Source organism: Galendromus occidentalis, unplaced genomic scaffold (genome assembly GCF_000255335.2).
Source record: "Galendromus occidentalis unplaced genomic scaffold, Mocc_1.1 scf7180000077511, whole genome shotgun sequence".
Taxonomy (NCBI): Eukaryota; Metazoa; Arthropoda; class Arachnida; order Mesostigmata; family Phytoseiidae; genus Galendromus; species Galendromus occidentalis.
Genome location: NW_003805499.1, coordinates 366925 through 505378, shown reverse-complemented (window position 1 = coordinate 505378; position 138454 = coordinate 366925). Strand labels below are relative to the sequence as shown.

Genomic DNA, 138454 nt, shown 5'->3' with positions numbered 1-138454 from the left:
GTCGCAAATATCGGGATTATCATGACCGCGTGATGCGCTATCTCTTTTTAATTCGCGACGTGAATGAATCGCACGTGTCGGCCATCTCGTGCACTGCTTTCCATCGAAGAGCAGCGTTCTCAGAGGTTCCGAGAGCACTCTAGATGAGCTCTGCTCTCTGAAGCCAAGCTGATGCTGCGAGCCGACAAATGCTCTTCCGTCAAGACAGACAGCAATATCTTACATTCGAGTGTCGATCTTGTCTCAGCCAGTCAGCGAAGAAGCGGTCCTAGAGCAGGGTGCTGGCGAACGCGAAGACGATGGCATAGACGACAAAGACAGGGACGAGAGTCGCCCGACGGGACAGAGCTGAACAATAAAAGAGGGCAAGTGACAGCAATCTGTTGCTACTGAGTCACTGTATCCAGTCGGCATTGCGATTCGTCCGCCTACAAACCCGACGAAAGGACGAGGAAGATCGGATCGCCAGCGATTAGCTCGAACCGGGCAGATCTCACCGAGACCTACACCGGGCTCAGCGACCGGGCCTTGCGGACTCAGACGTTTCGAGCGCACATTGGCTAACCTTACCTCACCTCACCCGTTCTTGACATCTCACATCTGAGCGACCGTTCGTTCGCTGGCTCGCTCGACCGAAAGAACGATCGACCAATCGGGCATCTGCCTTCGCCGTGCGAGTTCTCCGGCCATGAAAGTTTATAGGAAAGAATCTTCTTGTGACTCAGCTCGGTGATATAAAAACAAAGTGGCGACAGCGGTGCAGGCGGGGACGCGGCTTTCTTCTCTTATCGCCTTCAGAATCCCCCGAGAGGAGGATGACCTAAGTGGAACTGGCGACGGTGGTCCAGTTAGTCCCTTTTCCGTTGTTATCGTCGAACCGAATGCCTGTTCTCCGACCGCTGCCGCCAAGGCTGCTCCTGCTGTTCCTCCGTAGAAGGAGCGATTCTCGCGGGTCGGATCTCCCACTGAGCAAACTCTTGCCACAGCGAAACGGGAGTCCTGGCCGATGAGGACTCGATGCTGTTGCCGTTCGCTTCGTTTTGGTTCAGAGATCAAGAACACTTTTGGACTAGTTCCCGAGTTCGCATCGAAAAAGAAGTGAGACCATGGGATAAATACGAATAGAGATCTATGATATTCGACTCCGGGTCTCTCAGCCCCGTCAGAATGTTCCGACTGTGCGCAGTCGTGGCATGTGATGGCTGCACGGACTAATGCTAGAGGGGGCGAGGGTGGGAAGCTGCTCCGAGGAAGCATGCCCCGGACCGGACAAAAAGCCGACGCTACTACGTGAATATGAATATCATCATACGAAGGGGAATCGAATCAATGCAGTGGAGGATGAATGGTCGTGGGCTCAGTTGATCTCATTCTTCCTGATGTGAATTGACTCGCCTCTCGACGATCGAAAAAAAATCAATCAGCTATCTTGTTACGTGACAGCTCTGTCACGATCGAACCAATTAGGTGATCTTGCTATTGGATCCGAATCATATATATGCGGACAGCCGAAGTGGCTTCGTAGCGGATACCCCGGCCTTCCAGAATTGACTCTCAGGCTTGTTCACTCGCAAGCGAATTCGCTTCCTCCTTATTCTCAATCAAGCATCTAATGATAATAATCAGAGTCCGCGTGAGGGGCAGTTCCTTGAAATTATGCTTCGCTCCGCATGTTATTCCCTCCGTGGCCGGCCTCTGTTTACTCAGGGAACGAATAAAAATTGCGTGTATTCAAGTTCGCCCCACGCCACGTTCCCGTGGAGTCTTCGCCCTTTCAATGAAACCAATTGTCGCGCCTAGGAAGCACGTTTCACTTCTCCCTATCGAGCGACAAGCGATTAGCTGTTTTAACGCCGAGGCTAGCCTTTGTTTGTCATCATTCGTTTCGCATTAACAGCTCTTAGTCGAAGCTAGCCGCTCAAGTCTTCTAGCGTGACCGTCAGAGTACATGTAGGTGCGCGAGAGCGCACGCACGTTGTGAAATGTGTGGCGACGATGTCTACATATACTGACAGGCACGGAGAGGCGCTTAACAATATTGACTCTTGTGCCGAGCATGACGACAACGAATGAAGCCACAATATGGACCAGCATCACAATGAAGACGATTCTCACGTCCGGCGGCAGTTGGCCCCTGCAGTTGTAGCGGAGGAAAAAAAGCGTCGCTGCACTCTATTTTCCCAGTCGTCCGACTGTTTCATTTTCCATCCCGATGGAATCGAACCATGAGAACGAAGTCAGCTTGATCCAATCGAGGTCATTCCCCGATGGCGTTACATTATACGATGAGTGTGACGACGTTCTTAGTATCTTTGAAAGTCGGCAGCAGTACGGACCGATGCCGTTTCCAGAGGCCGCACTGAGCCGAATCGCTCCGGCGGGCTCTTGCTGGGTGAACTATGAACTTGGCGAAGCTTTTCGACCAATGCTCGGAGAACCGTCAAGTTCCGAGGTGATTGCGAGAGCGGGCATTATTGAATTCTAAATTTTCTTTGATGCTTGTAATGGACGAAGATGAATGATGATCGATCAAAGACGTATCGGGAAGCAGCGAGGAGCGCCTTGTGCCCGTCGGCGGCTGGCCTGGATTTTTAATGTGATTCTCCTGTAATTTCCCCTGCAGCCCTGCTCATCCGCCAGAGCAGCGTGCATTGTGATATTCGGGAGAAAGATAAAAACTGATCAGATGTACACAGCTCGAGGTGGGAGCTTGTCCTGGCTGTGACGGGCTGAAAGTTTCCAACTCAGCTGGTCCGAGAACTCGGCTTGAATTCTCAGAATGCGTCTCCCGATCCCATGCGTCGCTGTGTGGCGAGTGCAGCCTCTTCGTCCAATTCAGGAACAATGGCGGTAGAAAACATTTACCCCGAGAATTCTGAGAATCGCGTTGGCTCGCAGGGCTCCATGCAGTGAAAGCTCGCACATTTTATTCATCGGATTTCCTATGTCGTTCTAGCTCCCGCCGGCCATGGGAAAAACTCGCCGAGGAGAGAGGTGCCTCCCGAGACTCACGCGGAAACAGCAGCAAAAGTGCTGTGTGGGCAATAAATACGATCTAGCATCGACGATACTGAGTCGTTCGATCCGGAAGCGAAAACGAATCACAATTGTGGAGTGGATGCCGCTTGGTTCAGCGGAGTAAAAAGAGAGGCTCTAATTCCTCGTATGAGCCAAGATCCCTCTTTCGAGAGCTTCATCGCTTGAGATATTTCAAAATACCTCGATCCAGGGCTTTCGGTCGGGAGCATTTTTCTGGCTCAATCCGAAGCGATAGGGCGAGCGAAGGTACGTCTTCATAATAATTTTCGATGTTCCTCTCGTCTATCTTTCGAAGTTTTCGGCCACCCCGCGGAGACCGCGGAGAGGAAGTCGAAGCATTACTCTCGCGATTGTTTAGCGCGGTCAGCGTTTCCAATAGATGAGGGAACATTTCTCTGAGAGTCAGACAATGCTCAATCCACAATAATTTTTGATCTTATCGATCCGCTCCTCGTAGGCTATACCGTACCTGAATCTAATACATCGGAGAGCTCGCGGACCTCGGGGCTGAGAGCAATCGGTCGGCACGTTCACATACGTACGTTCAACGAAGCATGTCTCTATCGAGACACATTCTCTATTTGGGAGATTTTTCGTCTATCTGATGGGATCTATCGGGAAGGAGCCCACGAAACGTCGCGGTGAGGTTGTCAATGGCAGTTGTCGATTGGCAGTCCGAGCTCGTTGCTTCGTCGCGGGCATCCGAATGAAATTAGTCCGTTTTAATATCAATGCACCCACGGCTCAACATTGTGACATTCGCTCGGAACGTGGAGCAACGCTCTCGTTTCCAGGCGCCCACGCCAACCCCGCATCTTCCGATTTTACTCAGTCAGTGGATTTGCGCAGCGGAGGCTGCTCGCGGAGTTGAATTTCTACGAGAGTTCAGCCAGCAACGGCCGAATCGGAGCTCTGCTCGATCCGGAGCCCACGATTGATTCGAAACGAGCTTCGTTAAGGTCCCCGCATTATCATTCGGCGAAGCATCCGAACAGAAGTAATTGAACGTCTGAACAACCGCTCGAGCGGATGACAATTTGCGTCTCTGTCTCGATCGCGATGCCGTCACTTAGAACGCGACTCCATAATGACCGATGAACGCAAAATCGAATATCACGCTCCACTTCTTCGATCGTGGGAAGACAATAATAATTGTCCCTTGCTCAATAGTTCCTTTGAGATATTCGTCCCAAGAGGCTTTGCGTGTTCTCGAATGAGGGGAAGTTCGAGGGGAAATGCTTTCACGGGACAACAGAAAGCGAATGCAAACAGGGAGGAATTGGAGCATTTCGAAAACTCTTTGCACAACTCAAGCAGGTCCTCGCACGCGGTCGGCGGACACTCGACGAGTCGTCCATTCATTCTAAAATCGTACCGGGAACACAATCACTCTTGTGGCAGCAGACCGAATCTGGCCAACCTTGTCGAACACCCGCTTTTCTTATTCACAGCTCTCTGGAAGTGAACGTGAAGGTATTCCGCGCAGGCTCTTTCCGCAGCGCTTTTCGGGTGGTTTGCACGAACTTTGCGAGATCGGCAACTCTTCCACGGCGGCTTGCAGCTGCCGCCCCGCTTCCGTGAAGATAGAGATGCAAAACGGGCTTGAACGCAATATCCGATACATCCGAATCTCCACGCAAGCTTTGCAAACAATCATCGAAGCGCACGCACGCCCTCGCGCCAGGGTCAGTCGTTCACTGATCGCTGATGAGGCGCGTTCAGAGACCGTGAACCGTCCGGGAGATACCGGAATCGACAAGGCAAAATTTTAAATAGTGATCAAGCTCATACGTGATCTCGGTGTGATCAACTGCTTTCCGCCTAGTCGACCTCAAACGCTGTTGCTGCGTCCATATGAGCAATGACGTTGTTGCGTTTGATCGGAGCGCTCCAGCCGGTATCGGAATTTGGGCTATCCGAAGCATCGCATTTCGTCCCTGTACCCGATGCACATTATTGTTGGACAATCATGTCGGCGTTTTCGTCGGCGCTCATCGATGTGAATATTCTGACGACCATTGCAACGTTCTCCATCAATCCCGCGCCCGATTTAACGGCCTTCGGCACACACTCGTCTGCTCTGGCACCGGATCGGAACAGATGGATGGGGCAGATCTTCTCTCGATACTTGTCACCGGTCCGACGGCGGTTCCCGCCCAAATAGTGAGCAATGCGAAACGTTCCAGATCGAATTTGATCACGTGATGCGTGCACGGCATTCATAACTGTTCGGTCCGACGCTTATTGGGTCGTAAAGTAGCCACCGCTGCCGGCAGTATAGTGGACCGCTTGTTTATCAGCATCGAGACAACGCCGCGCCGCATTGTAACTCTGGGAAGCTTCCGATGGATTCATTTCTTAAAGAGGAGGTTCCTTCGAATGCTGAGAGCTTCTCGACCTCAACGGAGTTTCGGAGCGACGCTGACTCCAGAGCGTTTTCCGAACTTCGATTTCCCGGACTTCCTCCAGCGTATCTGGAACTTACCAAAATCGGGGAGGGCGTTCTCTAAGTCGAAGTCCAATTATTGTGGGGGCCTTCTGCCAGGGTGCACAAAGTCCGATTTCCAGAGACACCTGAACAAGTTTTCAGAAGACTACTTGATACCGAACAGACTGGAGAACGAGTGCAACAAGTTCTAGGAGAGACTGGACCGACTCTGATCGCGCTCGGGCCCCATGGCCGATTCTCACAGTTTGGGAGAGGTCGTTCATGCCCTTGCCGGAGTTGAGCGTGGCGGTAGCGGAGGAGGGCATCCGACGGGCCCGCCACGCTCAACAGTTGTCAACAGAAGCACGACGGACGCTCCACGGACATAGTTCTCTGTATTCGCACCCATGACGAATGTCGAATCCTTCTTTCAATCAGGCGGAGCGCCGCCGGATCCACGAGAGAAAGACCGATGGCTGCTGTCACATGAGAAATATCTGTCCCTGAAATCGATCGATTCTATTTATTCTTTACGCCGGAATGGCTGCAAACTCCGCTGTGTTTGCGAATACGTGGGTACTCAGATTCCGGCATTGATTGCTCGAAACGGACAGCCTCCACTTATTCTTCTTGAACGTACCAAAATGTACGTGATCGGTACAAAGCGAGTTCAAAACCTCGCCTACTCCTCGTCATCATGCTCCGATGGATTACCCGCCCCCTTTTCCGGACTGCAAAACGAACGCAGGGCGTGCTCGAGGGAACGATACGGCATCGACCTGCCGTAAAGTCACGGCGCTCCAAGAAGTCATCCCTGGACATTTCTCGGAACTCTGACTTTTATTTTCGACTTCGGGGAGGAGACACATATTCTATCCCTTTTCATTCTGGCTCAGAAACAGGCGAATCTAAAGCGAATGACTTTCGGCATCTCCTGAACGAAACCTTCCGAACGAAGCAGACGACTCGGTTCGAATCGTAAAATGTTTGTAGCGACCTCGGATGATACGAACGGGGATAGACGCCGGCGATGGTTCGAGAATCTCCCATAGTATACCGCGAGTGTTTTCGAGAGCTGGCCAAAGGTTCCCGCATTCGAGTCAGTTGGAGTCATTTCTGCTTATGAACGTGAGGCCATATGGGGGTGTTTTGCTCGGCGTTGTATATAAACGTCGAGGCATATGAGTTGTTTTGGCCGCCCTTTATGAGCTTCTCCGCTTCTGGCTACTTCTTAATATTCCACGGAAGCCTCTCACAGCTCCGGCGATAGAATCTCATTTCGGGGAGCATCCTTTCCCGCATCAGGCCATGAATGAGCCTGAGTGAAACGAGTTCCGAAGCAAAGCGGCACATTATTGTTTCACCTTTGTGGCTCGCATCATCTCTCGAGTAATAGGCGGATTCGGTGACCGATTCGAGACAGTCGCTCGCTATGCGGAAAGGAGCTCAGCTCCGGACACTATCACAAAGGTGTGACCTGTGGAGGCTTTCCCGAAGTTTTCATCCAACCGAGCGCCATGGGATAGTTTCGGTGTAACCGAATCGCTGCGCGACTCCGACCCGCTGAGTTTCTACACGCGTATGAGCTCGGGATTCTCTTCCCTGTGTCGGACATCCTCTGTGTATTCAGCCAAGCCGATATCTCGCGGATATTTCCCGTCTCCATCTCGCCAGGCGAGCCCCGCAGCGAGAGAATCGAATGCGAGGGCCGCGACACTCGTTCCGATCTATTAGATTGTTGCTCATCGTATGAGTGAAGATAACATTCGTCAAGGGCGTGACGTGACCGCCGTTTAATGGGAGCAGTCAGACAGGAATAAGCCAAGATTTATCACCTACTGCCTCATGCGTTATCCGACAGCGGCGATGTTCAATAACAACAACGACTCATATTAATCGACGGCGGTTTCTGGCTTCCGGCTCCGATCAGCAAGAAGAGTACCCTCTCGAAACCGCGCGGGGAAGCCCTCCCGAAAGTTTTTTCAGGAGAACCGCCAGCTGGACTCGACTGAAAAGCCCGCTTCGGTTGTCGCCGTCATTACCTCTCTCACCGTCCTTACAGATCGTTCATAGTAGCCGCATCTTTCCGATCGCAGGATACGATGCCTTGGGGGAACTATGACGTGCTGTTTCTGTTGCACCGCAACGTCGTCCCCCGAGTGAAATTAGACGGAGGTTCCCTCCAACCTACAATCTTCGAGTCACCGTCAGGAATATTCGATCCGGTTCCGATGCTGGTCTCCGTGGTAACCGCGACCCATAAACGGTACATGTTCCACGATTGCCCGTTGGGAATCGTTGAGCTCCATTACAATCGATGGAAAAATTAATGAATTCCGAGCTAGCTCCTTCGGCTCCCTCTCCGAGCTCTTCCCTTCGATTCGTCCTTCTGGTATCGTTCATATGCTGTTTCACTCTGTCTCGAGAGAATACCATTGATTGTCGAACTCAGCGCGCGCTCAGGTACGGTTGCAGACCCTATTCCGATCATCGAAACCCTGCACTCAGTGCGATCTGTTGCGGGGAGACAAGAAAAGGGCTCCGGGAACGAACTTAGAGAGGAAATTCTCGCGGTAATTTTGTCGGACGCTGTCTTAGGAGCAACGAGCTCGAGCCCAAATTAAGCGCCAGTTCCATCAAGGCATTGGTTCTCTCGAGACAACACATCGCGTCACCACGCTGTGAGCGGCATTCGCTCCTCTCGGCAGGAAATTGCGGTACCCACAACGTCGACATCTCACCTTCGGGAAACAGGCTCTCGTCCACGTTTCGGTGTCACGTGGGGCATCGAGTTCGAGTCTCCGTGTCGGCATTCCTTGAATTCAACTACTCCGGCTTCATGGGAAACCGAATTTTGTTCTTTTTACTCGCCACTTGTCGATTGCTTGGCCCGTGTTGTGCAGAGGTGTGTCTGACTTTGTGAACTCCCCTAAACCGTGACGATACATCATGACGTCGAAGTAAAAATTACGTTCCTAGAGCTTGAGGCTGGGAGTTTGGATCCCACGTTCCGTCGAGTTTTCTCCCACCGAAAATCTCATTGACAATGTGAGATCGATTTTCGTACCAATTACGTACGAATTCCGTACGAATTTCGACCAAAGTATAATATCTATCAAAGCTCAATCCCGATCGGCCGGCGCTGAGCTCGAGCGGACGTCTAGGGCTGAAGACAATGTCCACACAGATACCCTCTCTTCCCGTTGCCGAGCTGGTAGTGACGGAGAAATTATAATGATTGTTTATGGCACTCGCTAGATATAAAGCCGTAGATGGCCTCATCGTTCATCGCAGTTTGTGGGTCTATGCACGGATGATGCAAGCGAAGACTCGTCGTTCTTGTTGCGTCATCGTCTGCGAACAACGCAAACTGCACGCTTCGAAGATCCACAAAACTAACGCGACCTTTTCAGTGTAAACTCGCATCGGTGGGGCTTGGAAAGAGTTCATGGAGCCGGAAGATTGCTCCGAATGGAGAATCCATCCCGAGCTCTTCAATCGAGCTCAAGCGAATGCCTAGAGAAACAGCCGGTGAAATCAAGCGGGAGAATCACTGCGATTCCATATTGAAGGCCGTCGGCTAATAATCTTCGAGACTTTCCTCTCCTCGGTCATTCGTCCTGTAGGCGTAACCGAGCTCCTGCTCAAGCCGTGATTCTCTAACCATAAGGAAGGTTGTTTCGATAAGGAGGTTTTCTCTCAATTATCATTTGAGGAAGAAGGTTTCTGGCTAGTCGAAGATTGTCCGGCAGTACATGGTCTCAACGATCGAGTAGCTTTTCGCGTCCACGGAATCGAAGCTCAGAACGGACACTGAGCCACTAAAGATAAGTCCGATAGACGAATAGAGGACCTGATCGCATCGGCAAAGCAACAATTGGACGATCGATCAACCTCTCAGAGCGCATGTCATTCCCGATGTAACAAAGGCTCCACCGAAACGATCGGCATGGATCGCACTCTGTCGGGCAAGATGCGGGATCTAATATGAGTTCTTATTTCGCATAAAATGTCCCGGAGAGTTGCCCGATAATCACATCGGTTCGCCCACATCTCGCTCCGAGCACGAGAAGGAGTAACGTCGTCTGCGCGTTGGACGATGCATCGGACGCGGACTGTTCGAATGCTGTCTTCGTAGTCGTCGTCGTCCTCGTCGACGGAGCCGCGTTGGGGGATTCCGCATTCGTTCTCGCGCTTCACAATAGCTGAATGGTGCAGCCAATTATTCCGCGTTGGAACTCATTGTTAAGCTGAATTAGTTTTTCGAACTGGACGACAGACGAGGGTGACGGCCGACCGACGACAACAGCGGATGGGCTCGTGTAGAAGGAGGCCGCTGTAGAGCGTGTATAGAGCGACCAACTGGACGAGCTACCGACAGATCCAAGGGAGAGACGGCAGCGTCAGGTTCCCTTCTGAAAGGCCGGACGCTGCGATTGACTTCCTTGAATCGGTCGAACAAGAGTCGTCGGTGAATAGAAGGAAGTATGAGGGCACAGGACGGTACTATTGCGAAATAATGAAGTTTCGTTCGAGTGCAGGGGCGTTTTTTACGTCGGACTGTTGAGAATAGCGGGAGTGCACCAGCACAACAAGCTTTTCGTTCGATTCTTCTCTTGAGGGATCGAGGCCTACTATCGCATCGGCAACGCTCTCATTCTTCTCTGCTGCCGAGTCGAGGAGAATGAAATCACCGCTACTTCATCACCGAGTCCCTTTTGCGTCACCGGGCGCGGAACGTTCTCCTCCATGGACACTTCGCTGAGACTTCTGTCGTATTTGGAAGGAGTTCGATCGAGCGGGTACGATCTCGGAGTTCCAGTCTCGTGGGACAGAATATTTTGCGAGCCTGCTCGAGAATTCAAACACCGTCCGATGCGGACGGGGAAACCGTCGCAGACTTACTCGATGATCATCTCCGAGCGCTTCGGTGCGATCAATAATCTGGCCGCGACGGAATTTCAGAGTTTCAGCGTCGACATCTGATCATTCCGTTATGCCGCATCTTCTCCCTCGCGGGCGCATGATCCGTCAAGCTGGTGAGGGCCGTGATGAATTCTGAACATTAGAGCAAAGTAGGCTCACTCAGTGGAATCCCTCCAGAGCTCCAGACGAGCTCATGGGTCGGGGGATGCAATCGAGAGGGGCGTCGGAATTGTGGATCGAGTTGGAAGTCGAATGATCCCCTCACGTTCCTATGAGCTTCCGAAACGTTCCGGCCCCGAGTCGCTCCGGGCTACCAGGTCATTTCGGTCCCGAGGAGTCCGCTGCCCGGTAGCTCAGAGATCCCCGATGAGGAGTCGAAGTGCAGTACGGATACGGGGCTGTGACTTCTGAGAACTTCCCCCATATTCTCCGGCGATCTTCCATGGAGACACAATGGAGGAGAAAAGCCGGAAATCGGTCGAGGATCGTCGCAAGATGATTCCAGCCGAGGGGAAAATCGATTATCGTCCTCACAACTATTTTCCTGTGGATTTACCCAAGGGAAAGCTTCGAGAATGATTTTCCCCGCGCTCAACCGGTGGGTGGACTGCTTCGGAGATGTATGTCACGATTCATGAAGCCGCGTCGGAATACACTGAGGAGCTCGAGAGGAATCGCCTTAATGTCCATCTTTCAATGCCCGCATTGTTTCAGAGCACCTAGCACCCAACTCGAATTCGTGGTGGAGCTCTCGTCTCGTGGAGCGCGGTGAGCAGCCTTCAGACTTCAATTCCAATTTTCGTGAGGGGTTCGATCCTCGAAGCGAGTTGGAGCAGCGGAGCAAGCATACAGGGCTACGTTGTCCGGGCGTAATCCCGCAAAGCTTCATTGCTCTGTCCCATTGTGGAGCTCGATCCTCTATTTTCAACACATTATTCCTGCCCCTCCATGGATATTCTTAAAATCTACATGATATTGTCGAGAATTCCGGCAGACCATCGCTCGACCATTCCGAACAAAAAGGCAAGTCCGAGAGAGGAGCTGAAAGCCCGTCTCACGGTCTGGAGAAAATGAGCCGAACATCATTGAATGGAGTTCAACTAGGGCGCAGGCGCTCATCTCTGTGAAACTTCGTCCGACAAAGTCCACCATCAGAATTCCCCGCTTCATTATCCATGCGAATCCCGCCCTCAGACAGAACCTCGACAATGTGCAAGTCCTCGAGCTTGTCCCCTTACGTGCAAGAGCAACGTGGGTCGGAAGCGGAAGTGGTGTTCTGGCCAGCTCTGGTGGTCATTGCAGAGTCTTCCCAGCGGGCGAAGTCGCTTACATTGAACGTTTCCAGCGACTTCTTTCCGGAAGGTCACCTCCTCTGACGTCGCGTAACTTCGGAAATGTCGGCTGCAGGCTCTCTCGACCGTGACGGGGACCATGAGCTTTTCGGGAGAATACTGAGCCACGGTGGGACCTTTCATCGAGCGCGCACGGGTTGTCCTGGCTGATTCGGCAAGGTTGTGTGTCGATTGAACTATTAAAGAAGTCGGCGCCGCTCATTCTATCCTTCTCGACTCCCGAAAGAATGGCAGAACTTTCTGATTAATTATTGTTATCAAGCCGAAAGCAAAAGTGGAAGCACGTTGCACAAATTCGAGCTGACAATGCTAATTGGTTTATTGAGTTTGCCGGACCAGCTCTGCCGCTGACTTCGGTTTGCTCCAGCTTGCTCCTCGCGTGGATTACTCGATCTGGTCGATCAGCAATAGCGTCCTCTTAGTCCAGCGATCGAGGCATGAACGCTCCCGACGCGTTCATGGACAGAGATCCGGTAAGGCATCCCTCGCAAGGTGGAGTGAACGAGCGTCTTCCACCGCCAAAGCCAGCCCAGCCGACGCCTTGTCCAACAACTACCACAGCGGGAGTCTCATATGTGTATGGAGTTTGCTTTTCATTCCCTTGTTAACATTGAGAAGACATGGTATAATACTCCGTCTGAACAGGCGACGGACAGAGATCCGTCCGTAGGAATTCCGACGACAATATCCAACACCAGATGTGACTTTTCAGGGCCAACAGAAGACTTTCCATCGAGCTACATCGGTACATTGGGAGCGGAAGGGGGTGATGAGAGGCCGAGGAGTGAAGTTATTGAGGAACAGTATGAAGCGCGCAAGAATAAGCATAAGAATTTCGATGAGAACAGAATTTACGCGGAATTTTCCCCCGCGGGGAGAATCCTCGAGTCGCTGTCCCAGGTCACGTCTGACATGCGAAGCCATCAAGAGCGCCCGGAATTCTCTGTTGAAAGAAAACAAAATTATAAAGTCGGCATATGCTGCGGTGGAAGCTTTGTGCCACCTTTCCGCCGACCGTATGATGCTTATACGTAGATCGTCGCTCCGGCATCGTCGCACGTGTGCATCCGAAACCTGTTTGTCGCAGATTCGGAATTATGCAAATTAAACCCGCTGAAGCGCCATGATTCCTCGCAGTCGTCAACACAGCCCCGGTGTTCCGCCGGGATGACGGGCGGGACATCGGCGCGATTTCTAAATTCCCACGGGTCGAACATAACACATTTCGGCAGCACGTTCCCTGGGCAGGAATTGTCCCGCGGCTGACTGAGCATCCGAAACGAGTCCACAAAAGCGCATGGGAAGCTCCTCTGGGCCAAGACCTTCCTGATTGTTGCTGTGATGACAGTCACCTCTGCTCGGAGCTCGAGCCCGGAAGTTGCTCGGTACTCTTTTGATGAGGGCTTGCGAGTCCGCAAATTGCCAAACGGAAATCCTTAGAGGGTCGGTTCGAGCTGACCGTAATCGGAGCTTCCGACTGCCAACGAGCCAGGGTTTACTTCCCCACTGTGCGTTGCATTCCTGCCCACCTGGGAAAGCTCTCGCTATCCATACAGCTTGCAGAACTCCTACGCACAGATGTCACGAGTAGCCCGAGAGGGAACCTCGAAGCGGGAATCCGGAGCTGCAACCAGGCGCGCAGTTCCCATCGACTCCCCGCGTAACGGAGCGTCCAATCCTTGAAAATATCCGAATGGGAACAACCCGATAACCGGGGGGGATTAATCAACCCGGATATTTATTCCTTGAGACGAATATGTCGGACCGGTCGAGGTGGTTCGGAACCTGATTTGGCTGTTCCCTCCCAATGCTGTCTCGCATTCCTGGGAACGACCTGCCGTCCATGCGTCGCGTCGATGGCTGCTGTCGAACATTTTGCGCAACCGAAGGTAAACTTCGGCGCGCAAACCGACGATGCAATATGTCCGCGGGGACTCTTTTACGCAGTCTCATCTGTTCGCCCGCGCGGTCGTTAGTTCTCCTGCGGCACGGACGGAAGTTCGCTGGCCCAGTTTCTCTATTCCTTCCCGGTACCAGAAGAGGAGTTGAGATGCCTTGGGGCGCAGGCGCGCTCTTCGCTGAACAAATCGCGGCTCCTGCATCAGGAATTCGGTTCGCTCACCTGATCTCCTCCACTGCTTGCTATGACGCGTGTTTGCAATGAGTCAAAGCCGCAGCCTCGCCGAACAAGCTTGTGAACCCAGTCCGTTTGCGGCTCCGAGTTTCATATTGCGGCAGAATCGGCGCATTTTCGAATTCATCGACAGATTCAATCTGGAGAGGCTTCGGATCTAAAGCCGTCAAATCGAGTCTGTGGCGATAATAAGCTAGTCGGGGGTCTACCAGGAGATCTCGTGTTAGCCTTTGACTTTCTTATCCATGGGCCGGACTCGGTCGGTCTCATGATTCCGGATGCGACCTGACGGCGACCCATCCTTTCTCGGGTCCGTCGAGCTGTATTAGGCATTCTGAGCACGTTAGGCTCTCCGCTTGATCCCAAATCCCCTCTCTTCCGGCCTATGAATCATGTAGCTGCTCTAGCGGCATGTTTACTGCAGCACACCAGCCCTTCTCCGACGACCTCTGTGAGATGGAGAGGGTCGCCTGAAGTCGATGATAGAAAAATTATGCACGCGACAGCGGAACAACACAAGGAAAGAATGAATAATTTAGGATGCAAATCGAAATCCGATATCTATTTCCGCGTTTTCCAGGGAACACTCATCGTCAGGAAGCCAGTATCTTTTATCCTCGAATAGTCTGGGTTCGTCGTCTGCGAGTGACTGCTTGGTGGAGGAAACTAGCGATATACAAGAAATTCCGGGGAACGTTCCGACTCCGCTCGACGGCTTTGGAATTCCCGTCTGTCTTTCTAGCCCTCCCGACTCGGATCGAGGAGCGAGGTGTTTTGGATGGCTGATCTACCGATTGGAATCCCAATGATTCGATCCCGAGATTCGACTCGGGCTTAGGAGGAGGGTCGATTCCTCTCTTGGGGAAACATGCGTCAAGACATTACTTCGCTCCACCGTTCATCTGGAAGAATCGAGCTGCGTATAATTCAGAGAATCGCGAGAAAGAGACCCCGCTCTCAGAAGCGCACAGAAGAGGGAAACTGCGGAAGCCCTCAAGACGAGTCTAGTTCCTTCTAGTCCACCGGGTACAGGTGAAAATCCTGGTGAGTTCTTGTTCTTTCTGAGCATTCGCACTCCATCCAAACAGCCGCGGCCGACGGCTCGGCTGAGTGGCGGGCTCGAGCGCGCTTTTCTACTTGTAGAATCAAAGCGCGGGCGAGGCCTTACAACTCTATTCACGTTCTAAACCTATTTTCCAGCTAGTCTTCATAACCTGCTTAGGAATCGCTCTTTCGGAGCTCTCTGAATAAAGAACGACTGCCATTGAAACAGGCCTGTCTAGCGAGGGCTCTTTCCGAAGAGAGACATGTTCTGTTTGCGTTCCGTGAGGAGCACGCATCGGAGAGTTTCCTATGCTTGCGCCGAGGGGCACGGAGTTTGCTTTCGAAGAAAGTAAACTCCTCTCTATCTATGGACAGTCATTATGTTTCATTCAGCGTCCATGATTCTCCGATACATGATCCGGATGTTTTTCTCTAAGAACAAAGGCCACCTCCAATCTCAGGGCTCACGAGAATTTTCACGCTTTAAAACTTGACGCTTGGAGTCCGAGTTTCCATCTGCGCTCCAGAGGGAAGATTGTCCTTGAGCTCGTACACTCTATTGCTGACTGCCACTGTCGCGACTGTACGAATGTACTCCTTTTGAAGCGACCACCCTACAGACTGAGAAAGGGCTCGAAACAAAGAAGCATCGTGGAACATTCTCGTTTGGAAGCACTCAGAATGATAAGGAAGCTTAGGCGGAGAAAAATTTTGAATGCCAGAGTCGGGTCTTAAAGTCAGCGCTTTCATGGGAATAGGGAGTGTCATGACGAGTGTTGCAGCCGCAATAATGAGCGGGCAATCATCACCTAGAGCTCAGAAAAGTTTTCGAGAGTTATGTGGTCGAGGACTCTCCAAGAGCTCTTCTCCTCGCATATGAAAAGAGCACCGAGCAACACGCCACATGAACTCGCCCCAGAAGCAAAGGAGGAGTCGGGTTTCCTCTTTGGATGCGAAATCCTTGAGCCGGTCGCTGTGTCTTCCCTCGTTGACGAGTTTCAGCCATACGCCCCGATCTTTTCTCTCCGTTTCTCGCCGAGCTTCTGATGGGCATATGTAGTTTTTCGGATTCGGGAATCGAAAAGTTCAAAACATAGAGTGCTCCAGAAGACCGATGAACGGGGCTGGAGCCGCACACCTTGCTGATTAGCCGTCCCCTTCCGGAAATTCGAGTGAAGCATTAGACTTGAATGATTAATGTTTTTCGACCGCTCATAGCTTGAGCCTCTCGTTCTTGTCGTGATCGGGTCGCTCACCTCCTTCACAAACTTCGAGGTCGAACGCATATCAGAGGAAGAGACCTGCAGCAAAGGGTTTGGAGGCTGGGGTCGAGCGATTGCCAACGCGACGGAAGCATTGAGCCGGTTCGATCTATACACAGCGTAACAAGTCAGAATCCATTCAGGAATTCTCTTTTATGACTTGAATGAGCATCCGCTTTCATGTCCGCCTCAGGATGCAATCTTTTTCGCAGCTCAATAGAGACCAGTAGGGGAAAATGCGCCGTAGAAGCCTTGAGGGTGCCTTCCTCCCGTCACGCAGACTACCGCTGGAGCAGGCATACTCCGGAATGCTTATGGCAAGCTCCTGATCCGTTGTAGACGAGCTCGGACTTCGATGAGAGGCAAAACATCAGCAAGATCGACCCCGATAAACACAGCTGTCAGCCCGTCAGAGCAATTGCACCGGGGAGGCCCGACGTCTCCCAACTCAGCGGGTTTCTCCTCCAATTCAGTTTCCCAAAACGTGCTCAGGTTCCGTAAAGAAGTCGTCTGTCTTCGCCAGTATAAGCGCCCACATCAGTGCCTTGGCCGTTGCCGCAAATATAAATTGATACATGGAAGCATTGTATCGAGCGACCGACGCGACGTACGCAATCGGACCGTGCACCTACTTGGACGATTTGCAGTCGCCGCCGCTGGCCACAAGGCCGTCACGCCGATGCAGGTCTCCGGAAGGGATTACTTGATGATCTTCCGAAGAATTGTATTCTCTTCTCGAGCTGAAGCCTGCGTCGCGCGCCGGAACTCGAAGCATCTCAGGACGGACACGTGCGGTATAGAAGCTTGGAAGATCAGCAAAGGGAGGCCGTTTCTGATGCAGAATCTGAGTTTGGAAGGTCATTGTGAGCTCGGAAGTCGACCTGCGTCGGAATACCACTCCCATTACTCTTATCCCGTATATCGTGTCTTTGCATCACCTAGGACTTGAAGGCTAGTCGGAAGACTCCAGTCCGGGGAGCGAGACTTGAGGCCGAGTCTTAACCCCATGAGCGTTTATTACCTACGTTCAAGAGCGAAAATTTTTGTACCCTTCCCAGTGAGAATAATCCTTCTCGTGCGGACACCGTCGACGCGTATCCACGGCATCCGTTGAGATTATGGATTTACGCAATTCTCACAGAGCAGATGACGAGGTTCCCTCAGCCTGCGAACACTTATAGGGCGTTTCATGGGAAGTCCGAACCACTCGTGTATAGATCATGTATGAATATTATAGAATGAGATCAAGATTGCGGGGTCAAGATTGAATATCGGGTCTCGGCGAGCTTTTCACGCCTAGGCTCAATCAAGCGATTCGCGGGAGTCTCAACCGCAGAAGTCTGCTCCACCTTGACACGATTCACAATGTACACCAATGGAATGTGTCGCCTAGATCTAGAACAGGACAGTGAGGGTGCTTTCCTCGATTTGATCTTCCGGGCTGATGTCCGAAACGTCAAACTCCAGCTCTTCTTATCTTCTTGGTACAATATGAACTAGGTGGTTCGTCGGAAGCACCCTCTACGAGTGTGAGAATGCGGCGGATGCTCACCGGATCCGCTGATGACCAGCAAGCGCTCTGAAAGTGCTACCAGGGATGGGCCCTCCACTGCATGCGGAGGATGTCACTGACGTTTTAGTCATGGTGAGGTGTGCTTTCTGCTGTGAATTAGACACAGGAAACAACAATCGATCTCCCGGATCGTCTCATGGGCTCAGAACTCAGAAATGATTCATATCGGGCGTCTTCCTGACGAATTCTTCCGATCATGTATTGGGGTGGGCAGTGAGACATCAGGTGGAGGATTCCGGGAGAAGTTTCGTCGGGTCCTTCGCGCGCTGCAGAAAATTACGGAGTTTGGGGAAGAGGCCAGATTATTTTTGAGCGGAAGACGATATTGGAATCGGAGCGTCAAAGATGCAGCGAATAATCCGCGAAGTCCGGCATGGGTCTTCCACGAAGTTCGTTCTTGTCGGTGCCTCCTCGGGTGAATTACTCTCGGTATGGTAGAATCGACATCGGAGAAATCAATGAAAATCGGGTCTATAAATAGCGGGAGGCTCTCCCCGGAGTGACTGAGCAAAATTCTAAAGACGCGTGATAACGAAGCAAATCCGATACCGAGCGACGATCACCGAGGAATCCAGTGAACGTGATATAGGTCCCCCGGCCGCGATGCCTGAATCAAAACAGAAACCGAGCATGGTCTTCTCGAAGACAACCTCTGACGAAACCCTGTTCGATCCGAAGAACCCTAAAGATGCGGAAGTACTGAAACGGACCGTCTCGAGAAATCTGCGCATCAATCTGGAGGATAAGGAGTTCTTGGAGGAGTTTGCGCAAAAGCTGAAGAAGTCTGGCATTCAACTGGACACGGTGCGAGCATCGAAGGAGGGTGATTTAGACCAGGGGAATCTCGTCTTCACCAGGAGCCAGACTATTGAACCAACCTCTCGACCCGACGGTGCGAAAGGTGAAGGTGGTTGGACACTGTCAGATTCTCTGTCAGCTTCGTTCGAGCCCTATAGGGAGATAAAGAAACGTAAGTAGGCAGATCAGAGGTCCTCGATCGCCGTCGACCGCTTTGTTTCAGTCGACCTCCTTCTCTAACCCTGATCGGAGGGAAACAATTAAGAAACACGTAATCGATACAAGGATTTCTGATACAATTACAGCGAGCCCCGCAAAAGCTAAATCCCTCAAGCCTCACAAATCCAAGAAGCTCTCCGAGAAATCGAAAAAATCTGTAAAGCACTCCCGTGAATCCAAGAAAACCGCAAAGCGTCCCCAGGAACCCAAGGATGCCGCGGAGCTTGCGGAGAAACCCAAAGGACACGAGGATGCGAAGAATGATGCAGGTGCCATCGGCGTGCCCAGCGCGCTCGGATCATTGGACCCGTTGACATCAGGACCACGTCCGGACGGTGTTGCTCCGCAGGAAGGTGCTGAGGTCCTCCAGGGCGATGTCAAGGAGGTCCCAGCCGCTTTAAAAGCTGCCTGTTTGCCGTGTTTGGCTCCTGCTCTTGCCTGTTTACCGTGTATGGCCGCAGCGCAGGGAGCGGTGAGTTTAGCGATCCTCCTATGACCTCCTGGATACACAATTCCATCCGAGCATATCTCTTCAGCATCCGGAGGAATGCTGGAGATGGATACGAGCTCGGACTCGCAATAATGTCGCGTTCTTTGATAGGGAGGAGCCGGTGAGACGGATGTACCTAAGGAACCTCCGAAAGTGGCGGGTGACGCGAAGGCAGGAGGCTTGTGTAGCTCAGGCCGAAAGGCAGCTCACCTTTCGAAACGATCCAAGAAATCGGCGAAATCGAAGAAATCGAAAAAATCGGCGAAAGCGAGTAAGAGACCTACATTAGAAAGACAACATTCCACGCATATGTCCCTCTGGCGACTGTTTATCAGGTCTCTCAGCGGTGACCGCGATTCCTGTCCTTGCCGTTCAGACCGTCGCCTATCCACCCCCTATCCCGTGCCCTCCTTCTATTATCCGCCTCCAATTGTCCCTCTGACACTCCTCTCTCCTGGCTCGTGGGGGGACCTTTAGCTGGGGAATTCCCGGGTTCAGCTGTCAAAAAGCTCCCCGATCTTATCATCGCCTCAGTTGAATAAGTTCGCATGCTGTTCCTTGCGTTGATCTGAAACTCGGTGGATTGCATCGGTCCGTCAGTGATATCGCTTCCCGGATGGCGAGTCCTCAAATTCAAGTCCATCGAGGGAATTTATCCATCAGATTTCTCATATCCAGACTTCCAGAGGCTGCAGCGGATCCTGGAGCGCTTCTTCCTGGCGGAGAGAAGCTCCCCGAGGCGCCCGGAGAAATGAACCAGAACTCTGCGCTGGAAGGGGTGAAACCCCCCGGGGTGCCCAATGGGGCCAACCTGGCAAGTGCGCCTGACGGAGTAAATTTACCAAGTGCGAAAGACGGCGTCAAGCTGCCTGCAGCGACTGATGTAGCTGGAATGCCGGTCGCGCGAAAGACGGATGGAGTCGATACGGCGGGAGCGCCTGCCAAGGCTGATAAGCTTGCCTCTATTTGTACCTGTCTACCATGCTTCGCAGCTCCGGTTGCCTTGGCAGCGAAATCGAAGGTCAGTTTGAAACCTATGCTCAGAAAGTTGTTGGATATTCCGTCTTATTCGGCTCTCCTTCTTGACTTGGACCGTGTGATCTCGATCTGACGAAGATCTCCGGTTTCCGCAGACGGGCTCGAAACTGGATGCGAATGATCCGTCGAAGCCGGCCAAATTGGATGAACCGAGATGGTGTAAGCCCGGCAAGAAGTCCTCGGGTCATGTTTCGAAAAAATCTAAGAAATCGGTCAAGTCGAAGAAATCAAAAAAATCTGCTAAGAAGTCGAAGGGATCGAAAAAATCCAAGAAATCAGCTAAGTCGAAAAAATCGAAAAAGTCAGCGAAGTCGAAGAAATCGAAAAAGTCAACGAAGTCGAAAAAATCGAAGTCTGAGGGATCCAAGAAGCCAGCGAGAGCTCCTGGCTCGGGGGAAGCTGAATTAACGAAGGAATCGGCGAAAACTGCGATCCTCGATAGTGCTGCGGAATCCAAGACATCCAAGAAATCGGCGAGATCAAGGACATCGAAGAAATCGGCGAAATCCAAGAAATCTGAGAAGTCTAAGAAGTCGAGTAAGTGTCAATAGCCGCCGGTCTTCTTCCGCTAATCGAGGCCCGAGTACGCCTTGGGATACGAGACGGATGATCCTTTCAGAGAAAAACTCAAAGGAACCAAAGAAGGTTTCCGACCAGCCAGGACCTAAGCCTGCGGATCCGAAAGACGTCAGAGCTGCGGCTCCGGAAGGTGAGTGAAATCGTGTATATGTATGATCACAAAGAAGATATCCGGTCCCTTTCACATCGATATATAAGGACTTACCTAACCCCTATTCGAACCATCCGATCTACGCAGGCCCTCCACCGATAGAGACGGACTCGCAGAAAATGGCCAAGAAGGTCTCCGCAATGGTCACCAAAAAAGTGAACAAGATTATGGATGAAGAATTGTCTAACAAAGTCTCTGAGAAGCTCAACAAGAAACTCGCGAAGAGGAAATTGGGAGGAGGCAACCGATCCAACAGAGCTGGAAGGAAGGGATCAAGAGTCAAGGGGCGCAAAAGTTCAAACAACGGAAGTTTGCGAGGCTCGAGTCCCTGTCCGAGTGTTTCTAGCAGACACCTAACCGAGACCGGTGCCCGCTCAAGGTCCACCGCCGGCTCGTCGGCTACCGACCGCAATACCACAACTTCCCGCGTCCACTTCCTGACACCCGAGTCGTCGATGAAAAATCTGCGCTCTTCCGAGGAGTTCAAGAGACGCGCGGCTGCTTTCAGAGCGAAGTTCCCCAAAGAATACCTTTCCACGACGACCGACAACGATGAGACTTCCGAATCGGTCGAATCTGTGGAAACTAGCCGTGGGGTACGAGACCCGTGGGCAGTAACTTGGTTGGCCGTCTTGCTCGTGCTCAACGCTATCACCTGGTACCAGACGATGCGAATCGTCAATCAGGCCAAGGACAAACTGTGAAGCCCCATCCCTGCTCGAAATCGGACTTGGAGATTCGCATAGAGGAGCGAAGCAGCTTATTCAGCATGGGCTGGAACCGATTGATTTCCGAGAAACGATATGCGAGTTTCGGACGGAATAAAAAACTCGAGCCCGGCGACTCCAATGAGTCCTCTCTCCCCATTACTGAAATTAGACCCTCCGTTCAAGTGGTCTCGACCGCGCTCATTTCCATGAGGACACTCCTGAGCTAACTAGGTTCCAGACGCCGACGCTCGCCCCTGACATTCAGTAATCGGCATTTTGAGTGTCCCCTCTCCTTCCACCACGGACTCCTCCTCCACATTTTCCTCTGATAGCTACATCCCATACTTCGTCTCGATCTGGGCCATGCTATGCTTGACGTCTGACATTTTTGCTCTTTCAGCCCTCGCAGAACCCCTGACTGTCTCTTCTAATCGTGAGCTACATGAGGACATCATCCTTGTGGCTTGAATCGTGACGAGTCCTTCGCCTTCCCTGTGCTCAGGCCCTCTCGAATATTGCGTTGATTGGGTCATTCATTCCCAGCGTTTGCCTCGCGCCGGCTCGTCGTCCGACCCACCCAAAAACCGCGGAATCTCTCCTACTACCTAATATACGCGGCAGAAGCCGAAAAAAAATTCGTGGGAAGAGTTGAGCATAATGTGGACATCATTCACTCAAATGCGGAATCGTACGCGCGACTTACTTGGATCTACCCATGGAAGGTGTGCGCATAATTTTGCGACCGGGGGTACCCCATGCTTCCGGCACACTTCACGGACATGCCTCCGTCCATGGAAATCATGCCTCTGATGGGGTTCGGCTAATTAGGACTGTATAAATTATTCGTGAAGCGGGTGTTTTCAGGGAACTGTTTATGGCTCCATCATAAGGTAAATTTCGAACCGAATCTTCCATAAGAGTTCCATGGCAATGCCGGGAAGTTTCCCATTTTCGTTAAAGCTTCAATGCAATTGATGAGAATAAATCGAGGGTCTCATTCTCGAGAAACGACTCCTCGTATATTCTGTGTAGAGTCCGTCCTCCATCCAGATGCGGTTCAGCTGTGGACACAGCTTCACGAGCCCTTCGAGGGTATCATTCCAGAACGAGCAATAGTCGAGTCGGAGGGTCCGGAGATTAGGTTCATGTTCGAGTAGATTCAACAGAGCAGCGTCGCTGACTTTTTCGCTATACAGAAGGGCAAGATGCTTCAAGCGAGCATGATGAGTCGCGATGCAGGCCATTGCTCGATCCGTCAAAGTTTGTGAGTCGATGAGCAAACTTTCCATATCAGGTGATCCGACACCTTTCTCGAAAGTTCGGTGTGTGAATCCATCGGCATCCATGAGACTCAGACTCTTGAGATTCTTGAGGAGATGGAGTTTGGATCCGTCGTGATCGCTGAGCTTGCCACATAGCAGCTCAAGCCTCTCGAGTTGACTCGAGCTTTGGATAATGAATGCGAAATCCTCCGGCTGGATATGATTGTGGGGCAGGATCAACGAACGGAGATTCTCGAAACTCAATAATTGGTGTATGTCATCGAGACTCGTGAAAGAGGACAATCCTAATTCCAGACGCCTGAGAGTTTTGAGCGGAGGGCAGCCCTCAACGCGTACGCCGCTGAAGTCAATGAGATTACAAGCGCTGAATCGCAGATGGCGGAGTTTCGTCAAACCGCCGATATAAAATAAGCAATCCTCTGTAAGAAGACGTGAGTTCTCAATTTCCAAGACTTCCAAATCGGGCGCGCTGAGCGCGAGTTTCTTCAGGTGCCGATTCTCCATACGTAGAGCATTACAAAGAGTCAGATTTCGGAGTTTGGTGCAGGCAGCGAGAGCGTCGTAGCTCTCGTCGGTCAGCTCCGAGCATGGTTGCAGCAAGAGGTCTTCGAGAGAATTCGAGAAGTCTTCCAAGATTGCTTTCACCAGAAACTCTTCGAGCTCGCTGGTCCTAACCCTCAACTGGGTCAGGTTGAGCCCCAATTCGGACATACACTCGGCTATGTCTGCGATGTGTTCTATTCGGGGGACCTCCAGAGACAAGGACGTGAGATTGGGCATCAAGTCTATTATGCGTTCGAGTGTTTCTATCTCCCAATATGCCGCGTCCTCCGTGTTCAGAGAAAAGTGTCGCAGCCTGAGTAGGGGCTCGCGGTCGCCACCATCATAGGAGTCAGATTCTCTGTTCTTCCGATCACAGTAATTACGGCGCCCATCTTGTACTGTAAGAGGGGAAACCCATTGAGCGTTCGCAGATCGCGCATTCTGATGGGAGTGGAAGAGGCCTCGGGAATTTCCGTGAAACTCTAGAAGACTCACGTCGGATGTTGAGGCTTTCCAAATTCGGGCAAGATTGGAGGATCGAATGCAGAACTTCGTGTGACCAATCACATCCCATGAGCTGCAATTCTCTGAGGTTTTCGCCGAATTTGCCCCAGAACTTTGGATCGAACTCGTAAAGTTTGGCTTCGGATTTGAAAAGCATTGTTGTTATCATGATACATGTAATGAAACATAGTGATCTGATTCCTCTATTATAGGGGGTTGGACCTCAGACTAGGGCGACCCGTGGCAGAACTCGACGATACCTCTCTGGAATATCAGGTTCCCGCACATACGCTGGCTCTCGACCATTGCCTCCTGAACGGGCTCCACCTCCGGACCTCGGACAACGAAGTCGATCTCTTCCGACATGGGCAGTTTGGATACGACGTCAGCCCATAGACGGCACGTCAAGGCGCAATTCAGTCGATCCAATGGATGGAGTTTCATCAGGAGCCGTTCGAGGAGCTGGGGAATTTGAAAACATTGAAAACCCTCGTTTGTGCCGTATACGAGCTATTGCACCCTGTACGAGTCGTGTTCCCGGAGCGCTGGGAACTCGGCACCATGATAAGAACTCTCTAGAGTATATGACAGCATTGGGAGGGGGATCTGATATGGGCGAGGGGAGAATTTCCACACCTACCGTCTGCGGAGGATTCGTCATCCTTTTTCTTCTGCGGCGACGAAACGACGTGAAATATGCTCCGAGCTGCTTGATCGCTCGCTTTTCTCAAGCTTCAGCACTCAACGAAGACTGTCTTTGATTCACAATCCGCTTGCATCGGGTTCTAGAGACAGAACGGAGTCGTCTGATCGAAGCTGACTGAGGGATCCGAATGACGATACTAGAAATCGCAATAAGGGCTCGGAATTCTGAAAAGTGCACTCGGGGACTCGGGCGATGGGGAGTTTTTGGAGAAGTCGCTCTCGAATGCGCGCGCGGGGAAGCGCACCGTGTGTTGGTCTGGAGACAGACACATGTCTAATTCGGCCGTTCGAACGTCGACGGACCGAACATCCTCGTGTGTCCGTGTGAGAAGCTGATGATAGTATAATTGACCACTGCCTGTCACGTCGTGTGGTGGAGGCTCCATGGAGTTCGCAATTTCGAATCGACACTGGATCCTTTTCGACGTCTTTCTTCTCAGAACCTTTCTGTTGTCTCATAGTTCTCCTCAGTTGGGAGAAGAAAGGCTCGCGTCCTGATCCTGACCATCATTCACCGAGACAAGCTAACTTTCTTTGCGACTGATTCTAGACTCGATTTAATCCACACCGACGTTTCCTGCCTGGCGGGGATCCCCAGCTCCGGCCTAGCTCGCAGCTTAGGGGTCGAGACTATTCGACCCTCACGGAAGACGCTGAGCCGAAAGGATTGGCGACTCTCGGTAGAAGTCATCGCGGACATGGACGCGACGCGAAAATATATCCAGGGAGGGGTGGAAGGTATCGGTAATAATGCATCCCGATCTCGTGAGCGGGGAGCTGGACGAATCTGCTCAAATCGAGTCCCTAGTCTTGAGCAGTCTACTGAGAGCGAAAATCCATCGCCCTCACGGACGTCGAACATTTCCTGCGCATGTTGAAATATACGTATCTCGATAGGTTTCACCGTCTTCTGATTCTTTGTGGTCGAAAGAAGACGACTGTTCTCTCGGTGAGCTCTCTAGCTGCGTCGCGATGGGATACCCGATCGGGAGACCCCAGCTAGTTCTCGGGGTGAACTACCGTTGGGATTCTCCTTAATCCATTGAAGCAGTATGAGAAGAGATATTCCGTGCTAGATATCGAGTCGGACCGTGACCTACCTCATTGTATTCCTCCAAATGGCGCAGTTCAACCCTGCGGCATCCCTCATGTCGGCGCCGAACTGAGGGAATGTCCGAGGTCTTCCCAGAGTTCCAGGAATAGGCCCTGAGGAACCCTTCCCGCCTCCCCTCACCCTTCTGAACAGAATAGATCCTCGATTGCCAGGATTATGAAACAGGATATTGGCTCTTCCTTTCCCAATACGGCGGGTGAGGATGAATCCGATCAGAATCCCTCTTACGCCCTCTCCCCCGAGGCCCTCGACGGGGAGGGCTCCAGAAGTGCCTGCGTCCCTCGCGGAAAGGAAAAGTCTACATAGTAGGTGAATCAGCGGGGGGGACATCAGATAGCAGACGCCGCTCGCCACTGCCCGACGCATACCTCTGAGATTGATTGGGCTACCGTATACGACCGAAAAACTCTGCCAACATTCCCCATGAGCGTAAGAGTATGAGATTTGCTGGCGCGAGTCCTAGCTCGTCGACCTCTGTACAGAGATTTCGCCTTCGATTTTAGCACCCGGCATGAAATCCATTTAGGTAATGGAGTCCCCAGCCGAGAATAATCGAGCTCGGATTGCCGTCGTGCGTCGATAGAGAAATTCCATTTCCGCTCATATCAAGCCATGTATTAGCCGGGATCGATGCAGGCCTAATTCCCCGAGAGGAACTCGCCTGCACTTGCGTAGAAGTATTCCGATGAATCGATGATGTACGACTGTATTGTTGCCGATCAGAACTTTATTCGGAGCTTGCAGAAGAAAGGTTGGAGGGTCGGAACCTGGGAACTTCTGATCGACGCGGATGAATTCGGGAGAGAGCATTATTCTAGCTCCGACTGGGCGAAGAGACCGAGAGACTCCCGGGTCTCATGCGCAACTCTATCGCTATTTTTCTTGTGACACAGAAGCCGACCAATGTACCCAACGAGCCAAGTTGCAGACTCTTCGAAGAGAATGGATACAATGGAGATCACTGTCGCGCGAAACGCAATTTCTCTGTTATCAGGGAAATGCTGCCGCGCCGTTTCCGCCATTATTCAGCCAGAATATTACAAACGGCACGGAAGAGGTAGTGACAGGATGCGTATTTCCCTTAATGGAATGGAGCAGACTCAAACCCTCGGACAACCTGCTCCGTTGTCGAAGCGCTCTTCGAACGAGGCATGAACAAAGACAACATTCGTACCCGTCAGAATGTGCGACTTCATGCGTGCCGACCGTGACTTCGTCCGACCCTTCCACGAAAGAGGTAGGAAAATTCCTTAGGCTTCAGCGATACGGCCTACAGAGAATCTGATGCGCGAATCATCCCGATCTCTCGGGGACTTCCTATGTATTGCGTCGGTGACGTCTGCGGCGCGCCGTTTGAGATAAGAGAGCGCTTGGTTCGATCCCGCATGATCCGGAAGAACGGGAATGGCTGTCCAAGTCTCGCGAAGCGCTGTTGCGCCTTGCCGCTAGTTGTCAGCTCGATCAGGATTTGCCGCCCGGGAGGACAGCCTCATCATTGAAGTACACGATATTCCTCTTCTATCTGAGGCGGATACTACCGATTCGCGAAAGTTTCAGAAAAAAACGCGTGTCAAAAAAACGATAAAACCTCGATTGATCCTGCATGTCACAACCGCGACGAATTCAAATCTTGCCGATGGTTGTAAGTATTCTGCGAGAGCCGTATCAGTGATCGGGGATTCTTTATCGAATCAGAATATGAATTCCCCCCGACAACCCTTGTGAGAATCACAGAAATCTTATAGAGTCAATCGAGCTTCTACAGGCAAGTCCCTACCGTTTCAGCGAAGACAGAGCATTCTTCCTGCTCCGACTGAGCGGCTTGACTGAGAGACCTTCAGTGATCATGCACAACAAAGTGTCGCGCGTCTTCCGCTCGTACTGCCTGCTTCTGAATGTGACGTCTTTCGCATTCCTCATCCAGAATGTGGTCATGGTCTTCTGCCCGCGATTCTCCATGCTCCCCCGTGTTGCATTCCTCCACAACATAACCACGGTTCACGGAAGTTCATTTTTGATCTGGAGCTCGATGTGCGCCCTCATGAGGGCCGCGGTGTCGTTGATTACTCTGAGCCCCAGCTACGCGAAGAGTTTGGATTCCTCGATGAAGTTGGTCCGAGGTGACCGTAGCGAACAACCGCGCTGCAGATTGGATATTATCCTCGTCTCTTCTGCCGGGGAGCGCCTGAAGCCCGCTTCCCATGAATTGCAGGAGATCTTCGTCTCGCTGGTGTCCGACCGACAAAAGCCTGTCTGTTGCAGAGCACACTGGTTCCGATCGTGCTCACCGCCCTGGTCGTCTCTCTCAACATGTCGATGTACAGAAGGTACGCTTCCGAGAATAGATCTCGGATCGATTTCATGTTTTACTATTTCCTCGTGCAGAGCCTTGTTTTCTCAACCGCGTGGATTTTCGGCTGCCAATTCCTCCACATGGTATCATTCGGCTACTTGCGGAGAATGTTCAACCTCCTCGCCTCCGACTTTGAGAAGTGGTCTTGCAGCGCCACGCAGTCCAAGAAGGATTTCCAGGTGATCCGATCGTCCATCGGTGCTTGTACGGGGAAATCGTTTTCGCCAAATAAATTCGAACATCCGGAACGCGACGCATCCGAGCATTAAAATGGTGCATCCTTCTCTCTCTAGCTCGCCTTGGAACGTCACACGATAGTTTGGCGATTGACAGACGCTTTTGATCGTGTCTTCAATGTCGTCATAGGAGTTTATCTCATCTTCTCGATCCCGATGGTCTGCATCCTCTCAAGTCAAATAACTAAAATCCTCGGTGAGCGAGATGTCAACCCCAATCTCCTTGAAATTCTCTGGTGTCTCATTCCCTGGAACGGATCGAACATCTCCTTCACTATACTCACCTGCATTTTCGCTTCGACTGTGAATACGGCGGTAAGCCCAATTCGTCGGTATTCTCCGCTCACGCTCCTCCCGCCGCCTTTGAGTGCTATCGGTGGAGAAAGAATGCTTCATTGATCGTTTGCGTTCTACAAAGAACTTCCTGAGAAGGGCCGCGCCGGCGCCCTACAGAAAGAGCTCTCTTGTAAGCTTGAGAGCCACTCAGGACAGCTCTGAGGACGCGGCGAACTCGCTTTCCAGAGACGCTCTGTTTAGATCCCAAACATCTCACGGCATCTTATCGCAGGAGTCGAGAATTCCGCCCTTCCGGAAAATGAATCGAACCTGAGCTGAGGTTGCGTCGCGGATATGGGAACGTCTTTCATTCGATTTCAGGCCGTGAAGCCGCGAGATCATTTGTACAGAATGAAGCAGGGTACCGAAAACGTTGACGTTGAACATTTCCTGAGAAGATTGAATGATTCCTCGATAGGTTTCACCTTCTTCAAATTCTTTGTCATCGAAAAGACGACTCTACTCTCGGTGAGCTTCTCAACTCCGTTGCTCTTCGAAGGCCGCTCCGAGATTTCGGGAATGGTGGTTACGATATGACTTTGAGCGAAGTCCGGAATGAATAATGTTGTGTGAAGTGATTGGATGAATATCTTCCTATATTTTGTATTCCAGTTGTCCAGTCTGACCGTGACGTATCTGATAGTGTTCCTTCAGATGGCACAACTCAGCTCAGCTTCTTCCCTCGTCTCGCCCCCGGTCTGACGTTGGAGCGATGCCTCATCCCTGACAGGCTTCGGAGGAAAGCTTCTCCCAAATCATGCCTTGAACCTCGCATCCACAATATTTCTTGATGGGATGGCGATGGAGCATTACAGCCCGATCCTTGGCGTTCCGCCGCGACGATGACGAATGATGCCTCCGATAAACTTAAACGTTGACGGCTTGATAGTGAGCGGACTTATCCTTCCATTGTAATTTTCTGCGCATCGTCCGCACAGACCACGAGTGAACGTATGTTCGCCTCTCTTGATCCTCCACTGTCGATTGGTGTTGAGGGGTTTTGCACGTAACCGGTACTTCCGACTCCCGACGGTCGCCAGTCATCATCGAGTCGGATGAAAACATCAGGTCAAGTTCTGCTCTCATTCAGGCGTCTCCTGTACTGCTCCAATCGAATAGTTCGGCGAGGCTCGACTCGTGACTCATCTCCGGCGAACCACCATCATCCAGATATCTGATGATGATTAAGGCTCGAAGACAAATGATAGCGATTGATGATTCCGTGTTCATGCATTATGCAAAAAGGTCGACCCTTGCGACAACGTCGAACAGTTTCCCCCTTTGGCCGAGCTAGGCCGGCGCCGTAACCCGAACTGCGCATTCAGATCGGTGGGATGGAAGTCTTAGGAGATACTGTGAATCCCTCCTGAGAGGCGCTCCACGAGTTTTCTTTCGATTGATGCAGGTAATGTTGCCAATTATTCGAGGACCTTATGAGGCCTTATGATGTCGCTCAAGTCTCAAGACTCGTCGCCACTCTCCCCGAGGAGCTCACTCGCAACTTGGAGCGCCCGCGAGCAGTCGCCCTCACCCGAACTCGCTCTCTGTGGACTCACTAGCGCTCGGACGTTGATGCATATTCCATTGTCACCGTTGCCTCTCCGATGATCATCGAGAGAGCTTCTCATCCCCAATCATCGCGGGGAAGAATTGTCCCCAACTCATGATTCTCTACCTCGATAGAATCGGCTCCCTGTGCGGAAAGCTCGGTGTTGTCTGCGCATGTGCCTCTTTCCACTCAGAGGAGCAGCCTCAGGTACAAGCGCGGCGCAATCGAAACGATATTCAAGAGTCGACTCATGCGATTCTCCCGAAAGAGCAATCCGTAGCGAAACTCGAGCCATGATTCGATATCGTGCAGACTCAGATGATTCTATGTACTCTCCGTGAGTTCCATTAGGACCTCCATTCTAGACTCGGATATTAGGCTCCTCATTCCCCACTCGCAGCGAGGAGAGGGCAAACATAGAATCGCATAATTGTTCCGAACCCACAGGCTCTCAGCGATGTCCGCGAATCGCACGTACCCGAAGGAGACAGTGTTCCACAGTCTCAGTCGGTAAGTTGACTATATAATATATACTGCTCAAGATCCCCTTCCGATACAGAGGCCTTTTCCCCTCATGGTGATTTCGAATGTGACTGTAGCTGATGCGCAAGGGCGCAGCCGCGGAGCGTGAGTGCCTCTGCGTCTACCTCAACACCCAATGGGAACACGCTAATACTGAGCTTCTAGGCAGGATCACGCTTTCCTCGTGCTCCGGATTTTCGGTTTGACTGAACGATCATCAGTCATCGCAGAGAGACGGGTATCGGTCGTGTTTCGTTTCTATTCTGCCGCTATCGCCATATCGGGACTCTTCCTCGCCGCGCAGAATATGGTCCTCGTATTCCTACCGCAATTCGCTGTCAATCCAATGTTCGGCGAGAAGTATTCGCTCCCGCAGAGATCCGTCTACCCTATGTGGTGCACGATGTGCGCTTTGTCGCGGATATGCGTGTCATACACGACGCTCTCCAGAAAGTTTGCTGAAGATCTCGGAGAAGCTATGACGACTTTACAAGGTGAGAGCCGCTGTCGGCTTGCATCCGGTTTGACCTGGCGAACTTATATTGGAAAGCTTTCCCCGAGGAATCCGCTCGGAAAGAATGAGGAAGATTCGGAAGATAACAAGAGTCTGCCTGAATGTTTCAGGCGAGACAAACTTGTGCAAATTCTGGATGCCTTCGAGAAGACACCGTACCTTGATGAATATAATAACGATATTTTTATTCACGATCCTCTATTCGATAAATCTCGGCACGTATGTCATATACTCGAAAATGACTTTCGAGCAGCTTGCTTCCGACCCAAGCTCTTACTTGTTCGCCCTGGAAAGTCTGATTCTTATCTCATCCTTCCTGGGGTGCCTCATCTTCCTGAGACTAATATCCGTCGGAACCCTGACCCGGATGTTCAGATCAGTGGATTCGGAGATCGCGGAATGGTGTGATGGAGGACGAAGACAAGAGGGGGCCCTCAGAGTGAGTCCACTGGATATCGTCTTCGCGGCTCCGGAGATGAGTCATGGCCAAGAGTCATGCTCGCGGGGCTCGATTGCAGATTGATCGGCGCCGATTTATTCCGTCAGAGCACTGAGCTCAGCAGTTAACGTTTGCCCTGACACCTTCTGCCGATATGTGGTCCGGCTGCCTTGAGTTTGTCGTCCCGTCTATGTCAGTCAGATGCATTCGAAGCAAGCATCATGTCTCTGTTCCAGGACTTGATGCAGCGTCACAACCTCTGCTGGGATGTGACGAATATATACGACAAGGTTTTCTCGAAAGTCATCGGCATTGCCTTCGTCTCCTGCGTCCCTGTCTTCTGCATAGTGACCACGCAGGTGACGAAAATGTTCACGGAACGAGGGATGAATGACAGCACGATCGGCTTCGCGCTTTATCTGCTGCTCTGGAGCCTAGCTTCCGTGTTGTCTGCGTCTCTGGTTTCGGATTTTGCAGCTTCAATCAATGATGCGGTTCGTATGTCGGAAGCATAGTGCTCAATGGACTTTACGATCCCATTGACGTCGGTCGGAGATAGAGACAATCATTTTTCCCCCTCTCAGGCCGCAGCTCCTCGCAAGCACCTGCTGAGGCTGAACGATGGCCACAATATACGTATTGAACACTTCGTGTCCCGTCTCAGCCAATGTAAGATTGGCTTCACTTTCTTCAATTTCTTCGTCATCGAAAGAACTACGATTTTGTCGGTGAGTATCGATCCCTCCGTCATGCACATATGCCCAATCCATATAGTATCGCAGGATCGAACGGAGATGTTTAAGCATGATGGATCGCCTGGATGAAGAGGGTCGAGAGATGTTTCCGGATATTCGTTCTTTACCGAGGTTTTTATCTATCCCAGGTACTCAGTCTGATGGTGACATATCTTGTGGTGTTCCTGCAGATGTCTCAGACGGATACCATAAAGCCCCAAGCGTCTAGAGAATGATAAAGGAAAGCCAAACAGAATCTCCCGATTCCAACCTGCATTCCAATTCGTACATTCGAGCGCGAGAACAACTCGTGCAATTCTTGTATGGAGGGGCCGAATCTGCGGGCCTACAGCGGAACGTTTGGATTGGCTGAAGACGTGCTATTCAGATTCTTCGGGACCAGGGAATTTCTGCAACCAGCACTTCGCGAACCGCGGCTTCCATCAGCGAACTTGTCATGAAATGGCCTCTTCGATCACTTTTCCTCCCACCCTTGACTCGGAAAGACGATGGAAAGGATTAGGGTTGCTCATGATTGATTTGACGGGCTCGAATATTTCCAGAACTCTAGATCATACTCTGACAGTCAGGGCTCTGGGCCGGGATGTTCCACCCAATCATCAGAGAGAAAGAGTGACTTCGCTAACATATGCATGCAGGGCCGTGGAGAGAACTCTGGGCCCGGTAGGAATTCAGTCATGGGCCGCTGATCTTAGCACGTCGTTTTCGAAGCGTCTGTTAAGATTGGCTTCCCCGTCTGAATTCTCATGCCGCATAGAGCTCGGTACGCCCGCCGGGTGAATTTTCTTACGCTGACAAAAAAGCGTGTATATTGGTGAGCTAGGGGCCCCCCGGCAGCTATGGGCCCGAGGGAGAATGTCCCGTTACTCTCCCCCTCTAATCGGGTTTGTATGCATGTGTGCATGATTGCAAGAAGAAAACATTGATGCTTCGTGACGAGGATAAAAACGTTTTGTGCTTTCCATCAATATTCGGGAGGGGCTCCCGGGAAGACCCACGACAAGCCTTCCCAGCGGGAAGAGCTGAGCGCCGTCTGATTCTGGATGCGGTATACATATGTAGCAATACGCAATACGCTCCATGGAAGTGCAATCAGCCCTGCTGTGCTACTCTTTTTGTGCGATCTGATGATGGGGTTCGCGAACATATCCGCTGCCAACAGCGCCAATCGTAGGGTCGTATGAGATCGACAGTTCACCACAAAGAATCCTAAAATATCCGAGATGGGGGGGGTCTATCGAGCCTTGAGGACCAGGATGCGGAAAATCCGGAACCGATTCCCCTCATCCTGAAGAAGGACGTTTCAGAACATCATTCTGTGCAGAGAGTATTCGAGCCGCTCGCCGAGCTTGGACCACCCAGGGATCCCCGGTTGGAATGACACCCATGCGTCTCGGTCCGGTTCGAGAGGAGGAGTCAGGGTGCCGCAATGCGAGCTGAGGAGGAAAGTCTTCAGGACGATTTTTGCGGAGCCGTAATAATAATTCTTTTGGGGAACCACTTTATTCCTCTCGACTCGATTCCTGGAGCTTATTTACAGAAGAAAAACCCAGTCTTTTGATAGCATGTCCGGTTTCGAGTCGATCTCCTCCCAACGAGGAGACGGTCGACGAATGATGGCACACATAGACTCTGGATCACTAGGTGGCGAGCGAAAATAATTGCTCCCCGTCGAGGGAATCGGCATCATCTCCTGTGATGAGTAAGGAAGGAATTCTCCAATCAATGGGACGATGGGTCCACTCCAATCAAATGATTGTAGGTATGATTTCTGAAAGCCTGTCGACAACATCTGCCTCGATCAGTTCCGCGCCACGATCCGTCGACGTCGCCTCCAATAAGTTATTCAGAGGAATCGGTTGCGCCTCGATTAGCGTTCATGGAGTTTGTTGGGGGTTCGAGCTGCGGAGTAAATATTGAATTGAGATGGGAGAGAATCAATGATGGGGGTCCAATGAAGACATGGGCTCAGGGAGAATCTTGCTTCATTCGGAAATGCTGTTAGTGGGAATCACCGAGAACTTACACTCGCACTTGCAGTAAGCACATCGTCCAGGCTTCTGTCGAACATAGCAGCCGTATTTAGCAGGACAGGAGTTTATTACGGGACATTGCGAATGGTCGCCTTGCAAGTTATTCCAGTAATCAGTTCCCTGCGGATGGTTGCTCTGGATGCCTTCCAGATGGCTTGGGAAACTCGGTCTAGGCGGACGATTCAGCTGAGGCGCAGCAGACTGATGATCCCCGAAGTTGAAGTCGAGTCCATTTCCTCCAATGATATCTTCGGCGGAATATGCTTGAGTATTCCCACCTAGAAATGAATCGGATCCAGACTTTGAGTCGTATCGAGAATCCGGAGTCATGGAGCCTCGAGGAATCCCCGCCGATGCCCCTGCGATGCTCAAGTAGGACCGTGCCGCGGCTTGTTCAGCGGGATCGATATCTCTTGAATGGACTTCGATCCCGCATTGGGGACCCCCGGACCAGGATGACAATTATTCACTTCCCAATCATGGCTTCCGGGAGACCTTCCCTCGCCGTAATTCTATTTGGTGGCCCAACAGCGAGTAGTAATGTTGCTCTTCTGGATCTTGCGGCACTGATATAAGGCCGACGTTTCTCGCTGGACATGAAGTAAGCGATCGAAGCAGCGATTCGACTTTGAGATCGATGCAAAAACTACTTACATTTGTATAGAACGCTTGTCGCTAAGAAATAATCGCTACGGCCCGTGAGTGAGGGTAAGCCCTGATCAACTTCTGGGGAGTGAGGCAGGGGATTCCCTGCGACTTATTGATCGCGTTCTCGAGGGAGCGGGAAGCCTCAATACCAATAGCTCGACCTGTGCCGTGTCGCCACCCACAGTAATGAGCTCCAATAGTGGTACACCGCAGAGATGTTCCGTGAAGTTCGCGATGGAAGAGGTTTGAGTTCGATAAATATCACAATCGGGTCCAAGCCCGCATGCTCGAAACCTGTGCTTGACAGCAGGATTCATCTCCGGCGAGAAGCGTGAAAAGAACGATGACGTTTTCGTATGTCGCGGACCCCATAAGAAACCCCATCGATTGTCCATCAACCGTCTCTGAGAGTAGCTCCTTCCATCCCGTCGTCCGCTATCCGTAAAGGTTTGCTGCAATACATGGCTTTTTACAGTCACGGTCATGTCTGCAACGCGTAGGCACCCGAAGCTGAGTCTCTGCAGCGAGCTCGGAAAGTGAGTTATCAGATAATCGACAGTAATAATCAGCCAGTAAGAGGCGCAAATAGGCGAGATTATTCAGATTCTGGTATTCGTCATCAAACCCATCGTTCAAGGCCAGAAGCCAGAAGGAGGTTCTCTCGGAGCCGGGTAGGAATCCCTAAAATGTTGCAGGCAAGATCAAGCATATTTGCTACTCAGGATCTTCGGACTGACCGAAAGGCCATCAGTTATCGTAGGGGATCGTGTCTCATTCGGTTTCCGTGTTTACTCGGGCGTCATCGCTGTTCTGACGTTTGCCTTCGCGGCTCAGAACATAAGCCTCGTTATTTCCCCCAATGGAGCATTCCATCCGATGTTCGACGAGAGGTTTACCGCCACCCACAGGTCCGTGTATCCTCTATGGTGTTTAATGTGCGCAACCATGAGGATATGTGTGTCGTACAAAACCCTATCGAGGGGATTCGGTAGAAGTTTCGCAGAAGCCGTGACGGATCTACAAAGTGAGTGGTCGATTTTAACCCCCCTTGGTCAATTCGATCAGGGAGCAGACTCGATCCAACGCAAGTAGTTCCGCTACATGAATGCCGCTCTTCCAGATGAGGACGGCTTGGCTCAACTTTGCGTACCGACTCGGAAGCACACCGTTATCAGCCATGTTGCCACATTGATGTTATTCTCCGCAGCGATTGTCGTCGATTCTTGCGTGTACAGACAATACGCCAATCAGAGCTTCAGAGGACTCGCCTCTCAACCGAAGTTCTACTCATTTCTGCTGGAAACCTTGGTTTTCGCCGCTTCTTTTGTAGGGGTTTTCACCTTCCTGAGTTTGATTTCCATCGGAACTCTCACAAGAATGTTCTCTTCCGTGGAATCAGAACTATATAGTTGGTCAAACGGGGAAGCGAAGTCGGAAAACACACTGAAGGTGAGTCGAGTAGTTTAGAGGGGAGCAATTATCTCGAACTCAAGCTCGCATGAGGTTACCGGATCCGGACAAGGTCCCGAATCTCGAGATTCCCATCGACGCCTACAGCGCAGTGCTCACTTTCCAGGTGATCATGCATCGCCACAACTTGTGTTGGCGACTGACAGAGTCGTACGATGAAGTCTTCCGTAATGTGTTGGGCTTCTGTTTCGTATTATGTGTGCCGATGTGCTGCCTGGTCATTGTGCAAGTGGTGACAGTTTACTCAGGGAGAGCTGCGAATGTCGACCGGCCATCCGTGGTGATTTTCCTGTTGCTCTGGAGTGTCGCGGGTGTGTTTTATGCGGCCATGATGTCGACGCTCGCCGCATCCATCAATGTCGCGGTTCGTTTCTCCTAATAATTCAATGCTCTTTGGGAAATCCGAATGCGCTCATGATACTTGGCCTAATTCCGTATATTAAAGGCGGCCGCCCCGCGGAAACACCTGATGAGGCTTGGAAGCGGTCAGAACATTCGTATTCTGCATTTTCAGACTCGTCTCAACGATTACAAGATTGGATTCACATTTTTCGATTTCTTCGTTATTGAGAAAACGACGGTCCTGACGGTCAGTGGGTGAACGATTGCCAGACGGTTTCAGAACGGTAGAAGGAATTGGAGTTCAACTCATGGTCGGCGCTCCGTATCCGTTGCTCGTGATATTGTTCAATAATCCCTGCATTATCTCCCGATCGGGTTTCAGCTATTCAGTTTGATGATTTCGTACCTGGTGGTTTTCCTGCAAATGGCGCAAGCGGACGCCTCGCTCTAACTGAGCCCTGCAGATCGAGCTCAGTCTCGAATCGAGCGCATGGTGAGCCTTGAATGGTTTTCACGGGCGCGCCGGGGACTCCGACTCAAAGTCAAGGGGTTTTCCAGACAGCATTCAGTGCCGTGCGCGGCAGATCATCGCCTCATCGATTCACCCCCCACAAAGGTCCATTGCTCATACAGTCTTGCGATTCGGATACTATCGCGATCATCGATCGGGATCTCCCTGATGGTCAAAAGCCCTAATCGATAATGCCGAAAATGACCGTCATCCTAACGAGGCACATCAGGTTTGGTTCGGTTGCTAAAATCAGATTTCACCCCAGGATTCACGTTGCGCATCTTGCCCTTGGTGGATACTGCTCGCGGTCAATTCTCTTCAAGACACAGGGATCAACCCGCAGGGTATTTGCTCTTGAATAAACTTGCGGGCCGTCATGCTGTTCAGAACAATCGGCGATTCTTCGAGGAGTCGATATTCGAACGTAATGCAGCCGGCAAGTAACATAGCAGATCCTATGCTCTCGTTTCTTGAAATACGGGGCGAAACTTTCTTGCGTAGATACCAATCGGGAGTCCCGCATGCTACTACGGGATCTCCTATAATCATAGAATCAGTGCAAGCTCGAATATTTTCTTTACCAAAAGTCATAAAACTAATACTTACGATGCAGGCTTTCGGGACCGAACAAGAAGGAATGCCACTGGCTCGCGGGCGCTTGGTTCTTAGGCGGTGCACGATATGGGTATGACGAAGGTATACTCGATGCAGATTCACCGAATGATGTGTGCGTCGACTGTGGAGAGCTGTCTTCTGCAGCGGACAAAAGGCGAGTGAGTGAGAATTCCTTTAGTTCCGTTAAAGAGTCAATGGTTGATACGACGTACAATCATCCATAATTTTCTGGCCATTGGATCGTAGGCGGTTTTCTTTCGAATCACGGCTTTTGTCCGGCGATCAAGGATCCCTTGAATAGCCGTTTCAGACGACAAAAGTCTCTAACAACATTTTTGACACCTTCAACTTCTGTAAACATGCGCGTCCGATTAAACAAGCGTTCCGACGATTCTCTGTCGCTTCTCAGGGTTTCCGGTTTATTGAGAAGCTCTCAACAACCATATTTGGCACCACCGAAGTCCGAATCGAGTGGGCACGATAAGCTTCGGTGGCTAAAATTGAAATCGGGTTCTAAAATAGATTCGGAGGGGGGACATCAACGAAATACACGGAAGCGTCGAAGCCAGCGCAGAAAATTCAAGACGAGAGGCTCGAATGGGCTGAGAAAGTAATTAATCGCCGTAAATGATCAGCCTTCTGCCCCGGCTCCTGAGAAGAATACAGCAAGGCTGGAATTCACTTCGCTAGAGACCGAGAGGTCGAGGCTCGATTCATTTGAGAGGCTCCGGGAGCGGAGTAATGAAAAACGATAAGGACAAAATTTCTCTACGAATTTTCGGCTAGGACACCGTCATCGAGCGAAGGGCTTCTTCGTTGAACATTCCTTGCTCTTTTCTAGGTCGTACGGGGCGCTGATTTCACAGGAGTTCAGAGCGTGGAGCAGCCGGCGAAGCGATGTTTGCCGCAAGAATCGGCGAACGAAGAGCGTGCCCGGAGATACGCGGCTCACGTCTCCGACCGGCAGGAGTATTCCCAAACAGTGTGAATCGGCCGGACACCACAGTGACTGGCAAGAACACCAGACCCCCGGAACTCATCAAGAGAGCGCATCTTAATCGCTAGTGCTGCTCTGTCTGTGTTGCGCGGGACCTTCTTCTCACCACGACAGTCGTTATGGTCGACCCTGCGATCGACGTTGACTGTGGGCCGCATGACGTCACGAACCACAACAATGACATTTATTCGCAGAGGAGGGCACCACGAAGTTGGAAGAAAAAAAACAGATCAAGAGAGTTCAGCCTATTACCCATGGGGTGATTAACTCCCTCCTTGGGGGCCGCGACGGAGAGAATGAGTCTTGTTTAGCATCTGACGCATTGTTTGGTCGTGGAGAATTGAGAGAGATTCGCCGCGTAAGTGTTCGGATCGTCGGGAATAAATCTACAATGGATACGTATCCACGGAGACGTCTAAATAGTCGACTTGACAACGAGAAGAGCTGGAGCAGTCATCGGCATCCTACCATGCCGCTTAGACTTTAAGAAAACAGAGTTGCAGAACTTACGAACGAGCAGCACGAGGTACTGATATTGACCGAAAGGATCGTTGCTCGACTCTGTCGCCGCGTGTTGAAGGTCGTGAGGGAACGACACAACGCCTGGAAAACAAGTTTGATATTAGCTCGAGATTCATCGGCTCCAGCGAACGAGCCGCCATTCTATTCATGCGATTATCGGGCGGATCCTTCGCCGGGTTCAAAGTGGAATAAATCTTACAACACGATTGACGCTCTCCTCGAACCACTGGAATTTATGAGGGAGTTCGTGGTACACTGAATGAACTCACTAACAACAAAAGACTCATCTTTGCTCCCTACTGCCAATCGAGTCGAATTCTAAGCTGCGGCAGATTACTGCTAAGCAACCTATCCGTAATTTGTCGGTATCGCAAGAAATTGTTCTGGATATATCATTCCATCGTCACTTGCCGATTTGAGTCACACGGAAGCCCCAGAATTGGTCCTTCGGTATCTCGATCGTTTATTAGCCTCGGATTCGGCCTTCAGTGAATGCGCATGCGTTTCAGAGACTAATTTCGCGTCCCGAAATCCCGTCCCTCACACTCCTACTCGGTAATTCGATCGTATCGGTTTATCGACTTGTCCGCGAAGAATTTCCAGTGTTTGGTGTTATGTATAAGGTTCCGTCTTCGGCTCGCACTATTAGATAGATTGACAAGTTCGGCGACAAGTCAAATCATAGTTGACATTGTTGAGCCACTGGGTCTCGTGAAATAAGAAAACTTCGATCATTGCGGAGATTTACCATCGCAGCTCGTTCAAGGAAACTCGTCCGGATCACGTCTTCTGATGTCACTCGTAGCCCCGGGCCCGGACGGAACTGCCTGGGGCGACGGCACGCCCTCCCAACGGTCGGTCTGCACCAGTGACCATGCTCATTTATCTGTCTGTCATCAGAAGAATTTCATTCCGCATCAGGAAACAGTTTGCCATCGGCGACCGCTGATTACTGCTCCATCGACTGATTCATTTTCGAAGCACTGTGATTGGACCTGAACGCCACCGAGCTCCATTACGAAATCGCACGTCACGTTTGTTCGCGATATATGTAGCGACAAATGCGGTTAATTTCCTAACACGCTTCGCTGCGTAAGATTGAGAGGCTTCGCAAGAAAACACGCATCTCCTCGGTAGAAATATTCGCTCGACACAAGATCTACAGTCATGAGCGAAGATTGGGCAATGCCTACCGTGTCGTGATTCGATAGCCCTGCTCACGCGAAGCGGAACGTAGGCTCAGAGATTCGAAGTTCACGCGGGAGTTCCTTTAGATACGCGCCTTGCAGGATATAGGCGATTCGTTTGATGGAAGGACTTTTCAGATACTTCGTTCGCGTGTTTGCTCTCTTTCGCGCGGCAAGGACCGTGAAGAGAATCTGAGTGACCTTTTGAGTATTTTCTCTTCTCGGTGAAACTGCGACGTCCGTCCTGTACTTTTCATCCGAATACTTTTCTGTAGTTCCAGACGGAATCATGTTCTCTGGAACATTCCTCAACCCCAATGAGAAGGACGTTCTAGTTCAAACAAGACCTTTGGAACATATACCGCTAATCCAATCCGGAAAACTGGCGAGCACGAACTGAATGCTCAACCACAGGCGAATTATCCGAAATATTTGAGTCGCTCCCCCTTGGGAATCGGGAAACGATACCGATCTGCAGGGCGTCCATAAACATCGAAAGGAACAACAGCTATGAGATTCTCAAGCTTATCAGACGATTCTTTCGTCATCCGTCCGCGGGGAATCCCGATAAGTTGTTTGACCAGACCCCTTCATGCCAGCACATGACCACTCCTGCTGCTAAGGGAACTGATCGATGATACGGCATGGGTGGAGAGAGGAGACCTGTCGGGGGCATGCAGAATCGAAAGTTTCTCTCGATGCCTGCTCCGGGGAGGCCACAGAGTCGTTGTTCGCTTCCTCATGGAGTTGGGCACGGGAACATCGACTTGATAATTCGGAACAGTTTTCGGGCAACGTGCCTTGATTCGAGCCGACTCCAAATGTGCGTTCCCGTATTCGGAGCGAGCGTTCCTTGTGGTTTTTCGAAGCAGAAACTGGGCTCACCTGAGTGTATGGCGCATCAAAACGAATCCCCCCGCAGCCGATATCAAGCCCTGAGCATGACGTAGCGATTATCTCAGGGCTGTGACGAGCTTGCTTTATCTGAAGTCGCACGAGTTGTCAACGGGAGTCAACTTGTGTCATTATTTTAATTTACCAGTGGGAAAACCTCATGTCCCACCTTGTTCACGGAATTAGTGCCAGAATATGCGTCGAGGGGAGAGATCGTATCACGAAAATAGCTGAGGCTGGACATTCATCTTCACCACGATATCTCGGATTCTGGCCTCGAATACGAACGGGAGTCGAAAATAGGCGACTTCCACCGGGACTGTTTCAGACGATGTCCTGGTCCAAGAATAGTTTGCTCTCCCCTCCCCTCCTTGAATAGCGAGCACTTTTATTGCTTTTCTTCGTTACCGTCCAGGGAATTGGACGTGTTCACCGGAGGCGTGTGTTCAAACCGAAAACTGCTATTTGAAGTATTATATTTAGATCCATGGACCGATATGCTCATCCTTATATAAGACCGCGATGACTTCGTTCCTTATCGATCGGATACATCCTCATCGTGATACAATAGCGGGTTCAAGGATAAATTCGTGTTTTCATATCATTCGATTAGAACACGATTTACAATCATTGTTCTCATATAACTTGATGTCACCCAATTGCATCAGTCAGGGAAATTCCGCCCAGCTCCCGAGCTACACGATTAACGATCAATCGTTTATTATGACAATGCCGACCAGCATCCGAGCGCACGCACAGAGCTTATGGATTCCTTCTTGAAGTACCTCCCCATTTCAGTGTTTCGGATGACCTGATAGCGAATCGTCCGATGTCAAATGTAACTCGATGAGCGATAAGCTCAAGATCGGTTGGCGGTTTCGCGAAGCTGGTAGGGGTCGCGTGCTTCATCTCCTCAAACCCGCATCATCGAATATTTCATCAGCACCGGATCGGTACCATCACTTCAAGTTATCAAGACTGCGACCACATTCCGATCCTCAGCCCGAGGTTGAGATCACGAAGTCATTGTCGTGAGAAGGCTTGAAGGGGTAAATTCTCTTCATACTTGATTGCTCGAGCGATGGCTCAAAGGTTGCAGGAAATGTCTGACAGAAAAAAAGGCTCCCCGTTGCATACCCTGGTCACCGTCACCGGTTTGGGAAAAAGTCTACTAAACTGGATTCACGGTGAGATCGGGTGTCGCCTAATTCAACAGCACCAGAACTAAATAGCAGTTGAGCCGGCAGCCTGAGGCTCCTTCTGCTAGTTGGATTGAGCTTCAACTAGCGACGATGAGAAGTTCCCTTCGTGATCCAGATAACCTCTGTCGGACCCGCCGACTTCATGTAACAATGAAGCAGACGGAGCTCACAACGCCAGACTGACACAGCTTTATTTCCCGTTTCAGTCCAGAAGACTTTCATCTTCTTCCGACCTTGACCCGACGCATGCGAACGCGATTGCAAGGGTTCTGCATTTAACTCCTGTAAGTTTCGAAAGGGGAAAACACAATTTCCTTTTATATTCCCTCCCCCATGGATGTCGATATTGAAGCTGGAAAGCGTGAGGACGGGCAAGTTGGCCACCTCGACCCGAGACGCTTAGGGTCCCAGCCGAGAAAATCATCGAAACCATCATTATCAACAAAACTCATAAAACCCCAACTCCTATCGTGCTATTCATCGGCTGTAATGTCGATTGTGCAGACTCGACGACAATGGCGCGGAAGACGGAGAAGGCTCCTCTTCATTCCTTCCGACTGTATGTCCGCGATGCCATATTGTTACGAGAGCATCCGGAAATGTTCTGGAACACTTTCTGTTCAGAATTAACACTCGACTTCTCGAGACAAGGATTGTTGTTCTGTCGCAGACGCGCTTGATGGCCTACAAGAAGGTGATCGGGTCGGCCATCGCGAACATTGTCGAGACTGGCGACGATGGAGCCCGCCCCTTCGGGTTTTGTTCCCGAGTTTCCCGATTCGTCATGTCTGTTGGAAGACAAACCTCCTCCAAGGCCTCCCTATGTACCCTCAAGGGAACACCCCCTCCCTTCTCGTGTCCCTCAAGGGATTCCGCGATCGCGAGCCCGGTGCCCGGGCCGGTCTCCTCCACAGCATGCTCAGCCTACACCGATAGTGCCAAGCATCTTTCTGAATAACGCTTCCAAGTTCAGCCAGACGGGTCAATCACAGTAGAGCGGAAAGTCTTTGACCTTACAGTTTTCAATATTCGACGTTCAATGGGTATCCATTTCATAAATGACTGAAACCTGGAGAATGCAAGCTGTTTTCCCCCTCATTGGGGTATCGCGCCTCGGTGGTTTTTGTGTAGGAGTGCTCCAAGGGATGAATGTGAAGTCATTCCGAAAACCTCTCAAAACAACAGAAAACCAATTTTGCCTTGACATCCTACCCCCCGAACATCGGGGATGGAGAACCGTCGGGATGAGGACGGCGGAAAATCGGAGCCGAACGTGCTCTGGATTCCGATACGGTTCTGCATGGAGATTCTCGAGTTCCCGATTGCAGAGAGTTTTCTTAGGACAGAGTTTCACCCATTTGCATTCGATGACATCCACCCCTCCATGAATATCAATGGATGGCGGGCAGTAGGGAGATCATGCATGGCGCCCGGCACGGTAACGAGCCGAGCGCGCAGAAAACCGGCGCGGCGTTGTGAGAGATCTGACAGGATCCCGGCACGCTTCTTGAAGATCTCGCTTCGTAATTCTAACGTTGCAATGATGAGAGATGATCACGGGACGATTCCAAAAATCATTTCGAGTCGATGACTTCTTTATTTGGAACTGTTTACATTGGGAAGAGAAATCAACGGACTCGGTAGGTCTCTTCGGAAGTAACAGAACGCAGACTTCGTAGATTTTCTTAAATAATAGCAATAATTATAACCTCCACAGCGATTCATGGATTCGTCTATACAGAACGACTAACGACGTCTCCTCCCCGGAGCGCCAGAACCAGATGGAGCACGGATCCACCAGTCACCTTGTAGTCGCTGGCGGTTTTATCGTCGTTCATCTGTTTTCCCGAGAAGATGAGTCTCTGCTGTGCCGGTGGGATACCCTCTTTTTCTTCAACGCGTTCCTTGATTCGCTCCACTTTGTCCGTGGGTTCGATGTCGATCTCAATCTCCTTGCCGGTCAGCGTTTTCACTTTAATCAACATCCTGGACTCGGTTCAATTCGTTCCGAATCCTTGCCGAAACCCACTGAGTTCACGATTCGCTCTTGTTTTCGATCGACCACCAGCACCCGTCAACGAGATTCCGGCGAGAACGAAGCGGGGATCTAGTGTGGAGTGAATGAACGCATTCTCGCTCGCTCCCGGGCTCTCGGCGCGAGTAAGTCTTTAAGGTCGCTGAAACTAAGATTCCGAGCACCGCGGAACGAGCTATCCCCTGAAGTCTCCCAGACATGGTGTCTCCGTCGGGCCGAGTCTCCCTCGTGGATGATCATTGAGAAGAAACTCCATGGAATCATGATCTGAGAGATGGTGACGAGCTCGCGAACCATTTCTGCAGCTCACATGCGGCAGAGCTCGCTCGAGTCGTCGGACTCCCGTTGGCTGTCCCTGGATTCGGACCGGCAGCGCGGAGCAATTCCGATCGGCTCGTAAACTTCGGAGACTTGGTTAGTGAATTTTCAAGAAATCTCCATCAAGCCGAAACCCTCAAGAATATTGGCGTCGACAGAAACATCCTAGCCGCGGAGGAGTCATGCATTGAATATTCTTGCTGGAATCCTAATATTCGGATCCATCGAATCATCAGTGATCTCGGAGGCACACAGGATTTCGCCTCCGGGAAGAGTCGAATTCCGGACAGGGCTAGGAGTCCGAAATGATGACGTTTCTCCTCGAGGTCTGTACTGGCGGGTCGGGACCTCTTCCCCTTTGGGATTTCTAGCAGAAAAAGGGGGGCATACTCCGCTCGTCAGACCAGCAGATGAAATCCTTCAGGTCATGATTGAGCCGCGCGAGTTCGGAATCGATTCGGTCAATGTATCGAGGTACGCGTGTCGACAAGGGGCACCGCCCACACAATCTGAGATTGGGGATTGTTCTGAAGCCTCAGTGGAACGTTCGGTTTTGGGTGCCAAGGATCAAGGACTGGGCATTGACGGAGTCGTAAATTCAGTGAATCGGGAATCAAGAGCTGGAGTCGACGTACCTCCATTCATCGGCTCGCAGTCCCGAAACTTTCCTTTCTGAAGTATTCGAAGCATCCATCAGCGAAATACTGAGCATTGTGAGAGGAATACAGGGATAATGATCTGAAAGACCTCAATAGTGAGTCTCCCAAATCCTTTCAAGTTCTGCTTTCGACATGGGATCGCCTTGACCAAGGAAATTCTGTTTTTCTGTCCAACTTACAGTGAGGGATGGGAGAAGCGCGACGAATCAGATCGGGCACCAATCGTCGATTGACGACTGGAATCGCCGTCAATCATCGCTGCCGATAAGCATCGGTCGGCTGGGGGTCGACCATATCGAACCGGTGAAGCGAACCACATCTAATGCTACGCTTTCAGACCGAGTAAATTATGCGTATCACATTGTTCCTCAGCGTCAACTGGAAATTCTCACGTTTTCAAAATTTCAATGCTTCACAAATAGAATCGGCGAGTGCTCCGATTCTGAGCACTTGAACCTCACATTCGCAACCTGATTACCGATGGTCGACTTCGTGCCGTGGAGCAAAACGCTATTCACGCTCTTGCTTGTCAAAAGTCGCCTGGTACCCGCAGATCTCCGTCAGGCGCGCAGTGCCGACTTGGGATCAGGTTCGATAAGCTCGTTGACAGGAAAGATCGCCGGTATCGCTACCAATCGCGGAACGGTCCGAAGCGGGCCCACCCGGGGACACATAGTCTTGATCTTGTCTTTGAGCCATCGAAATGAAAAAATAAGATGCCCCCAAAGACAGGATCTCGCGCTGTCGGATATCCCGACCCTTTTCGAGCATGACATCGTCCAGCAGTCTCAAATCCCCCTCAAGTCGGCGAGGGCGCGCCGGCTCGAAGATTCGGTGCCTTTTGTGGTCAAACGACAGCTAGAGAGCTCCATCCATGAAAGGGACATCTCTGACTGTCTGCTCTCCCGAGCCCAAGAGACCGAGCTTCCGAGCGAGAATCGTAAGAGCATCGACCAATCGGAGGGCGCATCGAAACGCAGCGAATTTCTTCCAGGATTCTGAGACTGAAGCGAGCAGGATTGCGAAGGCGATCTTGGGAGCACCGATGCCGGATGAATGTGGCTGCGGCGAGAACCAGAGTAACTCCTCCAAACTTCACATGTACCCCTTCACGGACATCCCGATGCCATTTCACGAGTGCCAAATCGAGAACTCCTCAGAGGAAGGAAAAAGCAGCTACCTAATCGATTTTGATGCCGAGGGAGCAGTTCCTCGAAATCGATTGGCTCGCAGGGGGCATTGGTGTTCCATGACCACAGGAGAGTCAGGTTTGAAGTTTTCCAGACATTAAGTCAGAGATTTCCCACCGCCGACATGATATCTAGTAGAACTCGGATGAATATGTATCCTTACCTGTCGCCAGAGTTATTGCACCGATCAAGGTGGCAGCAAACATATCCAAAGATTTTTCGTCACACTGAACCAATGCAGACCCTACTTTTGACGACCTCTGGACACAGACTTCTGAAGCGCACTGAATCTTAGCGGATGTCCGCGCACGCACAGCCCCGTAGATCCGACGCCTTCTCTCCGCGACAGCGCGAGCGAGCGAAGACGAAAACCGTTACGTTTTTGTGATGGGGAAAGACGCCTCTGCGGTAAGAAGAAAACTGCTGGACATTCTAGTCATGGAGCGAAGCGCCCAGGTACAAATCACAAACTATAATTCAAGCCGGCCTTTAGGAAGACGGCATCAACTGCAAGAATAGCTTCATACGATTTTCTGTTTTGAAATTGATTGTCTCCCCTCCGTCATGACTACCCTACGGTCGACTTTGAAGCTTCCCTGGCCGCGAACTGGAAGGTTCCTCATTGATTATCATCTCTCACGGTACCGTTTCCATCATCTCCGATCGGCTCCGTATCCTGCTCGTATTCAAGCAATTTTTCTGCGGATTCCGCATTATTTACCGAGCCCCCGATTTGAATTGAAGGAGAACGGTCAGGGATTGAATCGGGAAGTCAATTTCTTCCGTAGCTAAGTGTTCGCAGAACGGTAGTCTCGGAGGAAGAATCGCTTGTGCTCGTGGAAACAGATTCACGTTCTAGGAGCTCCAGGCTGATCGTAGGAATTTCCTTCCATAGAGCCATCCTCGATCTCTTACGTCAAATCGTATGCGATCTTAATTCCTGCGGCGTATGTATGTACTTACATTTATGCCCGCTGTCTTGGGGCTCTGGGTATCTCCCGACCAGAATGCCAGTTTAAGGAACAGCCGTGAGCCATCCCTAGGCATTGCGAATTCCGAAGAAACCGCGATTAAGGTTGACCGCGAGCGAAAAACCCCGCTTACGGTTTCTTCACGGTGAACGAGTAGAAATGAGCGAGCTATGATTTTTCCGCGGTTCGGAGCACCCGTAGACCATTCGATGACGAGAGTTTTGATTCTTACAGCGGAAACCGATATACGTGATCAGATTCTAGTCAATTCGCTGTAGTTCCTAGGCGGGCTGCAGTAGGAGGAATATTCCTTGCGGAGTAGTCCGCACGATTCACGTTTTCATCTCATGTCCTTCCTCAGAGGTATCCGCGGTCGTGGATATCGGCTTGGTGTACGTAAAGTTTTGAGTCGTAGAGCGTCATGAAAGTGTGCGCTCCCGACGGAACGTGGAGAAAGCGGCGTGGTGGACTTTTGAGAGTCCTCGCTGCAACGCTCCCCAGACGATGAAAATGTTGTCACTGGTCTTGGCTTCATGTCTCGCTCGATTCCCGCTGCTCCTCACTGGAGTCCTCTTCGGGCTAGAGCGCTGTGGGGATCGCCATAAAGCCTTGCCACAGAAAGTTGAGGGGGGACCCCGAATGCACTCATCCGACGCCAATGGCCCGAGTAAAGACAAAATTATTTCACGGCTCCAACCTTTCAATAACATCATTTTAAAGCGGAACGTCCTTTTCCTCTACGGCTGAACGTGTCGAAACGATATCTGTGGACTTTGTTTCTTCTGGTCACAGCGAACGTGCGCGTGTCGGAAAACTGGCCGTCTGATGAACGGTCGGCCTGTCGGTCGGCCAGTGAGGCACTCAAGCAGATAGTCAGCCAGCGAGCTGTCTTTCAAGGGTCAAACCTTCGCAGGCTCCCGTTGGATCATACACACGATTCCCGTTCTGCTTTAAACATGATTGTCATTCTTTGTTCTGCGATGATGAGCAGCGTAATGTTCCGTGGAGAGAAAGCATGCTTCACATGGGAGTATGTATTTGGGAGACAGCCTCAGTTATCAGCTGCATAGGTGCCTATAGACCCGCGAGACTCGGCGTCTGGTCTCGGAAAACCGGCGCTCAGACCCCGAGGCACCTGAACGACCGAGATAAGTCGATCGCAATTCTCGTGAGCCTGATGAATTCTCTCGCCTCAGTGCGGAACGGCCGGGTACCGGATGCCTGATTGGAACATCTCACAATACGCCCACGCTGCAGCCGTTGGATAGATGACGGTCAGACGTCTGCGGCTTTGGACTTTCACGGATTGCCCCGCACACAAGTGGGGTCAACACATCATGGTATCCGTTTCTGACGGCCTAAGATCCATGCCGGTCGCCAGAAGTCAGCACTGCATTAGAACTTAATGACCGGACGAATGAATATTCGGCCACGTAGCATTTCGGCTGGAATGGGTTGCAGTGATTTCCTCCCGCAGACTAGATGAATCAACCTTTCGAAATGTTCGTGCAGGGAAATTGACAGTTGAATCATTGAACCTGAGCAGACCCGTAGACATATTATCAGAAGCGCTCCGGCGTATTCAAGATCGCGATTGTTGTTCAGCGACTCGTCCACTGACGGTAGATTCCGATCATCCATGGCCGGCTCTTCATTGGAAAATTCACTTCATCGCGATACCTGCGGAATGTGGATTTCGATAGCCAATTAATCGCGTTTCGAGTCGTGGTCGTGTTTCTGCTAGTCTCACAGGGGCTGTAATCATTTCTATTTTATGGATTCATGATCGCTTGCCGAGATAAAAGGGGAGTCATCGTGGGCAACGAAGAGGTGCCGAACCGTAGCTCAGAGTATTATTGTTCGTCGCGGAATTCGAGCCAATGATCCGCCGTACCGAAAGCACATTTTCATCGACATCTCGCGTTGATTTCCAACAAGTGGAATATCGAAAGGGTTGTAAAGCCGTGGCTCATTCGGGGTCTCATGTTTATTTGGAACCGATCTCTCCATTTCGAAATGCTTTATTGAATTTCGCGATAATATTCTTTTCGGTAAGCGATCCCGGACGCTAAGGTGTTTATGCGACTATAAATCGGTGGAGTCACTCTCCCCAAACGGGATTCGTTTACACCAAGAAAAATCAAAGTAATTCTTAAAAGTTTTGGTGCCTTAGGAGGTCTTATGAGCGCTGTTTATGTGCACGATGAGCTTCGGCGGGAAAGCCACAATATCGTCAGTCGTGCCCATAACGGAACCGTGGTTTACGATGCACATGTCAACCAGTGAAGACTGCTTTTTTCGTTCTGACCCCGGAACGAAAGCCCCGGCGATCGCTTGTACATACTCACACTGTGTCGTACAGAAAGTTTGTCCTTCCGAGGGAATGAAACCTCCGGATCCCTGGGAATATTTCGAAAATATGTTTGGTCCGAGGAACGAAGATGAGTGGCGCTAATCTAAGGAGCGTATACCCAAGTCTAACAGACCGCTTCCGAAAAAGATAAATCTGGAGCATCGAACTGTGATTGCTCGCTCCGCATCGTGCCGACATGCGTCTCCAGAGGGCAGAGTTCCACTGGGAAGGGATCCTTTGGATCTTCGAGAAAAGTTCTCGGAAAGCGTGACCGTGAGCAACTAACTCACGGCTCGAGCAATTTGAATCAAGCATGGGGTCAACATATTATTGTCGGCTTCCCCAGCGACTGAGCACCGAGATTCTCGCTTGTTCTTTCGTCAGTGAACGGTGAGCGCAGGCTCCCTATTGGGGGCGGGAGTTCGCACTGATGATGCGCCATATGAGGTCCCACGTTTCCGATGGGTCGAAGGAAAAAATCCGATGCTCGAGCGTGCTCCCTAAGGTCCGATGCGGATACGAAGCCGCGGGGAATGTCCTAACAATCGATCGAAGCCGTGCAACTGTCGACGAGAGAGATAAGAATGCCGCTCTATCATTCATATTCATATTTTATTAGGGGGTGAAAAGGCTCCCGACCTCCGGTAGGTGCAATCAAATCGGAAGTAATATTCGGCTGTGTTAATATTGTCAAGCTTCGAGGAGTTTCGTAGGTCGGCCTCAGATCTTACTATTCCGCCGGCAAACTAGAGGCCGCTCGAATGAGACCGAACCGAGCTATCGTCTCTCAAATCCGAAACTGGACCTCCTACAAAACCTCGAAGCTGAAGTCTATCGAGATCAATTTCTCGATTTCCATCGGGAACGAATGCAGAGCCGATGGAGACGATTCGAAGCGCTGCGGTGGGTTAGATCCATCGCCTTCCTCCCATTCTTCGCGAGTATCAAGATCTGGACGGTGCCTCTGTCGCCGACATGAGCGTCGTTGCAATATACCTAACACGAATGAAATCTTCGGGAGTAATTTATTCGGGTTTCGAACCCTGTCTCTATTGCGTCTCCTTGATTGACACGAGGTGGAGAGCCGAACTGCCCCAGGTAAATTACGATTGGTACTTCGAGCCCAACATGAGGACTGGCATCGAACTAATCTTTCCGTACAAGACATGGCCCCTGTCGGCTTCAGAGAGGTGAGTTTTTGGCCCGTATTGTTGGAAGTCTCTCAGAACCGAGTTTTACTGGACTTCCTCACGCTAAGTTCCCGCGCAAGCCTATAGCGCAAGCCCTCAAGATGACCACAAGATAAGAAAGCGTTTTTGCTTCGGGAATTTGAGCTTGATGCGTCATAGCCGAAGTTTCGTCACGTTCCGGAGCGTCTTCCCCGATATCCAGCAGGATCCGAGTAGCAGAAAAACCGTCGTGGAATGACCAGCGGTCAATGAAAGGGGGTTCTCTTCATTGACTGCTCCATCCGAGAAATCTTTGTCAGCTCTTGCTTTTTCTGTTCGTCGCCGACCTTGCACTTCTGGAAGATCTCATTTACCAAACGCCGCAGCAAGATTTCGGAAGTATCGGACTGATGTGTGTCAGATCATATTCCCCTCGACCGCGATTGCAACAACGCTACTCTGGCGGTCGATCCGTCAATTCGCTGCCGCTGCTACCACGACTACCACTACTACACTAGGAATCATGAGACGATCTGTAGCGCGACGCTCTTTCAGTCGGCGGTATTCTCGCAGGCGCTCGCCTGCGTAGACGTGGGGGCTGGGGAGGCTCCGTCCCTGATCGTTCCGGACCACTGCGCAGTGTTTTTGTTGGGAGGAGGTTTGCTTGCTCAAATCAGGACCGACAAGCAATGACGTCATGCGATGGATTTGAGTCGCTAGCGTCGAGCTAAACCGTTCAGAGGATTCGTAGAATTGAAAGTTCCCCCAGCAGAACCTCCTCGCCATCTGAAAACTTTCATGTGGTCTGTGCCTGGTCGAGATAAGATGTTTAGCGTTATGCAAGAGGTCGTTTCTGATTGAAATTTTTCTTACAGCTTGTTTGTGAGAAGATTGTTGACTATGGCCTAAAGATGTGTAGTCTGCCTTGGGCGACCGTGAACATCGGTGCCCCCGTATCTGCGTCGACTGCAGACACAAGTTGCCTCACTTTTCGATCAAAGCCAACATTGAACACCTCAGTCTACGTGCGTCCCCGTGTCTGTCACTACGACCGGAGCCTTCAATGTGGAGGATATAAACGTGAAATAAGGCTGTCGAGTCTTCCTCAACCCCAAAACAGAGCGAGAGTACGACAGTGCTACGAATCGACCTTTTCTCTTTCTATCGACTTACAGCTAGGTTGATCACAGCGACATTCCAGCGTATCACGACAGGAAAGTCTCCGACTCATTAGAGCCTGGCGATAACTTTCACCCGAGCTTACGGTTCACTCTCGCTTCTTTATTTCGAAATTAAGTTGAAATTGCGAACAGAAATGGTCCCTCGTCTCAGAAATGTACAAACTCAAACAGTGTTTCCGCTCCTCTTCCAACATCACTCCTGCAAAACAGTATCAGTATCAATATTCTCCGTCGGAGGGCGTGCAATCTGAGCCGCTCCCCGGGAGTTTATGAATGTCAGATGAGCGAAAGGCGTAAACCAGGGAAATCGGAGCTGGAGTTTCCCGGTCTGCATTACCTCAGTGGATCGTTCCTTCATGTGTTCGACGTCTCTTTCCAACAATTGACATCGTTTCTGTGAACTTACGAGCTGCTCGTGCGTTTCTTGTAATCTTTTCTCCAGCTCTTCGCAATACTGCTGCAAATCCTGCCGGAGAAAAGAAACCAAGTAAATTGATACTCGCATGTGCGATTGAGCCCGCGGACGCTATAACAGGATTAATTTGGCGAACCCACGAGCCAATCATCAGGACCATTTGAAATGACTTCACAGCGTCGGAAGATGTTTCTCGTAAACAAAATAGATGCCTGGTTCTCGAGAAGATAAAGTCTTCACCCGTACGGGAATAGCGTCGTATTCGAAGGTTGAAAAATATCCGCACACGGTATTCGACCGGTGCCTCCTTGATAATTCAGAATATCGTTTTGAATCGATTCCGAATTGACCCTTGAGGAGCCATAAAGAATTTTCACGACTGCATCGATCGAAATCTCCGTCGAAATATTCCACTGATTATTTTCGTGCCCGCAAACTCCCACTGGTTAACGGCGCAGCGCAGTCTTCATTGCCATCTGCGTACGAGTGAAATCCATCGGAGGACGGATTCTGTCGAACATAAGGATCTAATTGCGATCCTCGAGCATGAGACGTCCTTCAGAACGATGTCGAGCCGCCTTGCACGACTGACCTTTGCTTAATGAGCATCGATGACGAACCAATCGTTTAGATCATTCGCAGTTTTCTCACCCGGATCGAGGGGCGCTTCGGAAAAAAAGGGTTCGTCACGACCGGGAAGGGTCCCAGCACACATTCAGTGAGAATGCGAATTAGTGGCCCGCGCGGTGATTCATTTGATTACTGGCTATTTCAGGGTGAATTCGGGGGCATCGCTTATGGGTATTCCGGGCACCAGTGTTTTCTCGTGAAAGGGTTCAAGAAATAACTCACCAGCATCCTTCCAGAATGCCTTTTCAATATTTTGTGGCATTCGTCATTCTCCCGCTGTGCCTGATCGATGAGGACGCAGAGTTCACGCATTTCGGAATTCATTTGCCTTCGTAGCGAGGTAGTTTCGGCCTTGACTTTGGCTTCGTTCTCCTGAAATCTGCCCGTGAGGCTCTCCAATTCTAGACGAAGCTCCTGACTGTAAATTAAGGAAGGCCTTCCGGCAACCGCCTCAAAAAATATCACTGCAAAAATCATGGAATCCGCTGCCGTGGTTCTTCGACACGGTCAAGCTCAAGAAACGCTCCACAACGCCGACTCATGCGATTCGCGTCCCGAGGGCATTTCCGCGACGTCGCATTCAGCGTGGCTTGTCGATTTCGCAAGTTTAACGTCCATAAACGCACCACTTCTTGATGTTATAATCCTCGGTGTCGTCTCTCTTCGATGATTTCAGTGACGCCGCATCTTCATCAATAAAAATATCTGTAAGTCGGTTTACGGAGTACTTTAAAATCGAGTATTCAGATGAGGGTAACATAGAAGAGAATTATCAAGGACGCCTTTTCCGTAAGCCCACGACGCAATTAGTCTCGAGAAACACAACGTTTCCTCATGTGTCAGTCGACGGCGTTTCTGTCTGACCGAATCGTATGTTGGTATCAAAGCGAGTTTTTTATGCGTGGAGATACGTTTGATCTGTTTGCAACTCAATGATTGATCTCGCGGCAGCAAGAGAACATAACCTCCGGCGAAAAAACAGAAAGCCGCGAGCGGCTGGCCGCTCCGGAAACCAACACCGCCATTTGAGCCGCTGATTCCGGCGACGGTTGCTCGTCAACCGAAACGCCGAGGGTCCCTTCGAACTTCACCAACCTGACAGTCGGTATTGAGAAACACTCTGAAGCATGAGGTTTCGGAGGGAGGGGCTCTCGCACAGAAAATGCTCTTTTCAAATATAATGATGACTGTCAAATTATCATTATAATTCGAGTGAACATGCTTTTTCAGCAACTTGCCACAGACTTTATTGCTGCATACTTTCCGCGGGTTAAAAATAGTTCGATTCTGTTTAACGTTGACCGATCGCTGCTTTCGGGCAGTTTGAGGTGCACTCATCGCTTTGAGCCGAAGGGAAACGACGCTCGAACAACAATACAGTCCGCAAATCTCCAACGACGATTGTTCGACGCGGCTTCTCGCCAATAAGAGCGGAACCCCCGATTCCGCGAAGCGAAAGTGCTCCCAGCAGAAGATCATTCAATAATCGCTCGTATCACTCGTTGCTTTCGCTCACAGAAGAAAGATATTTGCCCTTCTTCTTATTACCGGGCGAACACTCGGTAGCCGCCACGAGGTCCAATGAAAATTGAATCCAGATAACGGAAATTCTGGTACAGCTGACAGGGGAAATTTCGTTGAGCTCGCCTGAACGCTGTACCTTTGTCGACCTGCAAGCGGGACTCGCGGATATCCCAAGTTGACTTCGAGTTCAGATGGCGGTATTCCTTCTCGAAGGTCGAAGATTCGACATACATCGACTGAGGTCGTTCTCTGCCGCTCCGGGACGGCGCGCGCTCACCTGGATTCGTAATCGATGTCGTAAGCTGATTTGATTTCTCAGACGAGGGGCGATTCACTACGTTCAGGGGAGGAAGAAAGCCAGGAGGAGAAGGTGAGGGTGTTTGTCCTCTCGAGGGAGCGTGCTTCGACTCCCCAGAATGGAACGCTTCCGAATGACGGGAGAGGAGGGCTTCTTGACAAAAAAGCTGCATAAACCAATAAGGAGAAGTCAGATCGGAAGCTTCACCGCAGCGCTTGCCTAGGTCAATCTGAAGAGAACATAGTGGGTTGTTCCATCAGCGCTCCTTCCAGAATTGTTTACATGAGGAAACCCTTCGGCTTCGCAAAAAAAAAGACTGAGAGCACAGGAAGCTCAGCCAGCCGGCTGAGATCGATCGCTAAGCGACAGAGGAAGGTTCGTCACGGGGCAAGCAATTAGCTGCAATTCGAATGACCAAGAATTCTAGCGAGAGTTCACCTTCTTGGGTTGCCGTCGCTCCCCGTCTGTAAGCGGTTTGAGTAGTGTTCTCTATCATGGTCCAGGATTCTACCTGTCAGAGTGTGGTCGTGGGTAAACATAAACGGGGTCCCATCGGTTCTCTGTGATGGCTCTGTTGTTAGTCAAGGCAGAATTTCTGCACAACACTCTATTGAACAAGAGGCCGGGCTCCCTTGGCTTTCCAACCAAAAATAGTTTGAGCTCTGCTCTGACCATTACTGCACCTGTCTATGAGACGATGGCGGCTTCTCTAATGGGAGTGAAGTTCGACAAGTTTCGGAGAGACGGCTCTTGCTCTGATACTATATGGATCGCCGGTCTAATAAATCTCTTGCTCGAAGGGTGCGCGGGATAGAACTACGGCGATTTCGGATCATCCCGACCAGTTGGAATATTTCAGATTCATACTTTGTTGCTACAGATCCAGCTTTTTGCTTACGCGGAGTACGAATGATTTTCGTCGTCTTAGAGAGGTTTTCTTGGAGTCTTCCCATATCAGCGATACCCTTCCCGTAAGTGAATGGGTACCGTTTGACACATCTATCGTTAGCCAGTCATTTAGCATCCGACGTGGTTTTGAGCTCGGACTTACCTGCAGAGGCGGGGCCAGCGGACCCAATCGAGGACGTGTGGTAGATAGTTTGTGACATGAGATCGGGTCGATCCGAACGGAAATGTGTGCTGCGAATCGACGAACGATACCTTTTCTCGATGTCGTCTATAGCTCCAGAGTATAGCGATGCGCCATACTTGTGATTGTCATTGTAGATGTGGGTCAGAGGACGACGCCAATTGCTCATCTTGCCGCGCTTGAATTATTCAAACTTTGAGTGGTACAGCTTTCTTTCCCCAATTCGCTCACATCACGATCCGTTCCATGCACCCTGACTCAATTTCAGGAAATCACCCTCCAAGAATCAGCGATCCACGCTGTTCACTCATGCTCACTTCGGGGATAACCGACTTTTCGTGTATCCACTTTGAGAAACGTACCAGGAGAATCACTCGAATTCGAAGGGGTCTGAAGCGGTCTGCGGCTGCCGACTACTGAAAGGGTCCAGTGGTCGCGAGACTCTGAACTCGATGCAGGTCTTCCTCGACTCGGAGGGAAAGGGGAAAACTGCGCTCGATGGGAAAAGAAGACCGCGGTCATTATCGGCAGCCAACTACCTGTGGAAACATTTGTCATGCTGCTTATATTTCTTGTCAAGTCCTGTCTCCGTGCTTCGCAACGTCATCGAAGCCGGCGATTTTTCCCCGACGCCGAACATGATTTTGCCTGTTCAGGCCCGTACAGAATATCCTGCGACAAGGGCCTGGCCCAGCGCTCCGTTCCAAGTCTTCGACAGGGGAACGCCTATAAGAAATCAGAATATTGCGTCATGAAATGCACCAATCCTAAAATGGAAGTTCTTTCAGTTGCTCGAATTCTCCAAAGAGCAAGGTGTTGTCGAATTATTTTTTGGAATGGGTCTCAGCGCAGATCCAGCGCCATCAGAGAGGGTCTTGTGCTGATTCGAGCCCGCGGTAATGTTAATGGTTCTTTGGGCTGTGGTCCTGCCGACACAAAGACTTTCTTTCTAATATTGTGTCTTCATCTGATATAGCGCCTGCTTGCCTCCCTACCGGAATCGAGCAGGAACCAGAGCTACCATGGAAAGGAAAGCAGATTCATGCACAGTGGTGGGAAATCTCCGCCACTGCTGCCGAGACTCAAGGGGAGCAGGGAGAGTTCACGAGTCTAGGTGACAGACGGTAAAGCACGGAAGAACCATATTCCGAACTTTCATCTTCTTTTTTTTATCGCTTACTCCCAATTTCGAGGAATATTCGTCCTTCATCCCGGGAGTATAACGCGAAGTCGCTTCGTCTGACGTCATCGATCTTGTTGCGGCGTAGAAGTGCGCGGACCCGTCGATTTGGCTTGCTGCAAGCCATACCTGAAACAAGCGGTTCGTTCCTCGATCACAATCGTGGTACGCGGAAGAATTCCCGCTTGGCACCGAGCAGATCTGACTTCGTGGCTTGCATCGTCGTACAGCACATCCTCTTGTCTCAAGAACTCTAAAGAAGCGAATGCGATGCTTGTCCACATATTCTTCTTTATCGCATTTAGAATATGGAGAAGAATTCTGCGAAGAAGAGACTCCACGGAGCAGCTCGAAAATGACTGAGGATCAAAAACTAGGAGATGTCGAGCTCGTTGATCTTCTTCCCCCGTGCACCTACAACTCATCACCCATAAAGGGTTCGAATATCCTGGAAGGCAGGGTTCATCTACGCCAGACAAGTCTTTTGCTCAAATGAATTGAGCGTAAACATTGGGTCTTTCTTCGAGACGATCGGCAACGTGGGTTGTGTGTGAGCGTCTTCAAGATCAGGAATCGAGAATTTCAGAGCGACATCGCATCGCCTACTCAATCTCGGAGCGATGTCGTATTGTCGGAGCTGACCATAATAAATGGAGCGCCTTCGAATGCCTTGGAGGGATTTCTTTCCATATTCAGCTCAATTATTCGATAGACTCATTTTTAGCTCCTTAATTCGAATTCGAGTGATCACCCCTCCAAAGCAAGGGATTCAGCTCTGATGAGAAGGATATAGTATTCGTGTGTTCCGGAATCCCGCAGGTTGTCGGATGTGGCTTTGAAACGAGCAGCGAACAAGCATCTATCCTGGCTTCCACCTCCGACTGCGATTGACGGCTCGCTCCGGTTTTCCTAATTCGGTGCGTAATTCATGATCGGAGTCGGGTCGTGTTCACCTCTCGACACCTACGACGGCAGTCAATGTAGATCACCCGTTTTGCGATTCGACGGAGCGGGCTCTAGATTCCCCAACATCGTTCGCATGGAGAAGCAGCGTTTCGCATTCGATTAGCGACGCAAGTATTGTGGGCAAATTCGGGACTTTTCATCGGCTCAGCGCTTCCGTTCGAAGAGCCCATCGTCGGTCATTTAGCGTCAAAGCATGTCTTACTGTCTGCACCTGCAGACAGATTCAAGGGCTGGTGACAGCGAGCGACAGTTCGGCGAATAGAGAATTCTTCCTCGCGTTCGTTCTTTCCTTCTTCAAGTGTTCGTCTTCTACTCTGATCAAGTCTGTCTCAATCTGGAAGCTGGGGACGAGAGTGCACCGCTCAGCAGATCCCGAGATGGGAAGCGGCAAGCCATGATGGCTTGTGACCGGGCCAAGCACCGTTTCACGGATGGTGTCTACTGAAAAGAAAAGGCCAGAGCCTTCCGAGCGGGTTATCGTCTGCACTCAACGACGGCTATCGAGGGCCGTGGGCCCCGATAATTTGCCTATCCCGTGGTCTCCACAGACATCCGATTCGATGCGGTCGCGCTTGAATTTTACAATCGACAGGAATTCGTACACGATGCTTGCAGCACAACGCAAGTATCACTCCGCCAAAGCTTTTGGCTTGCGTGGATTGGGGAACCTGATCGGAAACTAGCATTTCAGAGAGAGTCGCCGTTTTACTCGGAGGGGGCTTGTCCGAGTTCGATTCGAAGTCTAGGGGGTCTGGAAGATACCGTGGAGCCTCGACCGTGTCGAGGGGGGTTTCGCGGGGAAAAATCGTCTCGCCGAGCCCTTCCTGAGCCCTCGAGGTCCTCGAATTCCGGAATCCCTCACGGGTGAAGCCACGCGACGCGTGCTGGGGGCATCGATCAGTCTTGCGTGCGCGAAGAACGAATCGTCTCCTTCAGGAATAATCACTTTCATTCGGGTACTTTCGGTGAGGCATCCTCATGCGAGACACCTCCAGCCTCCAATGACCTGGAAGCAAGCGCGAGACCGTTTTTCTCTCTACTCTCAATCGACCCCGCTCTGCTCACGGGGACTCCCCGATCGGTCTTTCGGTTGAACTCGAGCTAGCTAGATACATCCTTCGACTCGAGTTGATCCTCGCGGATTCATGCTCTAGGTAGCCGGAAGATATACGAGCCGTGATGTGTTCCGAACGGAAAGCATCCATTGCCCATCGGTCTAAATAAGCTCCGATCGGCTCCCTGAGTCGAGGGAGAATGGACTATTACCCTGACACCGCCGCTACCGGCGCATCGAGGAGAACCTGAGGCATTTTTGGCAATTGGTGTCGAATTCGAATCCTGATCCTTGCTGAGGCTTCGTCTGTCTGTTTTGCTCCCCAGCTTCATGGACGGGCTGTGGAAGGTCTTACCTTGTTTCCAGTGTTTATCGGGAGCCCAGGCGGGGAAATCATTGAGGCGACGCACAGTGGGGCCAAATCGGATTTTAGGTGGACAAAAGTGTTCCATGTAATTCTGCAGCCTTCTGAGGTTTTAGGAGTCTGAAATGGAGCAGAGGAAGACTGCTGAGAGCATTTCCAACACCACAGGAAGCGGGATTAGCTCACGATATGAGAAAAAAAACATGATACGGATATGATCAATCGGGGACGGTGTTCACTTCTTGTTCTAATTGGATTCCTTCAGCTCCGTGAGACTCATTCATCGACAGCAGAATAATCGCTCGAGCCTGCGGAAGACTTCATGAGAATGGTCTTTGCGTTCGCCGCGGAACGGGAACTGATGTCTGGTTGTGGAGCTCCCTCTCGTAAGGCACGTATACTGGGATAAGGTCCCATACAGTCGATTGCATTTTCGTCTTTGAGAACGAATTTTCTCCATCGTTTCTCGTCAGAATCCGCACCTTGCGTTTGTGGGAGCCGAACGGTCCCGAGAGTCCCCTGATCCTGCGTGCTGGTGGCAACGAGCTCTACGCGTCCGTATCGTGTGCGTCCATTTGGTATTGACAGGCAGGCCGTGAGCACACTGATCGACCGACAAAGCGATCGCTGCACCGGAGTCCGCCAGATCTCTCGCAGAGAGTGAGTGTGTGTGATCCCCCTTATGAGCAGTGAGCGATCCTGGCAGTGAGAGGGCGTCGAATCCGGAACTGCGGTTGCTGCCACACCTGCCGTGCGAACTTCGGCGACCAGCGCGATTCTGAACCAACGATAACGCAATCAACGTCTCCTCGCGGCAATCAGACGCAGACAACCATCATGCATATAAACAGGAGTTCGCTGAATATATTGCCCATGATGTTCGCAATATACCGACGGCAACGGCGGAGTGGTTAGCGCGTTTTACACTACTCGTGTAAACGTGCTCAGCCGCAACGATGCCGCTCGTGCGAGAGACGGTGTGGGTTCGATCCCTGCTGCCGAAAAAATATGCAGGTACTCGGCCTTGATCCTCCTGGGTATATTTGCTCTATGGATCCGTCCTCGGAAGCAATGTGAATAAGAGTACCCGGGACGTCAATCCTTGGCTGTGTGGTTCAGCCCGAAAAAGTTGATATTCGCAATAGGCGTTGGTCAAAGTGCCCCATCATACCCCTAGTGAGGCTGCCTCACTGGCTCGCGCGAGTCCGTTATATCGGAACCAGAGTTCTGGAGCGCGGCCTTGGGCCGCGCTCGTCGCTTTTGCCTACGCTGCTGAAGAGATACTTGATACTCGAAGTATTAGAATCGTCGTCGCAGGTCGCAGGCGATTGATGGAGCTCTCATTCTCATTCATGAAAGGTATGTAACGCTGAATCAGGAAGGGGAATATTTGACCGAGTGCGTTTCGTTACCGGGAGAAAATCGGGAGTTTTCTCGCGGGAATCCGAACACAAAACCGGCGGGTTGGAAATGCGAGAAAGAAACCGAGAAATGAAATCGATAAACCGACAAATGAACGAAGAGTTTGGCAAGCGCAAATAATAGTCAACGATTTCTTCGAGGTCGTCTTCCACAGCTGGGTAGGCAGCGTTCCGGTATTCGTAGAACTCTAAATCAGAGCCGCCGTGAACGTTGTCGCGGACAGGGAGTATAAGAGCACAGTAAATTTCTTAGTTCCAAGTCTTGTAGAAATGTTCGATGTAAAATCCTGTAGTCGGCCACATGAAGGTAGCTTTCGCATGCAAAGTGTCGGTGGTCTTGCAGGGATAGGTTGTCGATGAGGAAATGTGGTAGATCATCTTGGACTAATTTAAGTCCGAAACAGAGCTCCGCATCTGGACAATCACGGCGCGTTTGACGAAGGTAACGGCTCTAACTTTTTTGGGGCAATGCGCTTTCGGGACAGATCCCGTTCGGGCCACTGGGTTTTCGGGCCATTGAGATTTCGGGCCAATGAGTTTTCGGGACAACGGGCTCTGACCGGGACAGTGGGCTCTGACCGTGACCGTGGTGAGTGGTGAGATCGGGAGCGAATCAAAGAAAACTTAACGTCGTTGTTAGAACAGCGTGAATATGTATTGCGCATAGAGTTTTTTTTGAAGGGAACCCATGAGCAGCAGGCTTGGAATGCTTATATTCCTCTAAGACCTTGCTTCTCCTATAGAAGGAAGGCTGCAATCCTAGTCACTCTCGAGTATTTGCTGTTCATCGTTTCTGACGACGAAGCGTGAGCAAGAACTGATGATGGCGAACGAATCTCCTCCCGGGGTTGACACGTTCGAGCTCGATTGTGAACTCCGGCACACTGTATTGCGATTCTGGGGTAAAAACGGCATACGGCTCGGAGCAGCTCAGCTCCGTGAAGTGGTGCCAGGGATGCGGAAAATGCGGTCATCTTGGTTCCCTCGAGACTTCCGGAGTCTTACGAACATTTTCAAACCCATCACCACCTATCACCATCAAAATCCCGGAATGAATTTCCATGGACTTTTATTCGCCTAAAATTCGATTAGGCCCCTCTTTGGGACCCTGCTCAAGGATGTAGTCTGCCTTTCATCCGATAGAAACAGGGATGCGTCGATATGCAGAAGCCTTCAGGGAGCCCCTCGACGCCGAATCACTTCGAGATGTTTCGAGCTGAAAGACTGGGGTCAAAGAGGTTTCACTGATTTTGCTCCAGCTGACGATTTAACACACATCACGTGCCCGGGTATCGACCTATATTTTCCATGCGGAAATCGCTCGGCTTCGGAGATCAGCATACAGAAATCCCGAATGCCGGCAGTCCCCCTTAATGTTGGGATCATTTATCCGGAAGACTCCTAATTCGGTATCTCTCCGAGCTATTCCGCCGACACTTTCTGTGGTGACACTCATTTATGAGCTTATCCATCCCTTCGCCCTCGTCGAAACCGTAATAATGGAATCGTATCGCGCAGCGGCGTGCCCAGGGGGGAGCCGAGGGGCCATGGCCCCCCTCAAGATCTCTTTCTGGCCCATGGACTTCCATGTTGAGGCTCATCATCATCGGTAGTTTGCCCCTACCAAGACTATGACCCTGCCCCCCCCTCCCGAAAAAAAATCCTGGGCACGCGCCTGCTATCGCGGCTACCCTAGCATCGGCGGGAGAGGGGCTCGCATTTTCTCTCTAGAATATAGAATTCCGAGTCAAAGCTCAATTTAGGAAAACAACCTCTCCGGACTGTCTCGTCTTCTACCTCGAAGGTTTCGTTCTCTTCATTACTCAGGGGTCAAAAATTAGTTCTCGAACAATCGTTGCCCGTGGGGTTACTGTCGGCGTTATCATTATGGCTGGCAGCGTTTTAGGTTGGTATTTTAGCATGTGAGTGGAGATCTCGGATTCACGCTGGTTATTCAGCCGAGGCCCACGGGATGCCCCGACGAGCGAAGTTTCCTATTAAGCAGGAGTAGAACACCGAGAGCAGCGGCACAGTCGAAGATAGACTCTGGTGCGTTGGACGCTTTCTCTAGGATGATTTATGTATCTCACGAAGCGGACCATAGAATCGCAGATTCGAAATTAATTCTGGTTGACTTCCAAAGAGATGACGCTACCAAGATTGCGAAAGTCTTGGCTAGAATTCGATGTATAATTACTGTAAATTCCCCACGTCGCGTCGTGATATCGATTCGTGTCATCGACGATGACACGAGTCGATCGTATATGGTTGAGAACGCCTCTGCCTGTCTGATTATGAATTGATGCGGCCGAGAGAAAGTCAGCGCAGGAAGCACATTCCCATCGAAAGCACTGAGATGACAGGATTATAGACCTATGAGATCAAAGTCGCCGGATCTATCAGGAGTGCGTTCTTCGTATTCGGAGTGCCCCCGAGGCTGAGGTCGGGAAGAGTGCTCCTCAGATAATCGCGCGGTCCCGGCAACCCTGTGAAGAAAGAATAAAATTCTCGATAGGCTCTCTCACAATGAGAAACTCTGGCACGTTCGGGGAGGGGCGAGTGAATTTTCATCTTGTCCCGTTTTATCGTCTTGTCGGGCAACCTAGCGAGCGCGTACTGGGATTGGGGTTGTTTTTCTCCGAACGGCGAAAACAAGAAGCCCGCATCCCCTACCTACAAAGCCACGGGTCCGGATCACGAGCCGATGAACCCGCTCCCGCGGAGACCGTTGCAGGAGCACGACGATTTTCTCGTGTTTGTCCGATAACCCGTACTGGTCGTCCTTGGTGTCTCTCTGGTCAGTCATCTCGTGGAAGTTTATTTTGGTCGACTCGGATCTATTTGGAATGATATCTCGATGTTTCGACGCATCGAGCTGGGCGCGAAAGCCACGCCCACCGCCATCGAAAGGCAAATACGACTAATGTATCTCGGTGCTCATCAGAAAGATATGAGACGGGTCACCGCACGCTTGCTCTGCTACTATACATGGCTCTCATGCGATCGATTTTTCGGACCGTGTTCAAAAATCGACGGACTCGCCCCTTCCATTGCTTGCATAGAGAACAGATTAAAGTGTTATCGCTGGAGCCTCCCTAATCTTCCCTGCCCATTGTAAGGACAGCATGGAATTGAATTCCCCAGATCACGGGGGAAGGGTTGGCAGTACAGGCATGTCTTGGGAAATGTATAGAATGCTCAAATCAATCCCAAGGCTCAGGAGCGGAATACGATCAAGTACGTTCAGGTATACCGCTTTCAAAATTGGCTCTGAGGAACATTTGAGTGATTCCATCGGTCCCATTATTGCACGGATCGGATGTATTCCGGACCCTTCCGACCTCAGGGCAGTATGGCCGGTTCCTGCTTCGACCTCCGCAAATGTAGGCCGGAAACTCGGCCTTCAGTGAAATTTCAGCATGCGAGATACCAGAGCAGTGAATAAGCAGGGTACCATTGAGAGATGAGTGAATGTATGACGGAATGTTCCACGGAGCAAATTGGATAATTTCTGCTTGGACGGAGTCTCGGTACTCATTTTTTCATTAGATGGTCATTCAAATGCACTCACGGGATTGCCAAAGTTGACCCAATCCAGATTCTCAGTGAAATTCAATCAATCCGTATCTGGGAGCGTCATACAGTTTGATGTGGAGTAAGAGCGGGGAGTTGCGCTGGATATGCAGAATGATCTCGGAGGTATCGCGTGCCCGATGGGGACTAGAGCCATCGGGAATTCCTTCTCCACAAGGCTCCAGACTGCCCCACATAATTTGAGCTACATATTCTTGATCCAGAAAGTGATGTTTCGACATATCGGCTCGTCTCTCATTAAATGTTCTGAATTGTTCGTGTCCCACCTTCTCCTCCGAATGAGCATAACTTCTCCGGAGCACTCGATCGATTCCCCAGCAAGACTTGAATTATGTCCCCCGGCGATCCGAGTCTAGAGGTGGGGAGAGGGAGTAGCGTTCTCGAGACTCAGAGACAGCGGGGCTCGACGGGTCAATCCAATTGACGTCCGACGTTCACGCGGGGCCCTCATTCATTCCAACAACGTCATCATTGATCGAAGCGAATTGTACGGAAAGCACTCCGTGCCTCAAAGCTCAGATCTGCGATTTCCAAGCGGGATAGTGATTTCAGGAGGCTTCCAAGACTTCCTTATTTTTTCTCGCTCCGATGCGAGTCTTCTCTTTCCCGGCGGTTCGGCAGAACAAGCCGATTCTATTCTCTTTTCGGAATTTTCTAAAGAGGATGGAAACCAAATAATACATCAGTGTCGCAGACCACGATACTATGAATCTGGCAACAAAAGCCATTCTTCTCAGCCTAACCCCGCTACGGAGTTGGCCGATCGTTCTCTTTCGTCTGGCACGAGCCTGAGATCGTTCACCCAACGCGCTGTCCGCCTCAAGATTACCAAGAATTGGCCGAGCGAGAATTTGAGAACAGTTGTGTGCGAGTGCAAGCGGTATGGGGGCGGTTAGAAACTCAGTCTTGAGCGGAGCACTTATTCTTCGAGAAAACTTCCTGATGAGTCGTCGAAAGCAAGCCTTCGACGTCGATACATTCCTTCTCAACGGTCTTGTCAATTATTTGGAATGTGCTGTCTCAAATTCGTCACTGATTCTGAGGTATTGAGCGAATACTGTTTCCGAAGGTCGCTTGACCACTTGGGAAAACCGTCGACTCAGTCATTTGTTCGTTTGTCCATTTGTTTGCCCGTCGCTTGGCGCATCGGTACCGCGAGGATCAGTCTCGATCATTGCCACGATGCCGACAAGGAACGGGCCAACAGAATCGCAATTTTTGGAGGAGGAGTGGGCGCGCGAGAATCGACGACGACATGAAGATTGAGACACTATCACTCTCTCCGGTCCCCACTTAGTCATTGGGCCGAGCACCCAGTCTCTCAGTAAGAAAGCAACTAGCAGGGCAATGAACAGAATGGACCCCAGAAATTTTCGGTGGACGCGCGAACGGACGTACGATTGACGCTGGCTCGCACATTTCCAGAGAGGTCCCCCAAGGCCGTATGACGGCGGCGGCTGGCGAACTCGTTGGTGGCGGACGCGAGCAAAAAACTCTCGAAAGTGGCGTCCGAAAATGGGCGGAGATCCTCGAATAAAAAGCCTGCCTCGACGAAGTCCGATCACAGTTCTCAACTGAATCCCGAACTCGACACTACAACAATGAAGGCCGTTGTGAGTAGCCCACAGCGATTCATTGGAGCTTCTGGATGTCCTCCACGGACGTCGGCGTGAGTTCGGAGCGCGTTTTTTCTCACTTACACTGTTTGCTTCCAGCTTGCTCTCGTTGCCCTCGTGGCTTGCGTCGCCGCCGCTTCTGCTGGTGCCGTGTACGCGGGATACGCTGCTCCCGCTGTCGGATACGGATACGGATCGTACGCTGCCCCCGCTATCGGATACGGCTACGGATCTTACGCTGCTCCCGCTCTCGGTGACGGATACGCCGCTCCCGCTTACGGTTACGGCGGTCTTTACGGTGGACTCTACGGTGGATACCTCCGCAAGTAGATAATACAATGAGGGATCGTGTACATTGTGATGCAATAAAATGTTTAGCGTCTTAAGGACACTATATCTCGCGCACTCTTTCGGAACTTTAGTCAAATCGAAGATCGTTTCTCGGCCCGCATTCGTTCCTCGCGTTTCGTGACAATACGCCGTAAAATGTTTCTCGTCTTTATTGCGAAATATCAGAGCATTCCTGCGAGAAAGGCTGATTCTCAGGGCATGCTCAATTTGGGCCACCATTCCGGGCAGCTGACTTCGACTTCTACATTTTCACCGTTCACTTCGATTGAGAGATCACCAGCTTCCAACGATTCCCTGATCCGCATGAGTCCGAGACCGCGTGTGCCCATGACGGCTTTTAGAACTCCTACCTGAGGAACGAAATTCGTGAATCACAAAGAGAAAATTTGGAAATAATTGAATACCTAATCCAAAAAGCATCGACATAGGCATGGAGGGAAATCCGCCGCACGACTTTAACCCACTATTCAGCTCACCTTCGCTCCGTTCTGACTCAAGACTGATAGCTCCTCGGCGTCACACGATATTTTTTGAGGTTTCGGGAACGAGATTGGCATGTATCGTTTCCGAATGACGCCTGGAACAGAGGTCTTATTGAGTTGCTCGAATGGAGTCCTTCGGGAAGCGGAAAATTTCCAATCAGATAACGCATCGCGGGGCTGCATCCCTCGGACTTGCGATCACTGTAAGCGAGTCCCCGTCCAGACTCAGTTGGACAAATGTCATCGAAGATGTGAAAGCCCCCTCAGCATCGTAATAGCCGGAACCTAACCTGTATGATGAGCCCTTGCCGTCAGCTCTTGACCGATATAACAACCCTTGTCGAAAGAGATCGCATTCAAGTAATCTCCGTTGCTCTCCAGAGGAATCGCTTTCCCAGTACCGAGCTCACTTGGCCCTTCTGGAACCCCCAATCGGTAACGCAGTTCTCGGTACAGGTCCATCCGAGAATCCGGCTCCCCAGTTCCTATCATGTCTGCTGGAAGATTCCATATTGGGGTATATTCGGTATACACGATGACCACGCTGAGGTCTCGGCCAAGAGATATGTCATTCATTGGAGGCAGGGAATCTTTAAAGGTACCTCGTATCGATTTGACGCCGAGCTGTGGAAGTCTTGGGTCGGGTCCGTCGATAATCCCGCTATCGAGGGGACCGAACGACGCGCAAGCAGTATACGGAGCTGTCTCAATAGAAACCGAGCGACGCATCTTGTAGAGATTCAGAACCTGGGAAAGAATCTTGTTCATGGAAGGTTCATCTTGTCGATCCATCGATATGTATGGTTCGCGATATCGAAATTCAGGACGAGTACCACGAGACTACCACTGCTCTCGTTCCGACACCTCACCTTCAAAAGAGAGCTTTCCAAGGTGGCATCGGTCTCAAGTAGGACGTCTGATTCGCCAAGTTTGTAGAGAAACAGGTCAAAGAGCACGCGCCCCTGACTATTCAGGAGATAGGAATAGACCACCTGAAAAGTCTCGGCTCGTCGGAACTGGGGTCTTCGAATTCATCAAGAATCCAGTTTAGAACTTGAATGGAAATTTTAAAACTGACTTTGGCTTCAGAGTACACATCATTCGTGAGCACACCCTGGAGGAAGGGCAAGGTGTCCGAACCACGGAGGCGGAGCACTTTCTTTGCGAGGGGTACCAAGCCCTTGAGAGTCATCCTCGGGGAGTTTGGTGCAGATGCTTTTATTTCGAGATGATTCCGGCGGTCACATCAACCCGCCTCCCCAAGGAATCAGGGCCTGTTGCTTGAGAGCGTGAGGTAACTTTGCAGACAACACCATGAGTGAAACTCGGAACTTCTCAGAAACAGCTCAATCGAGAAACTAATCCCTCTCAGTGTCTCCCGGCGTTCTGGCGATCCTCAGCTGAGCGCTCTTCTCCGAGTCCTCGCTGGTTCGGGGAGAAGCTTCGATACTCTGACGCTAGCTGGCAGCAGATCAGGTGATGCACTGACATCAGCGAGAACTCAACTCGAGGAGCATCACAGAAACCTCGAATCAGAACTGCAAAAGAGAAGATTTTCGATTTCCGAGATCGGTCGGTCGCGAAAGGTGGAAAATTCGCACCGCGGTCCCCGGCCACCGAGACTTCTATGCGCGATCAGCGGGAGTGGGAACGATTCGAACACTGAGCCATCCACATGTGTGTCTGACCCGCGACTCGCGATGACTTATCCTTCCTCAGTGAATTTAAATCGAGTGCTCTATCGACTAATTGGACAGTGCAGAGTAGCCTGAGAGAATCCCAGCTGCAGCTTTTCCTCGACCGTCTTCGGCCGTCTCTGATATGAATTTGGACGCGGAAGAGAAAAATCGTGACTGCTTTCTCCAGGCATTCTCCAGCTCTCTGAGCCCGAGTTGAGGACAGTTTCCGGAGCAAATTACTCCCAGCGTCGATGTCAGTATTCACCCGACTTACTCTGGCTATCATCAAGCCGGACGCGTGTGCGTCTCCGCCCAGATTCGAACTAATCAGGCACCTTATGAAAGAGAATGGCTTCAGGATCGTGGCAGAGAAGTACAGGAGGTTCTCTCAGCAGGTATTATCCCTCATCCGAGTCATTCCCGGTGCTTGATAAGCATTCAGGTGGCGAGAGAACCTGCGGTACGATCAGGAAAAAAAATCTCTTCCAGGAAATGGAGAAGTTCTATGTCGAGCACGAGAACAAATTTTTCTTCCACCGCCTTACAACATACATGTCTATCGGACCAATTTTCGTTGGAATCCTTTCGAGGGACGGTCCAGCCAATACTTTAGCAAGTTGGAGAACGCTACTCGGGCCGAGTAAGGTATGCGAACCCACCGTGTCTCACCACGAATTTCTTCCTTAGAACTGCCATGACCAGTGCTCATTCCGTTGGCTCGAGTCGGTCTCGATTTCGAGTCTCTCACACCGTCAATCGTCTTTTCCGCAGGTCTTCCGAACGATATACGAAACGCCTGAGAGCATACGAGCGCAATGTGGGCTGACAGACACTCGGAACGCGGTGCATGGATCAGACTCAGTCATGAGCGTGGAACGAGAGGTGAAGTTCTTCTTTCCCGAGTTGCATGAAGGCGAGCTCGAAAAACTCCTGGAACAGCCATCTCCTGAGGGACCACAATCGACGTCTCCGGAGAGCTAGGGCTCAGAGCGAAAGCTGATGTATGCTGCCAGCTGCCACTTTCGGCTCCGCTGTAAACACCGAGCGCGTGGAAGTTCCGAAGAGATCATGCGTATCAATAAACCTACCTACGGCGCTCATCACTATAATAAAGAGAGTCATCCTTTAGGATTCCCGGCTGTCCGGCTGCTGTTGAGGAACTCCGCCAAAGGTTTCAATCGCGATTTCGCACCGAAGGGACAGATACAGAATATAATTGTATCTCGAGTTACTCCTCCCGTCCAGCGCATGAGGGGTTCGCAGGGATCGCACAGATGAAATTCGGGGAGTCCCCATGACGTCATGGATATTGATGGAGGAGAAATCGAGAACGGTGGCGACGACTATGCGACGTCCAGTTGGCAATCTTTCAGGAGTAGTCATGAGGTGCTACAAATGTCCATCGAGAGCGGCTGACGATGAAGACTTCAGCTCTCGTAGTGAGGGGGTCTTGCTAAGCTAGGTTAGGTGTCTACCCACCCAAGAAGAAGTGTCCCCATCTTCGGAACGCAGTCCGACTTGAAGAATGTTTTGGCTGACAATGCGACCGCCGTGTGCGACGCAAGCTCGGAGCATAGTTCGCTGTAGACACATTCATCGTGGCAGGATAAAATGCAGGGAGCAGCTCAGTGTCGAGAAGTGCATCAAAGCTCCATAATCAGATCAAGATTTCGAAGTAAGCCCTCTTATGGGGAGTATTCACACGAGCGATCCGGAGTGACGAGAGAAAAGCTCCACAGTCTACTCTTCGAAGATTATAAACAACATAAAAATGATAAATAAATTTCATCCGCTGCTTCACCATTGGATGAACCGGAATTTCGGGAGCACCAGAAACGGACCCGCATTCGTGAAACACTACTCGAATCCAAAACATTTGGTCGATTCTCGGTGCTTTTCGGGGCGGCGAGAACAGAAAAAAAGCAGAAGTATACAAAGGACACTATTCCGAAACAAAGATCGACAGTATGAAGATAAGTGAGAGTGTATATTTGTGAGCGATAATCGACATTACCGCTTCTGACGCCGCTGCTGCGGGCAGTGACGAGAACGGTCCGCTGCCACTCAGCCAGGCAGCCAGTCAGATAGACGAACGGACAAACAGATGCAACGTTGTCCAGAATTTGGTAGAAACGACGCCGGCCAACGGAGCCGGGGCGTTTTCAGAGAGTTTCTACAAGGCCATTGGGCGTCCGAGCTCGTGTATGACGAGAAGAAAGAGAAGAGAAGAACTCGCGCTTTCCTTTGGAATACAAGTTTGAGAATGCGAGGGGGCTTCCGAATATAAGGCCCGTCACTCCGATGATCGGTCACAGTTCTCAACTGCGAATCCAACCCACTACCACAAAATGAAGGCCGTCGTGAGTATCTTCGAACCTACACCGGAACGAGATCTCGCTCTGAGCTCGGAGACCGTTCACAGTTCTCTTTCCCTCGCTAACCTATGCGACATTTACAGCTTGCTCTCGTCGCCCTCGTGGCTTGCGTCGCTGTCGCTTCCGCCGGAGCCGTTTACGGTGGTGTCGGATACGCTGCCCCTGTTCTCGGATACGGATACGGATCCTACGCTGCCCCTGCTCTCGGTTACGGATACGCCGCTCCCGCCCTCGGATATGGTTACAGCTCGTACGCCGCTCCTGCTTACGGCCACGGACTCTACGGCGGTCTCTACGGTGGATACCTCCGCAAGTGAACGATCGGACCCGGACTTCTGTAAACTGTGGTGCAATAAAACATTTGGCGTCTTAGGACACTGAAAGCTTTCGGATGTCATTTCTAAGTTTGCTGGGCGGAAATTCAGTGAATTTTTCGACTCCACGCAGTGAAAAACGGGCAGCTTATCTTGGCGTTCCGCGGAAAATCGCGTTAGATTCCACCCCAACTATTTCTGGAACTTAGTGACTCGGGATTCAGACGGAGCGAGTTCTCTGCCAATTAAGGTGGTCTCGTGCTTCTGGTAATGCGGTCGGTCAATGATGCGACCCAGAGTCACTTGTTTTCTCCGGGCAGCGAACGAACCTCCTGCTCTAGACTTGTCCGCAGAAACGTTGGATCCACGGTTCCCGGGCCCGACGCGGAGGACTTCGCTGAAGCATATGCGAGGCAGACAGCGTCTATAATGAATCGAGATGATGACGAGATCTGTGTCCAGGATTCCCGCCTCATGAAAAATTCCTCCATCACCGTCTCCCTCCCGCAATACACAAGCTCGGTAAGCTTCAATCTTGGTCACCGTGTGCGACGGCACGCACCCGCAAACAAGATCATCTCTGACGCACGCTCCAACTCTGATCTGGCAGGCATAATTTCGCGATCAACCCCCATCCCGGTCTTGACCTGATTTTCTCGGACGCTCCAGAGTTTGCATCATTCGGGAACGGGAGTCCGGGAGTCATTCCCATGCTAAAGCCGCATTGTTGAAAACGCATAAGCCGCGGAGCCCACCCCGGGTATCCGGTTGCTCGTTGCTCGGTGACTGAAACATATCAGCATGGGATTATTCATCCCGGTCCCTTTTGCAATCTGTTCGAGAATTAGATTCCGTCATGAGGGGGAAATTTCTGGGTCGAGACGACCCAGATGTTGACGATGATTTCAGTCCGCCGTCAAAATGAACATGAACTGCTGTCGAAGTGGGTTTCTGTGTCGCTACCCGGCTCGGACTTATTTGGCATCGTATCCCCACTTCCAGCCTCGACGCATTGTGCGTGAGTGTATTCTCCATGAGCACTGTGCATCCTCCCGGAACCAATACTCGGTCGACGCACATAACTTCTGATTCTCTGCGCCGTTCTCGCTTCTTGCATGCTTTCAGAAAACACTCGTTTTCCGAGAGAGTCGGAGCCATCCTTCCCTCCCATTTCCCTCCGCGATTCCCTCGAGTACTCAGTTCCGCGTGCTCAGAATCGGTGGAGGCCGTCGATGAATACGAGTCTTATTGGATGCGGAAATCGGTTACATTGCCACTCCGTCGCTCGAGTCTCGAGGTAAAGAGCCCTCAGCGGGGCCCACTCAAGGAGCTCCCATTCTTCCCGACTCAATTATTTTGCATACGAATGCAGGACGTATACTAAGCCGGATTTCTGGGGATGAAGAGAAGATGTGGAGGGCGCTCTGCCTTCATTCAGCGTGGAACTTCGGTTCTTGAGTGTTCTTGGAAGTTGTCAGGAGACATATTGTCGATGGCATTCGTACTGATCAGGATAGCTAGGAGTCGATTCACTAGCTCTGTTGTCCTGGACACTCTCTCCGGACTCGGACAATGCTCCCGGCTGGAATACAAGAATGCCTCCTCAGGAACGGTTTATCATCATTGCCGATCCGATGTGAATAATCCCGGCTCGTCACGCGGAATGAAGAAAATCGATTGGAGAAAAACGGATGTTACGAATCGACGTGAATGGGGAACCGTTCGTAGGGAGGAACGACTGATCCCAGGGTTCGGGAATGGGACGCCATACTGCTCTCCGCTCATTTTCATCGCAGGGCTGCCGCACCAAACCTGATTGCGTTGAGCCGAAGACATTGAGGATGTCCAGAAATCACAGCCACTCAGGCTCGATGGCTGGCTTCTTATTCCTGTGGAATTCCTCGCCGAGCTGCATCAGATCAGCCCCCCCCCATAACCCCGCCGATCAGACGTCGCTGCGTGCGGCCCGAACGCTCTGTATTGGCTCCTCTGTATTGGCTCCCTCATGAATGTAGTCCCACGCATGAATGCCTTTCCTTCATTGCTGTATTGGGCTGACCAAGAATTTGATCGATTGGTATGATGGCACGGTGGAGATAGCATCGAGCGCTCGCTCTGTTGTGTTGGAAGCATCCCGCCAACTACCCGCAGCATAAATAACAGATTATTCCCCGGATACGACGGGAACTCGTCTTTCCCGGGGTTCTCTCAGGCGATACGGGAATTCTCGGGGACGATAATAATTCCAGTTGATCCATGGAGCCATCGAAAAGTGCGGGCCCTTAGAAATAGAAATACCGAGAGGTTCACGGAAATCTCGCCTGCCTGAATGAGTGAACGGAATCCTCACCCCTGAGTTCCTGAGAGGAAATCAGTTCCAAGTCGGAGAGGAACGTCGCAGGCTCCGACCCTGTGGGAGGATCCGTTCGGTTTCGTGTAGGTGATTTTGGAGGGGAGGCAGCATAGGCCTCGTCAGATCGCCCCGAGGAACAAACAGTGAGTCGAATCTCCCGGGGCTCCGCAAGCGGCGGGAGCATGGATTGAATTTCCAAAAAGTTCGCGCATGAGAGCTGCATTAGACAGATTTTTTTCCATCTGGCTCCACGTCTACTGCTGGCGGGCCCCAGTGTGATCGAAGTATTCCCTCAGAGATGTTCTCTATTTGCCTTCGCCGGGTATAAGGGAAGAAGTTATTCGTGTTTGCTCCAGGAGCTATTTGTCTCGCGTGCCATGGTCGGCAGGAATTGTGGCCCGTTCGGCAGAGATATGACAGACCACGAGGGGCAGACTGTTCCCGTTATTCGTCTATTGCCTCATTCAAGCCACTCTCCGTATGTGTATTCGTGCCGTCGGATCCGCTGAGCGCAAGAGCTTTGCTAGCTTTCCACCGAACGGTTGAGAACGCGAGCGGCAAACCAAACGGCTTTTCTTTTCAGAGAAAAGAAGAGCCCCTCTGTGCGGGACCCCACGAAGACGAGTCGCAGTAATCAGCGGACGTCATCACGAAGTTGGCTCCAGACCCGGTCGGTCATGTGGCTTTTACGCTTCCGTTTGCAGGCGACATTTCGAGGTCGTTCCGACAGAGGGTCGTCTGAGAGCAACCGACGGACCGTATTCAGGACAACATGAATTGTGGCCGCAGGCTTTTCACAACAAAAGAGAAAAGAAAAGTGTCGCTCGGTTGCTTTCTCTCTCCTCCGTTCCTGCTGGCTCGGAAGGGGCGAAGCCGTCAGAGGTACCACACTCACCTCCGGACTTGGATCTGGAAGAGACGCCTCCATTCTCCAATGGATCTCGCCTGGACCTTATGAAACTTCCATTCAGAGATCTATCTCTCCTAGATATCGCACGGACTCTCCAGCCCCTTCTATGGGAGGAGGGAGGACGGACGAGTGGTTAGACTCGTGGGCACGTCGCATGCAGACTCTCACCGAAGGTTCCCGTGCCTTCGAATGACTTTTTATCGTGCGGAAGGTTGCTGGTTGGACTCTGACAACCCTCGTGCTCCCCGGGTGAGGTTTCTGTCGTGCATCCTCGCGTGAAGTATCATTCTGAGTAAATACGACTTCCGGGATGGTCCCTCGCGCAAAGCTATAATACGCGGAGGTGATCCCTTCTCCTACTCCGACGCAGAATCCGAGTGATGCTCGGACCTGATTCATGTGGCGGTGGATACCTCCCCCTTCCTTGCCCTGAACAAATATCCATATCCTAATTCAGGCCTTCGGACGTCCGCGAGGCACGAGGAGACGATCGGCGACAACCGTTCACTTTGGAAGAACATGCATTCGTTTGATCCTGATCTTCCCTGAACCCTAAATCCATCACAAACAATCTGTATACGTCCCACCCAGGCATCCCTCGATCGATAATGGTATTTCCCCATGCGAGCATCGATCCACGTTTCGACTTATTCATAAACTCCTCAATTTCTCCGTCTATCCGCCTGAGACGAGGAGACGAACGACCCTTCTAGGGCATGGGAAGTAAGTCAGCAGGAGAAAGGCGAATGCACATTCGTAACCTCTAAACCCTTCGCATTGCACCATCCGGAATGTTCGGCCAATGAGAAAGAAGAACATTATACTTCGCTATTTCACAATCCTGAGGCTCGACTGAATTGGCCGTCCGACCTGCCTTCGGTTGTATGGAGGGGGGCAGAGAGGAAGAAGAGTCCTCTTCGAAGTCTGAGCGGGTACTCAAGGAGATCACGTTGTCTTCGTGTTTGTGGAATGCCCGAGAAGAAATAACAGTCTTATATAATACGAAAGAGTATAGGGAACGATGAGGATGGGGCAAAACAAACTCGTCGAGTGACAAGTTACTCCCCTTGCGGGGAGCGGAGGACTGTATTCGGAAGAAAATATGAGAAACGCGAACCTGCTGGCTCTTCTGACATGATGTGATGATGTACGATCTGGAGGACTTCGGTGCTCGAGTCGGCGAAAGGTGAACGAGCAATACAAAAAAAGTATTGTGATTAATCAAGAGCCGGCTTAACGAAGTGGAGGACAAGAGAATGAATCAATAAGCCGGGATATCACTCCGGGCAAAGTAAAAATAGATTTCACTCGAGGCGTCGATAGTCCCGACTGCCTTCCAAGAACTCGCTGGAAACCACCGCGAGGGATTGAATTCTCGCTCAGGATTCTTCGTCGGAACTCGAAACCAACAAGCACGGTAAGGGACTCCCCACTTTTTTGAGGAAGAACGAAAAATAATTTTATTCCGCTGTAGATCAGATCTTATTAACAGCAATTCATGTCGTTTTAGACTTGGGATCGGAGCTCGGAGTCAACAGAGAGGTTCGACGTGGAATTATCTAAGTAGTATGATATAGTTTCAATTTTCAGACTGAGATCAAAACTTCGAACAACAGCAGTGATTAACTCAGATCCTGCAGGGCAGGTGTTTGTTGTTCTCTTCAGTATAATACGAGAATCCTCTCTATTAAGATCATCAACGACTTCTCTCAGATGATCTATGGTCTAAGGCGTCCGGAAAAGACGCTCTCGATGAGTTTCATGATCGTCGTGTCGTTCTTATCGCCAGCAGAAACCCTGAGCGACTTGAAAGGGCTGGGAACCTATACCATCCAACCGGTACAGCGAATGATGCGGAACGACTTGCCCAGGGAGAGGTGACGAGATTTGCCGCGCGTCGGTGGCGGCGTTATCGTTCGGTGATCAGGCGATGGGCAGCTACTAACGAACGCGGTGTGTCCTTAGATGGGGGCTTTAATCGATTTCGTAGCTCGAGAGAAAAGTCCTCGAGCCTTCAAAGTGAGCCTCCTTGCGAAACGATGTGAGACAACCGTATCATTGATCGATTGCTGTCCCGCAACCTGATTCCACGATGACTAGATTGTTGATTCAAAAGGAAAACATTCCTTGGAACAATGATCACGTCAAACCAGAAGTTTCGGTCGCAATTCGAACTCTAGTCATCCTCATGGCGCATTGGAAATCGGTATCGAACATAGGTCTAACAAATTATCATCATGGAATGAGCCTTCTGGGCGCGTATCACGTAGTTAGAGTTGTTCACCCCACGTCTGAATCGTCATTGTCTCGCTGTCGTCAGAGTCGTCGTTGGAGAATATCACAGTTGAGTACCTGCTGCGCTGGATCTTCATTTTCCTCATTCTCGTCCCCCTCGAAATCCTTCTCTCTCAGCGCGGAGGGACATCCTGAGATTCTTTGATAAGGAATCCCTCGTTCGACACGGGCCATCCTCTAGTCATAAATCTGCGTGTATCCATTAGACGAGGTACACACGGCTTTGGTTCCGCGCCCTGAAGGCTGTCGTACGAGTTCATTCTCAAAGCGAGTCAAACTCAAAAGTTGTTGAAACAAGCTCTCTGGGATGAGAATATAGTTTTCGTCCACCTACTCTATCCTACAACTAATTTCGGGTTGGGGCATACAGAGTGAGTGACGGCTACGATCTTCCGGGCGAAAAGATTCGGGGAGTCTAGATCAGAAATTTGTAGAGCCGTTTACGACTATTTTTATGACAGTCCGCCACGTAGACCGCGAAGCCGTCCGGAGAGATCACGATGTCGTGGGGCATTTTAAACTCCTGCAAGGAAAGAAATTCCGTGATGTTGTGCATCGAAAAATCACTAAAGCCGAATGGTCTCTCGCGCAGCCTATGCATGGCGGAGTGGAGGCGATCGCGACGAGGTTACGACCGCTTTTCTGCTTCTCGCTGCTTCCTGAATGAATAGCTCTTCGTCGAGAAATCGAAATCCCGATATCGACGCGAGTAACATCCCCTCTACTTTCGTCGAACAGGTGGGAACTACGCGTAAAAGCGGTATGCGGCAGTAACAAAAGTATTCAAGTGTGCATTTTGTGCTCGGGCAAAGAGCTCTGTCGATAATGTGCTTTGTGTTTGGCAGCAGTAATCTTCGTTGCCCTTCCGTGACCTCGGCCCGGTCGGAGAAAAAAACGAAAGCGAACACTTCGGTGGCGGTAGGGCGAACCATCCGCAAACTCCATCCAACGCAGCAGCGTTCGATCCCTCTCATTTCAGTGAACGCGGGGAGGTGGGGCAAAGCGCAACGTAACTTCATCCTCGAATAGTCTTTCTTTCTGCAGGACGGGGTTATCCTATTGATGTTAAACAGCGAACACCGAAAGTTCTCTCACCTCCGACTGTGGCTCGAAAGCGACCACCTTCGCGTCCTGTCCCTCTTCTAATTCTCGTATGAATCCAGTTGGTGGCTGGTATAAATTCAAGTCGGGCAGCTGGAAGGGTGGTTGGTAGAGACGCACACCGAAGAGTACCGCTCCTGTGAAGAGATCCAATCATTTAGAGCGTGACGTGAGAGCCGAACAGCGGGTCGACCGCTCCATCCCTGACCCTGGGCTCATCTACCTATTCCCTAACTACCTCAACCCCCCGGGCTCGTTCGAGAACTTCCGATTGTTTCATTCAATTATTTTGTTCGACCATTCCTCGACGAGAGACCGAATGAAGCACCGAACGTGGAGAAGCGGGACGGAGCTCAACAGAAACGTGATACAGGGAGTCAGAGAGGCGAAGTTTCCAAGGGTAAAAAGTGAGCTGAGCAAGAGATTTATTGGACATTAATGGCCCAGGAAAGGAAAGTACCATCAGCCTGCACAATGACTTCTTCGCGAGTCTTTGGATTGCTTTCGAAAGAATCCAGCAACGGGAAAGTCCTGCAGTTCCAACGAGCAGCGTAATAAATCTCAGAAGTAAGCGCTCCCGACGTTGGCGGTTCCGCGTTCCCCGGCAGAGGATAGTTCAACAGGCATTGTCTGACATCTACACGGCTGATACTCGAGCTAATTGCGACGGCAAACACGCGGCGCAGACCTTGTAGGAAGATATAGACCAAGTGTCGGTCGCCGTGGCGACCACGATGGCCGGAGTGATTAATCGGCGACGTTATCAGCACGACGGTTTATGGGAGGAATATGAGATTTTGGTTTTCTCCCCTCCAGTGTTTCCTTGAGCAAGGACCCGCAGTCGCGAACAGGCCGACGAAGGAACGAGAATTCAATCTAGCGGTTCGGTAAGACCCGAGGGCGACGAGTGACTGACACCCCGGCCAGCAAGCACGCGGGCGGGAGGGCAAGCAGGCACGGTCAGAGTCGGGCTCAGATTCACTCAGTCAGACAAAAGACCAAGCAGTCTTTTGTGGAGAGCGGAAGGGAGTCAACGACATCGACAGGGCCCCAAGGGGGTGGGAACGTTTGGGTGAAGCTGGCAAGTGGGGAGGGAATGCACAGCGAGGACGCATGCGACCAGCAGCAGACGCGGACTAACTCCAATGCAAGCTTCAATTAGTACGATATCCGGGAAGACACCAGGTAACAATGTGGCTGGCAGCCCAGTGGAGGCTGTATATGTAGAGACTGTCAGGTCTGTTGGAGGCTACTTGTTTGTGAACGTAGAGAACACCGCCGCGACGCCGCTATGTCACGGTGTCCTGATATCATTGTCTGTGATGCCTTTCTCCGTCCATCGTCCATCTATCCGTACGACTATCTATCATCTCATGGTTCCCGCTGTGCGACATCGCTTTAATGCCCGTCAGACAAAGCCAGGGTCGTTGCCCAGCTGAACAACGATCTCCAGCGGGAAATCTCCATGGTTGTCGGTGTTTTTTTTTCCACCGGGAAAGGTCCATATATGTACGCATAAAATGCTCACCCTTTGCTGCGATGGCATAGGGCTTCTCACCCTCGTCGAGGCTGAATCTGCCTCGAACACGTCCCATGTTGGCCGGATTTTCGATACCGGCGTCGAAACAAATCACTCGACCTCCTTCTCGGTCAGCTGCGCAGAGGGTATCGTTTGCTTCCAGGAGGGTCAGAGAGTGGACGACCAGCATGTTCTCTGAAACATGAATATTAAGAGTCAGCTCAATACTCGTTCTGTTTACGAATCTACTGCATTTCCTTCCGGTCTGGCTCCGACGGAAATCGCCGACCTTCCCCGCCGTCATCGCTATCACAGTTGTGAGACACATATGTATATACGCTCACGCACGCGGTCATACACAGACGCCCACTCGCGAGCCCCCGGCAACAAGACGAGTTCGACGAACGACCGAAGGACAGGCCCTCCGAGAAGAACCATGCTATCGCTACGAGGTCTGGAATACACTCACTCAGATCGGAATGTATTACGCCTATAAGTCAGTGGCACGGAATCAGCTGTTCTGAAATTCAAATAAGGAGACGACTCCATACGACACCGATAATGAACAAGACTACAATGATGATGGTAAATCCACGCGGCTCCTTCGCTTCACGGTTTTCGCGACACTAGACAGCTGCTCGGCCGTCTTTCGAGCTTCGTTGATCAACGAATCAGCCCAGAGGAACATGTAGTACGCAGAGGTTCCGAGAGGGGGAATGGGTGCTATCTCCGTCGAATGGAAGGAAGATGATTTTCCGAGGTGCAATCAAACTGACGATGAGTCAAACGACCAAGGATATTCTTGGGAAACTTCAAGAACTCGTCGATCATTGTGGTATCCTCAAACGATTACCTACTCGAAGTTTGTGCGCAACGCAAGCGCATTGCATTGTGTGGCCGAGGCTGGTGTGGGAATTGACAACAGTGGTCATTTGCCAGCCAGAGAGAACACAGCCTTACGACACGAGGAATTAGTCGACTGCAAAATGCAGCTCGGCTGCAGCATCATCAGCTCGAGACTCGCTCTCGTGTTAGCCTTCCCGGCGCGCTATCTTCGCCCATCATAGCCCCTGTCGTAGCCCCACGTGCCGGTGGTTGGATGCGGGTCCCCTCTATGGACAGACCAATAACGAGGAACACAATATTCAGCTGTTCCAATTAAAACTCCTGAGCCGCACCTCCGGTAGTCGTTGGCTATATGCATTTCGTTTCTCGCACGGAGACGAGCTCGATTCTCCAAGAGGGAATCACTCACACGGAGTGTTTTCGCTACTGATCGACCTGGGTAACATTGTGAAAGAATTCAACACGGTATGAGAGAGCTTATCGAATGCTTACCTTCTTGACCGAACGCCTTGAGGAAAGTTCCGTTCTTATGGAAGGCAACCACACGCTGGTTACAATAGCCGTCGCTCACGAAGACGATTCCTTTCGTTGTCACGGCGACATCGGTGGGCTTGCAAAAATGCGTTTCATCTGAGCCAGGGACGAAACGGTCACCCAGAACGAGCGATGCATGATCCTTGTATCCCTTATTGAATTTGAAAACCTGCAAGGATGAAGAAGATGCACACATGTCAGGATCCGCCAGCAAATCCTCTGCGGGGGACAGAGTCACAATATTCGAGCAGAAGAGGATGGGGATCGCGTTGCTCCCTGCACGAGGAAAAGAACGAGGACAGAGAAGCGAGGGAAATTCGGAGTTGGCGTAGAAGTTTTGCGGTGTTCCACTAGGAGGGGTTCAGCTTTTGGACATTTCCACGTTTCCCGATCCGTTCGGTGTGAGCTCCGATCGAATGCCTGGCCAAGGCGGTCGCTTTGCATCCGACCAAAGGATTTTTCATCGAATTTCTGAGCGACTGGAGTCGAAGCCGGAGAATTCGAAGGAACCAAGTTCCAACGACACGAAATATTCTCTTTGATACTCCTCCGAAATACCCAGGCTAGCCTCCATACTTTTCCCGAAAAGAGAACTCGATGCCCTGCGTCGGTTCTGAGCATATCGAATTCGACGTCGAACTCAGACGTGCGGCGTCATGGCTCCTGTGACTTAGCCGGGACCCTGACGGCTCTATATCCGTTCGCAAGATGTAAGTCCATGATCCATCTCCGAAGGTGTCTTTCCTCGCTTTCGTACGACTCCCAGCTCTCGCCGGTCCGGTCGAGTCTGCGGTACGCGGATCTCGGAAACTTCCCCCGAACTCCTGCGCGGTCTGTGAGACAATAATTACTGTCGGTACGTTTGACGGATGGCCAGGGGGGACCGACTCACAATCAGAGGTCTGCATTCAGCCTGGTGCGGTCCTTAAATCATGGGAGGAGACGGATAAGATTATTTCACGCGGGAGTTCCCATTCTCACATTCCCATACGGAATCGCCGCCCAACGTGTAGATCCCTTGCGAACGCGCTCGTACGCGGTCTGACTGAAGGACTCCATCGGCATTGGAGGAAGAATAGTTTTCAATGTAGTCGTAGCTCCACTCGCGACCGGCGGATGGCGGCGAGACTGCGAGAGTGCGGATGAATAAAATATCAATATATCCGTTATACACAGTCTTCGGAACGCCAATCGGAGCCGTCTTGACATCACCGTGTTGAAAGCGCTGCCTAGGCTCAGGAGAAAAATACGGAGCCTTACTTATACCCCCCTACAACTAAGTGAGCCTATCGGGACCGTGGGGAGCTAATCCTGCCGTCACTGAGGATGAGGAATCGCGGAAGTAAAAACCGGTAGACAGGCGATATCCCGGAGCAAGAGGCTAGAGGCAGGTCCGGGAGAGCAATTTTCCGCCGAGTCGGCGCCAGGGAAGTGCCAGCGCCTGAATCCTTGCCCCTCCGATTGTCAGGTGGGTATCGTCGAAGCTTTTTCCCAGCTCTCGATACACCCCGACGTCGCGGAATTGGTCAATGTGTATTGGTTTTGGCAATGCCTTGTCCTCTCGGTGAGCGAACGAGCTAACAAAAGGTGGGCAGCGACCGAGAAGCACAACAAGCTCTCTGCGCGCAAGTGCGACACCCGCAGCATAATAAGCACTGACTACTACCACAACCTTTAGTGCCGTCGACTCAGTGTGGCGTAGGACCCAGGGACATCATTGCTCCCTGCCGCAAAAAAAAGATGGGACCTCGCTCTCCCGCTCCCAGTGATAACATGAGTCGACCGACATCGCCGTCCTTATCGGCGAGGTCCGAGGCTAGAGACGTACGTTCGCAGAGGCTTCCGGATCACGTTCGCCCGACGTACAATAATTATTTATGAATCCATGAATCCTTATTACGAACAAAACGGATAGCTGGCCCTCAATGGAAACGGCAGCAGACACAGTCGCAGCAGAAGGAGTATGACTGTAGATTACTCGGCTCGATGTGAAATGAAGTGCCTCGCTAACTCATATCGAATGGCACCTGCACGAACAGCACCGGCAGCAATAACTTTGTCGGTTCGTACGCCGGAGCAGAGGCAGCAGCAGCAGCGGAAAGGAGTCTGGGTTTTCATGGGTGTGCAATAAACTCCGAAGTCAGAAGGGATATTCGATGTTCACGGACGCTCTTCTCAGGATTAATGTTCTGAAGCGTTTGCGAGCAGATAATTTTTTCCCTCGGACTGTGGAAGACATGAGAAAGAGAAAAGACATCGATCTGAATCGGAGCGGGTGACGGAGAGGAACGGGGTGAAAGGGATTGTCAGGGAGAAGGTTGAGGCTAAGAATCGAGAGCAAAAACTCGGACCTTATGGCCGTCCCATCTGTTTCAGGCGTCTTCGAGCGGAGCTGCTGCTGCCTCTTCTGCGGGACAGCAGCGACGACTCCGAAAAGGCGGAATCGAAATACGTTGGACCTGATAAGCTCCTAGGGCCTTTGATTGGATAGATCCGATTTCCCAGAGAAGAGAGTTTGTTGCTCACTAAGGAAGGTCTCCGATCCTCCGTCAGGGTTAGGGCCAAACAACGATCTCCTCTCTCGGTATCATTCGAGAGAGGACTAAGCGCTCAGCTCGGGATGTATTCAACGAAAGTGTCTGACATTTTATGCTCGCAGGCAAATACCGGAGAGGCTGCCGCGAGAGCCCCGACGCCTTCTCATGGTACCGATCCCGCTCCTGCTCACTGTCCGCATCGTCATCGAGTGAATTCCCGTATATGGCGATCCGAAACGAGGGGTCCATTTTCTTCCCCCTTCGGTTTTAGATTCCTTAGCTGCTCCCAGCCGGAGCTCCCAATCTTGTTTTCTACTTCGGCAGCCTCGCGGGAGAGCTCAGTCGCTTACCGAAACACCCCACTGGTGCCCCTCCCAGCTTCATCGCTCCGATGCACCTTTTCCTTCGGCACCTGAGCGTCGAGTCGCGGCTCATCCGTCTCCTAAGCTTCTCCGCCTATTTTCCAAGTCTCGTCTTCTACGCTTCTCGCTTACTCCTGGCTTTCTTTCAGCAGCTCAATCCTAATCCCAGAGTCCGTTTTCTCCCTCTCTCGAGTGAGTTTCGTGTTCGTTCACTCTTCGAGCTCCTTACGGCCAGGATGTGTCCTTCCCCCCTCATTCTCATCTCTACCTCGAATTCCCTCCCTCCCCGCTTCTCCTTTTGGCAAACAGTTTCCCATTAGTGGCGTCGAATCGAATTGAGTCGAGTTACTTTGGGATTTCTTGGGTGAGCGGGCGGGTCCTTCTCCAAAGTAGAAGAACCGAATGAAGAGTGGCTGAGTGGGGCCGGGAGTGGCCAAGTGAAAACTCCTTCCCACTCTTTTACAGCCTTGCTCCTGAAGCTTTTTGCTCGCTGCCCCCCCTCCCTACCTTGCTCCGTCCTTGGCTTGCCCGCTGGATACAAGGCGGCTCGTCGGCTGGCTGCTTGTCTGGTCCACTCTCCTTCATTGCGTTTCGTCTACAAAGCTTGACAAGCCGGCTTGGTATTTTTTCTATCTGTCTGAGCCTTTCTTCGATGTTCGCTCCCCCATTTTCCGAGTTGATGGAAATTTATTTCTCAGCAGTCAACTTCGGTTCAAATTAAAGTCCGTTGCTGCCATGGCTACTGAATGGTCGTTGACACTTGCTCCTTCGTCCCCGGCCTGGTCCATGCGGCAACTTTTTTCGTTGCTCCAGATTCTCCTTTGTCCCGCCTCATGTGTTCCTTCGGACGGTGGTTCTGACCGCCCCATCAAGCCAGGCAAGCGGAAAACGAAAACTCGCGGCAGGACTCGAAGGGGATGATCGTTCTCTCCGAACAAGTTTCCACTTAGTAGATTAGCTCCAAGGTGGAACGTCGTTCGGTTATCGAATATCGGAAGCTCTTCTCCCGCCAGTCCTGAAGCCACTGACCGAAGATAGCACGAAGGGAGGCATGGAGATGTGGGTTCGGACGGGCAGAAGGAGCGAGCCCACGAGAGGCTAAAGCTCACTCAGTGTTTGTGTTGTTCTTGCTCTTCCCACCATTCATTCCTTTCGTCTCTCCCACGGCTCAATAGGAACTCGATTAGCCTTCATCGACGTCGGATACCTTCGTCATACATTCACTGTCATCGTTTTCCCCGATAGATGGGAAGATCCATCAATCGCTCAGCGAATGAGCAATCTCATTCGCCTCTGCGACCGTGGCTGGAACTCCTTCACAACGATGAAGGTCTCCCAATCATCGTCCAAGCCTCCCGAGGTGAAGTCGACGTGGAGACCGCGGACCTTTCCCCATCTTCGCTGTCCGGGTAGGATTCGGACCCGTCCCTGGTCGCATTGCGAAGGGCCTTTCGAATTGCCTGGGGAAAGGATCGGACGCGTCTTCATATGCCACCCTGTGATAGCAAATCGCAAGCTCAGTCCATAGTGAGATGTTTACTGGTTCGCATCCGACATCGTTTGCCAAAGCTGAATGGGCGGCTCTGTTCACACGGAAGGGCATCCAGGTTGCATCTCCGTGCTACTCCGAAGTCCTTCGAGCGAATCCGCATGATGCGGAGCCGTGCTATCGCTATCGCCTCGCGCCTCGCGCCTCGCGCCTCGCGCCTCGCTCTCGAGCTCGTCGAGGGGATGGATTCCTCCGACTCGCTCTTCTGACGGTGTCAGGCCCGGTCTCCGATTGGAACCGGAATTCCTCTATCAGGGCTTTCCTACCGAATTTGTGCCGGAACATCCGCGAGGTCTTTTCTCATCGACCGGATGAGGTCCGGGAATCGCCACCGAAAGACGCGCAATATTCCGGACAGCATCGCTCCCCGGGGGAACAGCGGAAGCCGTTTCCTTCCGTCCCGATAAGCTTTTTGTATGCAAATACTTTTCGGATCCACTTAGATGACATCGGCGAGCAGGAGAAGCAGGGAAGCCAGACGGAGGGGTCAGCCCCGGAGTCGCGCGCGCTTTTCGAGACGTTTTTCGCGGTCGACGTGCGTACAATCGGAGTGACCGCCTCGGAATCGTTTCTTGTACCGCTCGCCGTGTTCCTTCAGCTTCGCCCCCGTGACTGTCTCCGATGCGTTGCCGCCACTACATGCATATCGGTATCGATGCGAGGTATCCATCTTCGCGTCGGAGCCCACCAGCAAACAAGAATTGCATTGTGAAGAGAGTGCACGACGACCAGGCGGGCCGCCGCCCACATCTGTCATCCCTGGTAGCGGTGCTCGCTCGTTGGTCTGGTCTATTCGTAGCCTTTCCCTCGGTGTCCCCGAACTGCATACAGCTGCGCGCCAACGACGCGACGCAGATGGGCGGGGGCAATCAGGAGGCGCCCTCTTACCACTACACCGAAATCGGACTCGGGAATTAGTCTGATTTCGTTGAAATGCCCCATTTGGAACCAGCGCAAGTGATTCACGGCACTGCTTGTTGTCCTCCGCGCGGCCTCTCGGAACCCTCATATATGACTCAGTAGATTATTATCGCTGATGGCTTCGTTTCGTTCCGGGTTTCCCGGATATGAGCCCCCATGCTCTGTGAGGCATATTTTGTAAGCGGGCAAATTCTCGCGCCGCGCATTGGCATTCAGAGTCACGTATAAACCGGGAGAAATCGAGCTCGAGCTTCTAGAGTTCCACCGGGCGAGGAAAAACAAATGAGAGTGACCGTGTCGCGTAGTCCCTCGCGGGAAGCTCATAACTCATGATCATGGTCACGGCCTTGTTGAAATTGAATGCAAGGCGCTTTCCGCCACAGAGCAGGGAGAAATTAGGAACATGACGCGATCCCGCATTCTTCCTCGCATCACGGAAGCTACAAAAAATCGATCGGATACATGCACGAAGTTTGAGCTGGACGTATGCGGCGCGGGATGCATTGAATTCCAATACACATTCCAGACACCAGACTCTGTTGGCTGTGCTCTACATCCGGTCGGCAGAGGATAAGCGGACAGGCGGTAGTTCTATTCAAAATGTGATTGCCTCCGGGCTGCTCGTAGGAGGCGAGGGGAATTCCTCCGCTAGCGATCGCGGGAGCTTGGCTGACAGACTGTGTATCTGCCTGGATCTGCGCGGGGATTGAATTTCATTGGGGTCCGATATGAATGGCGATCCGTTGTTGTAAAATCCGTGGATGCGTGGACCGTCTCTCCTACGGCACGGCCCTTCTCACCCGGGGTCTCTCGGCGATGTTTGGCTTCACTGTTGCGTTGCCCGAAATCATCATGACCGGATATCTGTTTCTCGTCGCAGTCTCCCGAAAAGGAGATCGATTGGGGGAGCGCAGAGGCGGGACAGGAGGTCGGATGGATACAATTTTCGATCCCCAGATCCTGACCAAGGTACGATGAAGAAGAGAAAGGGTTGCGAGGAAGATCTCAATGAAACTCACCTGATGAAGGGCAACATCGGTCACCCATATGTTGTCCTCGAAATCGATGTACATTCCGTGGGGAAGCACGAACCGTCTTCTGGCGAATGCCTCGATCAGGGAGCCGTTCCGAGGATCCAAAACGAGAATCGCCGGTTCCTCTACGATCTGAGGAAGAAGTGACGTTTTTTAACGTGGGACCGGCTCACTTATGGATCGCGATTCGTCCAGACGAGGAGAAATCCCTCCGAGAAGATCACTGAAGCCTCCTCGGGGGTTGCTGCGTCCTTGTCGGGGAAGGCTTTTTTCCACTATAGCTGACGACGAACCCAGGAAATATTCCTTTTGGAAGAGGAAATTCTGCGCGGTACAAGTTCGGACCCTCTCCCAATAGCATAAGATAGAATCCAATTTGTCTTTTCTTCAATTTATGATGAATGAGGGTCCTGACAGCCCATAGAGCGGAATTCGACAACATTTGGATCGGGGGTTTTCAGGGAATTTTTTCTCTGTGCCGCAGCGGATGGAGTGTCTTGTGCCGCCTTCCCGCTTGTCATTTCCGTTTTGACAGGAAATTTGCAAAGGAGCCAGACGGCGGCTCTCGCTCGGCTCCTGTAGAAAAAAGTTTCGAGAATCACCGACATGACGGGGACTAGTAATTTTGATCGGTAGGAAGAGGGGAATAGAGAGATTGAAGCGTGCTCGGGTAACGGCAACATCGCCAGGCAATTATATCGACAAAAAACGCCAATTTTCTCTCACGACGCATTTTTATGCTAAATCCTCCGTTTTTCCACCGCATTGTGGCTAAGCGCACACGCTAACGGATGACATCATCAGCGAATCGTCACGTTATTTCCAGCGTACCGCGGCTAGAAACATCGACGTTTAAACTAGACACTTATATAGACGCTCTCAGCAACGTTCTCGGAGAGACCTCGGCAGCGTAATGACGCCAGATTATGTAGTTTTTCGTTCCGAAGCAACCTAATCGCATTCCCGGCTTGAGTTAGTGGTCGACCCCTCATCCGTTGTAAGACTCGAACCTCTGATTTTTCCGATCAGGAAATTCCTTGCTCTGCCACTAGAGCCCTGAGTGAAGTCGTTTGGCTTTTTCATGAGAATTCTCTCATATGCTCGCCGAAGCAGTCGCTGATGATACTCCGCCGCGAGTGGCATCTTCACTCGCATTTCCCTCCGAGTTCATTTGGATCACAGCGATCCGGGAAAGGCTCACAGCCGCAGATGCTCAAGGAGGGAAGAATAAGAGACGCTGAAGAGGGGAAACTCGGCGCTACTATTCCTCGGCTAGAAAACAGCCGAAAGTCGAGGAACTTCAAAGGAAGGGATCGAAGAGGTTCTGATGAGGAAAGAGAGCCGGGACCTTACTGAAAGCTAGAGTAGAAGCCTCGCTGTCGCCAACACAAGTGGGCCGAGATTAAGTGAGCTCATCCCTTCCCCAATCGTTTGATAGTGCCTTCATTTGGACGGCCCTGGCTCGAGTTTGAAGCGATCTTTCAAGCAGATGCACTTCTGTTGTCGTCGTTTCCCGTCCTGATCAGACATACAGTGAGCTATAGGAGTCCCAATAGAAGATAGCTTCCGAAGCGGTCGTTGGACAAAAACGGGAAGCTCGATCGTAAAATTCCGGAGGAAGTTGGACTTCGCGAGACTAGCCAGGCCGAGGCCCGCCTACGGAGAGCTCCGGTATTCGCGTTCAGAGGTAGGTCGTGAAAACACGTTGTAAAGGTCGCTGGGGAGAAACACTCCGAAGTTACGGCATGGAACATTCGATTCAGTTGTTTTCGTCCCTCAGCACATCTTCTCGATTTCCGAAGCAATGCGCCGCTATCGAGCACAGTAGTCGATTCCTCAGAATAGAAATACCTGCGTCGACAGACTCGACTCGGATTCGCGAGAACAAATGAAGCAAATTCTCTCAGCGCGAATCGATCGCCTTCAGCGACTCCTTTCTCCCGCGGAACTCAAATTCTCCAGGGGTGAAGTATGTGGAGGAATTCCTCTCTGATGGAGGAGGAAATATAATCCAGGAGGAATATGGAATCATTCCTGAATCATCCGATCCCGGAACATATGCATCTCGAAGCTTGCCGTGTGTAATCGCTGTGTTTCTGAGGAATTTTCTCGATGGTCAATGGTCATGCTTACGTGGGGGTTCATTATCACTATCATGTTTTGGAGTGCAAGGATCTCCTCACACACTGCGATGTTATTGACGACTCTGGTACGCCGACCGCCAGCGGCATCCGACTTCGGTTTTGTGGCGTGTACAGTTTACAGTTTCGCACGAGTCTCGAGGCTGAGGACATCTGACGGTCCGCTATCCGTCGGGTACGGCGCCCGCGGCAGCCATTGCCAAACAGCCAAGCGTGCCCTCTCATGGGAAATGCGAACAGGCCAGTTGTCGCGTCGTCGACGGCAGCAACAACCATATGTGGGTCCCAACTTTTGTTCCTTCCTGTAGTTGTCGCCCCGACGCCAACGGGACTACGATTGTGTTCCGAGGTTCTCGAAGCGGAACCTGAGGATTCTGCTCGTCAACACCCGGCTAGACTGCTTTCTCCTGGGTCAGAATCCGTGAGTGGCGGGAGCCTCTTCGCCGGATGCGTTTAAGCAAGAATATCTCATGACCCTCGAGGGGAAAACGTGTCACACATTCCACTGGCGATATCCCACGGGTCGGAATCTCAAGGGGAGCGACGAACGCGCGAGCGGCACAATATCCGAAAAGCTTGACCAAGCCACCGCCCTCGGCCGAGAGGCTTGGCCGATGGAGAGAGCGTCCATGAAATTTCGTCGCAGAGCTGACCCTCTACTTCAGCGTCCGTCGTTCCAATATCAGCCCATAAAATAAACCGGAACCTCGCTTCCATTGAGCGCTCGAATCTTATGTTTGCCGACGCAGTGTACGATATGACTCTGGAGCGTTTCACTCGGTGAATGTTGACATTCGCCGAGAAAATACGACTCTAGAGCCGGAACGGCTCGGCCTGGATTCATTTTATCGCAACAGATCGCTATTCTTCTCAGGGTCCTGTACGAGGAAACAGGGATTTCGCGACATCGTCGAGGAATTCTGGAATGGATTAACGACATGACAACATATCGCGTTCCCTTTCTAAAGGGGAAACGACCACCCTCCAGATTAGGGCAGTGCTTTCGGGGCAACAAAAACGTGAGCTATGGTAGAACAAGCGCTTCGCCTCGGCGTACGGTGACTTGACGAGGGTGGGAGAGCACGTCAGCGTTCTCTGAAACAGCGAATCTGACAGCTCGTTCCGCCCGTAGTTTTCATCTCGTTACATTTCGAACAGCAGTTCCAAACCCACTCTTCTTGTTACTCTCGGGTTCCTTACGGAGCTAGAGCCCTGGCGTTCAGTGCTGCCTTCTCTGTGAGCGGTGTTCCTTTCAGACGAAGGGAGCCGCGTCTCCGGGATCAAGGACGATTCGAAGACTATCCGAATACCACTAATTGTGATCGCGATGCTCCGGAGTTATGGCTAATCGAGCTGAGCCTTCGAAAGCAGCCGTCGTATTACTGTCCTCCGAACAGATCCAACGGTCTCGAAAAATGATTCATTCTTCCCAGAGCTCGGGACGAGACATTCTACGACTGGGAGCCTAAACAAGGGCAGCGACAGCACAGCGGAAGAACGGTCCCGAGCACACAGGCGCAAGCCCTGGCGGTCGAACGCCGACCTGCACGAGCAGCTCTGGTTTCCCCGCCCCGAAAGCTCATTGCGGGGTCTTTCGACACAACCACGCGATATCCTCAAACTTCGTCTATACGATAATGATGCAAGGATCTCGCGGATGTTTCGGAACCGCGGGAGAAGGGAGGATGATACGGAACTCTCCTTTCAATTCCGACTGCAATTTCACAGGTGTATTGTATTGTTTGAACTACGGAACAGGCTCTTTCATCTCTTTTCTGTTTCCAACCGCGGAACATCTCTGGGCTCATATCGATGCCCAACCTGGCTCGGCGATGTTCGGGAAAGGGAGGACTCCTGAAGCCCATCCCGATCTGCGTCCGAAACCTCGGTGATAAGCGGATAGGGAACAATTGAGATTCGCTGAGTGGTGTGGTGAGCTCTTGCGGGGGGTAAGACCTCCACCTCGACTGTCGGTAGCGATTCTCTCAACGGATATTAGGTGAAGGAAGTCAAACCCAGACTCGTTCTCGAATCTCTTCCCCGCCCCGCGGTGGATAGCGATAATTGTTGGAAAGTCGAAGGTGTTCGGAAGCGGTCGGTAATTGACGAGGGTCGGGAGGTGGTCGACGAAGCTGGATTCGACGAATCGCTCAGGGAGGATGCTCTCAAGGAGGGCGTCGCAAAAGATTTCTTCCAGGGTGAGGACGGAATCCCGCAGGAAAAAATGAGAATGTCTCCTGGTACTTGCTCATGCGCAGAGTCCTCTCTCGTCGAGACCACCGTGAACGAGGTTTCATTCTAAGCAATTATGGACCGTGTCTCTTTTATCACAATGACGAAATCAAGTCGAGTTCGAGTTCCGATGGACGAGTCGACGAATCTCCGTGCGAGGCGTTCGATGGAATTTCCATCTCGAGCGTTTTCCTCAATTCGTCGAACTTGTCTTGCTTGAAAATCCCGGGAGGGACCAGGTCTTTGAGTGGGCTTCGTTTTGCGGTGCTGCGACTAGAGAGAGGGTCCGAGACTCCGGTTCGAAACTAGCGCAACGAGACTCTTTTGGAAAGCATGTCGTGAATTGGCAAGCAGCCACGTTGCTTCAGCGAAATGGCGATGAGATTTGTCGAACAGATACGCGCGATCCCTCCGACGGGACCTTCCCCGATTCCGCCGAGAGAGAGACTTAAGCGAATCAATGCATTCAGCCTCGACAATCCGCGTGTTTTTCCTCTTTAGCAATCGAGGACAAAGCGTATTTCCCTTGAAAACACACGTCCGACCGGTCACTTATGCAGTCAGAAGAGATAGCAATCCACGTCCCAACGGGCCGCCCCGCACGAGCACAACAAGCTTTCGTTCCAGTCAGCAGACTTTACGTCCTACGAAAGCTCTGCAAGCAGGAATTGTTGACTCGAACAAGTTATTCCCCGCCGTGGCCGCTCTCATAAATGTTGTATGCCTCACATGTATGAGACACGAGATGTATCAACCGTGGAGTGGGTGGTTTTTCCGCTCCTTCTGGCTTTGCGGAAAAAACGACAGCACTTCCGCGTGCTTTGGTGACTTCCCAGAATCTCGGAGCTGGAAACGGGAAATAACGCCGCGGCAGGTCCCCGGATATCGGTCGGTTCGACGTCCGGGCCGAGGTCATGCCGCAGTCCAGATGAATTTCCGGTCCAGTATTTTTATAGCGTTCATCGCTGAGCAATTATATCCAGGCCTGCGCGTCCCCACACCAGAGAGCGGTGGAACCAATCTCTCTGGTCCGATGCACTTTCGCAAACTTTGTAGCATACATATCTCTCGCGACAGGACCCTTCAAAGACCCGCTTCCAAAAGTCCCTCACGGCCTAAAACTCCTCCGCTTCTGTTGCTGGAGATTAAACAGCCATTTTCTAAAGGAAGCTGGCTGCGGGAGCTCCCTTGTAATCGCACCGGCAAACAAGTAGGGGCTCGAGTCTGAGTCGAGTGCTCGTTAAGCTCCTTTAAAGAGCTCGGCCTTATATTCCTTAGTGGAATCCTCCAGACTCTTATTTCTCTTGCTGATAGAGAACGATTTGCTTGTCTCAGCCGCTGAATGCGATCGCATCGTAAAACAAAGAACCTCACGGAACTTGGTATCCTCAAAACGCTTTCGCTGCGGCCTACGCTCCTCGTCGAATCGCGAATTCAGAGAAAGAAGGGCCATCGCGATAACCCCCGACAAGATGTCGTGGGTCCGACGGAGATATGGGGGAACGTCACTCAGCGAGTTGACCTCGGTGGTTGAGTGCAAGGGAGGTAAACACGCCGTGCGTCTGCCTGCCTATTCCTCACTGCAGGGCCGACGGGAAACTTCCTCGCCGGCCCTATTCATGCGCAGCTTCAGCCCCACTGCGGTTTACTCTGTGGGAAGATTCTTTTCATGAAAGCTTCTGCCCTGCAGGAGCTTCGGTCGCGCGTCACTAACGGTGGTGCGGACCAGCTCGAGGAACACAATCAATACGCCGAGTCCACAGAATCAACAGCGATCTGGGTTTCTCATGCAGCCTGAGTGAATTAGGGCGGAAAAAATGTTCCTCCTACGGAGCTGATTCGGTAGTGTCCCGAAGTTTCTGTCCACCTTCATCGGATTCCTGACTCTACCCGGCGAGCTTTAAGTCTCAGGGTACGTGTTTGAATGAAGCTAAAAAAATAATAATGTTTGCTTTGGTTTCCCCCCAGCATCGCCAGGGGCTGTCTCTGGTCTTTTTTTATCCGCGGAACTTTTTGTAATGAAGCGACCAGCTATCAAGTCCTGGCCTGCCGCTTCCAGAGTTCTATGGTGTGGTCGAAAAAACTGGAGCCTACAGCGTCTACGTCCGCAGCGTTCAAGGTACCCTCTGTACCAATAGCAACACGCATAATGAGGGACGGTCACTGTGCTTGAGCGTCCTGGGGCGATGCCGGATTATCCTCTCATCTATTGTACGCATCGGACGCGGATGGGTCGGTACACGAAACGCAGCCTATCCCATGCCGAAATTGAGCTCGCGGTCCTATGGGAAGCCTATGGAGCTCTCAATAGAGCAATTCTCCCTGGGATGTTGCCTCAAGCTCTCGACATTCTCCATGACTCGTGAGATCATTCGACAAATTTTGAAACGACGACGATATCCCCACAAGGTCAAGAGGAGACCCGAAAAACGTCATCGAGCTCGGGGAGCCGCTCCGACCCCGGTTGGAGCCCCGGAAACTCATGGAAAGACCCGTTCGATTTGAAAATCTCCCTGAACAGAAAGTCCTGCGCACTTGGAGCCGTGTCGCGCGCAGCGAGCGACATAGCTCTTACATATTGTGGTCGAATCGATTGAGAGCGTAAGCCTCTGAGATTCAAGTCAACATCGGAAGCAAAACTCAACTTGAAGAGCAACTCGGGAGCCAGACGCTCAGGGACTCTTTCCTACGCTCAATCTCTCTTCACGCCCACCTAAGCCGTCGGATCGGGTTGCCTCGAACCCCGACGCTGAATAATATGTATTAGGGGGACTTGATCTATTCATGTGCTTATCGTCAATCTTTATAAAGTCAACGAACACATAGCTGTTCCGTTCTAATGCCGGCGAGCCTCGCCTGCCAGAGGCGGGTACTCCAAGTCGGCGAGCCCACGGCTTCGTCGTGAAAAACGACCCTGCTCTCGACGAGGACCAGATCGGCTCGACGATTCCCAGATCACTCTGCTCGGAGATCTCTGAGAATGTTGGACTCATTGAAAAATCAGGGCTGGACGAAGATAATTCTTCCCGCCTACCCGGGACGACGAAATTGCGCAGTAACTGGGCGCAGCTCTCGTTCCGAAGCGGGAAGGTTGTATGTCATGCAATGAAATATCACGACAAAGTATTCTCAATTCACAACAAGTGCGTCGTGCCGAGAAAACGAACGACTTACGTATGTTAGTGCGAGGAATGGCTGATTGCGTTCGTTTCTCGGATATAAAAAGCACAATAGAACTATTATATGAGTGGATGTTCGTCTCCCCAGCCTGCATTCTTGTCCATCCTTTTCTGCTGTTATTCATCGTCCGCCCTGTCATCGTTCTAAAGGAGCCCTTTGTTGTTCACTGTTGTCGAGCTCGCTGTCCTCAGACAGAGTTCTCTCAGTCAGTTGAACTTCTTCGAGACTAACTTTTCCCAGGCTTGCTCCCTCAATGCAACGGCAGTCCGCTGCTTTAGAAACTCCTTTTGAACTCAATTTCGGGAACACAACAGCAGTGATGCTGAGATCATTCCGTCATGTCTCGGCATCGTGCCTTCTCCTGTGTCACGCTCCTGGGAGCGCACCCAGCTTCAGGAGTTCACAATCCTCGGGCAACAGAAGGCGATGAGCAGAGAGACCTCCTGGAGGAGCTTACCTGAGTCTGATTCTGGAATATGTTCTTGAAATCGAAACTTCGCTCGTCCCATATGTTGGAGCCACGGTGGAACACGAAAACTTTCCCGCTCGAATCGGTGTGGATCCCGCACGCTTCGCCCATGAGCTCTGAGCGGAGGATCTCCTTGTTCGGCCATGATGGATCCTCCCGGATGAAGTTTGGTTGCTCCTCGAGAACCTGTAGGAGGGGACAATTGAAATCGAGAATCGAGGTTACGGAGGGCGCCGGTTCGCGCACGCACGACGGTCGCTTCCGTCGAAGGAAGGAGCAGTCCGACGAGGGTGCTATCTCCCTCATCCGCGACCTGTTCACTCTATCTCTCGTTGTCAATTGCTGATCCCAGTCAGGCTGACTTTCTCCTTATCCTGATTGCAGATCCATCGATCCTTTGTTAGGAGCTTCGGAATCTATCAGAACATGCGATCCGAAAACCTACGCTTCACGGGAGCCGTGACGTCTGACTGATCGAATTGTGTCGCATCCGCTACCGGAATATAACCTCATTGCTAACACCCGATATATTCGAGCGATCCTCCCTTTTAGAATCTTGTCATACCCACAAGAAGCTTCTCTTTGATGATTGTCAAGATTTTCCGGAGCCGAATCCGGCGAACCCCTGCTTCATAGATCCGATCTATTTAGGAATGCCCAGATCTACTGATGAAGATTTTTAGAGTAGAGCGAGGTGATCTGCCAAGCTTGATGAATCTTTCGATTACGAGTCTCGCTGATTATTATCCACGTCAGCTGGAGTTTGTGACGGGGTAACCGCGGGAAGGATCGCTCACCCCGGGAATATCTTGTAGCTCAGCGTTATGACGTCAGTTGAGAAACTCTAGGATTCCGGACGAGCTTAATGGACGACGATCTCCGACAAATCGAGGAAATATCATAAGACATTCGAGTCCTCGGCGTCATTGCTCAGATTACTGTCACGAAGGTTCCTCAACTTGCGATCGAGACTCTATTCTCGCGCACTCTCCCCTTCCACGGAAATGAGCCGATTGCTCTCCGGTATTTTCCATTCCTATGAGGCGCCATATCAGGAGGTTCCCCGTCCGAATATATCTGTTTCACACCGCTCATTCGCACATCCGGAGAACCCTCGATTCCCGGAACTCGGAGGAGCCGTGCTCCAGCTATCTGAGGCTTGCATGGCACCGCGAGCAGACATAGCGTTTCGGTAACCCCGTAGCCCCCGGTCCCAAACATGGAGACAGATGGGACGCAGAATTTCGCTTTTTCAGAACCGGGGCGATCGGGTTTCGAACTCATCCCAGAATAGTGGCCTCAGGCCTACTGTTCTCGACAATCAGTCAGGTCCGCGCATCGAAACACGGCGGGAAACCTAGCGTTACCCGAGAAACCGTCCGATTCGGGAAGGAGTCACCGTTCCATATGACTGACACGGCCCAGATCCGGATGGCAATCACTCGCCAGCCATCAGATGACGAAGTCGAGCGAGCTCTACTATCCGGGACGGGCAAATTGAGTGAGACACCTGTTTTCCGAGACGGCATACGGTAGCACTTACATTGCGTACGATGGAGCGCAGGTTGAGACTCCGGGGTAGAGCGAGGTCCTCGTCGTAGTAGTAGTGGCCAGACGATACACCAATTGCCAAAATCGCCCAACAAAGGCTCCACTGCGGAATGCCGCACATGGCTTCACTGAGGTGCACTGTTGCTGCTGATCAGCTAGACTATTCTATGTCTATCCGGCGGCAGCAGCGGCGAGGTAACAGCAAAGGGCAGTCAGCGCAAGAGACTGTCAAACACTTCTCTTTCCTGCCATCTGTTGGAGCGGTTGCTTGACGTCATCGGAACGGAGCAAAGGGCTCCGCCACCCTCACCCATTTCTGCGCACGCACTGGATTTTCTACAAGTTTTGTTTGCGGCGGGCGCTTTCGAAACAATCACTCGCGTTTTGCACAGTCTTCTCCTGGTGCACATCAGTCCCATGAGTGCACCGGAACGATTCCAGTGCTTCGGCGAGAAGAAATTCTCTCTCTCGAGCTCGGAGCCGCCCCCGTAGTCGCCGGCCGCAGCAGACGGAATCGGGTTCCGACCCGTGTTGTGAGGCTGATTGCCCCCGCTAAGCCGACGCGGGTCGAAGCTCCCCGCACCCCTCAGCGTCTCGAACAGTGATCTCGATCGGGGTGCGAGCGCATTCCCAGGGGTCTCAAGAAAAGATGGAGAGAGGCGCGAGGAGCTCATACGACATTGTTCGACTTTGCATTCCGGAATCTCGAGAATGTCTTCAACGAGAGAAATTTGCCATGATGAGCGCGTCATCTCTTGTTCATCTCGAGAGACGATATCCGTTGCTGAGACTGTGTGATACTAAACGATGAAAGCTTCGACATAAATTCCAACCGCCTACCCACATGTTTCCCGATCCCATTCCGACGCCTGAGGGGGCTCGGAGCTCCTCCGAAATGAATGACCTGGAACATAGGCGGCATATTTTATTCAAGTCGTCATCCGAAGAGCATCACTGTCCGGAGAGCGTCCATCGATGACGGAGTTTTGCAGTATGAAAGGGGCGCGGTAAAATAGAAAAGGAGCGTACCTCACTGCGGTCTCCTGGAATCAGCCTCGCCGTGAATCCAATCGATCCTCGAGCTTAGATGCTAAATGGAGTCAGTTCGCGAAACACGCTTTTTTCAACGCGGGACATCACACCATTTCTCAGCGGTCAAGTGCACGAAGCTCGGCCGGCCGCTGGAAACTTTCAAGCTATGTTTATAGGGTGTATATTATGCATGTATATCTGACCTATACGAATCATCCGATCAGTAAAGAGCTCCTCGGGTTGGACCATGTGCATATCGATATCGTCCTCAGGTACGCCCATTTGTATGAAGTCACGCGAGAATGAGTACGGATCGAGACGAATTCCGCCTTCCATCACACCCGACTCCCGATAGCTATTAGTGTGCCAGAACGAATATTCCGCTTGGCTTGACGTCGGCTTGTGCATACGTACGTACATCGAGCACGAGTTCCATTCGAAGTTGGAAATGGAGTCAGTATCTGCCATGGTGAGCTCTGCTCCCTGCTCAAGTCGACCGAGGCAGGCAGAGAACGATCGCATATCCTCTGAATTTGCGGATCATTCCACTCTCAATCAGACCTCTCAAAGGGTACTCGATCGAGGCCTCGAGAGAGTCTCCCGGGGGTCAGGAGTCAGCGCATAAAAGTCTTTGGGAATTCCGAACCATCCGGCACGAGATTCGCCCGACGTACGAGTGGTGGCAGAAATACAGGTAGGCGCTCTCCTTGAGACATGGAGCACCTGTCGGAGAAAATAATTATTCGGACACCGTCGCGGAGTCTTGGAAGGCACTCGAGGGAGCGGAAGACTAAGAGTTCCTCATCGTTCCCTTACTCACACGTATGTGAGAGTTCTACCGGTCGTCTGGCTCTTTCCGTTCGCATCGCGAGCGACCCGAAGATACGGGGCAGCGCCGAGATAAGACACACTTCCCCGGCTTTCGGAAGTGACGCTGGGAACCCTAGGGAGCGGGAGCCAGCTCAATCGATGTGTATCCTGCATATATTCTACCTCTCATTACCCTCCAGCTGAAGATTCGCCATCGCGAATGACCTGAACTGCCCGAATTCTCGAGGGAGCATTGATAAATCTCAACAAGGCTATTGGCATGCTCTGCTCTCGAGGAATAAAGTCGAGCAGACTAATCGCACATCATGAGAGCCGCGGAAGATAGAATTTGTTCGAGACGAGCCGATCTTGGACAGGTACGTGTGTACTTCGAAGGCGTCACAACTCTTGCAGTGAAGCTGTCGAACTCCTCAGACGCCCGACATTCTTGACATCAGGATGAGATGCGTCATTGGAGAATGCCTCGCGGCCCTCACGAGAATGAGTACCATCATTCCGAAATATGCGAGTAACGAAGGCTGAGCCCTGCAGCGATCGTTGATGGCCCACCGATGCGTGGTTTAAGTAGCTAGCTCGCGCGCTGCGGGACGACTTCCGCGTTTCGGGAACCTATCTGAGGAGAATGAAATTTCGATCTCACGGGAAAATATGGCTGAAGAACGCGCGTATGACCTAAAGAGAGATCGACGTAAGTGCACACACACGACGTTTTTTCCGCGACCCGAATCCGGGATGGGGGGGGTTCCGCTGTGATTCTGTCAGCGCTTTGCCTCGGTTGCCAGCGAGTCTACCTCAATCCCACCCGATTCCTACTACAGTTTGTCGACTGATCATCATCGCTATACTCTGTTATTCTCGTCGTGATTCGGAGAGCATGGCTTGACTCCGGAACGCCTCGCCCGCAATACTAGAGATGACATCATTGGTAGTATTGCAATGCTCGATTCAGAGCTCGAACATAGTTCCTTGCAATCAATCAAATAGGAGGTTGGATATTCCGCCGAAGTCCCCTCCTGCAGCCTTCCCGCTGGCTCTTCCTCGGAACTATCCGCTACGCTAAGGTCCCGTTTGGATGACATCAAACCTTGCCAAAATTCCTACAGATTTCTGCCCTGAGGGGACCCCACGTCTTGGTGGCTCACTGATCAGCGGGGAAAACAACGCAACCCGCGCAAATGTCCTACTTGCTATCGGGAAAGTATAACAGTTTTGACTGCGACGGCTCACAGCATCGGCCCCCGATGACGAATATTCGGCTCGGGGCTTCCCTGGAAAACGGAAGCATCCAGGAGCCTTCAGGTGGCGAAGTTTTGATTTCTAAGCGGGGTAGATCCTTTCTTCAGGTCGCCCTTGAGCACCAGCGCAGGAAACTTCATGGAGCCTGATCGGCGACCGAGCACGCCATCTGCAAACCGATGCGGTAAACACAAACATGCCTAGAGGTGTGAATGCAATTCGTAGATCGCGCTAAGTTTTCCAGTGGGGATGGAGGAGTCCACTCAGTCTACTCCAGATCTCACGGCAGCTCCGATGCTGTGGTTTCGACGTAAGTACCGTAGAACGCGATCGGAGAGCTCAATCGAGGGAGGAATAATTTGTGATAGCAGCACGCTCTATGTCTCCACTCTCGAAATTCGTAGGAGTAGAATCCCAGGCTAGGATTCACCCGATGACATTCGCTATTATGATCTCCTCGTCTCTGTCGCCGTGAGTGCCGATGCTTTGAGCAGCCCAAAATTCTGAGCAGATTAGCGTCCTTGGGAAGCTTCGTCTGTACGTGCGACTGGCCTCATGACGTCATCCCGAAGATTTCTGTGATATCTACGCAAGCGGACGCGTAAGCACATGAATATTGATACCCGAGAACGAACAGGCGAAAAGGAAAAAAGCCGGGATCGAAATTATCGAAGAAATGCGCACATTTGGAAGGAGACATCGTGATTCACCGACCGAGCTGGATAGAAATGAGCCCGGACGTCCATGAGGTTTCCCCCCCCCATCTGTCCCGGTCGCCGTTCGAAATCGGACTGCGGAGAGAATCGAACGGATGACATCGATGAACTTCCATGGATCAGCACCTCGGACCCGAATTCAAGAGCAGATCCCCGAGTTTCAAAAAGAATCGATGCGGGTCTGGAGCGATTCCCTACGCGAATGCAGAAAGCTTCCTCCTTACCCGAGGAAGATCGAACACTAGAGTACAATGTCCCTCACGGGCTCGCTTTCTCTGGTGCGGGAATCTCAGACGAAATCGAACATCTGGCTGGATGAGGTGAAGTTTTCTGCGAATGGCATTCCTCGTGAATATTTTACTTGCTCGATCACTTGCGAGGACACTGTTACGACCCAGGGGCGTAATGAGCCTTCCTTTCACCAATGAGAGTAAGAGAACATTGGTCCGACAAGTAGAAATGTCCTCCACTTGACATGCTCCGCTCTGCCGCTCCGAATACGCCCACCGGGGACGACGACCACCACCACCGCTGAAGGGTCGTTTCCATGCTGGTTCCCGGGATGACTGTGACGGTAATTTCCTTTTCTCATTCCCGAGCCCGGTGGCTTTTATCGGCTACAGCCGATTTGCGCGGTGAGTGCCTTCAATATCTTGGTTCTCCGAACACCCTGCTCATATTCAATACCTCATTCTTTCTTGACGTATCACCCGATGGTGGCGAAGCGAAATAATCTCAAAACAAGGTTGCTGAGCTGAGTGTACCACCGTGGACTCCCACGGCGAATCGCAAGTTCTAATATAGCGCCTCGGTTCGTCTGAGAAGTTCATCCGGCAAGAGGTATAAGGATGTTCCGGTTCCGAAGAAACTCATCTCCGGCACACGAGCTTCGACGACCCCTTCTTCTTCGCTTCTCCTTACGGAGGTCGATAGGTTGCACTGAATCGGGGAGGAGGCTCCCTTTGCAGCTGCCGACAAATTCATTATTATTTGCAACGACAAGGGCACAGGACATCATCCCTCGGATCTTCGCGAGCGATACAGCGCCCAATTGCCCTCCAGCTGTCGGAATAAATGGAAAAAAATCCTAACAGCGGACTCAGATGTTACCGTTCCTCGAACGGAGGACCGAATGGCGCTTAGCCACAGTAATTTCCTCGAGGGTGATTAGGACGGTTAGAACGAGTCGGATGGACCGGCCCGCGAATTTCCTCAACGTGAATCTGCCGGTCCAGCAAAGTTCTGCGAAGACTCCCGGTGGACTTGGGGTCAGAATCTTTTGTCATCGTTGAGGGTCGAATTGGAAAGCGTTAGAAACTGCATGGGGAGCTCCTGGGGGAGCTTTCGAGAATTCCATCGGAATAAACGTTCGGCAATACATAATATTGACGGTGGCTTATAAAGGGAGGGGGAGCGACGGGGCTCGTTTCGGGCACCGTTTCCGAGGGGCGCAGAATCGGTCCATCACATTGAGACGGAAAGGAGAAAAAAACGCGAAGGAACTTCCCTCGAGGGGCACACTCCCGAATTCCGCCTTTGGAAAACCCGAAATTTCCGAGGGAGAGGCGGAATGCGAGGCATGCGCCCCGGGTGCCGCGAACTCTATTTGGGCCTTCACACAGGGTATAATGATTGTAGTGGGTCGAAGCGCGCTGATCATTATTTTCGATGAGAAGGTAGGGAAGAGGAGATCTTTCCAGTGATAAGCAGCTTTAGCGGCTGGAAGTTCGAAAGGAGATCTCGGAGCTGTCCTAAGCTCAAGAGGGAAGGGGAGAGCTCAGATGGCTCGTATATCCACAGCGACAGGTCCCCTAGAAAATGAGCAATCAGACTGCGTAGAGTGGCAGAGCCTAATTGGTTCCGTGAACTCATGATAATCCTGCGATGGAAGGCGGGCAATCACGACGGCCGTCTCACATCCGGAACCCGCAGGCTGCTCGACAGCGCAGAAAATCACCTTTGCTTAGGAGTTTTCGGTTCGCAATTCGAGGTTCTCACTCGGGCTCCGTGTCCTGTTCTCCGCCTGGTTTTCCGTGCGATCCGACCGTGCCGCGTTCAGATTTGCAGAGACGGCAAATGACCTGTCGTGTTCCTCTGACGGTTCAACCTCCAGTGGGACGCCTCCAGCCTCATTACCGAGTTTATGAAGTAATGAGTTGGAGCCGCGTGACGCAAACCGCCTGGGTTTGGGAGCGATCGGGCATTTCCGATATATATATAATTATAACGGGAGACTTCGGGCTATCAGTGATAGTGGATGAGCAACTAGTTGTCTGAGCGTGTCCGCTCACTTCCGCGACGTTCCCCGCCGAGGCTCCAATCAGTCTCCCTGCACGCTTCGGGTAAATGTCCCCACTGCTTGGAGCTTGTGAGGGTATTTAGGACGTCGAATCCGGAGAACGGAGCTTGGATGCTTAGCCTTACAGCTATTACTCTCTCATCCTACGGAGCTTGATCCTTCCTCTCCTTCAAAATACGTTCAGCGTCCAAGACAACTTCCGCCGAGTTGGGATTCCGTAGGAACATTTCTTGGTGGTCTCCGAAAACGAATCCTCAGAGTACGAGAGGTACTCCGAAACTTCCACAGGATTTCCGAGGGAATCAAGCGCGTCTTTCGGGGGAAGCGAGAGGTCGAGAAGCGCTTGTTCAGGTCATGGAAATGGTTCTGAAGAACAAATACTTCGGACATTCGTCCCTCTGAGAGGAATCCCGCTGAGCAAACATCGATCCGATACAGGCAAAGGCTGTTGATTTGGTTGGAGACATGCGGAGATGCAGTTCAACGGCATAGAGGGACGGATTTTCTCCTTCGTCGAGACCACGGCATGAATCACTGTGATTCGTTCCTATGGCCTGCAGGGAGTCATGTACTCACTTACTCGCTCCTTGCTCACTCAGAGAGCGCTCATGAGGGAGTTCGATCTCTCGCCCATCATTCGAGGGGCTCTGTCGATTTTTCCCAATCACTTCATCGGTCGATCCGATCCAGCGGATGGTTAGCGCTCGATTTCCCGTTGATCGAGATGGATGATCTGGTCCATGAAAACAAGCAGAAATATCGATGATCCCTACCCTCGGGGGAGCTTCTCTGTGACTCTTTCTGCTGCTGCGAAGTCTCGAGGGAAACTCCATACCGCGGATTCCTCTCATTGACGGCTCCAAAACTCGATCTGGAGCTGCTTGAATATTCGAAGCCTTCACTCAATGAGCCCACGCAAGCTTGAACCCATGTTAGGTTGAGGTTATTCGACCTCCAGCGCCACGCAGGGGATGGAAAAAATCGTCTCTTGGCGCGGCCGAGACACCCAAAAGACGCCGGCTTCGAAACATAGTGAAGGAGCACCTTCCCAGTAGCGTAGCGAGGAGGGTGAGCGGTGGGGCGGTCCGCCCCGGGCATCACTGCTCCGGGGGCATCACAATGCTCGATGGAAGTCCCGGAAAACCACATTTTCCTCGAGGTTCGGTCCTTATGAATAATGAATGGAGACTTATATTGACTTCCATCGGTATCCGGATCGTGGGATGACAGATTCGGGAAATTTCCGAAAAAATCTGAGGGGATGGGGGCATCATATCGAGGTCAGGAATCCGCCCCGGGTATCACCGAGGCAGCCCCACGAATTCAGTTCACCGAATCCGGCCCCTTGCCACATCTTCTTCCGTTCACATCGACGGTGAACCAATGCTCGAGCTCTTCTTAAACGGGTATCTGGGGGAACCCGTCTCCAGGCTCGTATGGATTGGGGTATCGATCTGCCTCGGGTAGTTTTCGTAATCTGTAGGTGTCCTCCGACAGTGAATGGATTCTTGGCACCGACGAACCCAGAATGCAGATAATTCAGGCGTCTTTCGATAATTTGAGTACGGTCTTGAGTAAGTGCGTGGATAGGACACGAGTTTCCGGAGATCATCGTTGATGTGCTGAACTATTACGTCGTGGCTACCACATGAATGTTGACCTATCAATATCGGCTCGCTTATAGGGCCCACTTGTGAGACAAGCAGACGGCTGGGTTCCCGGTGCTTTCCCATTCACGATGATTCGGATCCCGCGGCCCTCCGATGTCATTCTTCACCCCCACGGGGGCATACTAGACTCTCACGCCACCCATGAGCCTCTAGCGGAAAGCACCTTCGAGGGGGTCGAGCTCGAAGGTCATCATGGAGATCTCTTCCAGATAAGAGGCGGGACTCGTCACCCGATATTCCTTAGCAAGTCCTGTGTGAGAGAGCCATCTGCGGGAACAAACTTAAGTTTGTCTGAAGGGATAAATAAGTCTCCGTGTCATTCACTATCATAATGTAAGAACTTTCGACGGATTTCATCTCATGCTCAGAACAAGCATAAAGGTTCTTCCTTCGGCCGTTCCGTCAGGCTCGCGGGAGAGGTACGGGAATGAGACCTCGGACAGGAGGAGGATTCGGTCATTCACTTTGCACGGAGAGCGAGTAGAATGCATGGTCATTCGCTTCAAGGCAACGGGGCTCTCGGTCAACTCTGAGGCTTACCTCGCAAGCACAAGGTTGTGGTCTGTGATGAACCTCGCAAGTTTTTTGATCGTCGTCCCGGCCTCAGATAGAGTCGGATGTCCCTGCCCCGAACAATCGTGAAGGCAAGCTCCTTCATTCGGAGATTCTAACGATCCGCAGAATTCAATGCCGTCGGAGATCTTCGATCTCAGTGAATGGGAAGATTCCGGATCACAGACAGCTCCAAGAACCGATCTCCGATAACGAGCGAGGTCAAAAACTCTCTCCGCTCTCTCGGAGCCTCGATTGTATACGAGGAAAGAGGAGGGCGGTGAGGATAATCATCCCGACGAGACCTAATGAACCGCCGGGAATCACATATTCCGCGAGCGCCTGCGGTAGCCTTGCCTGCCTGGATACGGATTCCCGCCTCTCCCGCGAGAGAAATCGACCTATCGGGAGGATCGATGGGGATTCCACCGAGAGGAAGCGATTGTGAGAATCCACGTCAGTGGGTAGACCTTGATGATGCCGAGCTTCGCTTGCCGGATCGGAGTTCACCTCTAAGATTCTGCAATCGGAGATATTGAGCCATGGTAGCTAGTCAGGGAGACCGCTGGGCCACCGAATATTCGTTTACCAGCATGGAAGCTGGGGCTGTAACGAGATACTCGCAAAGGAGGCGGTAGCCCCGGAAAATAACATCAGAACATCAGTGGGGGCGTTCCCTTGGTCCCATCAGGCTATATGAGAAGCTAGTTCGACCGGTATCGGTCTTTGATGCCGAAGCAATCGTGCCCGTGCATTGTGTCGAAGGCCGTAGAGGTTCTATGGAGCTAAGAAGGGAGAACCGAGGGTTGTTTTCGAAAAAAGGAAGGATCAAACTTTCATTATCGCCGTTTTTCAATGCTCTGCTTGATGGGGTTTATTCACCTCTTACAATCCACCATATGGAGGTATATCGGTTAAGCATGCTCACAGGCGACCCCTTTCGAGGGGATTGCCACAAGGTCAAGGTCTCCAAAAAAGTCCCAAGACAGATTCTTGTCTCGATTCAGCTCAGAGTCCCGAATGCTATATCATAACAAGTCGCAGAGTCTTTACGTGAGGCATCCCAGAATATCGATAGCAACGTGGTCCGAAAGTTCGGGTCTTTAGTGGTAAAATCAGGCTATATGTACACATATTCATCGAGTGAGAAAAGCACTGGATATCTATTCGGTCCGCTCATGAGTGGGTCCTCACATGATACTTTCTCCCTGGATGCGGCGCTCCCGCGGACTCGGGCCACCGAGACTCGGGGAATTGCGTCTGCTGTTCTTTCAATCTTTGCGACTCCCGAGAGCAGGCGACTTTGGAGTAGTAGCTCCCACCTCTCAATTCAAAACATCCGGGCCCTCAGGGCGTTTATTGAAGTTCATCGATCCTCTTGCCCGGTCCTCTTGCCCTCCTCTCGGAGTGTTATCGTTACGTGACGTGACGATCTGGGTCTCCGAACCCTGGCCGAGGTTGGCTGCGTCTGACTGCGTTTCAGATCGACCTTCTCGCAGAAAACCTCAAGTCAGTAAGAACTCGCGTGTATCCCGTCCCATCGGAGAACCATGCATGAGTCTCCGAACAATCCCGTGAAAAAATCTCACAATCAGAAGAGCCGCGTCGTCGAAAGGTCATCCGCGCGGCGCCATGTACGCGACTCGTTGACTCGTGATTCTGGAGTCAAAAGTGAAGCCGCGGAGCAATTCTCCCTCTCTCTTCCCTGAATCTCATGAGGGTGATTCATCCATCGATGTTTCTCCATTATGCTGCCATCTAATTGAGTGGGCCGATGTTTTCATTTCGCGCCGCAGAGCGCTGGCTGGAGAACTCGCACGAATCGTCTGCTCCTTGTTGATCATTTGGCTGCAGAAGCGACCGACGAATGCGAACAGATCGTCACACACTGCATCTCATTTCGTGTTGACTTCTGATGCTCTGAAGCTCCGTGGTGTCGCATAGGAGTGACAGCCCGTCCACTTCAGTGTATGATCGAAATATCACCTTCCCTGACAAAGCTGGGACCTTCGAACTGAGAGTGGGAGAGACCGGAGCAGAGCATCAGCTGAGCGAGCCCCGGTGGTCTGATTTAGCGTAAGACATCGGTTCCTGGAACAGCGAGTGAGTCTATCAGAAGCACTTGACTCTCCGAACTTAGTCCATCAGTATCGGCCTAATATCGTGAGTTTATCCGAGTTGTTTATTGGATTCCGGGGCAGGTTTCGGTATTCATCAGATCTCGTCAGACTATGCTATGTCGGACAGTGGAAACAAATACGTGTCGTTCCACTGGACCTGCGCCGGTCAAGAGACAGTTCCACCGGGGAAGTCAACAGCAAGACTTGATGTCCTAATTTTCGAGCGTGGCGTAATGCTGCTTGCCAATGTGGCGGAGATTTCGCTCCGCTTTCTTTGATTGGCCCGATCACGAACGAAGTTCCGGATGATGGACTACAGCTTTTCCCGAAATATTTTTCTCGCTGCTTTTGGTTGGCGATGCTGCTCTGATCCGACTTGGTGGAGGCGTCGACCCTTGTGCTCTTTTTCTGCTTCTGGCGCCGGTGCGTTCTGTTTAGGTCATGGGTGGAGACCGACGAGCGATAGGGAACCTCTAGGTATGATTGGATTTTCGGCCGATGTATCGGCATTGCCCCACGACGGCATCACAGTCAGCGCAGGGAGTCGCGCCTTCGTGTCAGAAAATCGCTCGCGCACGTCTCCGGAACTGTCCGTATGAAATTATCAGGCTTCCGGATCTTCTTTTCAGTTTCGAAATGATTGCATCAGATGGAGTGTGGTTCACGATTACATACGCGCTGCTCACCCTGTGCGTGATGGCGCCAACCGGCGAGATAATCGACTCGGGGCTCACGGTTTCGCGTATGCTGAAGGGATTCATCGTGGAAGAGCACACGGATTTCATCGCGCATCATCTGAGTTTGACGGCAGCGAACACCATCGTGCACTCGATCTTGCCACTGGGTTCGTTCGAATTTCTTCCCATCGTACGAAAGGAGCGCCGGATCTAGGAGAATTTCGCGTATGATCCGCGGTAGCTTCTCTCTAGCACAAATACAGTTCCTGACTGTCATGAAACTGTTCCAGGGTACGTGTTCGGCTTGGTCATTTTCGGAGGTGCTTCGCCGGAGACGCTGATACCTTTCAAAGGAAATCTCTGGCCGCTTTTATTGGTAGCGGTCGTGTTAGGAGGCTATGCGCTGAACAAAACCAGTCGTCATTATCTCTCCAAGTGGTCAACGCATCCCGTCGCCAAGGTAGGGAATAGATGTCGACTACTCTGCACGGGCTCGAGGTTTCGGCGAGCAAAACTTTATAAAAGTCAATTCTTGCGGCGAGAACGCAGTCCCTCTCTGAAACAAAATCTACGTAATTCGGGTTCGCTCAGACGCGATCTCTTGGAGCCGTTTCTCTTGGCTTTACCTTCTCCAGCGTGATTATTCTCTGAACGAAAATCTGTGGTATCAGGCTATCGGAGCGCTCAGGGAATCGGGCCCACTAGGCCTGCGAGATAAAGACGAGATAAGCTGGGTTCGAGCGGCTTCTTAAACAGAACATCTCGTTTCTGTACTTTTTCGATTGCTGTGATTTGAAGACGTCCCCGAGCGTCAGTTTCAACCACCTTCTACCTTCATGATTTTCGAGTTCAATCAAATTCTGAGGACATCGTTACTTTTTTCAGGTGTTGTCATTGTACACACTGGAATCTGACGATTCCTGGAGGCGAGTCGCGGAGCGTCTCAACGCAGAGTTCAGAGGACCAGATAAGTTCTCGACGGCTGGAGGGATCACTAGAACAATTGTTCTGCCGTCGTGGCTGATCCATCTGGAAACCTACGAAATGCATCTTATCCACATCGCTGACGCCAAGTTGAAGGTCATCGGAAGCGCGGAGCACTTGGTATCTCACCTAGATGCCTCAGGTGAGTCCCTCGTGTATGGCTCCTGGGCGAAATTGACGCCGTTGCTGTGAAACAACCGAAGAACTCGCTTTCCATTAGATCTGCCCGTATCCTCACGTTTTCCTTGAATCCCAGGTCTCCAGTGCTTGACGATACTGGTCGAAAGCAGACGGGAAAGAGTGCCTTCCTTCACGTTGCAGCTTAACTCGTCGGATTACGACGAGCTGCGTCAACGTCTTCCTCTCGAGAATAGCAAGAATATACCCATTCATAGAAACCTGAGCGATCGATTCATCGAGGCATTCAGAGCGAATGTCCGGCTGAATCCCACTCTTGAGTACGATGAGGTAGGTTGTGGAGCAGAGTTGACACTGCGAAAAAATCAGTGTTTTTCCCTCTAAAAATAGTTTATTGTTCGGATGATCCACCCGGATCAACAACACGTTATACTCGATATATACACGCAAAGCAATAAATCTCTTTAGGAGATCTTGGGAGGTGATGAGTCGAGTTCCAGATGTGGCCCTGTCCTGACACAGACAACATATTCCTGTCCATCTTGCCTTCCCAGACTCCCAAAATTCAGAATAGACATAACAAATCCGCCGCGGACCCATTGAGGGCGAAGTTTTTGCAGAAGAAGCCCCAAGTGCCCCGGGGGACGATTGCCGCGGTGATACAAGTGATTTTCCTGATCGCGATGATATCATACAGTTGAATGTCATTTTTCAGGAACTGGATTCCTGTATCGGCTGCATGCAAGCCCAGCCGGATGTCGTTCTTCGTAAATTGTGTGACAATGACAGTGAGGAGACGATACGAAGCACTCGTTGCGTTGGATGCCTGTGTCGCCCCCTATGGTGCTCATCGTGTCTAGCTCGTTGGTTTGCTTCGCGTCAAGACCCCGACGCACCTCACACATGGCTTCGCGGAAAATGCCCGTGTCCTACCTGTCGGTGAGTTCAATCAGCAGAAAGAGGAATGACAGGTATCTGGACCATTCTCGACCCCCGACCAATGTTTTCGATCGGAGACGGAGTAACTGAATTCGATTGAAAACAAACTGACGTTTTTGTGCTCTGCAGATCGACATTCTGTCTTCTCGACGTTCAGCCGCTCATCCTCCGAAAAACGCCGGGAACTTCGGCATCGTCGACTTGAAGTCTCAACTAGTCTCGTTGTAAATTGTAACTACTTGGTACTTGTATAGCGGATAATGTCTAATGTACACGCCGATTTCGTCCATCACTCCGCATAATCATGGAGCGGCTGATTAATCACATGTAAAGTATTCCTCTCGCCTGGATCTCCGCCATTATGTGAGCAATGTTCGATTGAGAGGATAACCCGGGGAAAAATATGCGCTCAAGCCCCGGTGGGGGACTTTCCCTCTGTGGACTTGATTCCTCACGTCGTCCCGGTCTAATCATCTTCCCAAGCGTCTTTCTTCTGTTGTTTTGCCAGTCGCCGTTTCTCTGTAAGAAAACAGACGCGATGATGCCTTCAGCTCTAGCGCAAGTCTCGGACTTCGCAGGGTCAGCAGCGTTGCACTTAGCATTGAGGTCGAGCTTCGTCCTTTATTTTTGTAAAATAAAAATCGTTTGAGGAGATTTCTCGCTCGTAGTCATTTGAGATTCTGGAAAAGTCGTACACGAGCGAAGGTGATCCCCGTCACAGTCTGACGAACTGATTGTTCCCATTGTTGTGGTGTCCCAATGTCCTTTCCCTCGAAACTCTGTTTTGCGAGAGAAACTCTTGTCGAGAAGCTGTTTTTGAGATCGGACTCACCTTTTGCTTCCTTGAGCTGCAGCTTCTCCTTCTCACGTTCTTCTTTACTGATCGGTATCCTGATGCCCAAGGCGCCCGAAACGAGCCTTTTCGCCGTGAGCGAGCTCGTCTGTGGGCGGGCTTTCGCCGGTAGTTGGACGATGTCTTTGGCTTTCAATTTAGACTGCTCAGAGGCTTTGCTGAAAGGTCTCCGTTTGATCATGCCATCCTGCGGGAAGCGAAGAAAGGCGTGAGATTAGATGGGCTAACATCGACTTGCCTTCACAAATATTACGGAACGAATAGTTTCAATCTTAGAATCGGCTCGAATTGAATCGAGCCTTAGTAATTTTTTTGACTGAGTATTTATATTATTGACCTTAGTATTTTGGAGTGCGTGTCTGGCTGCCGAAGACGTCGTGAACAAGGCTAGAGCGTGGTTGTCGTCCACCCAATGAATCTCCAGGTCTCGACCGGAGGACGCGAAAAAGGCGTTGAGGTCATGCGTGCGAAATTCCGTTGGGAAGTCGTATAGCTCCAGTATGTTCCCTCGTTCTGGGAGAATCGTATGTCAGCGCTACAGTCAGCTTGCTCGCAGCCATCGAACGTATTTAACTCATGACGTGGAGTCGACAAGGTGCTCACCGTCCTCATCTTTGATTTCATATTGTGCGTTGAGAGAGGGCGAAAACTCCAGATAGTTTATGACATTGGGTTTCACGATTTTGATTTTCCCGAGAGCCTTCTCGAGCTCTCGCATCGTCTCAGCATCCGCCGGATCTCCGTCATCATTAAACTTCTTGTCCCAGCTGCCGTCCTCGTCGTCCGTCGAAGACGACTTTCCGGTATCCGGGTCGTCGCCTCTGGAAGCCGAAATCTCGAGTAGGGACGGAAGCCAAGATCCACCGTCTCAAAAATCATCGATGAGCGAATCGACGGGAATGCTGACCGTGAGTTATTGGTGTCGTCTCCCTTGACGGTGGACGCCATCTGACTTGTCTTGGAGCCGTTCTGGAGCCTCCGGAGAGCAGGCGGTATGTATAGCTGTTGCGGCTGGCTTCGTTCCCGACCAAGATCGCTGCGTGAAGCGGGGAGCTACTTAATTTGTTTTTTCCGATTCTGCCTCCGTAGGCCGGACTCTTATCTGATATCATAGAACTAATTTCTGCAATCATCATCCTTGAATGTCTTCTTCTTAAATTCTGGGATTCTTATTCAATTCAACTCAATGATAAAGTAACTGTCTGCTCATTCTATCAAACCAATATATCTTGAATATCTTCGCCACAAGAATCCGGTCTTCAATACCTGTTACTCCCAATATCCGGCGGTGGCGTTTGGAGAATTTTCCGCGGGTTCTGGAGCTTGATCGGGGTCTTTGCTCTGGGTGAAGCCTCAGCGCCTCTGACGATATCACCGAATGCCTCGAGGACCGCTGTGTGCTTACAAGTTCCTGTCTCGATCGCCCTGGAATCCGAATGGGCCAATTACCTCTCCTTCTTCGAAGTTTCGAGTCCTGCAGCGTGTACATTCGATTTTGAGATGGTCTGCCGAACTCTAGTCATCAATCTAGAGATCTTACTGCGTCAAATCTTGCCGCCGACAAATGACCAGAACTCGTTTGTCTTGCTCGCCGATGGAGAAGGTTGTGAGGCGCCAGAACTTTTCCTCGACAATTTTGTGCACGATGAAGCGTCTAAAAGCTGGTAAATCCGGCAGAACTAATACGCTGTGAAACAAAAAATACCAGATTCAAGCGAACGAAGAACTATACATATATCGTAACGGAGAGGTATTCGTCAAGTGAATAGGATCGGACGATGAGTAATAGGACTCTCCGGACACCCTCGAAATGATACACACAGCAATAACTGTCCGAATATCCGTAAGGCTCACTCGCCCCGGACTTGGGCATAAACGGCAACATGCTTCGGAACGAGAGACGATAAGAAGATTCAGAAAGGATGTCCTGATGATTTATTCGTGTCCCCACCGAATGGAGCGTAGTGAACGCGTGAGTCCGATTCACCTTTTGTCATGACTGGGGCTCTTCAAAAAATTTTCGATGTCGTCCTCTATGACGTTGATGAAAGCCTGCTCTTCTAAAGTGAGGTATCTTCCTTGAATCGTCGCCACCTTGACGCTCTTGCAGCCCCCGAGCAGGCTGTTGGGAATCGGCTCTCACAACAACATCCAGCGTAGCTAGCCGCGTTGATGTATTGACACGACTTGTCGCGGCCTCCGCATGGACTCGGTCGAAGATGCCACTGTCAGCGGTGAGAAATCGGATGATTCGAGAAGAATAGCCGTGCTCGCATTGTGTGAATGGAACGGTTCTTCAGCTGTTAGAAGAAAGCAGACCACATGCGCGAAGACAACAAGAAACAAAAAAACGAAACCACTGAGGAGCAGTCTTGCGCGGCGCCTGTTTCAAAATCGGGAGGTCACGCGGGATCCCCCTATATATAATCGGCTTAGCGTCTGTCTGTAGACAAAATTTGCCACCGATTCTTACCGTAACTGCAGCATACCTAGAATACCTTCGCTCATCACCAATAAGCGTACCCCCAGCTCCAAATTCATCCTGCAAGCGGAAATAAATGGCTTTCGAAGCGGATCTACTTGACCTGCCGCTGCACCGCCGCCGCGGCCGTGCTGCGGCCACTGGACTCGGCGCTCGCCGCTGCGCCCGTTCTGCGCTCGCAGCCGCGGCCGTCCTGCGCCCTTTCTGCGCTCGCCGCAGCGGCCATCCTGCGCCCGTTCTGCGGTCGCAGCCCAGAAGAGGAATTATTAGTCCTCGAGTTAGCTTGAAGGTTTCTCCGTACGGGAGCTCTTATACCCTCACGGAGCCGCCTTCGATGCGATAATATAGCCGTAAACATTTTCTGTTTTACATTTTGCATTCGCTTTCTCAGTCGTTGGATCCGTTGTCGTTATTGAATTCGTCGACGCTTCTTCCTTTTCTCCTTTTCAATATCCGTTGTTCGATCCGTTGTCGTCATTGAAGTAGTCGACTAGCCTTATGCTGCTGTGATCAAGGTCTTTCTCAATGCCACGCCGTAAGACACCTGACAGGGAAGATTACGATCCGACGACTGAGAGGAAGCTTCAGAAGGTGGCATGCGCGAGAACCCGCCTAGGAAGAGAAACAGTCGAGCACAGGCAGGTACGTCTTACCGCAGATGGTATTTCGCATGCTGCGAAGAGAGCATGTGAAAATTCCGTTACAAGAGCAGAGCGCCTCATGACTCATGTGGTACTTAGGTAGGTACGCTGTGTCCGATTGTGCTTCGAAAGGCACAAATTTCTCTTTGTTCGAATTTGGTCATCGCTGATGGGGATATATATGACTCGCTGATGGTGACATATATGACATTTTCCCAACTCAATCCAATATTTATATCGACGGAGCGCTTGCGCTTCTATTTTATAGGGTGGAGGGTGAATTTCCCGACTCAAATCCTGAGTCTCCGTAGGATGAGCTCACAAATGATGCTGGAACGCAAGCCGAAAAGACGGCCGGCTCCAGCCGGCCGGAGGCCGGCTGGTACATTCTATATTCTCCATTATTAATTCCCCCGATTCAGATTAGTGAGCCCTATAGTGGGGTGTGGGCTTCATTTTGGCACCAGGGGGGGGGGCAAGCAAGACTACCAGGGGACAGAACGGAAAGGCTCTGAAAACAATTGTGGACGATGAGCTCATTCTCCGATTCTCCGCAGAACACTGGGGAAAAACTTATGCGCGGAGCATGCCGCATGAGCTGCTGCAACAAGATGTTCCGCGAGTTCCCCTGGACTCATTAGAGCACGAATATTGTTTTCGGCGTCTACTCGAGAAGGGGAAACCGCTGAGTGTTGAAATTCAACTTTATTTATTCACATGACTATGCACATAATTATATTACAAGGTTTCTACAAGTCGCTCGACGATTGCCATCAGCAAGTCCGAAAAGCAGCACAAATCGTTTCCGCAAATCGCTCGGATACATTGCAGATGCTTCCGATCTCAGCAGCGGAGCTGTAAGGGAATTAGGAGGTATGGTAACGAGGAGAAACGCTCACAGCTGTGGGGAGATATTGGAGAATCCGTTCCACGGGACCACCTAAGACGATGATCACTTAGAGCTCGAAATTTCTCGTCGATCCCTTCCAGAGTCCTTACCTTGTCTGGATGACGCTTCGAGCCTTTCCCTGTTTCACCCTCAGGAGAGCCGTCGCCGTCAGAATATTCAGCTGAGGCAGTCTCAAGAGGCGTTGTAATTCTTCCGATTCGAGGTACTCGATCAAGTACTCGTTTCCCTGTAGATCTCTCACTATGCATTTGAGCAACATGAGTAACTCCACTGATGACAGGAGCGAGGAGAGATGGAAAAGAGCCAAACGTGAGACCGAGACGAACAAAGCGACGGTTTTGAGCGCACGTATCGAGAATGCTGAATGAATATGTACCTTGATTTTTGACGTAAAATGTCCTTATGTCGATCTCGGATATTCCGATGATTGCCTTGAAGAGCTGCTCTGGGTCTGAGTGATTCTGCGAGGGAGCGACCACGAGGAGCACGGGTTTCTCACACAGCAACCTGAACCGATTGATTTTTTTCCGAGTCTGGGATTTAAAGACCTCATTTTAGCTTTGGGTCGAGGCGGAAATTAAATTCCGATGTCAATCGATTCGATTACGCACCTCGGCTGCTCCTGAACGTAATTGGTCGAGAGACATGACTTTGATGCACAGATCTCCAAGGTAGAGATCCACCGGATGATTCTCCAGAGCACTCATGTCGACCGGTTCGATGTGAGACTTATCGAAGGTGCGCTGTAGACCAACAAGGATTTCCTGCAGAACAAGGCAAACGGTGTCTGAGAATTCCATAGAACCCGGTAGATTGCGACGTAACGATTACAGCAGGAATCTTGAATGACCGCGAATCCACGTCGACATGGATCCACAAGCTTCAATGCTCTCAGCTCACCGGTAGGATCTCTAGTAGGTAGGTGTTGACAAGTATCACATTTTTCGGAGGGATCTTGCGATCATTCAACTTCAATCCCGAAGTAGAACTGCTCGCGACATCAGCCCGCGCCCCGAAACTTCGCTGGGAGGACTTTCGAGGACTCGATGCACCGGGCTTTGCTTCTCCGCCGCTGACCCGATCACTGTCTGAACTATCGTCGCAAATGAATGCTTTTCGGCGACCCTTTCTCTTTTTATGCTGTGTTTCTGGCGGAGCTTGCATCACGGTTATTTCGGCGGGGAGGGTGACCCTGTAGGATACGAAATTTCTCACAGTGAATTATAGTGGAATTCGGACGGCGATCCAAATCGAAGCTCGAGCTCCGTCTCAGACCAGGCGTCGGAGCAGTTTGATGAAATCGCGATCTAGCGCACACTCACTCAGCGACCGATCCATGCTCGACGAACGAGTCGTCTCCGTACGAGTCATCGTCCGACGGAGGCATCTGGGAGAAGCAATCTTCGTAGGGTACGTGCTTGACCGGTCTTCGGAAATTCTTGATCGGCGATAGATCCTTATCCAAGCGGCGGTACATGCCTGGGAAACGGAGATTCGTTCCTCAGAAGAGATCCCAAGGGCTTTCAGCAGCCCAGATGATTCGGACGCTCCATGTCGGAGCCGTCGGATCGGAACTCACCTTGAGAGTGCGCTATACCCTCTCCGTCATCGACGAACGAGTTCATCTCGTAAGCATCGGGCTGGTCGTCCTCATCTTCGCTCACCGAATCGATGCTGTCAACTTCAGCTTCGTCATCGAAATACCCTTTCGTTGCTGCTTTCTTCACGGTTGGCTTCTTAGCTTCAAGCTGAGCGATGAAACCCTTGGGAGACGGGAGACGATATCCTATTATTGTGTAACTTATGGCAAGTAGAGATGACCATGAGTGCACGGATATCAAGAAGGAGGTTGTGCTCCAAACAAATTGGACTGTGGAATCACTCACTTGCGAAAAACTTCCCCCCAGACTCGCAAACGGATTCTTCCTCCGCCGCTGTATGTGCAATGATTCCTCGTCGCTGCTCGCTGAAGCGACTCGCGACCTCTTCCTCGTTTCGGCTGAGGACCCCTTGGATTTGCACGAGGGATTCCTACCATCCATCGGTGCAGCCCGGGCATTATCTCGCGTCACTTCTTTCTGAGATCTGGAACGGCCAATGACGGTTTCGACTCCTTCCTCGTTTCTCCGGAGCTGAGGTTCGCTGAACGACGTCTTCAGAGATTCAGGGGAGCTCTCGCCTTTCGCCTTAATTCTACCGTTTTCAGCGATAGCTCGGAGCTTCTGTTTCCTGAATCCCTTGTTTTTCGGTGAGGTCGGTCTTTGACTACTGGAAACCACTTCGTCGCTCCGAGGGGGTCGCTTATCGCCGGCTTTTTTCGATGACTGCTCGTCGGCTTTTTTGAGGAGTTTTTGTAGGACATCATCCTGTGATTCTGTCTCTTTTTTGGGCAAGAGTAGTTCCTCGACGCAGTCGAATAGGTCATCGGAGTTTTCCTCCGCTTCCGACGTGCGCTCACTCCCCTTTTGGAACTCGATCGGTAGGATGTTCCCCACGGTCTCAGGCTCTGTGATCTCGGGGCTCTCAACTATCTCTTTGCTCCTCGTTGGGATGTTGTTGATGATGTTGAGGACAGCAGTGTGCGCCGAGTGACAATCCTTATTATCTGCTGGGTCGTCCAGGGCATCGAAAACAGATCGGATCTTGGGCTTCGGTTCGGGCTTGACAGCTCTTACGTCTATCGATGGTTCTCTGATCGGAGGCTTTCCTGTCGGCTTATCAGCATCTACGAGGATGTGCTCCCGAGCGTTCCGAATAGAATTCGTTAAATTCCCTCCGTCGGCATCGATTCCGTCATCGTGGGCTTCTTGGAGCTTCATTGTGACGTCGATATCGTCAAAGAGATCGTCGTCGTCCTCAGTGACATCGTTTCCAATAAGATTGTTCGTACGGTTCCGATCGGACGCGTCCAGACTCAGTGTGGTTCTGCGAGCTTCGAGCAGACCTTGTTCTCGACTGAGAAAGTCCGGCTCGAGCTCCTTCCGACCGTCGACGGGCGGCGTGGATGACTCTGTCTGGGGATTTCTGATGGCACCAAGGGCGTCTCCATCGACGGCTGGAAAATCATCTGCGATTGCCATGGGTTTTTCCTCCGTGGTAGACGGCGGGCTCAATTCACGGTAGGGCAGCGGCCCCGGTAGATGGGAAGCGCCATCTTGGATCTCCGATTTGGAAGATTTATCACTAGTCTCGACGATATCACTGAGCTCGGTCGGCTGATTGAGTTTGTTTGAGAAGAAATATTGCAGGTTCTTCTGTTTCTTCCGCTTCTGTACAACTTTGACTAAGGCAGTCAAACTGAGTCTCGATTCGGCATTCGGATCAGGATCTGCTTCCCGGACCGAATCGCGGAGGTGAGAACTCGGCGTCATCGGATCCTTTTTCGTGATCGGGGTCAACTTGAAATCCGCTCGTGGGGCACGGTAGCCGAGAGGTGTCGAAGCTGTCGGTAAACAACCCGTCACAGACAATGGACTAGAGTCAGTCCTCCGAGCTAGCGTACGGTTACCCATTTCGGGGGTCCTGAACGCTCGATCGGGTTTGGGTTTTGGCGTTCCTAGTTGGGAAGGGAGCGATTTTTCAGGCGAGATTCCTCGTAGAGGGACTTCATCGTCCGCGGAGCTTCGTTGATCGGAAACCCTACGCCTAACTTCGACGAAGCCGAGTTGAGCCAGATAATCGGTGATTTTTTCGGCGCTATCGAGAACATATCGATCCATTTCCGGCGTTATTGCAAGGAAGGCCATGTCTTCAGTATCGAGGGTGTCGAGCTCTCCTTCCTGGAAAATCAGGAGACCTCTATTAGGCAGCCCTCGAAACCCCGTCGCTCCTCCGGACTCGGAATGAGGAATCCTAGAACGCGAATGTCTGCCTCACTGACTCACATCAATTAGAATAGGCTTGCTCTCCGATGCCTCAACGGGCATTTCATGAACGTCCTCAGCACGAAAATGGGTGGCGAGTTCTCTCTCGTGGTTGTCCAGGCGGCTCCCATCCGGTGTCGATGATCTGTAATAAGTCCTGTTCACTCGCGATATTCTTCCGAATACTTGTCCGACCGAATTATGCATTCGTTCGATGCCGACTTACATTTCATCACAAAACTTGAAGACATCCACCAGAACCTGACTGTCCGTAGAATGGCCGACTTGGTAAGTGTCCTGCAGGCGGCTCTGCCACGGTCGCCACTTCGACACCGAAAGTTGGACAGAGTACGTCGCTTGCGACTTTGGAGGTGGATCGAATCCTGTGGATAGCGGTTGTTCAGGGAGGGCAGAAAGAAATCCCGAATTCTACCGACGGGGAGCGCGAATTTTCCCAGTACCCCATCACCAAGATGAAGCTCCCTGTCACTCACCATTCGAAGGCAGGGTGATCTTTGTCGAGCTTTTGAAATGGCGGTCGAAATAAGCTTGTTCCTCTTTGGTCAAGAAGGCTTTCCGTCCCCGAGAAGCTTGATTTGCGAGACCGCGTTTCAACGTCGCGGGTGGTTTCCGCGGAGAGGCGGCTAACACCTCTCTGCCATCGAAAGACTAGAATTCATTCGAGCGTTACATGGAAGTCCCCGTTCCGTATCTCCGTCGGGACATACGAACATCGGGGAAGTGTGTACAACAAGACCGACGTGTACAACCTTGTTCTCCACATCAGTCACCAGCATGATGATTGATCCTTGCCAATACGGAGGCTTCCGGAAAACGTCTTTTCGGACGTCGAGACAAATGGCGAGGCTGATTCCGTTGAGGGATATGTTCTGACCATTTAAACTCTCCGGGCTCGTGATAACCTGCAATTGAGAAGGGAGAAATGCTATATGGGAGGCTACAGCTTCTCAGATTCTTTCCGCCGGTGGTCGGCGAGCCCTTGGGTCGAAAGAAGTCTATGATGCAAAGAATCAGCCCATGTACACTTGCCGGGCAGAAATCCGAGTCCGGAGGGACGGATGTACCCACCACTAAACAGTTATCGCGAGACTCGACGAAGTTCTTGAGAACAGTCTTTGAGAACCTCGAGGTGTCGTATACATATGATGTGAGCAACGCTGACAGTGATGCCAACATCTTATTGACTTCCTCGCACATGGCGACTGTCGGTACAGCGATGAGTATCCTAGAAACTAGAGAATGGAGGTCCAAAGTCATCTCATCGATAGGAATTTTGGGGGCTCTTGCTATTTCGAGGATATTCTTTTCCCATTTGGAAAAAAAATCGAATTTCCACGATCGGATTACACTTACCTGTCACCGTTTGGCGGACATGCTTCTCGACGATATCAGCTAGCTTCAAGATCTTACTCTGAGTAGTTGAATCATTGAGGGCGTTCTTAGTTGCTTCCATCCTCGACAGCTCATATCGAAGACTTGCGTATCTCTCATTCTGCATGAGCTCGAAACGCAGCTCCGGCTTGGTTTGGTCTCCTTCGACGACATCTGATGAATTGGAAAATAGATAAATCGAAGAAGGTCCAGCTCCGCCACGGCGGGAGGGGAACGAAAGCAGAGACACAACTAACGATTTTCCGCTTCCGATTTAGCGAGCCGTCAGTGAGAACCTCCGACGAGAAACAGATCAGCCTTCTGCTCCGAACTTCGTCCCCTGAGCGTGGATTGTAATCGAGAGATCCACGAGGATGAGGTCCGGGCATAATTGCCCATTTTGTCAGAATCTCGCACGTTCTACTCCATCGTCCGTCAGGGAGGCGGGAGAGACTTCTCCCGAAACTCACCACTCAGAAATTTGACAGCGACAGTGCTGCCCTGTAGTTCGAAGAGTTCGAGAGCCCGGTAGAGCACTTGGAGAACTTCCAGCTGTAGACGACTAAGTCTCAAATCGGTGTCACTCAGATCCGCTGCGAGGTCTTCCTCGAAAGACTCTCTGAGCCGGGTCAGGTTCCGAGTTGTCAAGGTAGTCGGATTACATCGAGCTATCGCTCCTAGTCGAGAGAGAGAATCGATATACGGCGCGATCACCTGCAATGGTATTGACCGCTTCAGAGCACACACGTTTTAAGCAAAGAACCACAATGCGATTGGAGCATTTCATTCCAGGCATAACAAATGCTTTCCCGCATTATGAAATCCGAGGATCCGCAGATTTTGTACCTTGTAAAAATGGTTCTTTGCATCCAACTCGGCTGTACCACGGCAGACCACTTTCAGAATTTTCGGGGTCGGCATCTCCTATAGTAGTCTCATTCGGAAGCGTTTCTCATCCATCGTCACGTCAGAAAACTCTGCGTAGCCTGGTTTTCGAACGATCACTTGCTCGCTACTAGACGTCTTCGCGCTGTTTTCACGAAGTACAAAAATAATCACAATTCAGCAGACGACTCGTGGGAAAGAGAGTCCCAGAGAAAAAGGCTGGGGAGTTCTCCGCGCGAATTTAAAAAATATACGGAGCTCTCTCTGAATCACAAGACGGCTCGACGATCGCGGGAACTATTGTAAAAGAACGTTGAGCTTCATTTTCACGATCGCCCGAGTGCGATCGGGACGAGCACGGTTTCACTGTGACTCCGAATTTGAGCCGGCCGAACCAGATGCTCGTGGATGCTTTTCTGCTCTTCTGAGATTTCTCGCAATCGACCGGCTCGATTTGGGATAATGCCTAACACATAGGGGTAGTCGAGGGCGGGAAGGGCTCACGATCAGCATACGATGGGGAACACATGAGCGAATTTCACCAACTTCACATGTATCCGGGATGAGCTTTTCCGCTTTCGTCTGATCCAGGGGACAGATGGCTCCCAGTCGTATGGAGATCGGATTCCGCCTTCCGACAGGAACACCCACACGCACGCTGGGGTCTTCAGAGCGCCGGACGAGTGTAGGTGTGGTCGCTTAGATGAGGTAGATTAGCCGTATTGGCGTAGTCGTGGTCTAGCCGCAAGAGCGAGTACACCTGCGGAGTCCTCACAGCAGCCGTCTGACGCCGCGCGGTACGCAGCTGGCGACCCGGTACGATTTGGCTCGCAGTTTCGATCGGCAGTCTGGAAAAAAGATTTCCGTCATCGTTCGATCATCGAACCGCTGATCGTCGTACCTACGGAAGCGAAGAGCCGAGCTCAGTCGAGTTCCGGTACCTGCGCCTCTCGTTCAGGACCGCGTTCATCAGCGAAACTCGAGGATTCTCTTTCAGAGCTCGCAGCCAGTTGCCCCTGGCCGTCCGGACGTCGTGGCCGTGACCGTCGAACTCCGGAGGATGATTATGCGCGCCCCTCAGCCTCACGATCTCGCCTGTCATTTTGATCTTTCCCCGAACCGGGCAACGAACGCCTTCCCTGAGAATATACACAAGATATATTTCTTCTGAATCCACTCGATTATTTCGTCGAGCGTCCTGACACACCATACGTCATTCACGAGAGCTGTTACGCGATGTGACGTGCCGCGGGAAACTCACGTTCGAGCTTTCTTGCACCTTATGTACAGTTGGGCCCCGCTCTTGGACATTTGATGGAAGAAAAATTCCGATCGACTCTCCTCAGTGTTCACTGCATATCGACCGGCCCTGTCACACCAAACACGTTTGCCGAAGCGAGCGCTATCGCAAAGAACTAGAAATTCTCCAGCGCGCTCCATTCCTCAGATACATCGATCGAACTGGGGTTCGTACTGCGCAACTCCTCAAAAAGAATCCCGCGACTTCAGAAGACTCTCTATCCTCATATCCGGCCGTATCGTACGGCGTCTCGCGACTTTGAAGCGAAATTTCCCGTGAGTTCAGACATGCTCACAGGTGATGCTCTCTAATGCAACGGCTGTAGCTCTGGGACTTGGCCACTGCACCTAGAAAACATGGCGGACGTGACTGCGGGAAGGAGGAGAGGACTTCGGGCAGAGGGTCGGTCATCAGGGAGGAGCGCGGATATTTTCGAAAGCTTAGCGCGCATCATGGATTTCCGTATACCAAGGGAAGTGCGCTCATTCCATTCGACGATTCACTTGATCCTGTTCAGGGGAAGGTTCCCACTGCTGCCGCTCACTCGGGAGTCTCCCATATCGAGAGAGCTGAAGAGAATGAAAGCCGATCGGTGAGAGCTGGGAATGATATACTGATCAATGCCTGTGATCGGACTCGTGATTGCCGATTCTCGACCATGTTCTCCGCAGAAGCATAATTCGAGAAACGGTAGTAGAGATTTGGGAAAGATCCGAATAGCTGTCGACTCAGCTTCTGAGCGACTCCGAGCTGAGCACGGACTTATCACGGCGTTCCTGGTCGGAACTTCTCACGTGGTGTTGTTTACATACCCGTTGTTCTCGGCGAGGAACACACGTTCCATCGGAGTTCGAACGAAGGGACAGTCAGAGTGGACGGTGAGGAATTCGTTCGGAAATTGTGCCGGCCAAGTCGAGTTCTAGGTACCTGAAATCATTCTTCGAATCTGGGCTCTTGCTCCGTCCCGATGTGATTCCTAAAGGGATATGACAGCTTGGCCGGATCTGGCTGAGAGAGCTATGTCCTGCGTGGTGACCGAGTGCAGCCTCACAGCCACGGATTTTTTGTCCTGAATGACAGCGCAATGTCTGTATTCGTTCCAGTGACCATGGCAGATCTATTCGAGGGATGCAGCGATGACGAGGTCACATTGAAAGTGGATAACTCGTACGCAAAGAATTACGATGCTTGGCGCCGAAAAGAAGAGCTTTCGAAGGCCAAAGCTCGTTACGGGAGCGATCTCGAAGGCTCGAGTAGTGACGATGAGGAAGAAGACGATGAAGCCAGGTGTGTTCTCTGACCCTCCGGAATGTTCGTGATATCCGTTTCTACTTTTTGAATCTATCCTCTCATCCTCGCATCCTTGTCGGAGTTTCACCCCGGGAGAATTCAATCCGTGCATTTTCAGTCAATGGACATCGGAGCACGAGAAGAAGTTCTTGAAAACTCTCAGCGCCATCAAAGCTCGAGACCCGAAAATCTACAATAAGGATGAGGTCATTTTTCCGGAAGTGTCGACGAGTCAGCCCAAGAGCGCTGACAAGTCCGTCGAGACACCGAAGATGACGCTGAAAGACTACGAGCGTCAGATCATGACTTCTGAGGGTGAGTCTGATCGTCAATCATTCGTTTCTCTTCTAAGCATGGTTCGCTAGTCAAGTCAGCCCCTCGCTCGAAAATCCAGGACGGAGGTCTTGGGGAGTATCTCTATCGTCCCAGGGAAATAACGCGTTTAATGCTCGCTCCCGACAGGTGGTCGTTACGCTGATGAAGATGAAGACGAGCAACGTAGGAGGGACTTATTCGAGGAAACGCACCAAGACAGGCTGGCGTACGACGCAGAGCAGCGAGAAATTCGTGAAAGTTTGAAGAAGGCTGCTTGGGGCACGGCGGGTGATACCGATGCTCAGGAGGATGATCAGGACGACGACGACGGAGTTCTGCTGGCGAAGAGAGAGTCCAAAAGCGAGCAAGAACAAGCTAAGGACGATGAGGAGTATGTGAAATGGCTGAAGGGTGAGTCAGCGTCCGTGTTCCATCAGACGACGTTCCCCGTGCTCCATAATGCACCGACTTCCAGTGAACGGCTGTCCCCCGACGCGGATCCGAGTATTTCAATATCACCAATTCCCCCGCAGGAGAAACACAGAGACTCTCTAATAAGAAAGACGCGAAGGACCTAGCCACTTTGAAACAATTATGGTCCGCGGAAGGTGACGGGAAACTCGACGATGCCGAAAAGTTCCTCCGGGATTACGTGCTCAACAAAAAGTACCTCACGGCCAGCGAAGCAGACTGCCGTTTCGAAGTTGACTTCAGCGATGATGAGAAAGACCTTGCCGCTTCGACGCAATTCGAACAGAAGTACAACTTCCGGTTCGAGGATCCTGATCCGGAGTTCATCAAACGCTACCCTAGAACGATAGAAGACTCCATGCGCCGAAGAGATACCCGACGTGTCGATAAGAAGGCCGAGAAGAAAGCGAGGAAGGAACAGCTCAAAATTCAGATGAGAGAGGAAGTCAACCGTCTGAAGAGTTTCAAGAAGAAAGAGATTGTGGAGAAAATCGAGAAACTGAAGAGCATAGCCGGTAGCGGGGATGTTGCCTTCAACGACGCTGACCTCGAAGGTGAGTTTTTGATTCAATCGCTTTACCCCCCTTCCCCCGAGCTCGGCTCAGTGCACTGGAATGGTCCCTCGGGGAGCGCTTAGAGCATTTGGATGATAATATTTACCACTGCTCCTCCGCAGATGATTTTGATCCTGACGAGCACGACAAACGCATGGCGGCACTATTCTCTGGATACGACAACGAGGCAGGGGAGGAAGATTACCCAGAACTCGGCGAGAACGAGCACGAGGACCTCCGGTGGGACAATTGGGACGATTACGAAGCTGGGGAGGGAAGCCCCGCCGGAGAAAAGGAATCTCACCGTGAGACCCAAGCATCGAAAGAGAAGACTTCCGGGGACAGTGAAGAATCGGCAGAGGTAAGCATCTGACCTTCTCCGTTCTTCGAGACGCGATGCCCGGAACGGTTGCTCGTGAGCTGTGCTCATCAACCTGGACCCTCTTCCTTTTTAGGATTCAGCTCCGGGGGAGGACCTTAACAATGAATTCGAAGATGAATCGCATGAGGTACCTGAAGCGAGCCAAGCCTCGAAAGAAACAGACATTAGGGACTTGGATCCAGACACGCATGGTGACGGAATCGAGCGGAACGAGTCCGGTTAGTTGGCCTTCATCGCTTCCGCAGGAACTCCCCTCAGAGTGGGCTATCTCGTCGGTTGTAATGTCGTAAAATTTCCCGTATAGGCGGGAAAATGGGAACGTCTTAATTATTAAAGCTTAAAAATTTCGTTTCTTGATCAGGCAAGCTTCTGGTTAGGGGCAAGAAATCGGCAAAGCTCGTGTTGGAAGACCTCCTCCCGACAAAAACTGAACGAAAGCGTAAGAAGTCAAAATTCGCAGAGGTGAGGGCATGTGCGGTTGATACGAATGACGCTACATCTCGCGGATTGGTGTATTCTCTCATGGCGGTCTTCGTGTTGCGATCGTGGGCTGACTCTGTAGCGGATCAGGAAGATGAGAAGGATCAAAGATTCGCCCATGGCATCATATTCAATACTTATATTATCATCATATTTATTACTTCTATAGGCTCTGTCCAAGCATAAACCGACCTTCGATCCGACGAAAGACGAATCCTTCGAGAAATATTTCAACGAGTATTACAAGTTGGACTTTGAAGATGTCGTGGCTGGCGTACCTACGAGATTCAAATATCGTCAAGTGAGTACGGTCCGGAGGTTTTTCGGGTCGAATTGGACTCATGGAGATACATTCGTCTAAAACTCCCCGTAACTAAAATTTCTCATATGCATTTTGAACAAGGTCATACCGAACGATTTCGGTTTATCCACCGAGGAAGTCCTCCAGTCCAAGGATAAAGAGTTGAACAAGTGGTGCTCCCTGAAAAAAATGGTGCAATACCGCTCGAAAGATGAGGAAGACAAAGATCTGCAGGTGTTCTCGAAGCGACGAGACCATCTGCATCTGAAAAAGAAAATACTTACCTCTGTAAGTAAAAAGCTGTACATTGCATTTTTCATCGGCCCATTGCTCTAGTTCCCGATCTAGGGAGAACGAGGTGTGATTCGATTATGCTCTTTTTTGCAGGCTTATGCCCCTGAGGAGGAGAAGGTGGACGAAGAAGTCAGGATAGCAGCTGGACGTGACGCAGACGAACCTGTCAAGAAATCGAAATCCAGAAAGAATAAAAAGAAGAAGACAAGCGTCGAACAAGTCGTCGATGGTATTGAAGAGCCCGACAAGCTGGCGGCAGCTGGTGCTCCGGAGGACGTCGCTCCGCGCCCGGAGAGAGCGAGGAAGCGGAAGTCCAACTCTATCGATCCGCTCTCAGAGGCAAACAAGAAGAAAAAGAAGCGAACGTCTCAAGCTTCCAGAGGAGCTCTCGTCCCATCCGACCAGGGAACCACCGCCGGGGCATCGAGAAATACTGACGAGAATGAGCAACAATCCGAAGTGATGCAACAGGAAGCCGCGGTCAAATCTTCAGATGCGAACGAAGCGACGGATAGCACACCTTGGGACCAGTTAACCCCGAAGCAGAAAAAGAATAGACGGAATGCAATGATCAAGAAACGCAAGAAGATGGAACTAAAGCAGAAGAAATCCGAAAGTGTCAAATCGAGGAAGTTGAAATTCAAACCACTCGAAGATCTCCAGATTAGCGATGCCAGGATGAAAGCATACGGTCTTAATCCCAAACGAATCAAGGGCGATCTCGTATACGGCCACCAAAAAAGCAAGAAACTATCGTAGTTCGACCCGTCTCTCGATCTTCGATCATGTAAATACGGAAAGTGGTGATTTGTGAATAAAGTAAGAAAGGTGAGAATCGACCTGATGCTCGAGTCCTCCGCTCATTCGATGGGAAATTCTTCACGGTTGGTCACAGGCTCCTCGTCAGCGAGGGGTCTCCCGTTTATTTGTGGAATTCGATCAAATGGCCAAAGTGCCCTTCCGAATCCGCGAGGCTTTTCTTTGCAAAAAAACTCTAACGGCCATCCACTCGACGGCTAGCGGGGCGCTAGAACAGTCCCACCTGTCAAGAACTTACTTCTTTCCCCGAAGCTGATCATCCCGCTCTTGACTCCGCACGGGATCATCTGGCCCGGATGGAATCAACTGGTCTCATCGGTAATAATTCTAATCACTAGAGGGGCGCTAATCAGTAGACCCGAATTCGTGTAGTTGTACTGAATGAAAGAGTCAACTCCACAGCGTTGTAATCTGCCGTTGGAACAGTTACGATCAGCGGCTGACACTGCACCGTTCGCTCTGCGCGCTCCTGGGGAAAGCGTCGATTCGGCACATCACGTTCTCTCTCGGTGTTTCAGAGCTAATGGAGGAAATCCATGATTTACCCCACGATCCTGTGTTCGACTATTCCGCCCCGAGTGCGCCTACGTCAGAGAGAGAGCTCAGCATGTTGGACGGAATCCACAGTTCCGAACAAGCATTCCACAGACATTGGGGAGGTATACCGAGAAGACGTCTCAGGGGAGAATCGACTCTCGGCCAGCTCTCCCTGATATCGGTGGACTCGCAACGAACCATGCAGAGGAGATTCAATGAGACGATGCAAAACTTCCCTGTCCCCCTGACCTGCTTATTTCGATGCAGGTAGAGCTGTTCTGTGCATATCCCGAATGGCTGAATGGAAATAATTGAGGATTTTTACAATAAAGGTGAGAGCGTGTGCTATACATATTTCCAGGAGTACCATATGCGCTTTCATGGCTTCCTTAGCACAAGCTTTGTGAGGTGTAGCCGTCGGTCACCCGTTGTGTGTAGGCAATTGTTCCGTTTTCAAAAGAGAGGCGATTAAATATGTACCAAGCGCCTCGATTTAGGTCATCCAGGCCCCGATTCCGAAGGCCTCAAGTCTTTATCAGCGATCGGAATTGATACTCGTTTCAGCGCGGGTTCTCTCGCGCTAGAGCAGATTCAGAGCAGAATAATTCCCAGGAAAATCGTTAATTCTGTCCGTCTCCGATCTGGGCGTCAGTTCAGGTCAAAGGAACGGCGAAAAAGCTAATTTCATTCGTACTAGGAAAGGGCAGAAAATATTTCAAGCCCTTCGATGTCGATCCCCCGTAGAGGGGCTCATGTCCGAGGTCACAAACTCTTTGGCTCTCAATTAGGCCGAATGTCGTTTGTCCTCGGCTTGGCTCTTCCTTTGTGGACGGCTCACCGTCTTAGCCTGCTCCATAATGCGTGGGATCAGGCCGGGCCTCTTGCTGAGGAGATAGACGTAGGCTCCCAGATTCTTCGATTTTTCCTCAGGAATAGCTCCGACTCATCATTCAGGCGTAGAGATATGAGGAAGACGTGAGCGTGGACTGCAAAAAACCCATACGGCAGAAAGTCGAACCGCTTCACCTTTGTTGAGTTTCTACCAGGCGTTTTGTTGGCCTGCTGGGTGTCCTGGCAACGCGAGAGCGCTCCCCTCCTCCGACCCTTCGTCAGGTCCTACACGACCTTACCCGGAAGCAAGCCAGTGCTTCATCCTCTCGCGGTTGACTATCTTGTTGTGTCTTATGGGTTTGTTCCCGTCGGAATCGACCACTCATAGTGACGAAACTCAAACTGTGAACCCGCCTCTGGTCTTGAGAGACACGTCAACTTCAAATCAACTTCAAAAAGGTAAAGCAAAGTCCCGTCACTAGGTCAGTGTGTCAACTCGTGCATGCGCGAAAGGAGCGTGTTTTGGCTGTGGCTTCAGACACTCTATCATTGCTCCCATGGAGCCGATTCCTCTCCTCGATACGCGTCGACGGGATTTCTGAGGTTTTCGAAAACAATATCCTTGTCGAACTTGCTTGGGCTCTCACAAAGATGAGGAACTCTCACCCGATTGCTCGAGAATGATCGGAATCGGCATTCGCAGCCCACCAAGGAAGAGCCCCGCCTAATTTCTAAAACAAGGGATACCGACGACTGGGAAGTCACTCCGTATCGAGAATCGGGAATGAGCTTTCAAAGCTCATTCATCCCAACCACTAACGACCCGCACGCCAGAGTGAGGGGACGAAGAGTTCTCACCGGGTCCCACAGCAAGAGTCGTAAGGACCCTATCTCGCGCCCTCCGCGCCCCATAGAGTTCATTGTTTTGCCGTAGCGTGGTGAACACTCAATCGTGGATTGAGATTCCTGTCGTTTCTCCGAGAAGGTTCCGAATCGCTACTGAACTTTCCCCGGCGTATCCCACCCTGATCCGGGAGCGTCTTCATCTGCTCAAGTTTCTGCGTTCCTGATCCTTTTCAAGACACTGCGACCGGAGATCTGATGCTCTCGTGTTTCAATCTCTTTACTGTGATAATGAGATTCCATCGAGTTTTATCGCATACGATTCCCGATCCAGAAACGGGAGATCAGTCTCGAATTTATAGATTCGAAAAATTCCCCCTCAGAATCCAAGGGACATTGTGCCTCTGGGGTTTCGCTTGAGTATTAGAATAATGGGAGAATATCGTTCTGCCGGTCTCTTCAAGTCAAGGATATCAACGGTCGGAGCCGTTGAAGGCATTGAGGTTTCACTGTATGGTGCAGCCTGCGGCGCGAACGACGTCGAATCGGGCAATTCTAATGTATTTCACGTGTAGTCCGCACATCTCTTGAGGCAGGTTCTCGTTCGCGAACGGCGGCTCGGAATATAACTCAACTAACTATCCTCATCCTAAAAGCTCCCCGAAGCCTAGCTGACCCAGGGCTTAATATTGGCAATTATGATTTATAAGTCAGGGCTGTGAATTTTGCGCGGTAATTTTCCGAAGGGACCGCCGTTCGACATATCCTCGATGGTATATGTATCAGAAAAAGGCTCGAAATACCGTGATCAATAGCACTCTTGTGGTGACCAGTGTAGCGATCGGAGCGGTTATTCCTTTGGGCGACCCAGGGACATTGTCCGGCTTGTCCGGCTTATCCTCCGATACTTTCCATCGGATTCCGGAGACCTTCGCTGTGTTATATTGGTCATCAGTGATAAATCGAGACTGTTCGCATCCACAATCGAACACCTTGATCTCTTCCCAGTCCTACGGAGCGATACTCGGTAAGAATCTACCAAACCAGATGGGTATTTCTCGTACGTGGCGCCTCCGCGTCCGACGATTCACACACATGGACGCATAAATCGCTTTGAGCGGACAATCCTCTGCGCAAGATGAGAAGGTCAGGAGGCAAACAAATCCTTCGTCACGGCCTAAAAGCTGACATACTTCCCGCTGAAGCCGTGATCCAAGAAAATACGTATGCGAGAGATTAGGTGGCTGTTGAGGTTGCGACTCAAGCGATAATGGAGAGGCCTCTGGAGGGATCGAGGATTCTCTCTCTCTCGCGCAGCGGATAACAAATAAAGAAGAATGCGGGATCCGAAGTCAGATACCATGGGTACCTCCAGCGTCGGAACCCATGTTTCCACCCAAAGCCGATAGCAGACACCGTGAAGTCTATTGGCACTGATGTTGCATTAGGTCGCATGACCCCTTTTTGAACTCTCAATTTATGAAGCCAAAGTTCATGTGCTGTGCTCCGGAACCGAGGAGAATGAGTCGTTCACCCCATAGTGTGCGATGATTAAGGTCCATCGCGCAGCTCGCTTGTTCCCGAGAGGGTCTACGAAATAAGCTTTATGAGCAAGGCGGGCGCATATGGGAAATCCAGAGACATCGCAAATCAATTGTGAAGAGTGAGTAGCGCCGATGGTCGACCTCCACCGATCTCAGGGTAACCTTTACGTGACAGCGCTCGTTAGGTGAATTGGCAGTTAAGACGCTAACGTGGCAGCTCGAAGTTCCGAGTGAAAAAGTTAGATGACGACTTCAATCGATTGAGAATTCGCTCCCGACACGACGCGGCGTGCCAAGGCTGCCTCATAAAATTTTCGAGTTCAGCCCTGATCGGGGTCAGAATTCCGCGCGTAATAAATGCGGGAATACAAGAAAACGCCGATTCTCTCCCGCGGATCCATTCACTCACTTCCCCGAGTTCCTCGCGAAGGAGCTGGAATTCTGGAAGATATTCCAGCCTTCTAGATTCGGGAGATTCCAGGAGGGATCCTTGAGATCAATGGATATTGAGGGTCAGATCGGAGAAGATTCAGTTCCCCGCGCGGGATGTGCGGGGAAACTCGCTCCCGAAGCTCCCGCTGTGCGCCTCAACTCATTTCCACTTCCAAACCCGAAATCATTCCTTGATAGAATTGTGGGATTCATTGTATAATTTAGCGCGCATCTGGTCGGTTTCATCGACGCTAATACAGATGGATTCTATCTCCATCCTTTTGAAGATATTGCATTTCTTCCCGCCGCTCTCTCAGAGTCGTGATTCGTGCTCTCTACGCAGTCATCGGGTTGCTACGGAGCAGTCAGCGCGGAGGACACCTCCTTTCTCTCTGAGCTGGTCTCTTTCTTGTTTTGGTGCGACGCGCCAAAATGGCGGCGCCGGCGACTGTTCGAAAGCATGGATTACGTTGAACGAACCGCGCGGATGTGACCGTCACCTCAGTAAAGCATGATGCTGAGGACGGTGACCCGCCTCCGCTGGTCGCGGTCGGCCGCGTTCAGGAAAAATGCCAAGAATTACTGTACCAAGATGCCCAAGTCAGTCCACGCGATAAAAGTGCTCTTGAACCGGGCGAAGATTCCCTTCCAAGTGGGGTCCACGTGCCTGAGAGTCCGGTGCCCGAACTGTTCATCCGGCTCTGACGATAAGCGGGGCTATCTGAACTCAACGAGTGGGACGTTTTTCTGCCCAGATTGTGAACTGGTCGCTGACTGGGGCGAGTTCAAACGTGCTCTCGAAAGTGACTATCGAGTGGAACCCAATGCTGAGCTTCAGACCGCGGCTTTCCCTACAGCTGGGGAACTCGAAGAGGTTCAGAGACGTCTATCCAGTGCGGTGGAAATGGCGAGTGTTCGAACAAAGGACATAGACCAGGTTCTCAGTACACTGGACCTCGGTCGGATCAAGGGGAGCTTCTTGAAGCTTTCAAAGTATCGCATATCTTACGACGACTCAGGCGATCCGAAATTAGTTCTACCAGTGTTGGATATCCGCAAACGTCTGATAGCTTTGACGTACGTAGGCGGCGGAGGAGATGTGGAGACGTTTCCGCGCTCTGGTATGGCCGGTTGTTTTTCAACGGAGGATACCGTGACAGCAGACAATCGAGTCGTGTTGGTTCCGCATCCGGCTGACGCGATCCTGGTCACCCAGCAGACGAGGATGACTTCGATCGCTGTGGAATCGACAGCACAACTGCCAGTGACGAGGCTTCCTCTGTTCGAAAAGTTCGGCAAAATCGTCATATGGTTCAACGCAACGAACGAGCACTGGCAGGATGCGCTTCTCTACGCCAGGAAACTCGGGAACGACCGTACATCGTTTCTGCGTCAGGTGCCGCAATTCTCGAGACCGCTTACTACGGAAAAAATTTCGGCTGCCCTCTCAACGGAGAAACCCATGGCCCACAAGTCGGTCATTGTATTCGACGACCTGCGTGAAGCAGTCCGCGACACGCTGATGAAATGGGAGTCGGCGTGCGGTGTAAAATGGACACGTTTCCCTGCCCTGAACAAGTATCTCAAAGGCCATCGACGGGGAGAGCTGACAATTTTCACGGGACAGACCGGCTCGGGTAAAACGACGTTTCTCTCGGAGTTGTCCCTCGATCTCATGATGCAAGGTGTTCCGACCCTCTGGGGCAGTTTCGAAATCAACAACGTCAGATTGCTCAGATGCTTAATGACGCAATTCGCTCTCGTACCTTTAACGGAGAACATGGCGAGGTTTGACGAGATCGCGGACGAGTTCCAGAAACTTCCTCTGTTCATGCTCAAGTTCCACGGACAGGAGTCAATCAACAACGTAGTCGAGGCCATGATGCACGCGGTCTACGTGCATGACATCCAGCACGTGATCCTGGACAACCTCCAATTCATGATGGGCGTAGCGGTGGAACGGTTTCAATTGCAAGACACCATAGTTTCGACGCTGCGAAGGTTCGCCACCGAATACAATGTACACATAACGCTAGTAGTACATCCCCGAAAAGAGAAAGACGACGATCCGCTGTGTACGGCGAGCATATTCGGAACGGGGAAGGTCAGCCAAGAAGCCGATAATGTTTTGATCCTGCAAACGTCGGCTCGTGGCTCGAAATTCGTTCAAGTGAAGAAGAACCGATTCGACGGTGACCTTGGAGCCTTCCCGCTCCACTTCGACAAACAATCTTTGAGTTATTGGAAGAATCTCCCGAGACCCGTCGACAACGGCGCCAAGGCGAGATGGCAGAATGGAAGGAAACCGCAGAGATCCTGAGAGCCTCAAGATCGTCCGTAGGATTGCACTAGACTCCTGAGAGTCGCGTGAGTTCCGACACCCTTGTGAGAATTCAACGTTGTCAGCCACCCTCCGTGTTTGAGTGATATCGCAGCGTAGACGGGCGGAGTTCGATGCCAAAGCTCGAAATGGACCGTTAATTGTTGTACCAAGTCCTTCGATAATGTTTTTCGACCTGTTCAGCGGAGTCTGTACTGAGCTTTAGACCTGTAAATACACCTCAAATCTGTACAGTGAGGGGTCCCATCAATTCGTATTCCCTTCGATTCGTTCCCTGCAGGGTTGATCCAATTTTGTGGTCGAGCCGGTGGGACTCCTCCACGGTGTGGTAGCTGGTCAGATATTCGGAGATCATGCCGACCTTCTGAGGGCGATCGGGGGAAATCCACGCCGATCGCCGATGTGGAATCGGGATCCGAGTCCGGAACGAATGGTTGTGCTCGAATTCCTGGAACGCCGCAGCGCGGCGCCGTAGTCGGCGCGTCGCCGTGACGGAGACGGATGCAACGCGGCAAGCCGCGTACGCAACGGCTTCTGGGTTAGAGGCCCCCGCGAATCAAACAAACGATACCTGAAAGGCGACAAAACTCCTCGTGCGATGAGGGTCGTTCGGAGACGATCCGAAAACTGGGCTGAGGACCCTCGTCCCCGACTGGGAGACTTCCCATCAGACCAGAGTTCCTTCGAGCGGGCCGATGCTGTACATTTATTCACTCCCCCGCTGATGGAGACCTGCAAGCTACGAGCTCAGCCCTCGGACAATTCGCCAATCTGGCGGCCTAAAGCATACGCTTGAATCACCACATGAATCGTTCCAGTTTTGGTACGAAGACGCACAATCATTCCTCGCTTACGAGACCTTGAAAGCCCATCACTCGGTGCGACCTGAAAGCCAATCACATGGAGGAAGTCCTAAAGTTCGAAGGTCGTCTCTTGTTGTCGGACATATTTCGAATAAAGCACTTGAGGGAGAATTATCCCTTCTCGGTTTCGTTATTTCGCGGAATATCCATACCTGTAGCGAGCTCGTCATTCGGTCGGGGAGGTCATTCTCGGGAAGCGCTCATGTAAAGCAGACCATACACCAACTGCTTTCAGTATCTCATATTTCCCCGCCTAGCTTCGGACGCCAACCAGTGGCGCGCGAGCGGCAACGGAAGAACCGCTCGAAAGTGTTCGATTCCGTCACCCCAACTCTTCGCGGGAGCCTTGATTAGGGAACGGTACTCCATAAGTAGGACCTCGACGGAGAATATTGTATTTTGTGCTTGACGAGGAGAGCTTCATTGCAGACGCCACGGAGAGGAAGTGAGAGCGACCTCAAAAGGGCATTCGGAAAAGTCTGCACAGGAGAACCGAGAGATGAATAATACGAAGCCGGGGGGCTCGCCTCCACCATGGGAATTCCAGATTCTATCGCAGCCGCGTTGAATCATTATCTTTCGCCGCTGCGTCCTGGAGCCGGAATCCGACTCTTGGAGAGTGAGGCCAAGTCTGAAATTTCATTTTCCAAGCGTATATCACTGCTGGCTCCCCCAACTTCCGCTTAAGGGAAGAGGGGAGCTCAGAACCGGCTTCGCGCATGATCACGCGGGTACCCGCCCCATGGAGCGTTTTCGGCGCGACCGACCGTCCCCCTTTTCTCCGATTCCTTGCTCCGAGCTATGTGAAGCATGTCAGACGCGTAATTCCCTGAAAGGATGAACAGCGTCGAGAGCAGACTCAATAACGAGACATGCCTCTCGAGAATATTCATCCGATATATGAAAGCTTCGAGGGTGTCGATTGACGGTCCGATCGATGCGCTCCATCCACTAATTTCCTCAGATACATATAGCGAGATATCGCACTCAATAGCTTGTTCAGAGTATCCCATCAGAATGCTCACATCCATACAGCTAGCGAGGGAAACGGCGCTGTAGGGGGAAATTCATACCTTTGCGCTTTATGATTCAATGCGATAACCACACAAAGCGCGTTGCCAGGAATCGAAACATTGTCTGGATTCGGAAGTCAGATTTATCTCTCTAGGAGAACAGTCTGGGCTCCGAATGGGCCCACCAGAGTCGACTTGACGAATTCCGGGCGTTCTTCTGGTCGACATGGACCTGATGCGGGCGGCTGTGGTGCTGAGCTGCTACTGTTTCTGTTCTTCGCTTTGGGTCTACGATCCGTGCACGACGACGATTTATGTTTTCGGCAATCGATCTCTCATCCAAGACCCGGGCGTTTACGTTCACAGGATCGGGTTCCCCGGTGTTTTCGCCGCACGGGCCGACTTCGAGAACGGTGCCGACTGCATGTGCTCGAACATGACCTGTTTCCGACGTCGTTCGGAGTTCTGCATCGAAGCCGGCACGGAAGACGACCCCGTCACCCAAACCTGGAGGTCCTATGCAGACATGAACCCGTCGACCGCGTATTCGGGAATAATTTTCACCATCGACGACAGTTCTTTCGACGTTTCCCGCCGACTGAGTTTGATGTCGAGAACATGCTACCCATACGTAGCCGTTGTCTGTGCATTCTGGAATCGGACCCGAGAATTCCCATGGATGGCGACGTGTTGTGATGCTCTTGTCTTCAGCGCGAGACCACTGAGAATCGATACGGAATTCATTCTTTACCAAGAGAGGTCGGTCGACGGCTCTGGTCAGGTCGTGATTTTCTCCCTGGCTCCGTACGAAACGTCCTGTAACAAATGCGGCCTCCTCATTCCTCTGGATACTTCGAATTTCCTGTACGAACCGAGCACTTACAGGGAACAGCAACGCTCTCCGGCGGATAAGCAAATCCCCATCGTGGTTCGGAATCGAGATGCTTATCTTACTCTCGAGAACCTAAACGAGTCAATGAGAGTGAAAGCCACCGGAGGTTTTGAAAGCGTCCTGGTCACGGACATTGCGGGAGCATTGAATTTCTCCTACGTATACATAGGAAATGTCTCGACCGTGACGACCGGGGGAGGTATTAACGTCAACGGAACATTCGACGGCATGCTCGACTTGTTGCTAAAACGCACGGCAGTCATGGCTCTGAGCAACCAGAAACCGATACATCCAGGTGATGAATTGTTTACGTTTTCGAAATGCTACGATGTGGATAATCTACCTTTTGCCTCGAGGGCGGAACTCTTTCCCTTGACGATGGATCATCTGGTGCAATCCATCGGAAGAAGATTAGCGTGTCTAGTAGCTGTGACTGTTGTGAGCCTCAGCGTAATAATTTCGTTCATCAGGCCCGTCAGCGGACGGCAACGACGCTTGCAGCGAGTATTGGAGCTCGTCTGGTTCTTGATGAGTCGCCTCGTGCATCCCGCGGCGGAATTCCATATTTTGACCTCACCGAACGTCCAATCGGATCAGCTGAGATGGATACTCACTCCGTGGGCGTGCCTTGCGCTGATTCTAACATCTCTGTTCAGCGGACTATGGGTAGCGTTTCTAGCCTCTCCATCGCTACTCAGGGTTATCGACACTTTTCCCGTTATGATGTCGCTAATCGTTCAGAATAATTCGACTTGCTTCATGTCTCCGGGCTTGGTCGAATCCGGATACGTGTTCGAATCCGCTAAGCCGATGTTCGAGCATGCGGTTGGTACAAGCGATGTAGAGTTCATCGTGAACTCTCTGCGAACAAGCGAGCAGCCATCGTTTTGGCTTTACGGAAACATGTTCATCGTGTATCAGCTCCAACGCTACGATCCCCATGGAACCATTC

General features: G+C 51.4%; 12 protein-coding genes across 12 annotated transcripts; 4 read left to right on the top strand and 8 right to left on the bottom strand.

The window, feature by feature from the left end:
* Positions 1-22705: 22705 nt before the first annotated feature.
* Positions 22706-24734, bottom strand: LOC100907681 (uncharacterized). Its single transcript, XM_003746991.2, has 4 exons — positions 24714-24734; positions 24334-24535; positions 24065-24211; positions 22706-23967 (listed from the first exon to the last, which is right to left on the bottom strand). Exons 1-4 carry the CDS (start codon positions 24732-24734, stop codon positions 22706-22708), a joined length of 1632 nt encoding a protein of 543 aa, XP_003747039.1.
* Positions 24735-34091: 9357 nt separating this feature from the next.
* LOC100897708 (uncharacterized) lies at positions 34092-47560 on the bottom strand. The gene is made up of 5 exons (XM_003746924.2): positions 47383-47560; positions 39723-39815; positions 38207-38353; positions 34623-34907; positions 34092-34498 (listed from the first exon to the last, which is right to left on the bottom strand). Exons 1-5 carry the CDS (start codon positions 47423-47425, stop codon positions 34467-34469), a joined length of 600 nt encoding a protein of 199 aa, XP_003746972.1. The 5' UTR covers positions 47426-47560; the 3' UTR covers positions 34092-34466.
* Nedd8 (Nedd8 ubiquitin like modifier) lies at positions 44583-45125 on the bottom strand. Its single transcript, XM_003746925.3, has one exon. It carries the CDS (start codon positions 45000-45002, stop codon positions 44751-44753), a length of 252 nt encoding a protein of 83 aa, XP_003746973.1. The 5' UTR covers positions 45003-45125; the 3' UTR covers positions 44583-44750.
* Positions 47561-53086: 5526 nt separating the features above from the next.
* LOC108864713 (uncharacterized) lies at positions 53087-63384 on the bottom strand. Its single transcript, XM_018640872.1, has 6 exons — positions 63374-63384; positions 56812-57014; positions 54565-54643; positions 54161-54356; positions 53231-53359; positions 53087-53092 (listed from the first exon to the last, which is right to left on the bottom strand). The coding sequence occupies exons 1-6, from the start codon at positions 63382-63384 to the stop codon at positions 53087-53089; spliced, it is 624 nt and encodes a 207-aa protein (XP_018496388.1).
* A 3613-nt stretch (positions 63385-66997) lies between these two features.
* LOC100897413 (nucleoside diphosphate kinase 6) lies at positions 66998-72309 on the top strand. Its single transcript, XM_003746923.3, has 7 exons — positions 66998-67042; positions 67145-67367; positions 69804-69952; positions 70047-70202; positions 70329-70439; positions 71846-71917; positions 72016-72309. The coding sequence occupies exons 1-7, from the start codon at positions 67031-67033 to the stop codon at positions 72247-72249; spliced, it is 957 nt and encodes a 318-aa protein (XP_003746971.2). The 5' UTR covers positions 66998-67030; the 3' UTR covers positions 72250-72309.
* On the bottom strand, positions 67575-69253 carry LOC100907534 (putative transferase CAF17 homolog, mitochondrial). Its single transcript, XM_029112484.1, has 6 exons — positions 68957-69253; positions 68748-68870; positions 68481-68625; positions 68169-68363; positions 67873-67973; positions 67575-67746 (listed from the first exon to the last, which is right to left on the bottom strand). The coding sequence occupies exons 1-6, from the start codon at positions 69068-69070 to the stop codon at positions 67588-67590; spliced, it is 837 nt and encodes a 278-aa protein (XP_028968317.1). The 5' UTR covers positions 69071-69253; the 3' UTR covers positions 67575-67587.
* A 4697-nt stretch (positions 72310-77006) lies between the features above and the next one.
* LOC100907392 (peptidylglycine alpha-amidating monooxygenase) lies at positions 77007-98026 on the bottom strand. Its single transcript, XM_003746989.2, has 7 exons — positions 97773-98026; positions 96218-96415; positions 88193-88339; positions 81763-81973; positions 80434-80619; positions 78900-79042; positions 77007-78327 (listed from the first exon to the last, which is right to left on the bottom strand). The coding sequence occupies exons 1-7, from the start codon at positions 97899-97901 to the stop codon at positions 78220-78222; spliced, it is 1122 nt and encodes a 373-aa protein (XP_003747037.1). The 5' UTR covers positions 97902-98026; the 3' UTR covers positions 77007-78219.
* A 10186-nt stretch (positions 98027-108212) lies between these two features.
* Positions 108213-111621, top strand: LOC100907247 (E3 ubiquitin-protein ligase TM129). Its single transcript, XM_003746988.2, has 7 exons — positions 108213-108279; positions 108866-109080; positions 109204-109373; positions 109799-110039; positions 110154-110365; positions 110751-110974; positions 111104-111621. The coding sequence occupies exons 2-7, from the start codon at positions 108873-108875 to the stop codon at positions 111177-111179; spliced, it is 1131 nt and encodes a 376-aa protein (XP_003747036.1). The 5' UTR covers positions 108213-108279; positions 108866-108872; the 3' UTR covers positions 111180-111621.
* On the bottom strand, positions 111441-114368 carry LOC100907104 (R3H and coiled-coil domain-containing protein 1). The gene is made up of 9 exons (XM_003746987.1): positions 114301-114368; positions 113815-113949; positions 113368-113514; positions 113094-113252; positions 112735-112863; positions 112431-112648; positions 112165-112340; positions 111807-112014; positions 111441-111493 (listed from the first exon to the last, which is right to left on the bottom strand). The coding sequence occupies exons 1-9, from the start codon at positions 114366-114368 to the stop codon at positions 111441-111443; spliced, it is 1293 nt and encodes a 430-aa protein (XP_003747035.1).
* A 1355-nt stretch (positions 114369-115723) lies between these two features.
* On the bottom strand, positions 115724-122036 carry LOC100906956 (uncharacterized). Its single transcript, XM_003746986.2, has 17 exons — positions 121962-122036; positions 121586-121829; positions 121098-121289; positions 120813-120976; positions 120494-120646; positions 120218-120392; positions 119950-120106; positions 119745-119868; positions 119504-119639; positions 117747-119416; positions 117440-117623; positions 117183-117339; positions 116761-117052; positions 116472-116624; positions 116237-116393; positions 115950-116130; positions 115724-115805 (listed from the first exon to the last, which is right to left on the bottom strand). Exons 1-17 carry the CDS (start codon positions 122034-122036, stop codon positions 115724-115726), a joined length of 4296 nt encoding a protein of 1431 aa, XP_003747034.1.
* Positions 122037-124408: 2372 nt separating this feature from the next.
* Positions 124409-128919, top strand: LOC100906812 (protein KRI1 homolog). The gene is made up of 11 exons (XM_003746985.2): positions 124409-124587; positions 124709-124905; positions 125053-125316; positions 125439-125930; positions 126053-126291; positions 126386-126530; positions 126674-126774; positions 126962-127093; positions 127196-127381; positions 127481-128110; positions 128866-128919. The coding sequence occupies exons 1-11, from the start codon at positions 124409-124411 to the stop codon at positions 128917-128919; spliced, it is 2619 nt and encodes an 872-aa protein (XP_003747033.2).
* A 4066-nt stretch (positions 128920-132985) lies between these two features.
* On the top strand, positions 132986-134713 carry mtDNA-helicase (mitochondrial DNA helicase). The gene has a single exon (XM_003746984.2). The coding sequence runs from the start codon at positions 132986-132988 to the stop codon at positions 134711-134713; it is 1728 nt and encodes a 575-aa protein (XP_003747032.2).
* Positions 134714-138454: the final 3741 nt, after the last annotated feature.

What these genes read in the sequence shown, in the direction of transcription:
- LOC100906956 (XM_003746986.2), bottom strand. Translation starts at nt 122,036, where the DNA reads ATGCCGACCCCGAAAATTCTGAAAGTGGTCTGCCGTGGTACAGCCGAG. An exon ending in CTCGCGATAACTGTTTAGTG is followed by an intron (nt 120,647 to 120,812) that starts GTGGGTACATCC and finishes TCTCAATTGCAG; the next exon opens with GTTATCACGAGCCCGGAGAG. An exon ending in GAGCATGGATCGGTCGCTGA is followed by an intron (nt 117,053 to 117,182) that starts GTGAGTGTGCGC and finishes CGTATCCTACAG; the next exon opens with GGTCACCCTCCCCGCCGAAA.
- LOC108864713 (XM_018640872.1), bottom strand. An exon ending in CGCTGGCCCCGCCTCTGCAG is followed by an intron (nt 54,644 to 56,811) that starts GTAAGTCCGAGC and finishes ACCGACTTACAG; the next exon opens with ATATTTTTATTGATGAAGAT. An exon ending in GGCATTCTGGAAGGATGCTG is followed by an intron (nt 53,360 to 54,160) that starts GTGAGTTATTTC and finishes TTTCTCCGGCAG; the next exon opens with GATTTGCAGCAGTATTGCGA.
- LOC100897413 (XM_003746923.3), top strand. An exon ending in ACTCTACGGTGGATACCTCC is followed by an intron (nt 67,368 to 69,803) that starts GCAAGTAGATAA and finishes AATTACTCCCAG; the next exon opens with CGTCGATGTCAGTATTCACC. An exon ending in CGCTACTCGGGCCGAGTAAG is followed by an intron (nt 70,203 to 70,328) that starts GTATGCGAACCC and finishes TCTTTTCCGCAG; the next exon opens with GTCTTCCGAACGATATACGA.
- LOC100907104 (XM_003746987.1), bottom strand. Translation starts at nt 114,368, where the DNA reads ATGAATTTGGAGCTGGGGGTACGCTTATTGGTGATGAGCGAAGGTATT. An exon ending in CTAGGTATGCTGCAGTTACG is followed by an intron (nt 113,950 to 114,300) that starts GTAAGAATCGGT and finishes GATTCCCAACAG; the next exon opens with CCTGCTCGGGGGCTGCAAGA. An exon ending in GCAGCTCAAGGAAGCAAAAG is followed by an intron (nt 111,494 to 111,806) that starts GTGAGTCCGATC and finishes GTTTTCTTACAG; the next exon opens with AGAAACGGCGACTGGCAAAA.
- LOC100907534 (XM_029112484.1), bottom strand. Translation starts at nt 69,070, where the DNA reads ATGACTCTCAAGGGCTTGGTACCCCTCGCAAAGAAAGTGCTCCGCCTC. An exon ending in GGCAAGGGCTCATCATACAG is followed by an intron (nt 67,974 to 68,168) that starts GTTAGGTTCCGG and finishes CCTCTGTTCCAG; the next exon opens with GCGTCATTCGGAAACGATAC. An exon ending in TGAGTCAGAACGGAGCGAAG is followed by an intron (nt 67,747 to 67,872) that starts GTGAGCTGAATA and finishes TTCGTTCCTCAG; the next exon opens with GTAGGAGTTCTAAAAGCCGT.
- LOC100907681 (XM_003746991.2), bottom strand. Translation starts at nt 24,734, where the DNA reads ATGACGAATCCTCCGCAGACG. An exon ending in TGACGAATCCTCCGCAGACG is followed by an intron (nt 24,536 to 24,713) that starts GTAGGTGTGGAA and finishes CAAATTCCCCAG; the next exon opens with CTCCTCGAACGGCTCCTGAT. An exon ending in GGAAAGCCTCAACATCCGAC is followed by an intron (nt 23,968 to 24,064) that starts GTGAGTCTTCTA and finishes CCCCTCTTACAG; the next exon opens with TACAAGATGGGCGCCGTAAT.
- Nedd8 (XM_003746925.3), bottom strand. Translation starts at nt 45,002, where the DNA reads ATGTTGATTAAAGTGAAAACGCTGACCGGCAAGGAGATTGAGATCGAC.
- mtDNA-helicase (XM_003746984.2), top strand. Translation starts at nt 132,986, where the DNA reads ATGCCCAAGTCAGTCCACGCGATAAAAGTGCTCTTGAACCGGGCGAAG.
- LOC100897708 (XM_003746924.2), bottom strand. Translation starts at nt 47,425, where the DNA reads ATGTTTGCTGCCACCTTGATCGGTGCAATAACTCTGGCGACAG. An exon ending in TGCAATAACTCTGGCGACAG is followed by an intron (nt 39,816 to 47,382) that starts GTAAGGATACAT and finishes CTTGTTTTCCAG; the next exon opens with GCGTTGTGTCGTTCCCTCAC. An exon ending in TGCTTACTGCAAGTGCGAGT is followed by an intron (nt 34,499 to 34,622) that starts GTAAGTTCTCGG and finishes TTTACTCCGCAG; the next exon opens with CTCGAACCCCCAACAAACTC.
- LOC100906812 (XM_003746985.2), top strand. Translation starts at nt 124,409, where the DNA reads ATGGCAGATCTATTCGAGGGATGCAGCGATGACGAGGTCACATTGAAA. An exon ending in TCAGATCATGACTTCTGAGG is followed by an intron (nt 124,906 to 125,052) that starts GTGAGTCTGATC and finishes CGCTCCCGACAG; the next exon opens with GTGGTCGTTACGCTGATGAA. An exon ending in GTATGTGAAATGGCTGAAGG is followed by an intron (nt 125,317 to 125,438) that starts GTGAGTCAGCGT and finishes ATTCCCCCGCAG; the next exon opens with GAGAAACACAGAGACTCTCT.
- LOC100907392 (XM_003746989.2), bottom strand. Translation starts at nt 97,901, where the DNA reads ATGTGCGGCATTCCGCAGTGGAGCCTTTGTTGGGCGATTTTGGCAATT. An exon ending in CAAGGCGTTCGGTCAAGAAG is followed by an intron (nt 80,620 to 81,762) that starts GTAAGCATTCGA and finishes TTCATGTTTCAG; the next exon opens with AGAACATGCTGGTCGTCCAC. An exon ending in CTATGCCATCGCAGCAAAGG is followed by an intron (nt 79,043 to 80,433) that starts GTGAGCATTTTA and finishes ATCTCTTCACAG; the next exon opens with GAGCGGTACTCTTCGGTGTG.
- LOC100907247 (XM_003746988.2), top strand. Translation starts at nt 108,873, where the DNA reads ATGATTGCATCAGATGGAGTGTGGTTCACGATTACATACGCGCTGCTC. An exon ending in CCACTCTTGAGTACGATGAG is followed by an intron (nt 110,366 to 110,750) that starts GTAGGTTGTGGA and finishes GTCATTTTTCAG; the next exon opens with GAACTGGATTCCTGTATCGG. An exon ending in TGCCCGTGTCCTACCTGTCG is followed by an intron (nt 110,975 to 111,103) that starts GTGAGTTCAATC and finishes TGTGCTCTGCAG; the next exon opens with ATCGACATTCTGTCTTCTCG.